General features: G+C 53.0%; 5 protein-coding genes and 2 pseudogenes across 9 annotated transcripts; 3 read left to right on the top strand and 4 right to left on the bottom strand.

Moving 5' to 3' along the window:
• Positions 1-6,410: 6,410 nt before the first annotated feature.
• Positions 6,411-11,571, bottom strand: Lsm7 (LSM7 homolog, U6 small nuclear RNA and mRNA degradation associated). Of its 2 annotated transcripts, none has more exons than XM_048341991.1 (4): positions 11,260-11,571; positions 10,059-10,149; positions 7,364-7,435; positions 6,411-6,626 (listed from the first exon to the last, which is right to left on the bottom strand). In XM_048341991.1, the coding sequence occupies exons 1-4, from the start codon at positions 11,362-11,364 to the stop codon at positions 6,484-6,486; spliced, it is 411 nt and encodes a 136-aa protein (XP_048197948.1). In that variant the 5' UTR covers positions 11,365-11,571; the 3' UTR covers positions 6,411-6,483. The 2 variants fall into 2 exon arrangements, with proteins under 2 accessions (XP_048197948.1, XP_048197949.1); XM_048341992.1 differs by lacking the exon at positions 11,260-11,571 and adding an exon at positions 10,745-10,778 and having other exon boundaries at positions 6,414-6,626.
• Sppl2b (signal peptide peptidase like 2B) lies at positions 10,821-22,530 on the top strand. Of its 4 annotated transcripts, none has more exons than XM_048341949.1 (15): positions 10,821-10,948; positions 15,163-15,282; positions 15,573-15,755; positions 15,910-15,999; positions 16,112-16,251; positions 16,739-16,881; positions 16,955-17,051; positions 17,702-17,818; positions 18,728-18,809; positions 19,043-19,117; positions 19,194-19,256; positions 19,373-19,472; positions 19,693-19,770; positions 20,475-20,635; positions 21,240-22,530. In XM_048341949.1, exons 1-15 carry the CDS (start codon positions 10,892-10,894, stop codon positions 21,498-21,500), a joined length of 1,767 nt encoding a protein of 588 aa, XP_048197906.1. In that variant the 5' UTR covers positions 10,821-10,891; the 3' UTR covers positions 21,501-22,530. The 4 variants fall into 4 exon arrangements, with proteins under 4 accessions (XP_048197906.1, XP_048197907.1, XP_048197908.1 ...); XM_048341950.1 differs by having other exon boundaries at positions 16,742-16,881; XM_048341951.1 differs by having other exon boundaries at positions 20,475-20,701; positions 21,240-21,376.
• Positions 22,531-33,612: 11,082 nt separating this feature from the next.
• Positions 33,613-57,341, top strand: Tmprss9 (transmembrane serine protease 9). Its single transcript, XM_048341997.1, has 18 exons — positions 33,613-33,909; positions 37,155-37,282; positions 38,046-38,113; positions 38,282-38,457; positions 39,295-39,336; positions 40,738-40,851; positions 41,882-42,053; positions 42,626-42,900; positions 47,760-47,896; positions 48,266-48,584; positions 49,565-49,736; positions 49,981-50,252; positions 50,808-50,944; positions 52,405-52,780; positions 54,935-55,106; positions 55,383-55,648; positions 55,952-56,088; positions 56,222-57,341. The coding sequence occupies exons 1-18, from the start codon at positions 33,660-33,662 to the stop codon at positions 56,381-56,383; spliced, it is 3,375 nt and encodes a 1,124-aa protein (XP_048197954.1). The 5' UTR covers positions 33,613-33,659; the 3' UTR covers positions 56,384-57,341.
• A 1,899-nt stretch (positions 57,342-59,240) lies between these two features.
• Timm13 (translocase of inner mitochondrial membrane 13) lies at positions 59,241-60,178 on the bottom strand. Its single transcript, XM_048341996.1, has 3 exons — positions 59,997-60,178; positions 59,855-59,923; positions 59,241-59,680 (listed from the first exon to the last, which is right to left on the bottom strand). The coding sequence occupies exons 1-3, from the start codon at positions 60,114-60,116 to the stop codon at positions 59,582-59,584; spliced, it is 288 nt and encodes a 95-aa protein (XP_048197953.1). The 5' UTR covers positions 60,117-60,178; the 3' UTR covers positions 59,241-59,581.
• A 307-nt stretch (positions 60,179-60,485) lies between these two features.
• Lmnb2 (lamin B2) lies at positions 60,486-73,735 on the bottom strand. The gene is made up of 12 exons (XM_048341995.1): positions 73,078-73,735; positions 69,589-69,725; positions 67,027-67,183; positions 66,813-66,938; positions 64,962-65,132; positions 64,683-64,808; positions 64,384-64,604; positions 63,950-64,238; positions 63,767-63,874; positions 63,335-63,454; positions 63,097-63,210; positions 60,486-62,697 (listed from the first exon to the last, which is right to left on the bottom strand). The coding sequence occupies exons 1-12, from the start codon at positions 73,354-73,356 to the stop codon at positions 62,656-62,658; spliced, it is 1,890 nt and encodes a 629-aa protein (XP_048197952.1). The 5' UTR covers positions 73,357-73,735; the 3' UTR covers positions 60,486-62,655.
• A 4,113-nt stretch (positions 73,736-77,848) lies between these two features.
• LOC125347932 lies at positions 77,849-78,938 on the top strand (annotated as a pseudogene).
• Positions 78,939-84,603: 5,665 nt separating this feature from the next.
• LOC125347645 lies at positions 84,604-84,885 on the bottom strand (annotated as a pseudogene).
• Between the last annotated feature and the right edge of the window lie 18,339 nt (positions 84,886-103,224).

The following is a 103,224-nucleotide window of genomic DNA, read 5'->3' on the forward strand; positions in this document are numbered from 1 at the left end:
CCAGCCAGCCAAACACATCAAATACAGACAATTCCACTGAGACTGACTCAAGATTCCTGGCTCTCTCTGCTCCTGCCCCACACTCCTGCCCACCCCCACAGTGGGAGTGGGACCTACCTTCCTTCTGACTCTCTGACTGCCAAATGCCCCCCTCCCCACACCCAGGGCATCTGATTCAGACTCCAGGTTCCCATTCTACTCTTCTTTGTCCTTGAAGATGGCTGGGGGTGGGGGTGGGGGCTCCCCTACCTCAAAACCAGTGTCCTCAGAATGTCCAAGGTAAGTGCAGAGGAGGACCTTCCAGAACGCAGGCTCCTGGCCTACCTGGACGACAGCTTCTCTCTCCTGCCCCACTTCCCCAGCCACCCTAGACCACTGCTCAGCAACCTGTGTTGAGCAGTCCCAAGCCATCTATAAAGTTCCAGATGGTGTGGCCCATAGCACCTAAAACGCTTGCCCAGGAAGACGGCTGCCTCCACCCTCTGCCACCCCCTTCCCCTCTCCCCCCACCAGCCCTTGTGCTCCCCTCAGGGTGCGTCTCCAGCGGTGGCTGAGATGACTGATCACAGCTGCCCTTCATGGTGAGAAGCCAGGCCTGCTCAGCACCTCTCAGCCGGCAGAGGTCAGAGGTCCAAAACAGACGTTCCTTCCCGCACAGGGCACTGCTCGGTGGTGACCCCCCATCATCACTCCGGAGTTTCTCCATCAGCATCCCAAACACTCAACATACCCCCAAAGCCCCTGCAGCCACAGTGGGTGACATTTCCCTGGCTTAGGGAATTAGGCAGTAATTTTGTGCCAGCCAACTTGTCATATCTGGCTGTGTCATCACTCCTGCCACTCTCTGGGTCTCACTGGGAATCAGATTCTCATAGTAACATCAGGGGCCCCGGCGCCACCTGGTGGCCACAAGCCATAGCCTCCTGCCTGAACCAAGCCAGCCAGGGCTCCAGCACTGGTGCAGGCCACTGCTCTCCCATGATTTGCATATCCCCTCCCACCTTCCCACCCTCCCGCCTTCCCTGCTTCCCATCCCTCCCTTCTTTAGCTTTTGCAGTACAGGAGATTCAATCCAGTACCTGGCAGGCACTCTCCCACTTGTGTCATGCTCCTTGTTCTGTTTGCATTGTGTGTGTGTGTGTGTGTGTGTGTATACATGTGCATGCACGTGCAAGTCTGTACTGGGGCTTGAACTCAGGGCCTGGGTGCTGTCCCTTAGCTCTACCACTTGAGCCACAGCTTCACTTCTGGCTTCTTGCTGGCTAATTTGGAGATGAGTCTCATGGTCTTGCCTGCCTGGGCTGGCTTTGAACCTCGATCTGCAGATCTCAGTCTCCTGAGGAGCTGGGATTCTAAGTATGAGCGCCAGGCACCTAGCTGTTAAGTCCACCCCTGGAGGGCTCCACACAGATGCCCCCCCCAACCTGGTTAAGTCTCCACCCAGTTACCTGGGTAACCGGCACACCTGGAGGCAGTTACCTCCCCCTTCCCTGAGGTCACATTCTAATCCACCTGGCCACAGCCCCCTGTCCCTGCCCTAGGTAAGGCCCTGCGGTATTCAGGCAGGAGAGAAAGTGTATTACTGAACAGCTGGCCTGTATTTTGTTTTGAGGGAAAAAGAAAAAAGTCATGCTAACTTTGCCTGAGCTAGCCTCAAACTTGGACCTTCTTTCCCTCCTCCATAGAAGAGCCCAGGACAAAGCTGGGGAGAAGCCCAATGGGGAAAGCAGGGACAGTAGGGGGCACAAGGGTGCAGGTGGGGTGCGTGGGGGTACAGGGCTTGCGAGGGCGTGGACCCAGGGCCTGAAGGCAGGTGGAGAACGTGAAGACACAGGTGGAAGGGCCTGGGATCGCTCATTCACCAGCAAATGTTTATTGATAGGCAGGGCTCCTATTCTGTGGTGGGGAAGCTTCTAGATCCACAGACACGGAGGACTAGGGCTCAGCTGTGCAGATAATGGGGCCCAGGCTACTCGACTCCGTCTTGGTCCTTCCCAGGGTGCCCCTGTGGCTGCCGAAAGCAGGAAGGAACCTGCAGGTCGAGAGTGACAAGGACTTGTCCTCTGTTCCCAGAACCACCCAGGGCTTCTCTCCCCCTCCAGTCTCTTCTCTCCCAAGCACCTCCCCCGCCCATTTTGGGCCTCACTTTTTGTACCCGCAAGTTCTAGGAGTGTATGTGTGTAAGATCGTTCAGTTGGTTCTGGAGCAAAGGGAAAGCATAATGGGGATACGGTGACCAGGCACCCCACCTGGTTAGTAACAATCCCGAATGTGTGACCTTGTGTGTTAGTTAACCTCTCTGGGTCTCAGCTGTCTCATCTGTGATAGGGAGAATAAGAGCCAGGAAGGTACTGTAGTACACACTTAAAATCCCAGCACTTGGGAGGACTTGAGTTCCAAAGCAGTCTGGGCTACATAGTGAGACAAAAACAAATCAAGGGGCTGGGGATATGGCCTAGTGGCAAGAGTGCCTGCCTCATATACATGAGGCCCTGGGTTCGATTCCCCAGCACCACATATACAGAAAATGGCCAGAAGCGGCGCTGTGGCTCAAGTGGCAGAGTGCTAGCCTTGAGCAAAAAGAAGCCAGGGACAGTGCTCAGGCCCAGAGTCCAAGCCCCAGGACTGGCCAAAAAAAAAAAAAATCAAGTGTTGGTGGCCCACACCTATAATCCTAGCTACTCAGGAGGCTGAGATCTGAGAAATGCAGTTCAAAGCTAGACTGGGCAGGAAAGTTCATGAGACACTTAAATCTCCAGTTAACTACCAAAAGCCCTAAATGGTGCTATGGCTCAGGTGGTAGCGCACCAGCCTTGAGTGAAAAAGCTAAGGGACAGTGCCCAGGCCCTGAGTTCAAGCATATACACATATACACACAAATCCAAGCAGAATGGCTCATGCCTATAATACCAGCTATTCAGAAGGTAGAGATGGGAGGATCTCAGTTCAAGGCCAGCCTGGGCAAAAGTTCTTGAGAACCATCTCCATCAACTCAACAAGGCTGGGGGTGATGGTGCACCCTGATCATTCCAATTACAAGGGGACCACCATGAACAGGACAGTCAAGGTCCAGATCATCTTGGGCATAAATGCAAGGCCCTACTCAAAAAATAACTACAGCAAAAAAGTGCTGGGGGTGTGGCATGTTCTACCCCTTGGGGTAGAACATCTGCTCAACAAAGCCCTAAGTTCAAATACCAGTACTCCTTCTCCCACCAAAAGACCAGAGCAGCTGGGCACTGGTGGTTCACACTTGTCATCCTAGCGCCTCAGGAAGCTGAGATCTGAGGGTTGTGGTTCAAAAGCCAGTACCAGCAAGAAACTTTGTGAGGCTTTATCTCCAATTAAGTACCAAAAAAGCAGGAAGTAGGGCTGTGGCTCAAGTGGTGGTCGAACACCAACCTTGAGCAAAGAAAGCTTAGGAATCATGACTGACCACCTGAGAGAGAGAGAGAGAGAGAGAGAGAGAGAGAGAGAGAGAGAGAGAGAGAGAGAGAGAGGCTCTTGATTGGGGTGTGCAAGGGGTGTGGGGAAAGCACAGGAAGGCTGGCTGACCGTTAGCATTGTGAAGATCTTGCCCACTTTCGGAAGCTTCTGGAACCTGCGGTGTGGTGGGGTGTCCAGCCGGTCTGAGGCCAAGCTGAGGCCAGTCTGTCTTTCCCTGTCCTCAGGGTCCCCTGGCAATGTCTCCCAAAATGGGGCCTCCTCTGACAGGACCCGAGGCATCGCTGCCAGTACCTGGAAGCCATGGGCCGTGGTCACGCAGGGCACGTGCACCAGGCCCAGGTCTGGGTGGGTGGGCCACAGCCCCTGCCCCAGGCCCTGGGGCCTGAGCCGAGCGCGGGGGGTGGGGAGCTGGAAGGGGGGGATCTGGGCAGGGGTCAGCCCATGGCCTCTGGTGGGCATGGCGGCTGCAGGTGAGGACAGCAGGGCGCAGGCGGGAGGCCTGGGAGATCCAGTGTCACGGCCAGGCCAGCCCATGTCCTCATTTCTGTCCCTGTCCCTGATCTTTGTCTCCGGTTTCTGCTGCTCATCTTTCTTTAGCTCTTTCTGCAGCTCCCTTTCTATTTTTCTCCTCTTCAATCCTTTGTAAACATACTCCACTTTCTATGCACTATGAACAAAACATCACCATCTTGGTCATAGCAGGCACAGATGCTTCGAGATCTTTCCATTTCAAGACATAAAAGTATAGAATCTTTTTTGTGTATGTTTGCGCCAGTCCCGGGGCTTGAACTCAGGGTTTAGGCACTGTCTCTAAGATATTTTGCTCAAGGCTGGCGCTCTACCACTTGAGTCACAGCACCACTTCCAGCTTTTTTGGTGCTTACTTGGAGATAAGATTCTCCAAGGACTTTCCTGCCCTGGCTGACTTTGAACCTGGATTCTTAGATCTGAGCCTCCTGAGTTGCTAGGATTAGAGGTAAGCCACCAGTGCCCATGCAGCAAAGGATGTATGACTATGTTTCATCCCGGGAGAGGCACAAGGCCTACCTACAATGTAGAAAGGCAGCAGCTTTGCAGTTGGCTGGAGGGAGCACCTTTGTGTAAAAAGCAGATCCTTTGATGGGGGTAGGGTGGGTGGGTATTTCTATCTTTAACAAGTTAGGTCAGAGTTGAGTCTTGAGGGTGTGTGGCTGAATGGCACCTGCTCGGTTCAGGCCCTTTTCTGGGCAGCTCTGCCTGAGACCTTAGCAAGTCTCTCCTGGACCTCATGTCAGTCCTTCTGTTCTGTTTGTTGTTGTTTGTAGGGCTTAAACTCAGGGCCTGGACACTGTCCCTGAGCTCCTCAGCTCTAGTAGTGCTTTACCACTTGAGCCACTGCACCACTTCTGGTTTGAGCTCTTCAGCTCAAGGCTAGTGCTTTACCACTTGAGCCATAGCTCCACTTTTGGTTTTCTGGCGGTTAATTGGAAATAAGTATCTCACACTTTCCTGCCTGGGCTGGCTTTGAACTGCGATCCTTCAGATCTCAGCCTCCTGAGTAGCTAGGATGACAGACAGGTGTGACCAGCATTGGGCTTCCTTCTGTTCATCTTTGGCCTTGGAATGCAAAGCTCTGACTGTGTGTGCTCCTGCCACCTGGTCACCAAGGACCCTCAGTGTCCTTCAACCTGAGCAGCAGCTAGAGCTCAGAGAGGGCAGGACACATCCCCTAAGGTGCACAGCCAGTGTGGGAAGAGATCTGAGGCCAGGAGCCAATGCAGGGGCTCAGAGGGGAAGGATGGGTGCTAAATGGGGGGGGGGGGGGCATGCTGAGTGCTGTCCAGGATAGCTTGATTTGCACAGGGGAGCCAGGACTCAGTAGCCAGGTCTCCGTCTGTCTTGGCCTCCAGGCTCCCTCTGGGGGCGTGGGATAGATTCAGACAATTTCTCAGACTCCTGGGGGACTCCACTCAGACCCTGCATTTGGCTAAGACAAAGGGTCCTCTCTGTTCTTCATGGCCTCCCACTCCAGGACCCTGACTAGCACATGGTATGGGGGAACATGGGGTGAGCAGGGACTGTGGCCTAGCTGAGCCAGCAGACACCACACCAGCCAGCTTCTGGGGCTAGGCCTCACACGAGGCGGGTGGTGGCAGTGCCAAACCAGATGGCTGGGAGGGGTGGGGAGCAGGCAGGGCCCATCCCCCCAGGTCAGCTGATCAGCCTCAGGGGAAGCTTCCTTCTGGCCTTCAGCTTTGGGGTAGGATCAGATCAAGACCTACATATGGCTGTCCCCCTGTGCCCAAGCTGCTGGGCTCAAGGAGTGTCACCTGCTTAGGTACCTATGTTACCTGGCCTGGGCTGTGTCCTTCCTAGGTTGGCTTGGAACCTGCCTTGCTCCCAGCAAAGACCAGGGACTAAGCCATGTATGTCCCCAGGCAGGACTCAGGTGTCTCAAGGCAAAAAAAGGGGCAAGATTTGGGGGGCTCTGAAGCCTGAGGTTTGCAATTTTATTTATTTTATTTATTTATTTATTTATTTTGGCCAGTCCTGGGCCTTGGACTCCGGGCCTGAGCACTGCCCCTGGCTTCTTCCTGCTCAAGGCTAGCACTCTGCCACTTGAGCCACAGCGCCGCTTCTGGCCGTTCGTTTTCTGTATATGTGGTGCTGGGGAATCGAACCTAGGGCCTCGTGTATCCGAGGCAGGCACTCTTGCCACTAGGCTATATCCCCAGCCCGCAATTTTATTTTTATTTGTTTTGTTTTTGTTGCCAGTCCTGGGGCGTGGACTCAGGGCCTGAGCATTGTCCCTGGCTTCTTTTTGCTTAAGGCTAGCACTCTTGAGCCACAGTGCCACTTCTGGCTGTTTTTTATATATGTGGTGCTGAGGAATCGAACCCAGGGCTTCATGTATACGAGGCGAGAACTTTACCAATAGACCATATTCCCAGCCCCTGCAACTTTATTAAAAAAAAAAGACAAACAATGAAAAAAAATCAACTGTACAAAAAGGATTGTGGTGGCTGGGTGTGGGCCTGTGGCAGGCCGGGTGGGAAACTAGGCCTCCTGCTGCTGGATGAAGGGGTTGGGGATGGCCTCCATGCCATCCTGTGGGCAGATGAGCACCACCGAAGTGCCCCGGCACACCACCAGGCCCAGCTGCCGCGTGTCCTCTGTGAGCTTGTACTGGTCGTCGGGATCTGGGGGACAGGAGGAGGGGCTGGTTGGTGTCTGCTGAAGGCAGAGGCCGGAGGGCCAAGTGCCATGCCCATGGTGGGCAATACCCGCCCCCCCCACTCAATGGCCAACGGGTGCTGCAAACCAGGTCCTCAGCCTTCTCCAGGGACATTTCCAGATGCACTGGAAACATCTGCACAGCAGATCAGGGAGGCCCAGGGCACTTGGACACCTGAGCTGGAAGGGCCCTGTCACCAGGCAGGTGGTGGTAAGGCCCTGGGAGGGGGGGTGGCAGGGGAGGAAGACGCTCAGGAGCCGGCAAGCCACACTGGGGTGCTGGGCAGAGTTTGTAGTGGGACACTCACATTAGGATGCAGCTTTGCCACAGTCAGGTCTCTGGGGAGCAGGACCCCTGCTGGGCCTAGTACGCTGTGCCTCCTGCATGGCACGAAGGATGGGAGCCTGGGTGCAGGTGGTGCTGGGAGGGGTGGTAGCTACCACTCCTGAGGGCTCCCTGCATTGTCCTGACAGCCCCTCCAACAGGAAGGGCAGTAGTCTGGGGTACCCAGGCCTGGACTCTACTGTGAGGCCTGGACAACCCTTGTGTGTTCTCATGGCTGGCTGCCCTCAATGTGAATGCGGCCACATTACTTCTCCTATGTGCCCACCTGCCCAGGCCCTGCCACCACGCGTCCCCTGTGGGCCAGGGATGGGCAATCAGGCATGGCCCACTGCCACCCCACACTAGCCGTGTCCTCACCTCGCATGTACTCCACGGTGCCGTCCAGCACGAGGTTGAGCAGCGGGTCAAAGCCCTTCAGGATTCCACTGGCTTGGAGAAGCCACCGGCAAGACAAGAGAGGGAGGGACGTGAGGTCAGTAGTGAAACCAGGACAGGGGAGCCCAGGGCCAAGGCCTCCCCGGCACACGGGGGACACCGACCACTTGCCAGCCGCCTTCCCGCCGGCAGCTGCTGTGTGCAGAGGCCAGGGGCGAGGGTTCCCTGCCATGGGGCCTCGTGGAGTCTGCTGCTCCAGAGTAGCCTACAGGGCTCACCAGTGCAGGTTGGACTTGGGACAACAAAACTTGTATTTCTGGCTGGGGATATAGCCTAGTGGCAAGAGTGCCTGCCTCGGATACACGAGGCCCTAGGTTCGATTCCCCAGCACCACATATACAGAAAACGGCCAGAAGCGGCGCTGTGGCTCAAGTGGCAGAGTGCTGGCCTTGAGCGGGAAGAAGCCAGGGACAGTGCTCAGGCCCTGAGTCCAAGGCCCAGGACTGGCCAAAAAACAAAACAAAACAAAACAAAAAAAACTTGTATTTCTGGATGCTCAAATGAGTTTCCTGTCGTCTCTACATCACCAAGTACCTTTTGGTTCTTTTCCAATGTTTAAAAACTTGTGGGGCTGGGAATGTGGCTTAGTGGTAAAGTGCTTGCCCTGCAAGCATGAAGCCCTGGGTTCGATTCCTCAGCACCACATAAACAAAAAAAGCCGGAAGTGGCACTGTGGCTCAAGTGGTAGAGTGCTAGCCTTGAGAAAAAAGAAGTCAAGGACAGTGCTCAGGCCCTGAGTCCAAACCCCAGGACTGGCAAAAAAAACACACCTCAAAACTTGTGTGAAAACACCTCTTGGCTCAAGAACAGTCCTGATATAGTCAGTGGCATTACCGTGTGGGAAGGGTATAGGGGGAAGAAGCCAATGGGCAGAGCTCTGCTGTCCTAACCCAATGTGGTGGCCCATGCCTATGGTCCCAATTACTCAGGAGGTGGGGGGTAGGAGGATGAAAGTTCAAGGCTGGCCTGCACAAAAGTTTGAGACCCTATCTAAAAAACAAAAGACATGGCTCAAGTGGTAGAACACTGGGAGGGGGGTTCATGGAGAAAGGAGCAGAGCTCCATAGGAAGATGATGAAGTTCTGCAAATGGATGGTGGTACAACGTAAAGATGGTGTTACATTACTGAGTGTCACTGAATGGTACAGTTAAAAACTGTTCATTTTAGGCCAAGTGTAGTAGCTCATACTTATAATCCCAGTTACACAAGAGGTTGAGGGCAGGAAGACTGTGGTTCCAGGCTAGCCCAGGCAAAAAAAAGTTCACAAGCTCTCATCTCAACAGGGTGATGCGCACACCACCCTGCCAGCTCTGCCAGTTACGGCTGCCTGGCCTGGGGGGCATTTCTGTACTTTGCTCCTGCATGAAGTCTGCTGACAGTTTGAGAGGGGATGAGCTGTGCCTGCCAGGAACCCCTCTTACCACCTGGGGCATGGCTCAGCCACTGCCATGGCTCCATGTGTGGGTTCCTCCTCTGGCAGCCACACCCACTCCTTCCTGCCAGTCTGCCTCCGCCTTCTAACTCCTTCCTCTGGAATCTCCATGTCCTTTGGGGGAGCCACCCCTTGTTCGCCCATGGCATACACATCCCCCCTTTCCTGTGTCCCTTGCTTGCAAATGGGGATGGGTGCTGCTGGGAGATTGTGACAAAAGGATCTGAGCTGGGTGCCGGTGGCTCATGCCTGTCATCCTAGCTACTCAGGAAGCTGAGACCTATTGATCCTGGTTCAAAGCTAGCTCGGGGACAGGAAAGCCAATGAAACTGTTATCTCCTATTAAGTATCAGAAAATGAGAAGTGGAGCTGTGTCTCAAAGAGGTGGAGTGCTAGCCTTGATCAAAAAAGCTCAGGGACAGTGCCTAGGCCCTGAGTTCAAGCCCTACAACCAACAAAACAAAAAAAACGGACCTGCTTGGGGCGGGGTGGGGGAGGAAGGGGTCATAAAGCAGCCTAAAGGCTTAACTTAGAGGCACAGCAGAGTCTTATGCTTGTTCAGCTGGTGTTCTACCACTTGAGCCACACCTCCAGTCTGGCATTTTGCTGGACTGGAGATGGGAGTTTTATGGACTTTTTGCCTGGGCTGGCTTTGAACTTCAATCCTCTGGATCTCAGCTTCCTGAGAAGCTAGTTTTATAGGTATATAATATAGCCACCAGCACCTGTTGCGTCCTGTTCTTAACATGTATCCTATGTTTAAGAAACAAGTAGAGACTAGAATTTGGGGGCGGCGGTTGTGGTCCCAGGCGACACTGGCCATATCTGGGGATGCTTTGCTTCTCATGACTGGGAGAGCCACTGGTATGGAGGGGGGAGGCCAGGGATGCTGTTCCACATGCCCAACCTCAGGATGGATCTGGTCCACAGGAGGAGTGGGTGGGCTCCTGATGGGAGCTGCAGAGGTGGAACCACACAGGAGGCAAAGTTGTGACTCCCCATTGGGCGCATCACTTTGGGTTCCCTTTCCTGTCTCCTGTGCCTCTGTTTCCCCACCTGCCACAGGGGCACATCAGTTCTTACATTGGACTGATTAGAATTTCAAAGGCTTAAAACAGCTGCTGCCCTTGAACTCTGCCATTTCTCTGATGTGTGTGTGGAAGGGTGGAGGTGGGGGGGCTCACCTTCTCGGCCTCCCTGGAACTTCACCCTGATGGTCTTGTCAATGTACTTGGACAAGTCCAGGATACTCTCCTTCTTCTTTTTCTCCTTGTCCTGGAGAAGCAGCATGGGTGGGTTTTACAATTCTAGAGCACTGCACCCCTCTGGGCCCAGTTGCTGCTATCCAGAGTTCAATGTCTGCAGGTCTCCCCCACCCGATTCTCAGCTCATGTTCCCACCCATGTTCCCAATCCACCTACATTCCCCATCCCATGTCCCCCATCTCAGCTCTCCATCTCCCCATGCCCCTTATCTCAGCTCCCACATCCCCCATCCTCAGCCCCATCACCCCATTTTCCGTCTCAGCCTCCTGTCTCCTATCTCAGCTCCCTGTGTCCCCCCATGCCCCCTGTCTCAGCCCCGTCCCCCATCTCAGCACCCCATCCCTCCATGTCCCTCATCTCAGCCCTCCGTCCTTTCATGTCGCCCATCCTCAATCCCCTGTCCCCATTTCCATGTCCCTCATGTTCGCGGGTTCTGGTCACGGCGTGCCTCTGGGCCCGCAGCTTACTGTGCTGACTCCCCTGGCCTGCACGCCCCGGTCTCCGTGTCACCCTCCGCTTCTTAGCCCCAGCTTCCTCGAGCCCCGGTCCTCCCAGGGCCCCCCGGGCCCGCAACTCCCGTTCCCTCTCAAACCCGGCACGCTCACCGCCATTTTGCCGCTGCGCGCCGCTAGGCGCAGGCCCCGCCCCTGGGCTTTGACGTCAACCCCGCGCCCAGGCGTGGCGCATGCGCGGTGGTGTCGCCGCGGGTGTTGCTTGGAAACTGGCCCCCCGCTGCGGAGGGACCCGCGGACATGGCGGCGGTGATGCTGGCGCGGCTCGGAACAGTCTTTCTGCTCCTGGCGGCCCAGGTGAGGCCCGCGCCGCTGCAGCTGTCTGGTGTCGGCTCCAGGCTCGTGCGGGACCCCACTCAGCGCGCGGTCGGGGAGGGGAAGGGGGAGGCGGCGCCGTCTCAGGCTCGTCTCGGCCTGGCCCCAGGGCTCCACGCCCGGCCCGCCAGGCCTGAGTTCACCCCTCGCCGCGCCCTCAATCTGCTGCCGCTGCCCGAGGGGCCCCATGCCCCTCCCTTCCTGTGGCAATGGGCAGGTAGCTCAGATCCCCCTCCTCGGCCTCAGTTTCCCGGTGGAGTGTAGCACGCTGCTAGGTAGGCCCCCCACCTCACCCCAGGGGTGCAGGAAGCGCTTCCCGGGGGCGGCCAGCTGGATCCTCCGCCAAAGCCCAATGGCCACGGAGCCGGCCATGCACCAGAAAGGAGCGCTCCGTGCATCCGCGTCTTCCGCGGTGACCTTGAGCAGGGGACGTCCCTGCCGGTCCGCAAGAGGGGAACGCGGGTCCGGCGTGTGGGTTCAGGTCAGGATGAGCAGGTGACAGCACTCACTGAACAAGAGGCTACCGGGGGGGCGGGGGTCGCAGCTGGGTCACACTGTCATCCCCTACCCCTGTTCTGCAGTTCTGGGAATAGGGATCCCAGTGGGCCCCACAAACACTACCGGTAAGCTGGACCAGTTCTAGGATGTCCCTCATCCTTCCCACACCACTGCGCTCCTCCTTCTTGGTCTCCACCGTGCCTGGTGGCCACTTTTGTTCCTCATCTGTCACCAGCCTACTTCCAGGTAGGACTGACCCCCCCAAAAAAGAAAATGCCTGTTAGGGCTTGTTGCATCTTGCAGGCTGTCCAGTGGCTTCCAGGCATGTTTGTGACACCTCTGTGACCCTCCCCTGCCCCCCCCCTCGCCTTCCTGGACCCATGAGGTTTCACAAAAGGCCCTTTGCTCTTTTTTTTTTTTTTTTTTTTCTGTTGCCTCAGAATGTCTCTGGTCTTCCATCCAATTTTGGCTGCCTTGTTGTGTCTCTCCCCTCCACCCCACCCCCCGACCCAGAAGTTCTTTGGATCTCGTCCCCATCTTTCTGGCTGCTACTCTATCCAATCCTCTGGGTTTTGTGGGCCCTGTGCCTGGTTCACTTTACTTGGGGGAAAAGACTTCATGTTATCTAGATATTTTGAACAAAGAGAAAGCAAGAGGTGGCCGGGGGTTGTGGGTATATTGTAGGATGTTCTGAAGGATGCTGGGTGGGGATGGGAGAGGTGGTTATCATAGAAGCCCAGAGTAGCAGGAGTGTTACCAACTGTTGATTTACTTGGGGACAATGAGGAATTGGCCAGGGCTGGTATATAGTGGTGTTTAATTGTTGCAGGGAGACTTCAGCCCTTGTGAGAGAGGTCCCCACAAAGGAACCACTCCAGGTATGCCTTGAGGAAGCCAGCTCTTTGGCTCAGGTTTAGAGGGCTAGACAGGGAGCCCAGGGGAGGGGCAGCCTGGGAGTGGGGCATAGGCCACATGGTCCCCAGGCTGGACAGGTCAAGCTAGGCAGTAGATGGCTCAGGTGCCAGAGCCTTTGGACTTTATCCCAGGCAGGCCAGGGTGTGAACTTTGTCCTGGGAATAGGAGGCATGGAAAACAGCCAAGGCCTCAGAAGCAAGCAAGTCCTCTTGCTGTTCCCATAGGCTGGTTGTAGACATAGGGCTAAGGTTGGGAAGAGTCCAGGCACCCCAGAGCCAGATCGGCACTCCTCTGGATGAGAGGCTTTGTGTGACACCACACAAACTCAGTGATCTTTGTGGCCCAGTATGGGAGCTCTGAGGTCTAGACTGAGGTAGGGAGAGTTGATGTGTGACCCCTGTGAGTGGCAGCTCAGGACTTGTATAGGTGCCCTAGTCCCCCCTTACCCCCTACCTTCTTCCCAGGTGACTGGGCCACTGCTGGGATCCGGGCCTGGCCTAGGGAGCAGTCTGCTCCCCACCGCCACCCTGTTCCAAGACCCTGCACCTGGCTGACCCCCCCCCATACACAAGTTTCAAGCAGACCAGTCCTGGGGTGTGGGGGGGTTCTACTTCAGCCAGCCTCCTGTTCCCTTGCCCACCGAGGAGGTGTGAGCTGGGTCCTGTGACCCAGTGGGCAGGGACCCATCCAGAGCCAGTGACTGGGTGAGACCCCTGGTGGCTCCCGGTACAGGTTACAGGCTTGTTTTTAGCGGAAAAGCAGCTTTTCAGATCATAGGGAGGGAAATCCATGAATGCGCTTTTGTGCTCTTAAATGACCGTTTTCAAGAGAAAGTTCTATCGACTTCTGTTTCACACAAAAGGCACTTTTCAGTGAGAACCCTGGTCCCAGAGGACAGGAGTTGGCAGTGTGTCCTGGGGAGAGCTGCGGTCCCGGGTCTCTCCTGCAGCCACTCTCCTCTGCATGGTGGATGGTGATGGTCACTCCCCACAGCAAGGGACTTGGCTCTGTCCCAATAAAGCTTTATTTACAAACAGTGGGTGGATGGCTTCCGGCCTTTCTGCACATAAACTCCTTCATGGGGCAGTGGACGGCTCATTCATGTCCAGCAATGGCTATGGACATAGGTGCTTGCTTGTTAGGGTGGGGGGGTGACTGAGGGGCTGGAGCCCCCTGGGGAGGACCCAAGGAAGGAGCTTGGAATTCTTCTCTAGGTGGAGGGAGGTGAGGTGTATGGGGGGAACCAGCCAAGCTGATGAAGAAAACACCTTTAGCCACAGGACCTCACCATGGCCTCCACTGCCCTCCTGCCCCTCCCTGTGGGCCCGTCCACCCAGCAGCCCTTCCTGGAGGCAAACCTAAAAAGCAGCACCACACCCTCCCCCCCCCCCCCCCAGTCTGTGTTGCCCTGTTGGGACTGCATGGTTCAGGCCTCCTGCGTGGCTCTGGTCTGCGGCGGGGGGCTGTGGGTATTTCCACACTGCCACCTCCAGATGGCCAGGCCCTAAGCACTAAAGGAAGCTCTCAGGCTTCTGGGGGCTCCAGGCCAGGTCAGAGCCCCCATTGCCAGCCCTGACCTGGCAGGCATCTGGGTCTGGGCCCTGCTGGGCTGTCCTGCCAGTGAGCTGCAGGACATGGGGACCGCCCATGTGTCATCAGGCTGCCTCCTGCTCATCTCCATGGCAGGGTCTTGGGAGACATGAGTGTCTCTACCGAGTCGTTTTCAACCCCACAGGAGGAGGGGGCTGCAGAAGGGTTCTTAGGAGCCGGGTGTGCTCATGCGCTGGAGCGGGTCTCCTGGCACCTGTTTCTCCCCAGGATCTCCGTCCTGGCTCCTCCCTGTGCTGTGGCCTTGACCTCCCAGCATGCTGCCCCAGGCCCATGCCACCTTCTGGAGAGCCTATCTCCATCTGAACACAGCCACAGGCCCTAGCAGAACCCAGACAGAGCTCTCCTCAGAGATGGACAGTGCTCTGTTCCTAGCTCTGTTTCCAGCAGTCCCCTTGGGCTTTATTCATTCATAATGAGACTGAAGTCTTTAGCTCTGAGTATTCTGGAACTCCAGATCCACTTCCCAGGTTCCTGAGTGCTGGGGTCGCGAGCAGCCCCTGCAAATCTGGCTCCTCCAGGCCCCAGGCAGCTTCTCCCTGTCCCTAATGGGAGGCGGGCCAGTGTTGGCTTTCCTGGGGCCTGGAGCTCCTTGGCATGGTCTGGACTGGAGCAGAACGAGTTTAGTCCTCTGTGTCCCGCTGGTCACCACTGCTCACTCACCTTGGCTGCTGGGAGACCTCAGTCTGCCAGGCAGGGCTCAGCCCTGGGCCCCACTGAGGGGTCACTTCACAGAGGTCCTGCCTTCCTGGGCATGTGTGTGGTAAGGGGCTGCCCCCAAACCTGCTAGGGGGCTGGAAGTTGTCTCAGACTTCCTGCCTTGCCCCCAGGTCCTGCCCATGCTCCCTAGCTGCAAGTGACCACAAGTGCCCAGGGACAACATGTGACCCCTCACCCCCCACCCCTGCAGGGGCTCCTCCTGGGCTTTCAGTCCCATGAGATGCTAGGACTGAAACCCAGGTGATGAGATAGCTGTTTGTGCAGCCGGGGTCTGTGGGATGCTCAGCCGTCCTTGTCCTTGTTGCCCTCTTCCTGGTGTCCTCTGTGGTGAGTGGAATGGGGTGCAGGACTCCACCCCCCACCCCCCGAGTGCAAGTACCTCTCCCTGAGTTGTCCCGGTTGCTCTGAACCTTGTGTCCTGTGTGGCCTGTGACTGCCGTCTCATCCTTCCTCAGGTAGCCTGTGAGTATGGCATGGTCCACGTGGTCTCAGAGGGCAGGGGCCCCAAAGGCAAAGACTACTGCATCCTGTACAACCCGCAGTGGGCCCACCTGCCACAGGACCTGGGCAAAGCTGTGAGTACCACGCCCAGCTGCAGGCTCCACGCACGCCCAGCTCAGTACCTCACTCTGCTGGTCTAGGGGTTCCAGTAGGAGCTGCCCACGGGCCACGCTTTGGTGGGTGGGATGGGGCAGAGGCGGTACGTGGGGCTTCCCCACTTCTGTGGCTGTCAGCCACAACTGTGAGTGGTATTGGACATGGCCCTTCTGGGCATGTGGCTCTAGCTCTGGGGTATGAGGCCTTGTGAGGTGGTCCGTGTCATCCCCCTTTGCCCCTGGGCTGCCCTCACCCCACCCTCCCTCAGTCTCTCCTGCAGCTGCGTGACTGGACATCGTCTCTGCTCTGCTCCCCGGGTGACCTCCCAGCCAGTGGCTTCAGCAACCAGATCCCGCTGGTGACCCGCGGGAACTGCACCTTCTATGAGAAAGTGCGGCTGGCGCAGGGCAGCGGGGCCCGGGGGCTGCTGGTCGTCAGCAAGGAGAAGCTGGTACGCCCCGGCCTGCTGCAGGCTAGGCAGCCTTGGCCTCATTTCTGCAAGTGGAGGCAGGATTGGGGGTGCTCCGTGATCCTGGGGGTCCTTTGTGCCAAAGCTTGATTGGCTGAGGTGCAGTGACTCCCTGGCCTTTGCCCTCTCGGCCCAGGTCCCCCCTGGAGGGAATAAGACACAGTACGAGGAGATCGGCATCCCCGTGGGCCTGCTCAGCTACAAGGACATGCTGGCCATCTTCAGGGTAGGTCCTACCCCGGGCTGCCCAGTAGGGCTAGAGGGACTGGGGGGTGCAGGCACAGGGCAGAGGGCAGGGGCAGTGGCCCCACTTACTTCTGGTGTGTTCTCTGTGGCAGCGCTTTGGCCATGCCGTGCGGGTGGCGCTGTACGCACCCAGCGAGCCGGTGCTGGACTACAACATGGTCATCATCTTCATCATGGCCGTGGGCACTGTCGCTGTTGGGGGCTACTGGGCCGGGAGTGGGGACGTAAAGAAGTGAGTGTCATGGCGTGGGAAGGGCAGGTGGTGAGTGGAAGCTCTGGAGAGGGCCTGCTGCTCTCTCTCTCCTCTGGAGAGAAGCCCTGCTGATGGTGGGCACTGCTCAGAGCACCTTCTGGAACATGACCTGTGTCCCCTGGAGGAGCTGTCTGCTGAGAACTTGGGTGGAAGCCTGAGGCCAGCCCACGGGAAGGGATGGGACCCGGACCTGCCATTCTGAGGCCTCCACTCCCCAGCCGGCCTGGCCTGAGTCCTGGGGTGGTGTGGCTTCCCTGGGGACATGGGCTCCCAAGGCAGGCGTGGGACCAGTGCTGTCACAGGCCTGGTGGCCTGTGTGGTCCCAGAGCCACTCTGGTCCACAGTGGTGTTGGTCCCTGGTGACCTGGGACACAGGCCAGCCCTGTACGGGCCCACGCCCTGGGGTGCTGCTAGGGGTCTGCCAGCGAGGGTGTGGGCATGGCATGACCCCGAGGTGTCTCCCAAGAAGGTACATGAAGCACAAGCGTGACGACGGGCCTGAGAAGCAGGAGGACGAGGCGGTGGATGTGACGCCCGTCATGATCTGCGTGTTCGTGGTCATGTGCTGCCTCATGCTCGTGCTGCTCTACTACTTCTACGACCACTTGGGTGCGGCCCACTCCCGGGTGGGGGAGGTCACGCCCCACCCTCCTCCCCTCACCTCCCGCTCTGTCCCCCACAGTCTACGTGATCATCGCCATCTTCTGCCTCGCCTCCTCCACTGGCCTCTACAGCTGCCTGGCGCCCTGCGTGAGCAGGCTGCCCTTCGGCAAGTGCAGGTGAGGGCCCACCAGGCTGGGCCAGGCCCAGAGGGGCACTGCTCACCCTGCCGCCGCCTCTGGCCCCTGTGTCTCCTGCTCCCCAGCCTTGGAGCTCCTCGCTCAGCCTGACTGTCCCTAGCACCCAGCACTGCCCGCCGCCTCTCCCAGGCCGGGAAGCAGGGCAGGGTTAGAAGGTTCTAAATCTTCAGCCTTGTCCCCTCCTACATGCCCAGCTGCTCTCTTTCCCCATGCATTGTCTAATAAAGCGTTTTTATAGCACCCTGCCAGGGCTGGGCATGGGGAGTACAGGGGCCCCAGCAGGCACCTGGCCTCAGGTGTCCCCGGCTGCCAGGGCTCAGGGCATCACTGGTGCAGCCAGCCCTGCCCCGGCGGCCAGTGGAGCAGCCAGGTGCCCTGGAAGGGTCCTCAGATCAAAGCCAGGCTGGCACTGGGGTGTGTGGAGCTGGCCAAGGCTCCCGGCCATGCTCACCGTGCTCACCCCAGCACAGGAGATGCAGGCCCTCCGAGGGAGGGAGGGGGCTCCTGCAGGTTCCCACATGGCAGGAGCCCCGAAGTGGAGTGGGGCCCACTGGTCTGGCAGGTTGGCCAGGTGGGGTGTGGGTCAGTGGGGTGCTTGGTGCTCATGGTTCTTCCCCTCCCCACCTCAGGGTCCCGGACAACAGCCTACCCTACTTCCACAAGCGCCCCCAGGTCCGCATGCTGCTCCTGGCGCTGCTCTGTGTGGCTGTGAGCATGGTGTGGGGCGTCTTCCGCAATGAGGACCAGTGAGTCCCCCGTCCTCCTCCCACCCCTGTCCTCAGGTGCCCCCACCCCGACGGCTCCTCTTACCAAATGCCCAGGCTGCAGGCCACCCCTTGCCACCCGTGTACAGTTTCACCTGGGCCTGGCTGGGGGCCCAGGAGCCCCGATTGGAATCTGGATGGGGATGGTGGGGACATGCCGGCCTTGGGTACCCTGCCCTCCCGCCTGGCCTCCATGGAACTCGTGGGCAGGCAGAGCCAGCCATCCCTTCTTCTGCCTCCCACATGGCCCTGCAGCCTGGAGCGCACCCTCCATGGAAGCTCGGGCTCTACATAGCCAGCCTGCAAAGGCAGGCCGGGGCTGCTTCCCGCAGGTGCCCTTCCCACAGGAGCTGTGCGAGGTGTGGGCCGGGGGGAGGGGGTCTTGTACAGCCCAGCCCCCTCTCTGGGCAGGGCACCCAGCACATGGCCACGGGGGCAGCCAGCCTGTCCCCACGCAACCCGGTGCAGCCCCAGCCCAACAGGCTCTCCTGACTTAGGCATTGCTTGGAGCCACCAGACATTCCTGGCAGAAGGAAACCTGGAAATCTTTTGTCCTTTGTACACAAGGAGACTGCTCTGTGAGCAGAGCCGGGCACCGCTCAGTCACACACCACATGTGCTCCTCATCTCCGCTAAAGAGAGATGTCTCTGTCCCAGACATGGGCAGGAAGTGTCCAGTATTGCCTGTGACACGGGCCAGAGCGAGGCCTGGGGACAGATGTGAGGGCTGGAGACAGGCCCATCCTTGGCTTCTGGCAGCATGGCCTGCTCCCAGGCCCGTCCTAGTCTCCTGGGACCCCGGGCGTGTCCAGCCTCTGCAGCCTGTGGCCGATGAGAGCACAGGCTGGGCAGGGCGGGGCAGCCTCGGGTCACCGGGCCCTTGCCTTCCAGGTGGGCCTGGGTCCTGCAGGACGCGCTGGGCATCGCCTTCTGCCTCTACATGCTGAAGACCATCCGCCTCCCCACGTTCAAGGTGAGCAGCTGGGGGCCCTCCGGTGGCTGCAAGGGTTGCTGGGCAGGTGTGTCCAGGCCGTGGCTCACAAGGTCTTGGTTCTCCCTCGCTTCCCATGGGGCAGCCAAACTTTGCCGGAAGGAGCTAAGTAGAAATGGGAGATGGTGACTTGGACTTGAAGTAGGGCCATGTGCAGGGCCTGGGCTTCTGTGTTGGGGTTCTGTATCACCCCTGCCAGTACCGTCCCCTTGCAGGCCTGCACGCTCCTGCTACTGGTGCTCTTCATCTACGATGTCTTCTTCGTTTTCATCACGCCCTTCCTTACCAAGGTAGTGCCCATCATCCCCCCACACATACACCCTCTCACCCCCACACCCCACTCTCACATGGCCCTGTTTTATGCAGAGTGGAAATAGCATCATGGTGGAGGTGGCCACCGGGCCTTCGGACTCGGCCACCCACGAGAAGGTATGTCACCTGACCATGTGGGCCTCGGTGCCATAGGCCTAAGTGCTGACCTGGAGCCCTGGATGTGGGACTTACAGGTGGGCCTGGAACGTGGCCTGATGTGACCTTCTCCATAGTTGCCCATGGTGCTGAAAGTGCCCCGGCTGAACGCCTCACCCCTGGCCCTGTGTGACCGGCCCTTCTCCCTCCTGGGCTTCGGAGACATCTTGGTGCCAGGTAGCTGGTGGCAGGGCTGCGGCAGCTGCCAAGCCTGTGCCAGGGAGCAGCCCAGCTTCCACAGTTGGGGATTAGAATGGTCCTGGTGGCCAGGCGGCCTGATGGGAGCCATCCTTGCCCTGTCTCATGGCCATGCTGTGTGGGCAGGCTGCCCGGCAGGGCAAGGCGCTGACTGAAGAAGACAGCCAGCCAGGGTGAGTGTGACCCGTCCTCTCCCCAGGGCTGCTGGTGGCCTACTGCCACAGGTTCGACATCCAGGTGCAGTCCTCCAGGGTCTACTTCGTGGCCTGCACCATCGGTAGGTACCACACCCATGTCCTAAGCTGGTGGGTGCCCTCGCCACCCCAGAACTGAGCACTGGCTGCAGAGCTGGGCTTGAGGTGTCGCGGCCCTTGCATCCACCTGGTTCCCCCTGTTGATGTTTCCTTTTGCCTGACTGCCTGCCTGGCTTCCTTATTCACTTTTTTGCTGGTCCTGGGGCTTGAACTCAGTCTGGATGCTGTCTCTGAGCCTCTTTGTGTGCAAGGCTAGTGCTCTACCAAGCCACACGCCACTTCTGGCTTTTTTTGAGTAGTTTATTGGAGTCTCACCAACTTGGCCGCCAAGCTGGCTTCAAACTAAGCTCCTCAGTTCTCAGCCTCCCAAGTAGCTAGGATGATGGGCGTGAGCCCCTGATGCTGGTGATATTTTCTTTATTAGCTACATTTGCTGTACCAGGCAATTCCATTTGCACATTCACAAACACATATGTGTGTTTCTGCACATGTGCAATGGCTGTTGGTTTCCCGTTTGTGTCTCTCCTTCTCCTGGCCTTGCCCTTGGCACCAGAGCCATCCCCACCTTGAACTCCTAAGGCATTGTGTGTTTTTAAGGCAGACTGAGTTGAAACACTTGGGAGCCAGGGCTGGGGCAGAACCCCCCAAGCTGACTGCCCCCCCCCAGCTGGCTCCCTCCCCACAGTGCTCACCCCGGTGGGCAGGCTGACCTTCCTTCTGCCTGCAGCTTACGGCATCGGCCTCCTGGTGACGTTCCTGGCGCTGGTGCTCATGCAGCGCGGCCAGCCCGCCCTCCTCTACCTGGTTCCCTGCACGCTGCTCACCAGCGGTGCTGTGGCGCTGTGGCGCCGGGAGCTGGCCATGTTCTGGACCGGCAGCGGCTTTGCGGTGAATACCAGTTTGCTCTGACTGCCTGCGATAGAGGCCCGTGCGGCCTGACTGGGCGCAAGTTGAGTAAGCCCCTCGCGCCCTGCTGCCACAGGGCCATTCTGTGGGTGTCGTGTGGTTCTGCGTGGTGGCTGCAGGGGGACAGTTAAAGGGGCCCCCTCCACAGGCTGTGCATACCTTGCTTGGGGTACAGGTTTTGCTAAAGTCACTCCCTCCCCCAGAGCACAGGGATCCTTCATTACTGGGGACCTCAGGGTACAGGGCTGGCTAGCCAGCTGCTTGGGGGTGCCAAGGTGGAGCAGGGCTGGGGACCCCGTGCTGGCCCTTGGCAGCGGCTGTTGCCCTCTGCCTTCTGTTCCCCGGGGCACAAACTTGGACAGTTGAGGGTTTTTCTGGGGTTCAGGAGAGACAGGCAATGGGGAGCAATGTCCAGGGGACCCTTGCTGCTGACCCACAAGGCCACAGTTTCTCTCCTTGGGGCCTGGTGCTTCTCTGGGACCTAGATCCTGACCCTCAGGACTGGCCTCCCCATCCCAACCCGTGGGGTCAGAGGCCAGGGCCGCCCATTTGTGTCCCATCCCACTGAGGGCCGCTCTTCCTGCAGAAGGACCTACCTCAACCCTCGTGGGCGCCAGCCACCACGCTGCAGCCTCCAAAGGACTCGGAGCCTCTCCCCACACAGTCTCCAGGCCCAGAGCTGCCCAAGGCCCCCCTGCCTGCCACGCAGCCCCCCAACCCGGCCAGCACCGAGCCCACACCCGAGGAGGCGGGGGCTGAAGCTCCCGCCACGGACCCATCCAGCCCAGCCAGCAGTGGCCCCACGCCTGCAGGCCAGGACCAGGTGCTGCCAGGGACCTCGGCCTAGAGGGGCGCGCGGGCCCAGGCCCTGCAGCCATCCGTGCCAGACCGGCACGACGTGGGATGCATTCCCGACTTGGTGCTCTGTCCTGGGGGCCTGCCACAGCTGCGCCTTGGCCCCAGCCTGCTCTGTGCTTGGCCACACAGCCCCCTGCTACGCCGTCTTCCTGGCCCCATGGGGCCCCCCCGCCCACTCCACTCAGGGCCTTTGCAGTGAGGCCCCCACATTTGGTGCTGCACCCCAACGCTTCCTAGGGGTTTCCCTCCAAGGGCCTGCGCTTGGCCACAAGGAAATGCAGAAGCCGCTGGCTGTGCAGTGCCCAACGAGACACGGCTCATGACAGCCAGCAGGGGCCGGCAGGGGTGGGGACTCCTGCCCACCCGCCTGCCCACACCATGCTGCCTGTGGCCTGGGAGCCCCAGCGACCCCGCAGGGCCCCAGGGCGAGACTTAAGGATGGCCTTTGCCCTGTGGCATGGGCCGAGGGCACGTGTCTTCCAGCCACAGCAGGCAGCTTCTGGAGTGAGGGGGAATGTTCCAGAGCTGACCATCCATCCGCCCTCTACCTCACGGATGGGATTCTTGGTCCTGTGACAGGTGCCCATGGCTAGCCAGCCCAGGGGCACAGCTGCCCCCCAAGCGGCGGGGCCTGGCACCCCCCCACGGGCACAGGGCCCTCACTGACACTCCCCCCCCCCCGCCCTCTTTCGTCTCACTGCCTCCACCTGGGGGAAAGCGGAGGCCGAGCACAGGAGCCACCCCACGGGCACGAGGCCCACCAGGCAGTGGGCTCTGCCCCCACGGGGGACATGGGGTGAGCTGTGCCCCCTCTAGAAGCTAGTAGCCCTGAAACTGCCCTGCCTGGACCTTCCTGCCCAGGTCCCTGGGTGAGTGCCGCAGGCCTCCCCCACTGGACTCGCCTTAACTCATTTGACCCGAGAGTGGGGGACCAGCACAGTCCAGGGGGCCCTGGCAGCAGCTGCAACTTTGTCACCTTGCTCCCTTCACATCTATGATTAAACAGCTTTTGATACCTAGAGCCGTGTCACCCTTGGGGGGCACAGGAGTTCAGCCTCTGCTTCCCGCCTGCTTTCTCCAAACACTGCCCCCCCACCAGACCAGGACTGGAACTCCATGCCTAGCACTCCCGGGCAGGGGCTCAGCTGGCCCCAACCCCTACAAGTCTACTTTCTGTTGAAGGATGGGATATGTGGGTTCCTCCCTCCCCCCATGGCTGTCCCTCTACAAGCCGGGGGCTGAGGCTTTGGGGCCCATGTTGCTGCAGAGCCAGGGGGAGAAGCTACACAGTTGACACAGGGAAAGCAGCCCCTCCTCAGGTGGCCTTGCCTTGAGTTTGAGGCTTGGCCTTAATTTGGGGAATGGCTGCCCGGAAGCCAGCTGCCTGCCCGGTGTGCTGCCACTAGCTGGAGGCCTCTGTCCTGTGGTGGACTGAAAACCACAGAGTCATAGCCCAGATGGAGCCCGGGCTCCCACCCACCTGCCGGTGCCGTGGGGGCATTGGGTGTGTTCCCCGGGAGGTGGCGTCTACCAGAACACAGTGCTGAGGCTCTGCAGGAGCCGCACTTGGTGCGCTGAGGCCGCTCCGGGCTTGGCGACACTCAGAAAATATCAGCGTTCAACAAAGCCCACCTGGTGAGCCTGCACCCCAGCCAGGGTGGCCCCAACCCTTGCTGAGTGTGGCAGGGCCAGAGGGGGAAGGGAGAGCAGCAGAAATGCAGGCCCATTGCATGTCTCCGTCTTGTGGTTTAAGGTCCAAAGTGAATGATAGGGTAATTGTGGGTTTGTTTTCTTCAGTAAACCAACCAGAGCTTACGGCCATCTATCAACCTCCATCTTCCAGTCACCAGCCAGCCACCCACCTACTCATCTACCCATTCACACATCCATCCACCTATCCACCTACCCCTCATCTACCCATTCACCCAGACCCACCCACCCACTCATCTACCCATTCACACATCCATCCACCTACCCCTCATCCACCCATTCACACATCCAGACCCACCCACCCACTCATCTACCCATCCACCCATCTATCCCCTATCCGTTCACCCATCCACCCACCCTTCTTTCCACTCATCCACTCATCCACTCATCTTCCCACCCAATCATCCAACCACTCATCCAGCCACCCATTCATCCATCCATTCATTCACTCACCCACTCATCCAACCATCCATTCATCTATTCACCTCTTCATTCACCCACCCACTCATCCATCCATCCATTCATCCATGTACCCATCATCTATCCATCCACCCACCCACCCCACTCATCCATCCACCATTCATCCATCCATTCATCTATCCACCCATTCATCCATCCACCTGCCTGTCCTTCCATACACATCCATTTATCCACCCACAGGCTTCACAGAGAGCCTGCTTTGTCCTAGGCCCTCCCCTAGGGGCAAGGCTGTCCCAGAGCAGACGGTGCTGCAGGCAGCTATGCCTGGTGAGGACGGAGAGGCTGCAGCTCTGTTCTGGGAAGGCAGGTGTAGGGAAAGCTCCCTGGAGGAGGTGCTGCCAGCTGAGCCTCTGGAACCCAGGCAGAGATCTGGGATGTGGGAGCATCGGATGCAGTGTCTGGGGTGGAGGGGGCGTCGTCAAAAGGTAAGGGGGTGCTGTGGAAGGAGGGTGGCAGCCTCCCACCACACTGATCCATACTCAGCAGGCTGAAGCACCTCCTGGGACCCCCCCCCCCCCCACAGCCCAGAAGGGTGGATGGGCGGCTGCGCTGGGGAAGCCGTGATCTTCAGATCTCATTCTCCTGAGTGGCTGCCTTGACAGGCTTGAGCCAGCAGCTACATGAGTTATTCCTACACAAGCCTCAAGCCTCACTGGGCTCTGCCCCCTGCTTAGAGAACTCGGGAGTGCCTCTAGCCAGGTAGACTCTGCCTGCGGCACCACCCTCAAAGCTCCACAGATCAGGGAACAACACCCCTCCCCCATGGCCACAGTGGTCCTGTGCCCCCCTGCCCTGTGGGGGCCCCAGCCCTTCAGCAGAGGCGGGAGGGCGGGTCCCAATGCCTGGGAAGGGGCCGGGGTACAGGAGGGAGGTGCCGCCCGCCCAGGGCCAGCCCTGCCCCTCCATCAGCCCCTCCCCTCCGGGCATTGGCCGGCTCAGGCTCCCACTCTGGTTCTAGAAGGTGACGACCTGCCCAGGGCTTGGGGGCTGGAGGTGGTGCAGCCAGGTGAGTCGGGCTCCCTCCAGGACACGGGGCTGTATGGACTAAGGCAGGTGGGCAGTGTCCAGGTGTGCGCATGGGGGCCTGCTGGACGCTGCTGGGGTTGTGAAGCTCTGGGGTGTAGATGCTGAGGGTGGGAGGGTGATCTAGTCAAGGTGGTGTAGATCTTGCTAACAAGGGGGCAGGGACCCCCAGCCAGACACCACACTGGGACCGAGATCCGAGGGCTCCCTTGATTCCCTGTCCTTGTCCCTAGCACCAGTAACCCCCATGGCCAGTGCCTAGCAGAGGACGGAGGTCAGCATGGAGACATGGGAGCTGGGCATGAAGGGCGTGCCTGTGATCTCAGCCCTGGGAAGGTGGAGGCCAGGGGACCCCAACTTCCAGGCCAGCCTGGCCCATTCAGCAAGAGCCTGTCATAAAACAGCCACAAAATCTAAAATGAAATGAGATGGAGGAGGCTGTGGTCAGAGAGCCTGGAACTGGAGGGAGGTGGTGTGTGTTGGGGCTGTGGCGCCTTTCACCTGGGAAGGGTCCCAGGGACTCAATTAATGTTGGGTGACGGGTGAGGTCAGGGTGCTGGTCCGGGGACAGGCTGGGAGTTATCTACACTGCCTCACCCTTGTTCCAGGGTGTGTGGGTGTGTACGTGTGTGCACGCGCACCTGTGCACAGATTCCCACGCTTACACACATCGGTCCTGGAGCTTGAACTCAGGGCCTGGGTGCTGTCTCTGAGCTGTTTTGTTCAAAGCTGGTATTCTACCACTTGAGCCATAGCTCCACTTCTGGATTTTTACTGGTTCTTTGGAGATAAGAGTCTCATGGACTTTCCTGCTCAGGCTGGCTTTGAACTGTAATCCTCTGATCACAGCCTCCTGAGTAGCTGGGATGACAAGCATGAGCCACTGGTATCCAGCTTTCATCCCCCCCCCCCACTTTACAGGGGACAGTGGACCCCAGAAAGGACAGTGTGGGTTGCAGAGGCTCCCTCCCCAACTGTCCTTTGTGAGACCTCGAGGACAGAAGGAGACTCGAGCAGGGATGCCACCTGAGACAGTGACAGACAGCTGTCACATCAGGTGGGGGCCGGGCAGGGCTCTGGGGCTGCAGACCCCCCAACCCTCATCATGCCAGCAGCCTCGGAGGTGCTGTGTGACATCTTATGTGTGCTTGTGTGTAGGTGTGGGCGTACTTGTGTGTGGTCACCTGTGGTGGAGTGTAGCAGTGTGCATGGCTGTGCATGACTGCACTGCTGATGGCAGGTGACTGAATGTGGTGGTGTCCTGGTTGTGCGGTGAGCGTGTGACCTTGTGTCACTGTGTGCAGGACCAACAAACAAACACACACACACACACACACAGAGAGACACACGGCTCAAGCCTGTGGTCCTAGCTACTTGAGAGGCAGAGATCTGGAGGATCATAGTTTGAGGCCAGTCTTGACAAAAATATTGCAAGACCCCCCCCTCCCCTACAATCCCACCACTTGTGCATGGTCACCCTATGTTCAAAATCCAGACTCCACCCCACAAGTTGCTATGAGGATCTATAGAAGTTGTAGTTGACGAGTCGTGAATAACTGGAAATGAGGGCTTTCTGGTTTTAATTTCTGAGTGTTTACTGTTTCCTTCATTATGGCCCCAATCACCAGTTCCTCCCCCCCTGGTGCTCCCCCCTTCCCACACGGCCTCTGATTTTTTCCTCCTAGCAGTTTCTAAGCCTGGGAAAATAAGATAAAACAAGACAGTGTTGCCATAAGTAATTTCTCCACAAACATCTTCCCATGCAAACCTAACAAAAAGTCTACAGACAAAAGCAAAGGGGTGGGGGGGCGGGAGGGAGAAAGCGCACGCTTATTAAATTTCCTTTAGGCTTGCTGAGTGATTTATCTCATGATGTTGAGGGGGGGAGATGGGAGGGGGGGACAGAGAGACACAAAAACAGTCCCCCTGTGTGCTGGAGGCGCGGTGCCTGCCCCAGGGACAAGCTTCCACGGGTGTGGGACCCAAGGAAGGGAGAATGAGCAGGATGGAAGTTTCTTTACAAAACCAAACCAAAACTCGGCATGGTGGTGAAGCTAGACGTGAAGTACAAATAAGAGATAGACCAGGAACTTGCCATTCTAGGATTACAGGCATGCACCACAGTGCCCGGCCGGCAGTATGGTATATCTTAGTGACTGAGATACTCCCTTTGAATCTGTCTCCCAGCTGGCATTTCCTCTGTCTCTTCCTCATCCTTGGCTCCATTGCCCTCTCTGGAACCCTGGGCCTGAGGCTCACCCTTGAGAGCTGACACTGCCAATTGTTAAGGTTGCATTAAGGACATGTTGGCGGGACACTGAGACTCCCCTGGCCAGACCAGGAGGGCTGGAAGTGGGCCTTGTCCCTCTCTGGCTCACCTTCTTGGCTCTGTATGCAAATCCTCTAGTTGAGCATTGCTAGGCAACTCCTAAGGCCTGCCTACACTTCATGATGGACAGATGAAGCAGAGGTGGACCAGAAGGCCTGGTTTTCAGATTAAAACTGGGGCGGCTCTGGGTGGATTGGGGCAGTGACTGGCCACCTTAAGAAAGAATGAACTGTTCAGCATCACCTCTCCCCTTACTGCTGTCTGGAAGGACACCCCAGATTTCCAGCTTGCCCCTCTCTCTAGGGGGGACGCTGTGACACTAGAACATATGAGTCACAGGCTTCGGGACATCTGTCCTGAGCCTTTGAGATTAAGCTCTGACGTTGGGTTCTTTCTTTCTTCCCTGTGCCTTTCTGTACACAGTTCAGATTTTTCTTAGACTCTTCTAGAAGCTTTTTTTTTTTTAATGGTGCTACTACTAGAGCTTGAACACAAAGCCTGGGCACTGTTCCTAGCCTTTCCACTCAAGGCGCTAGTGCTTGAGCCACAGCTCCACTTCTGGTTTCCGGGTGGTTCATTAGAGATAAGAGTCTCTTGGACTTTCCTGCCTGGGCTGGCTTTGAACTATGATCCTCAGAACTCAGCCTCCTGAGTAGCTAGGATGACAGGCAAGCATGCGCCTCTAGCCTTCTGGAAATTTTAACATGGCCGGCAAGTCTCCTCCTGCTCACCTCTTCCCTGTCCACCCTTCTTTCCATGGGAACGATCACATAGGTGCTAGTGATCCACCTTCACTCCCTGGTCAAGGACTTTCTCCCAGTTCAAGGTCATCCTGTGACTCTTGTTTTCTTGTCTTCTCCTTGTTCTTAATTTTCTACCTCTCTCCACCTATGCAACTCCTGATTTCATTCCCTCCCATCCCCGGAACTTGGCAAGACAATAAGAATTAAAAAAAAATCCTAGAAGATACTTTGTAGTCAGAGATTATCAACAAGAAGGATCTTCCAGAGCCTTCTCTCTTGAGGGCCTTTCTTTTTAAGCAAAACACCAGCTTATCCAAGATGGGGCTGTGTCCATCCAATCGGACAAACAAAGAGATCCATCTCCAGGCCGGGCTGGGACTTTGATCTTCTCATTACTAAGTAATTGGCTTTGACTATTTTTTTTCTCTCTCTCTTTTAAATCCTAAATGGACTTCACATTTTAGTCAGGATTTGATTTCATTTTATAAATATGGCTATTCTGTGAACATGTACTGTAACTGGAAATCAACCCACAATTCATTCAATTTTCAGCTTTTATTTTTCTGTCCCCCAACATCACTCAGGCAAGCTGCTACTTGGGGGAAGGGGAGGGGTGTTCATTAACTTTTTGTCCAGCTGATAAGCATACTATCCATTTATTCTTTGGAAAAATTGTCAGGCTTTCACTTAACCAATGAATACTGTGTGTGTATTTATTTATTTATTTATTTGCCAGTCCTGGGCTTGAACTCAGGGCCTGAAGCACTGTCCCTGGCTTCTTTTTGCTCAAGGCTAGCACTTTGCCACTTGAGCCACAGCGCCACTTCTGGCCATTTTCTCTATATGTGGTGCTGGGGAATCGAACCCAGGGCTTCATATAGACAAGGTAAGCACTCTTGCCACTAGGCCATATTCCCAGCCCCCGTGTGTGTATTGTGTGTGTGTGTGTGTGTGTGTGTGTGTGTGTGTGTGCCAGTCCTTGAAATTGTGGGGCTTGAACTCTGGGCCTGGGTGCTGTCCCTGAGCTCTTCAGCTCAAGGCTAGTGCTCTACCACTTGAGCCACAGTGACACTTCCAGTTTTCTGGTGATTCATTGGGGATGAGAGTTTCACAGACTTTCTGACCCAGGCTGACTTTTGAACCACAATCCTCAAGTCTCAGCCTACCTGAGTAACTAGGATGAGCTAGGTAGCTCACAGGTGTGAGCCACCAGTGCCCAGCGAGTCATTTTTAAATATACCTAAAACTCATCACATGGAGCACACTGACACTGTCATCTGGCTGCCCCCATCATCCCTTTCCTAAATTTCTCATCCAGTTACCCCATCCCCTCCTCAGCCTCCTGAACCCACAGCTCAACTTCCTACCTGTGCACATTTGCCTGTTGTGACCATTTCCTATCAATAGAATCACACAGTGTTTGTCCTTAGGTGGTTGTGATTGGCAGGCCTGTATCTAGTGTGGACTAATCACTGACAAGGAGGGTGGTGTGGGTACTGTGATTGGCAGGCCTTTATTTAGAGTGGTCCAATCCCTACTGAAGAAGGAAGAGTGGGTACTGTGATTGGCAGATAGATCGTTGCCCAGTGTGGACAAATCACTGAAGGTGAGGGAGGAATGGGTACTTTAACTGGCAGGCCCATGTCCAGTGTGGACCAATCCCTGATGGGGAGCAGGAGTATGTACTGTGATTGGCAGGCCTATGTCTAGAGTGGGCCAATCCCTAATGGGGAGCCTGTACTGTGACTGGTAGGCTTGAGTTCAGTGCAGACCAATCACTGATGAGGACGGAAGGGACATCTTGTATTTGGCACTTGTCAACTAAATGAGTGTGGCTCTGTGATTGGCCATTTCACTGCAATAGGAGTGATTGGCATAGTCCTTTTTCAAAGAACAGGATGCCAGGCACAGGAAAATGATTTTATCAGCTTGCATCCCATAAAAAATTAGAACTAATGGGATCAAGCTGTTCATGTCTTTGGGAGAAATTGAGGCCTGCAGAGTTAGTTTTGTTTCTTTCTGGGCATGGTGCATGAGGACAGCCCATGGGCATTCCTTCCACTTGACCAACGAGGCAGCTAGAAAGATGCAGACTATCTCAGCTCCCTGTTGCTGCTGTGACAAGATGGCTCACCACAGGATAAAACCCAGCTGGGGCCTGGCTGCTCCCTCCCAAGCTCTGGGAGGTGCCAGGTCCCCCCTGTCCCCATTGTGTGGGGGGTGGCATTCCTTGGCTTGCAGCCCCTTCCTCCAGGTTCTGCATACTTCAACATGGATATCCTTGGGGGCTGACATCCAGCCTGCCCAGGTCCCCAGCAAAACAAAAAACCATGCCATCTCCAGGTAAGCACCCAGAAAGAGACCCAGGCCGGTGGTTTTGCTCCTCTCTGAGTTTTGCTTGGTTTAAAGGAAGATATCACAGCCGATTGCTGCCTGCCCTCCACCAGTCCTGCCAGCTGCTGGCATGCGATTTCCCTGTCCATAGGGCCAGGCCAGGCCAAGCCTGGGCAGAGGTGTGTGTCTGGTCTGGCAGGAGCTGGCTGAGAACCTGGGAGCAGGGTTGCCTCAGGTGGATGGCAGGCACCTCTGCTGTCTTCTCCCCACCTTCCCTGCTTGGTCACAGATACCCACACCTGGCACCCCATGTTCTGGATTTTTCTGGATGGAAGTGGTCCAGAAGTATCCCACAGAAGAGGACCAAGGTGGGTGGCTGTTGGCTTCATGGCTTTTAGCTTCACAGTGACCTCTAGCCGGATCTCTCCTCTCCTCTCCTCTCCTCTTCTCTTTTCTTCTGTTCTCCTCTTCTTCTTCCTCTCTCTCTCTCTCTCTCTCTCTCTCTCTCTCTCTCTCTCTCTCTCCCCGCCCCCTCTTCCCTTCCTCCCAGTCTGCCAAAGCTTTTTCTTTGTTTTTATTATGTGCCAGCCCTGGGGCTTAAACTACTCCTTGAGCCATCCCTCCACTTCTGGCTTTTTGGTGGTTAATGGATTTAACAGTTTTATGGACTTTCCTGCCTCGGTTGGCTTGGAACTGTGATCCTCAGATCTCAGCCTCCTGAGAGGTTAAGATTTTACAGGCTTGAGTCACCGATGCCTGGCATTTTGTTGTTGTTGCTTTACTCAACACAAAGTAGGTAAAGGGAATAAATAATTTCAATTTCTGTGACTTCTGCTATGACCCGCCTCAGTCACTGAGTCACAAAACTCTCATAGGCAATACAGAAAAGTTAGCATGATTGTACATCCCAAAACACTTTACAAAAGAAGTATCAGGCCAGGTGCCAGTGGCTCACACCTGTCATCCTAGCTACTCAGGAGGCTGAGATCTGAGGATCGTGGTTCAAAGCCAGCCCAGGCAGGAAAGTCCGTGAGACTTTTTTTTTCCCTCAAGGCTAGCACTACCACTTGAGCCACAGCAACACTTCTGGTTCTTTCTATATATGTGGTACTGAAGAATTGAACCCAGTGCTTCATGTATTCAAGGCAAGCAATGTACCACGAGGCCATATTCTCAGCCCCCCATGAGACTCTTATCTCCAATGAACCACAAGAAAACCAGAAGTGGCGCTGTGGCTCAAGTGGTGGAGTGCTAGCCTTGAGCTGAAGAGCTCAGCGATAGCGCCCAGGACCTGAGTTCAAGCCCCATGGCTGACTGCCCAAAAAAGGAGGAGATGGAGGAGGGGGAGGAGGAGGAAGAAGAAGGAGAAGAAGAAGAGGAGGAGGAGGAGGAAGAAGAGGAGGAAGAGGAAGAAGAAGAGGAGGAGGAGGAGGAAGAAGAGGAGGAAGAGGAAGAGGAGGAGGAAGAGGAAGAGGAAGAAGAGGAGGAGGAGGAGGAAGAAGAGAAAGAAGAGGAAGAGGAGGAGGAGGAGGAGGAAGACGACGATGACGACGACGACCATGATGACTGAGCCAGGTGGCAGGGCCAGAGGCTCACGCCTGTCATCCTAGCTACTCAGGAGGCTGAGATCTAAGGATCAGGGTTCCAAGTCAGCCTGGGCAGGAAAGTCTGTGAGACTTTCTTCTCCAATTATCAAAAAAGCTGGAAGTGGAGCTGTGGCCCAAGTGCCAGCCTTGTACAAGAAACAAAAACGTTAAAAAATAGAGTCCAGGCACTGAGTTCAAACCCCAGGACCGGGATATAACAAAGACCTCACTGGGTTTGGCCTGAGATCCATTTTTTTTTTTTTTTTTGGCCAGTCCTGGGCCTTGGACTCAGGGCCTGAGCACTGTCCCTGGCTTCTTCCCGCTCAAGGCTAGCACTCTGCCACTTGAGCCACAGCGCCGCTTCTGGCCGTTTTCTGTATATGTGGTGCTGGGGAATCGAACCTAGGGCCTCGTGTATCCGAGGCAGGCACTCTTGCCACTAGGCTATATCCCCAGCCCCGTGAGATCCATTTTTTGCTGGCCAAGAGAAAAGGGTGTGAGAGGAGCCATTACAGTGGATATTCATAGCTCAGCAAATCCATGAGCCCAAATCTTTTATTCTTGTTAAGTTCCACCTGTCTAGTCTTTGTTATCGTATCATAAAGCTGACTGGCTCATATGGACACAATCAGGCAACCAAGGTGTGTTGTTTTCAGCTGCTGAACTGTGGTCTTGACCTACCTAGAGAATGGTATGACCCCATCTCAACAGAAAAAAAGCTGGAGGTGGGCACACATGGCTCACACCTGTCATCCTAGCTACTCAGGAGGCTGAGATCTGAGGATCGTGGTTTGCAACCAGCTAGGGGAAGAAAAGTCCATGGAACTCTTATCTCCAGTGAACTACCAGGAAACTGGAAGTGGAGCTGGGGCTTAAGTGGTAGAGCACTAGCCTTGAGCAGAAAAGCTCAGGGACAGCGCCCAGGCCCGGAGTTCAAATCCCATGACCGACAGAAAAAAAAAAAAAAAAAGCCTGTCACGGTGGTACACAATGGGATGCCTGGGAGAGTTGGGGGAAAAAAGGTGAGACTGTATTTCAAGCATAAAACTAAAAAGGGCGAGAGGTCCGAGAGTTGTTACTTGTCACCCTTTGGTCTGGGGCCCCTGCACAACCAGCCAGGCCCCACCCAGGGCGACTATCAGCTGATGAGAAACGGGAGGAATAATGCTTCTCTATTTTCTGCTCCGTGGCCGCCGCGGTCTCTCTGTGGGCTCAGGCGGCGGTGATGACAGGACCATTTGGAGAACACAGGGCTCCTTACAAGCCGGGCAGGAGGGGAGGGCGGGCCCAGGCGGCCGGGGCTGAATGCCCCAGTGTGTGCGTCCTGCGCGTTGCGTCGTCGGGGTTCCCAGTCTCCGGGACAGTACAATCTCCCAGGGTTATTGTCATGAAGACATTTCATCAGTGATTCTCAGAGATTGGACCTGGCTCCTGGGAAGGGGAGCCAGCGCTAGTGTGAGAATAAAGGGGTCAGTGTTGGGACCGCCCAGCTCCCCACCCCACACCTCCCTTTTCCCCTCAGCCCTGGCTTGCCGGTAGGGATGTGGTCCCTGTGGATTGTGGACACTTGGGCTCAGCCTCTGGAAAACATTTGGTATGGGGAATGTGTGTGTGTGTGTGTGTGTGTGTGTGTGTGTGTGTGTGTGTGCCAGCCAGTATGGGGCTTGAATTCAGGGCCTGGACGCTGTCCTTAAGCTTTTTCATTCCAGGCTGGCCCTCTACCACTTGAGCCACAGCTCCACATCTGGCTTTTTGGTACTTACTTGGAAATAAGAGTCTTACAGACTTCCCTGCCCAGGTTGGCTTTGAACCACAATCCTCAGCTCTCAGATTCCTGAGTGGCTAGGATGACAGGCGTGAGCACCAGTGTTCAGCAAATACTCTTTCTCTCTGTGACAGGTAGAGGGCCTGGAGACACCAGCCCTTGTAGAGGAGCCCTGAGGATGGAGTCCAAGCCTTGCTCTGGAGAAGAGAGACATTCGTGGACTCTGAGCTCATCTTTTGTCTCTTTGTCTCTGGCTTCTAGGTCACTGTCCCCGTGTCCCTGGGCCATGGAGTCCACCACAGCGGACTTGCAGCTGGTGCCCTCGAGGACGAAGGCTGTCCCAGCCCCTGACTCTGCATGCTGCCGAGTGGCGGTGGTCACACTGGTGGCCACCAGTATGGCCGTCCTCTCCCTGGGACTCCTGCTGGGTAAGTGTTGGGGTTCAGCTTTGGCCTTGAGGGGGAAGGGCAATGGAGAGCCCTCCTGAGACTCCACCCTTCCCCTAGCCCTGGGGGAATGCGGAAGCAGGCCACAATTCTCTAGGTCCGGAACCAGAAGAACTGGCTTTGCAACCAGCCCCCCAACTTTCTCACCAGTCCATGTGCCCCCCATTCTCTCTGGCTTTCCCCCTGAGGTGGTGCTAAGCAAGTGACGTTAGCTCATGAGGGGGTCCTATGACAAGCTCGCCAGCCTATCGTCAGCTATCGGTTGATCACCCCTTTTCTCATCACCCCTACTATATCAACTGCTAGCCACTCCCTTATTAAATCAGATTTGCTCTTGAAGTGTCTCCGAGATCCGCGTATGCCTGGCTTTCTTCACCAGTAAGGAGGGAGGTAAAGCGATCTTGTACGGCCGCGTGCACCTGAGGTCTTTCCTGAGCCCCCCACTCCACTCTGGCCTTACCTGAGGGTCGGGTGACCAGGGGAGAGGGTGAGAAAGGGAGCGATTAGAGTAGAGTAGAGCCTGACCCCCTGTGCCAGGGGAGGTGACCCGAGCCCGGCAGCTAAGTAGCCAGGAACTAGCTGTGTCCACCACACTTCAGTGACAGGCCGGTCACATGGCTGGGAGGCTGCCTGTCACTCCTGGCTACTGTCTTTGGACAGCACAGGTCTAGAACAGTCTGTCACTGCCAGAGGCTCTGCTGGACGCGGAGGCATCTCAGTTCTGAGATGGCAGTCTCCCACAGCTTCTACCTGCGGATGTTAAAATCAGTTCATTTGGGAACCAGGCCCGTGGCTCATGTCTATAATCCCTGCTCCTCCCGTAGTTGTGATCAGAGGATCCTAGTTAGAAGCCAGCAGGGACAGAAAAGTTCATGAGACCCTTATCTCCAATTTGAATCAGGAAGTGGATCTGTGGCTCAAGTGGTAGAAACACTAGCCTTGAGCACAAAAGCTCAGGGACTGGACCCAGGCCCTGAGTTCAAGCCCCAGGACCAACACACACACACACACACACACACACACGTTTAATTGGGTTGGGTGTGGCTCAGGGGTGAGCCCTGGCCTAGCTTGAGTGAGACCCTAGGTTCCATCCCAGGCAACGTAAATAATTAAACCACCTTTCTCCCATGAGAGGAGGAAAGCTTAGAACTTTGAAGAAATCATCTTTCATGAATAAATTAATTGGCCTGCAGAGCCTCTGGGGATCTGACGCGGCTGTCCGTCGCCCCCTGGTGGCGGGGCTGTGAAGCGCAGGAAAGTTTGTATTAGGGCATAGGCATGCGCATTCTTACGCTAGGAAAGACGGGAGGACGAGCGGGCAGTCTTTTGTGCGAATTCGAGAAACTCAGAATTTCCCACACCCGGTGAGGACACAGAAAAGCTACAGAAATACTGAACATTGAAAAAAATAATGTGTTGGGTTTTTTTTTGTTTTTTTTTTTTTTTGCCAGTCCCGGGGTTTGAACTCAGGGCCTGAGCACTGTCCTGGCTTCTTTTTGCTCAAGGCTAGCACTCTGCCACTTGAGCCACAGCGCCACTTCCGGCTTTTTCTGTGTATGTGGTGCTGAGGAATCGAACCCAGGGCTTCATCGAGGCAAGCACTCTACCGCTAAGCCACGTTCGCAGCCCTCTCTTGAATATTTCTGCAGCTTCTGGCTAGGCTGCAATTATGTCAGTGTGACACCTGGAAGGACATGCTAGAGCCCAGGGCACCCAGGGTACCAGCACTGTGGTGCTCACTACCAGGGCTTCTCATCTTTACCTCGCTGAACAGGAAAAGACACCAAGTGTAGAACTGGCAGATTCTCTGCCACTTAAGCCACGCCCCTGCCGCGCTAACCACGCCCACCTACCCAAAACTACGCCTGTGACGCACCCCCCCCACCAAGCCCCTCTGCTTCAGTTGAACCACACCCCATCGCTGGACCCCGCTCCCTCCCCCCACTCCCGCGAAGCCACGCCCCCACCACTGGAGCTGTGCTTCCGTCAGGCCACAACCCTCGATCTGAGCCCCGCCCCCACATCTGTCCCTGCCCTGACGTCTGAGCCCCGCCCCTTCCTGTTTGGTCACGCCCCACACCTTGTCACGCCCCCACACCTTGTCACACTCCCACGGTGGGACTCAAGGCCCCTACAGTTTAAGCCCCATCCAACTTTTTCATTGTTTTAATTTTGCAAGAATAGTCTTATTTCTACTCCCACAAATTACACATTTTCCCCACCCAAACTCAACTTTCCTGGATTAAGTGGTTGCTACTGTTTTTATTTTTTAAATTATATACATATTTTTGTCTTTGTTTTTGGATACCGTGTTGCCTAGGCCAGCCTCAAACTCCTGAGCTCAACAAGGCGCCTCTATCACACAGCATTAAACGGTTTTTGTTTGATTTTGTTTTGATTTTTTTTGTTTTGTTTTTTTGCCAGTCCTGGGGCTTTGAACTCAAGGCCTGGGCTCTGTCCATGGCTTCTTTTTGCTCAAGGCTAGCACTCTGCCACTTGAGCCACAGCGCCACTTCTTGTTTTGATTTTTTTTTTTTTTGTCGGTCCTGAGGCTTGACTCTGGGCCTGGACGGTGTCCCTGAGCTCTTCAGCTCAAGGCTATAGTGCTCTACCACTTGAGCCACATAGCCATTTCCGGTTTTCTGGTGGCTCCTTGGAGATAAGAGTCCCATGGACTTTGCTGCCCAAGCTGGCTTTGAACCATGATCCTCAGATTTCAGCCTCTTGAGTAGGGAGGATTACAGGCATGAGCCACTAGCACCTGGCAATTAAATGCTTTAGAATTGTTATTTCCGGTATGTGCACTTTGGCAATGATCCCCACTGTGGGAGGTGCATGTGTTGGCAGGTGTGGTAGCAAACCCCTGTAATTCCAGCACTCAGGAGGCTGAAGCAGAAGGATCTCAGTTTGAGGCCAGGCTGTGCTGCAAAGTGAAACACTTAAGGTCTCCTGACACCTTTCAGCCACAGTGTCACTGGCCAGGCCCATGGGGACATCTGGGGGTCACTCAACCTTTACCAGCCTTGTGCTACACCTAGGGGTCTTCTGAGGGTGACCCTAGAAAGGGCGCTCTGAGGAGTTGACAGACCCTCTGGGAACATCTATTTAGGACAGTCCGGGGGAAGTTGGGCCACCCTGCTTGTGTTGGGGAGGTGAGAGGGTGCTGGGGGCTCTGGTGACAGAGTGGCCTGCTGTGGGCATCTCACAGAGCTGTGGTGTCGCCCCAGCCTTCCTCTCCACGCAGGGCATCCATGTGGAGCACAGCGCCGAGCTGCGTGGGATCCGCTATGCCAGTGCCCTGCAGCGGGAGAGCTCCGACTACCACCGGGCACTGACCGGTGCGCTGCAGACCCTGGTGAGGAGGAGGCCGGGAGGTCGGGGTGGAGGCCGGGGCCCAGCAGGGCAGAGGGAAGAGAGAGGGAGGCAGGGAGGGAGGGAGGGAGGCTGTCGTCTTAACAGGACAGATGAGACCAGGAGGCTTGAAGAGCAGAGGGTTTGTAGGTCATGTCTAAAAGTCTGGAGTCTGGAAGTAGCGCTGTGGCTCAAGTGGTAGAGCACTATAGCCTTGAGCTGAAGAGCTCAGGACAGTGCCCAGGCCCTGAGTTCAAGCCCCAGAACCCATCAACCAACCAACAAAAAAAACAGTACTAGCACAAAAGTTTGGAATTTCACTCTGGTGAGAAAATCAGAGCCATCCTGCAAAGCAGCTCCTGCAGGAAGAACACCCGCCTTGCTCTACACTCGCTCTACGCCCAGGGGAAATGAATGCATCCACCTGCACACACGCTTGTGCAAGGACACAGAATGCTTAGTGTGTAAAAGGCCCTGGGTTCCATCCCCAGCACCACAAAAACAAAAAAAGTACAGAAAATGTGTACAGAAATATTCATCGTAGCCTGGTTCATCATATGCAAAAAGTGCAAGGAACGATTGATAAATGCAGCGATGTTTTTATAGCTTCAGAATGCTCTTTTCCTGCCCTGTTTCTGGCTGCATGAAGTGGGTAGAACCTTTCTTGAGCTTTAGGGGGTGCTGTTTTTCCATGGACCCTGCTCCCCTATTTGGCTCCCCTGCTCATGCCTGAGCCTTAGCATTTGCTGTTGTTGTTACTGTTGCAGTTTGTAAGTAGCTTCCAGAAGACTGAATTAGAAGCAAGCTGTGTGGGCTGCACAGTTCTCGGTTACAGGTAAGCTAGGAGGCCTCTGTGTGGGATAGATGAGCTTTGGTAGTTATCTGGAATGGCTGGAAGATTCCAGAAGAGTCTGGAAAATTCCAGTAGATTCCAGAAGATTCTAGTGGATGACAACCTAGAGGAGCTCCTCCTTCTCCAAGGTCCCCTTGTCTTCTCCCACAGGGATGGGAACTCCAGTGTCCTGGTGAGGTTCCGGCTGTACTTCCTGCTGCGGGTCCTGCGGCCCCTGAGCCTGGACTTGGAGGGGGAGCTGTTGCAGCGGGGCATCTGGGCAAGACTTCAGGAGCATGGCATCCCCTTGGCTGCCTATGGCACCATCGTGTCTGCTGAGCTCACAGGTGAGGGGGAAGAGCTTCCTGGAAGATTGGAGGGGGAGGGTTGAAGGATGCCCTGGGAGGGAAGCCGCTGAAATCTGGATAAATACCAGATGTTCAAGAACCACCTTTCTCCTCAAAAGAAAATACAGCCAACAGCTATGTCTTCAACTTCTATTTTTCCCCCCAATACCAGGACTTGAACTCAGGGCCTATCACTCTCAGTTGGCCTTTTCATTCAAAGCTGGTGCTCTACCATATGACCCACACCTCTAGTCTGGCTTGTTTTTGCCAGTCCTAGGGCTTGAACTCAGGGCCTGGGCACTGTCCCTGAGCCTCTTTGTGCTCAATTCTAGAGCTCTACCACTTGAGCCGTAGCGCCACTTCCAGCTCTTTGAGTAGTTTATTGGAGATAAGAGCCTCATGGACTTTTCTGCCGGGGCTGGCTTTGAACTGTGATCTTCAGATCTCAGCCTCCTGAGTAGCTAAGATTATGGGTATGAGTCACTAATGCCCAGCTCAGTCTGGCTTTTTTTTTTTTTTTTTTTTTGCCAACTGTGGGGCCTAAACTTGGGGCCTAGGCCCTGTCCCTGAGCTCTTTTGGTTAAGGATGGAGTGGTTCATTCAAGATAAGAGTCTCATAGACTTTCCTGCCTGTGCTGGCTGTGAACGGTGATCTCAGATCTCAGTCTCTGAATATCTGTCTACTAGAATGTTCCTTATCTCACTGCCCATGTGGCTAAGGGTCAGAGCATTTCCTGGGCTCCAGCTGAGGTGACCTGAGCGAGGCCACTGGTGGCCATGTCCTGGGTGTGTACGCTGCCTGCAGGAGGACCTGAGCCCCGTTCTTTTTCCTTGCAGGCAGCCACAGGGGGCCCATGACCGGAAGAGACTTCAAATCAGGTGGGTGTTTCACTCTGTCCTAAGCTGGCCTTGCCCACTGCCTGCTAACCCCAGGCCGCTGGGAGGAAGTCCTGGAGCTCTGGAGGGACTGAGAGGCCCACAGCTGAGTTCCCACAAAGAATGTTTCTGCTCTGCAGCTTTTTCTTCTTTCTTTTTTTTTTTTTTTTTTTTTTTTGGCCAGTCCTGGGCCTTGGACTCAGGGCCTGAGCACTGTCCCTGGCTTCTTCCCGCTCAAGGCTAGCACTCTGCCACTTGAGCCACAGCACCGCTTCTGGCCATTTTCTGTATATGTGGTGCTGGGGAATCGAACCTAGGGCCTCGTGTATCCGAGGCAGGCACTCTTGCCACTAGGCCATATCCCCAGCCCATTCTTCTTTCTTCCTTTCTTTTTTCTCCTCTCTCTCTCTCTTTGTCTGTCTTTTTGTTGGCAGTCCCCTGGCTGGAACTCAGGGCCTGGGCGCTGTCCCTGAGTATTTTTTCACTCAAGGCTAGGGCTCCACCACTTGAGCCACAGCTGTACTTCTGGCTTTTTGGTGGTTCAATGGCAATTAAGAATCTTACACCTTTTCCTGCCTGGGCTGGCTTTGAATTGTGATCCTTGGCTCTTAGTCTCTTGAGCTAGGGTTACAGTCATGAGATAAAGTGGCCAGCTAAAGTGTTTTTGGGTTTGTTTGTTGTTGTTGTTTGCCAGTCCTGGGGCTTGAACTCAGGGCTGAGCACTGTCCCTGGCTTCTTTTTGCTCAAGGCTAGCACTCTGCCACTTGAGCCACAGCGTCACTTCTTGCCTTTTCTATATATGTGGTGCTGGGGAATCGAACCCAGAGCTTCATGTATATGAGGCAAACACTCTTGCCTCTAGGTCATATTCCCAGCCCTAAAGTGTTTTTGTTTTTTAAACAAAAACCTAGGAAGTTGGCATGGTGCCACACGCCTGTCATGTAACCCCAGGGAAGATTGTGAGTTCCTAGACAACCTGGGCCACACAGTGAGACTCTGTCTCCAACCAGTAAACAAAATGGTAGTTTAAGAAAGAGAGGAAAAAATAAATGTCACACCGGGTGCCAGTGGCTCACACCTGTCATCCTAGCTACTCAAGAGACTGAGATCTGAGGATCAAGGTTCCAGCCTAGGCAAGAAAGTCCTTGTGACTCATCTCCAATTAACCACCCAAAAGCTGAAGGTAGAAGTATAGCTCAAGTGGTAGAGTGCCAACCTGGAATGAAAAGAAAAAGCAAAGAAGAACTTGAAACCCTGAGTTCAAGCCCCAGGAGTAGCACAAGAAAAACAAAACAAAACACTGCTTGTTGTTTGGATATTCAAGTTCCCGAGCTGGGGCACTGGTGGACGCAGGGCTGGAGGGAGTGGAGTGAACTCAGGACCTCGCCTCTTCTCCCCCATCAGGCCACTGCCCCGGGAATTCTTATTCCTGCCAGAACAGCCAGTGTGTGACCAAGGTGAACCCGGAGTGTGATGACAAGAGGGACTGCTTGGATGGGTCCGACGAAGCGCACTGCGGTCAGTCTTGCCTGGGCTTGAGTCTGTGTCCTCTCCAGGGTCAGCTGGCTTGGCTCTGCTCTGCTACGTAGGCTGTGTGGCCTGGCATTGCCCGGAGCTGGGTGAAGGAGGGAAGCCTTAGCAGGGGCAGCTGCAGGGACAGCGACAGCTCAGGTGTATGGAGTGGTCAGCCCCCCGGTGGGTTGAGAGAGATCAGGCTGCAAAGATTGTGGGTTTCTGACCAAGCCCTAGGAAACCTGGAATTCTTCCCTCCAAGTAGAGTGTGAGCTGCCAAGGAGATCTGGGCAAGAGTAGACAAAAGGCTGTACACATAGTTATCAGGGCCAAGCACGGTGGTGCATGCCTGCAATCCCGGCTTCTGGGGAGGATGGAAGGGCAAGGTCAGTCCAAGCAAAAAGTTAGCAAGACCCAATAATGTCAAAAGCAAGCCAAGGCTAGATGACTTGTGGCTCATGCCTTTTATCCTAGCTACTCAAGAGGCTGAGACCTGAGGGTGGTGGTCCAAAGCCAGCCCAGGCAGGAAAGTCTGTGAGACTCTTAGGTCCAGTGAACTACCAAAATGCTGGAATTGGAGCTGTGGCTCAAGTGGTGGAGCGCCAACCTTGAGTGAAAACGGAGGGTTAGCACCCAGCACTGGAGTTCAAGCCCCAGTAACTGAAACAGTAAACGAAACAAAACGAAACAGAAACACAAAGCAACAACTTGGAAGAACAATGTTGCCTGTAATCTCAGGCACTTGGGAGGTGGAGGTGCCAGCTTTGGCAGAATCACACACACAAAACCTCTACTTGAGAAACAATCAAGACCACCACCTCCCCCCCCCCCCCGGACGTGTGTGTCTTCAATTCCAGAGCCCTCAAGCTTGAGGGCCCTGAGTTAAATCCCTAATACGTGCAAAAAAAAAAAAAAAAGAAAGAAAGAAAGAAAGAAAAAGAGAAAGGAGCCATCTGCGGGGCAGTGTTTAGAAGGACGTTTTCCTTGCGGAGCAGGGGTCCTGCGACCTCTAGGCTTCCCCGTGTCTTTCCTGCAGACTGCGGCCTGCAGCCGGCCTGGAGGACGGCGGGCCGGATCGTGGGCGGCGTGGAGGCGGCGCCGGGCGAGTTCCCTTGGCAGGTCAGCCTGCGGGAGAACAATGAGCACTTCTGCGGGGCCACCATCATCGGGCCGATCTGGCTGCTGTCCGCCGCCCACTGCTTCAACGAGTGAGTGGGGGCGTGGCCAAGGGGCGTGGGGGCGTGACCCGGGCGGACCCATCGCTTCCCCGATGGAGGGGCGTGGCCACTCGAGGGGCGTGGCCAGCGGCGGACGGGGCGGGGCCACACCGGCTACTCGGCCACACCCACCTCCCTTCTTTCCCCCCCCCCCCCCCCCGGTCCTGGGTGGGTGGACCTGATTTCCTCGCTTTCCCCGGGAGCCAGTTTCTCCCCTCGCGCCCTCCTCTCCGCCCCTTTTCCCTTCTCCTCCCTCCCTCCTGGCCTTCCTTCCTTCTTTTCTTTCTTAGTTTCTTTTCAATCTGAACATACTTCGTCTTAAATTTATTGTCTAAAGTTATGGTATGGTGCACGTAGCAGCCGGGCGCCGGTGGCTCACGCCTGTAATCCCGGCTACTCCGGAGGCTGCGGTCCGCGGGGCGCGGCTTCAAGGCAGCCCGGCAGTTAAGTCCGTAGGACCCCTTGATCCCCAGTTAACCACGCCAACACACGCAGTGCCCAGCCCCCGCCCCGCCCCGCCCCGGCCCGCACTCGGCGCCCCTGAGCGCCGCTCGCGCCCGCAGGTTCCAGGACCCCGCGGAGTGGGTGGCGTCCGCGGGCACCACGCACCTGAGCGGGGCGGCGCCGGGCGCCGTGCGGGTCCGCGTGGCCCAGATCACCCCGCACCCGCTGTACGACGCGGACACGGCCGACTTCGACGTGGCGGTGCTGCGGCTGGCGCGGCCCCTGCGCTTCGGCCGCTACGTGCAGCCCGCCTGCCTGCCCGCCGCCGCGCACGTCTTCCCGCCGGGCCGCAAGTGCCTCATCTCGGGCTGGGGCTACCTCAAGGAGCACTTCCGTAAGCGCTTCCGGGGCGCGCGGGGGAACGGGGGGCGTGGGGAAGCGGGGAAGGGGGCGTGGGGATCCGGTCGCGGGGACGCGGGGCGCCCGCAGCCTCCCGCCCCGGGCCCCCCACCCCCGCCCGCCGGTGTTCTCCGAGTCTTTAGGAATTTGCAGACCTGCAATTGTTTTCCCTGTGACCTCAGAATCCATCCTGCAGCGCTTTGGGGTTTATCCGCTGGCGGGTGTTTATTTCTGACCCCTAAACTAGTATTTGAATACTTCGAGGCTTACGTGTTCGTTTTGTTAATTGAGCTTTTCTTCTTTATTTTATTTTATTTATTTTTTTTTTTTGCCGGTCCTGGGGCTTGAACTCTGGACCTGCTCGCTGTCCCTGAGCTTCTTTTTGCTCAAGGCTAGCACTCTACCACTTGAGTCACAGCGCCACTTCGGGCTTTTTCTGTGATTAATTGAAGATAAGAGTCTCACAGACTTTCCCGCCCAGGCTGGCTTTGAACCCTGATCCTCAGGTCTCAGCCTCCTGAGTAGCTAGGATGACAGGCGTCAGCCACGGCGCCCAGCATAAGAGGGTTTTTTTTGTTTGTTTGTTTTACCGGTTTTTAATTTTGTCAACACTGAATTTTGTCAGAACTTGGCGCAGGCTACACTGGCCAACACAGCCCCAAGCCGGGCCGTAACCACGCCCTGCCGCTTGAATCACGCCCCCACCACTGGGGCTGCGCTCCCTCGTCTTAAACTGTGCTCCTGTGAACGTGGACCACGCCCCGGCCACGCCCCTATCCATTGGCCACGCCCCCAGTTCTTGAGCCTCGCCCCTGGCCCTTTTTTTTTTTTAATGTAGCTACTGCTTTTTTATTTTTTTTAAATTTAATTTATTTATTAATTGAACACAAATTTTTTGGCAAGGTGTTGTGCAAAAAGGGTACAGTTACATAGTAGGGCAGTGTGTACATTTCTTGTGATATCTTACGCCCTGTTTTTCTATCCCTTCTCTAGGTCAGGTAGACATATATACAATATACAATGTATCAAGAACATATACAGTAGCCACGTGGCCAAGCCCAAGAAAGTTCACCTAGGGCTTTAAATGTAATGTCGATATTAGACCATATGTCGACAGTAGTCTTATATGAACGTACAAACATAGCTTTTGAGCTGTTGTATTCCCCTGACCTTTATTATGTTGAGTAATTGTTTGGTTTTAGTTACATACTGTTGGGTCACTGCCCCAATCCTGTGGGGAATACTATTTGACAAGCAGTTTTTGGTTTCACAGACTTGGTCTCTACTGTCTCTCCATCTCCCTTTGTTAACAGTCATATATCAGGGAGATCATGCCCCTTTGTTTTCTGTGTTCTAGGCTTGTCTCGCTCAACATTATTTGTTCGAGTTCTGACCATTTCCCTGCGAATAACAATATTTCACCATTCCTAATCGCTATGTAGTATTCCATTGTGTATAGGTACCATATTTTTTGGATCCATTCGTCTGTGGAGGGGCATCTGGGTTGTTTCCATATTTTGGCTATTGTGAATTGTGCAGTGATAAACATGGAAGTACAAATGTCTTTTTGATATCTTGGGGTTTGCTGTTCAGGATAGATGTGTAGGAGTGGTATGGCTGGGTCATAGGGTAGGTCTATATTGAGCTTTTTGAGAAACCTCCATACTGTTCTCCAAAGTGGTTGTACTAATTTGCACTCCCACCAACAATGGAGAAGGGTTCCTCTCCCCGCACCCCCTCCAGCATTTGTTGTTGCCTGAGTTCAGGGTATAGGCCATTCTAACTGGGGTAAGGTGGTATCTCAGGGTTGTTTTTATTTGCATTTACTTTACTACCAGGGATGTTGAGCATTTCCTCATGTGTTTCTTTGCCATTTTTATATCTTCTCTTGTGAAGTCTCTCTTTAGCTCCTTTGCCCATTTCCTAATAGGTTTATTGGGCTTGGAGGGGCTTAGTTTTTTGAGTTCTCTGTAGTTGACAGATATCAGGCCTTTGTCTGTTGCTATGCTGGTAAATATCCTTTCCCATATGGTTGGCTGTCTTTCTATTTTGGTGGCTATGTCCTTAGCTGTGCAGAAACTTTTTAATTTGTAGTAGTCCCATTTGTCGAGTCTTTCCCCTATTTGTTGACGGCCCTTTTTTTTTTAACCTTGGCTACTTTTCAGATGGGTGCCCAGCTTCGACTGAGATCTTCCTACCGGTGTAGCTAGGATTACAGGTGTGACCCATTACCCTGCCTGGATTATTTTTTGACACAGGATTTTGCTAGTTTTTTGCCCAAGCTAACCTTGAACCATAATCCTCCTGATTTGTACTTCTTGATCACCAGTTCCCTCCAGTAACTGGGATTACAGGCATGGGCCATTATACCTGGCTGCTGGTGGGATTCTTAGGCATTTGCTGTTGGCAGCCACTTGTGGACCAAGATGTAGTTTGGCTGACGCCTGTATTCCCATCTGAGATTAAGTGAGGCTGGGCATTGCTCCAGCTTGCTCTGGAGCACCCATCCTGTTATTATAAAGGCCACGTACAGAGCAGTTGCAGTTACGTAAGTCAGGTAATGACCACAAATTCCCCTCTGCCCTCACTGTTACCAGGTTGTGTTTTTTTTTTTTTTTTGCCAGTCCTGGGGCTTGGACTCAGGGCCTGAGCACTGTCCCTGGCTTCTTTTTGCTCAAGGCTAGCACTCTGCCACTTGAGCCACAGCGCCACTTCTGGCCATTTTCTATATATGTGGTGCTGGGGAATCGAACCCAGGGCTTCATGTATACGAGGCAAGCACCCTTGCCACTAGGCCATATTCCCAGCCCCACTGTCACCAGTTTTGCCCTCTCATTTCTTCCTACAAGTTGGCTCAGGGTTTTGGAAGCTTCAGTTGCTTTGGGCCTGAGGTGGGGCAGCAGATAATGGTGGGTGAAGCCCCTTCCCTAGCCAGAGCTCAGGAGGGAAAGAATAGGAGGGCTAAAGTCTCACAGTACCCTTTGAGGACACGCCCCCAATGACCTAAGACCCTGAGGACATGCCCCCAATGACCTAAGACCTCCCACTAGGCTCTGCCTTTTAAAGGCTCCACTTCCTTCCAATGGGGCCAGGCTGGGGACCAGGGCTTTTAACACTGGGAACTTGGCAGACATTCAACATCTAAGTTATGCAGCCAACCCTGGAATGGATGTACACCTGTTACCCAGTACTCAGGAGGCTGAAGCAGGACGATCATTAGTTCAAAGTCTGCCAGGGCTAAGACTGCCTCAAAATAAGGGTGAGCAATAAACACAGGAAGGAAAGAAAGAGCAAGGAAGGAAAGGGTGGTAGTGGAAAGGAGGACAGGAGCTAGGGAGGGAGGGAGAGAATGGAAGATGGAAGAAAACACATTGAATACACCTGACTTGCAAGCCCACAGGCTCAGCCTGGCTGCTTGAACCATACTGAGCCCACTCTTAGGCAAAATCATCTCACACAAAGCCATTTCATTTGTTGTTGTTGTTTTTGTTTTTTGGCCAGTCCTGGGCCTTGAACTCAGGGCCTGAGCACTGTCCCTGGCTTCTTTTTGCTCAAGGCTAGCACTCTGCCACTTAAGCCCCAGCGCCACTTCTGGCCATTTTCTGTATATGTGGTGCTGGGGAATTGAACCCAGGGCCTCATGTATACGAGGCAAGCTCTCTTGCCACTAGGCCATATCCCCAGCCCAAGCCATTTCATTTGTTTAGAGACCAGGTCTTATTGTTCAGCTCAGGCTGGCCTGGAACTCTACATTCTCCTGCTTCACCCTCCTGATGCTACATTAGTCATGAGCGGGGTGCCAGTGACTCATGCTTATCATCCTAGCTGCTCAGGAGGCTGAGATCTGAGGATGGCCATTTGTAGCCAGTTTGGGGTGGGAAAATCTGTGAGACTCTTATCTCCAGTTAGCCACCAAAAAGCCAGAAGGTGGAGCTGTGGCCCAAGCTGTAGAGTGCTAGCCTTAAGCACAAAAGCTCAGGGATAGTGCCCAGGCCCTGAGTTCAAGCCCCAGTACCATCACAAACAAACAATCCCCAGACCAAACATAAGTCAGAACCTGGTGTGTGCAGCTGTGGTCTTACCTACTTCTGGAGGTAAAGTTAGGAGAATCTCAGCCGCTGGGCAAAAATTGGAGACCCTCGGCAAAAGTACTTCAGGGTAAAAGGCCTGGGGGCGTGGCCCAAGTAGTGGCAGGGGCGGGGCTCAAGCGGTGGGGGTGTGGCTAAATGGGCTTGGCTCAAGCCTTGAAGTGGCAACCCGTGGAGCAAGCAGGTGCGAAGGTCCAAAGTAGGGAAGAGCGAAGAGGCCCCGTTGCCCAAGTTGACCTCATTTGGTTGAACATTCGGTGATGATGGCAGTAGCTGTTGGGCTGGGGGAAAAATGTCAGTAGCTGATGGTAGGAGCAGGGAAGAAATATGTGTAATGAATGGTCCAGGCCAGGAACAATGGCATTAGGTGGACGGATTCTGGGTATATTTGGTAGTTGAGTGTCAAGGAATGACCTAGAGAGAGAGCTGAACACCTCAATGTGTGCATGGAGCGTGGGGTCTGGGCACCCAGAAGGAAGGAGCAGCTATCCTCAGGTGTGTGAAGCTGGAGGCAGAGCAGGTGTGTGCAAAGTGGGGGGAAGATAAAAAGCTAAGTCTCAGAGTGCTAAACTTCATTCCTCTCAGCATATTGGGGAGTCTAGTGTGTTCCCCTTTTGCCAGTTCCTGAGCCAGGTGCTGTCAGCAGCCATACCTGAAGCTGGGGAAATTGAGGCTTGGAGGGAAGATGTTCTTCAGCCTCCTGACGCAGAGTAGCTGCCAAGGCACCAGCACTCTCATCATGCTGTCTTCTCCCCATTTGGAACAGTGGTCAAGCCCGAGGTGCTGCAAAAAGCCACAGTAGAGCTGCTTGACCAGGCCTTGTGTACCAGCCTGTATGGCCACTCGCTCACGGATAGGATGCTGTGTGCTGGTTACCTGGATGGGAAGGTGGACTCCTGCCAGGTGAGCCCCGCTCCACCACGCCCCAGGTGAGGCCCCCCCCTGCTCCGCCACGCCCCAGGTTTGTGCCCCATTACCCCATCCAAGTTCCCTTATCCCAGAAAAGAAAAAAAACAGTTCAAATGAGCTTGTCCAGATGTCAGGCAACTTAGAGCTGGACAGACCTTTTTTTTTTTTTTTTTTTTGAGTTCCTTTAAAGAAAAGGCTGGGTGCCACTGACTCACCCCTGTAATCTTAGCTGCTAGGGAGGCTGAGAAAGGGAGGCTTGAAGTTTGAGGTCCTGGGCTCCATCTTGGACCTTCCAAATCTGGCTGTTGGACTGGCTGCCAATGGAGAGCCTTGGCCATTCTGAAGGTGTCCTGTGTTTCTTAGGGTGACTCTGGAGGCCCCCTGGTCTGCGAGGAGCCTTCTGGAAGGTTCTTTCTAGCCGGCATTGTGAGCTGGGGCATCGGCTGTGCAGAAGCCCGGCGTCCAGGGGTCTATGCCCGGGTCACCAGGCTGCGGGACTGGATCCTGGAGATGACCAGTGTGGGCAGCCTCCCCCCGGCCCCCACTGTGGCTCCCGTCCCCACCACTGCCAGCACCGCCTGGCTCACCAGTCCCGTGAGCCCCACAGCAGACACCCCCACCAAGCCCGCCCTGGACCCCAGCACTGCGCCCCTGGCCTCTGTCACTGCGGCTAAGCCACAAGGTAATTTTTGTTTATTTGTTTTGTTTCTGTTGCCAGTCCTGGGCTTGGACTCAGGGCCTGAGCACTGTCCCTGGCTTCTTTTTTGCTCAAGGCTACCACTCTACCACTTGAGCCACAGCGCCACTTCCGGCTTTTTCCATATATGTGGTGCTGAGGAATTGAGGGCTTCATGTATACAAGACGAGCACTCTACCACTAGGCCATATTACCAGCCCCTACAAGTTATTTTTTTGGCTGGCCCTGGGACTTGAACTCAGAGCCTGGGTGCTGTCTCTAAGCCTCTTTGTGCTCAAGGCTAGCACTCTACTACCTGATCCACAGAGCCACTTCTGGCTTTTTCTGAGTAGTTTACTGGAAATAAGAGTCTCACGGTCTTTCTTGCCTGGGCTGGCTTCAAACCCTGATCCTCAGACCTCAGCTGCCTGAGTACGATTATTGATGGGAGGCGCTGGCACCCAGCTGGAAGTGAGATTGGTGATTGATTACCAATGTCATGAAGCATTCAGTGGGAGCAGATTGGCAATTGATTACTAATGTCTGTCTCTGAGTGCCCAGTGGGAGAGGTATCGGTGGTCAACTGCTAACATCTGTCACTAGGTGGGAGAGGTCAGCAATCGATTGATGATGTCTGCCACGTGTGCAGGCACAGCAGTCTATGGTGGGTTGGCTATTCTAAAACCTAAATAGGTTTAGGTTATTCCCTAACCCCACCCTCCCCCCGAACCTGACTGTCTTATTGGTATGGGGACCCTTGGTGAGTTCATGAACGTGACTGGGACAGACAATGTCACCTCACCTGCCCAGTGATGGCCGGCCCTGCTGCCAGACCTTGAGCATCTCGGCCTCCCTTGCTCCCGCTGGATCGGAGGCACCGGGCATCAGTCAGGAGGCTGTGCTGCATTGTCCCAAAGCCATGAGTTCCAGAGGCTCCTGTCCCCCTGCAGGCCAAGACCCCCCCAGGCCTCCCTTGTCCCTTGCAGAGTGTGGGGCCAGACCAGCGATGGAGAAGCCCATCCGGATCGTGGGCGGGTTTGGGGCTGTGCCTGGGGAGGTGCCCTGGCAGGCCAGCCTGAAGGAAGGTTCCAGACATTTCTGTGGAGCCACCGTGGTAGCCGACCGCTGGCTGCTATCTGCTGCCCACTGCTTCAACCAGTAAGCCCCCCACAGGAGGACGCCCAGACCCCCACCATGGAGGGGGTCTGTGCCCATGGGCTCCTGACCCCGTTAGTGGCAGGGCAGGAGGATTGTCCCCAGCTAAGGAAGCAGGAGGAGCTCCTTCGTGACACCCTCAAAGTCTCAAGGGACTTTATTACCCCGAGGCATGCACAGCCCCCAAGTTCCTCTCCCGGGGACCCTGTCAGGGCTTCCCCCGAAGGCAGTGGCCTTGTCCCCACAGCACAAAAGCCGAGCAGGTGCAGGTGCACCTGGGCAGCGCCTCCCTCCTGGGCAGCGGCGGGAGCCCCGTGAAGCTGGGGCTGCACAGGGTGGTCCTGCACCCCCGCTACAACCCCAGCATCCTGGACTTCGACGTGGCCCTGCTGGAGCTGGCCAGGCCGCTGGTCTTCAACAAGTACATCCAGCCCGTCTGCCTCCCCCTGGCCATCCAGAAGTTCCCTGTGGGCCGGAAGTGCATGATCTCAGGCTGGGGTAACCTGCAGGAAGGGAATGGTGAGTCGGGGTGACTTGGCAGGCCTCCAGGCCCTGGCCAGGCCACTCAGGGACCTCTGTGCTGGCTCGTTCACTTTGATCCTACAGTCTGTGAGCCACTCACCTCTCCTTATACCAGGGGACCTCATATGGCCTCTCTCCTGTTTGTATAAATATAGTTTTATTGGCACACGGCCCCTGCACATTCATTAACAGATGTCCTAATGTGGGTTTCCTACTATGCTGGCCAAGTTGACGATTGTTGGCAGCGACTATCTGGCCTGGAAAGCTAAAAGTAGTTATTCTTTGGTCCTTTATAGAAAAGAGTGCTGAGCTGGGTGTGGTTGTGCAGGCCTATGATCCTGGCGCAGCTGAGGCAGGAGCATCACAAGTTTGAGAGCCGCCTGGGCTATGTAGTGGAAATCCTTCTCTGTGTCTCGAGGCTGGGGGAGCTGCCTGCCTCTCACTCCCTGGGGCTCAGGGGCTCTGTCGGTTCCTCTGCAGGACGGAGGCAGTGGCTGAGCTGACTCGGGGTTGGGAGAGTGGCATTGGGGTCCCTCTGTCCTTTCCCCACAGCCACCAAGCCCGAGGTCCTGCAGAAGGCATCCGTGGGCGTCATTGAGCAGAAGGTCTGCAGCTCCCTCTACAACTTCTCCCTCACCGACCGCATGCTCTGCGCCGGCTTCCTGGAGGGCAGAGTGGACTCCTGCCAGGTGAGCCCCCCACCCCGGCCCTCCCCTCCGCCCCAGGCAGCTGTGGGGCTATGGCAACCTGTGGGAGCCCCCCCCCCCGACTCCACCTCAGCATCAGGGGAAAACAAGGTTCAGCCAGGCACCTGTGGCTCACAGCTGTCATCCTAGCTACTCAGGAGGCTGAGCTCTGAGGATCTCAGTGCAAAGCTGGCATAGGAAGGAAAGCCCATGAGACAAATGACTCGGATAAACTGCCAGAAAACTGAAAGTGGTGCTGGTAGAGCGCTAGCCTTGAGCTGAAGAGCTCAGGGACAGCGCCCAGGCCCTGAGTTCAAGCCCCATGACTGACAAAAAATTAAAAAAGTTAAAGGAAGGGCTGGGGATATAGCCTAGTGGCAAGAGTGCCTGCCTCGGATACATGAGGCCCTAGGTTCGGTTCCCCAGCACCACATATACAGAAAACGGCCAGAAGCGGCGCTGTGGCTCAAGTGGCAGAGTGCTAGCCTTGAGCGGGAAGAAGCCAGGGACAGTGCTCAGGCCCTGAGTCCAAGCCCCAGGACTGGCCAAAAAAAAAAAAAAAAAAAAAAAAGTTAAAGGAAACACCTGAAATGAGAACATAAGCAGCCCTGTTTTTTTTGTTTTTGTTTTTGTTTTTGCCAGTCCTGGGCCTTGGACTCAGGGCCTGAGCACTGTCCCTGGCTTCTTCCCGCTCAAGGCTAGCACTCTGCCACTTGAGCCACAGCACCACTTCTGGCCATTTTCTGTATATGTGGTGCTGGACTTCATGCATATGAGGCAAGCACTCTTGCCACTAGGCCATATTCCCAGCCCCAGCCTTGTTTTTGAAACCAGCTTCCTAGGTTCAAATCCTTGTTGAACAGCTGTGTTATCCCCTAAGCAAATTACTCAACCTCTCTGAGCTTTAGATCTTCAGGCCATCAAAGCAACTCTGAGCTCTGAGGATTGCTGAGAGAACAGGGCTTTGCACAGCACCTTTCTGTTTATTTTTCCTGAATATTCATTGTTTATCTTTTTTTTTTGGTCAGTCGTGGGGCTTGAATTCTGGGCCTGGATGCTGTCCCTGAGCTCTTCAGCTCAAGGCTGGCACTCTACCACTTGGGTCACAGTACCACTTCCGGTTTTCTGCTGGTTCACTGGAAATAAGAGTTTCACGAACTTTCCTGCCAAGGCTGGCTTTGAACTGCGATGCTCAGATCTCAGCCTCCTGAGTAGCTGGGTGGCAGGCGTGAGCCACCAGCACCTGGCTGCATTTTTTTTTTAACTTCTCCCCAATAAAAGCAAGGAAGGTGGAGGTTCAGAGAGAAGTGATCTGGGTAACATCACCTGGTCTGGTCTGGGGGGGGAAGTTGAGTCTCCCTCTCCCCCCACCCTTGCCTTTCCCCCTCTGGTTTCTCTGGGGATTGTCCCAGCAGGGCTGGCAGTGCCTTGCAGAGAGTACCCTCACGGTTCTTGTGTTTTAGGGTGACTCTGGGGGCCCCCTAGCCTGTGAGGAGACCCCCGGCGTCTTTTACTTGGCGGGCATCGTGAGCTGGGGCATCGGTTGTGCCCAGGCCAACAAACCAGGCGTGTATGCACGGGTCACCAGGCTGAAGGGCTGGATCCTGCACACCATGTCCGCGGCTCCCCTCCCCACGCCTCACCCCTCCAGCACCAGGACACCAGCCCCCACCAGCCCCCCCCACAGGATGACCACCCCAGAGGTCACCCCCAGCAGAGCCACCAGCCCCAAGGCCACCCGCCCTGCTGACACGACGGCCGCCTCCAGAGGCACCCCCACCCAGGAACAGACACTGCCCAATGCCCTCCCAGAGACCACCACCCGCTCCCAGCTGCCAGGTACCGTGGGCCACCGGGTCACTGTCACACCACTGCTGTGACTGCAGGTTCCAGTGCTGGGGCTGGCCCCTCCTAGCTCTGTGTGTTTGTGTGTGTGTGTGTGTGTGTGTGTGTGTGTGTCTCACATGTCCCCTGATTCTTCTTATGAGGCCACTAATCAGGTTGAACTGAAGTCCACCCCAGTGGCCTCGATTCACCTGCAGCCCGTTTCAAGAGCTTGTCTCCATGCTGGTGCCTGTGGGCTCACGCCTCTCATCCCAGCTACTCAGGAGGCTGAGGATCAAGGTTCAAAGCCAGCCTGGGCAGGAGAGTTTGTAAGACCCTGATCTCCAGTGAACCACCAAAAAGCCAGAAGTGGAGCTGTGGCTCAAGTGGTAGAGGACCAGCCTTAGGGGAAACAGCTGAGGAACAGCCACAGTCAAGGGGCTTCACCATAGGAATTTGGGGGTCATGGTTCAGCCCACCACAGATCCTGAGGGCCATGGATACAGGCATTTCTCCTGGAGAAAATGGATCTTGCCTGGTGGCAAAGAAATGCCTTATTCTGCACCCCCATCTTCTCTGGGGGCCTGGGGTGCAGGGGAGGGCTCTGGTGGGGAGCAGCGTCTCCACCCTGGCTTACTCTGTGCAGAAACTGAGGCACTCAGGAAGAAGGGGGGGTGCAGAGAAATGCTGGACTGTGGGCTATCCATTCCTGGGCCTTTCCCTAGGGGTACACCAAAGTTGGGGGAAAGCTGCTTAAAGTTGGGGGAAGTTGGGACCCCAACTGTCCTGTTTACAGGAGCTGGGGAATGTGTAATGTGTAACATGGTGGCAGGAGGGGGCGCTGCAGGGCATCCACAGAAAGTTTGCTGGTGCTGGGACCGGGCTAGGTCATTGCACCCACTTGTTTTTCCTCCTTCCCCGATAGCCCTGGGGTTTGAATTCAGGACCTGTGTGGGCCACACCTCCAGCCCATTTCCCTTTGGTTTTCAAATAGGATTGCACACTTTTTGCCTGACAAGCCTTGGACTTCAATCCTACTTATGCCTGCCTAGCTCAGATGACAGGAGTACGCCTCCGTGCTTGGCTTTTTTTTTCCCCTTTAAAGCAAGGCCTTATTTTTAGTGTAACAGGATATATGTAGGGAGAAGTGTGAGGTAGGGAGAGAAACGAGGGGAAACATTTTCTGCTCCCCATTGAGGAAATGTAAGTGTTGTTTCTGCCTGGCTTGTTCTTTGAGAAGGGACCTCCTGGCCTCCCACAGAGCCAGAACCACAGACATGGGAAGTCTTTATCACCTGGAATAGGAGCCCAGACCCCTCTGTGTAAGGCCTCCCAAGGGGGCCTCTTGTTTCCACAGCTGTGACTCGGACAGCATGGGGTCCCCACAAGATAAAAAGCACTGTGGCTCAAAGAAGGGGTCCTAGGATGTTTCCTGCATCCCAAGGCAGAGAAGCAATGCTTGTGAACTTTACCCAGCTCCCTTGAATAGGGTCCTTCGGCTGAGCTCACTTTGAGCTGGACAATAGCTACAGCTTGCTTTTTTTTTTTTTTTGCTTGTTTGTCAGATGTGGAGCATGAACTCCGGGCCTGGCACTGTCCCTGAGCTATTTTGCTCAAGGCACTCTAGCCACAGCTCCACTTCTTCTGGCTTTCTGGTGGTTCATTGGAGATAAGAGTCTCAGGGACTTTCCTGCCCACGTTGGCTTTGAACCACGATCCTCAGATCTCAGCCTCCTGAGTAGTTAGGGTTGCAGGTGTGAGCCACTGGCTCCCAGCTCAGCCTTAAGTTCTTAACCAGGGGCCTGGTGTGGAGTCCAGGCAAAATGCCTGGGGCCCCAGTGTGTGCAAAGGCCCTGCAGGAGCAGGGGTGGGCGTAGGTTCCCTAAGGCCAAGCCCGCCAGGACTCCTGGCAGGTCAAAAGGTTCAGGCTAGCGCTGAGATCAGATGCTACTAGGAAAATCCAGGGCCAAGAGGCATGCCTGGCGTGCAGAGGTCGGTTCAAATCCCAGGACTGCCCAGACCTGGAAACAAAATGCACAATTGTAAGAATCGTCCGGGCGTGGTGGCGGGAGCCGAAGATGCCAGCGCGGGGAAGGCGGGCAGAACCCCGCGGCCGGCCGGGTGTGGGCTCCGCGAGACCCCGGCCCACCGGCGCCCTGCTCCCCGCAGACTGTGGCCTGGCCCCGGCCTCGGCGCTGACGCGGATCGTGGGCGGCAGCGCGGCGGGGCGCGGCGAGTGGCCGTGGCAGGTGAGCCTGTGGCTGCGGCGCCGCGAGCACCGGTGCGGGGCCGTGCTGGTGGCCGAGAGGTGGCTGCTGTCCGCCGCGCACTGCTTCGACGTGTGAGTCCCGCCCGCGACCCCGCCCATTAGCCCTAGCCACGCCCACTCCCAGCCCCTCGCCAAACAGGCCACACCCACTCCCAGCCCCCTCGCCAAGCAGACCACGCCCATTTTAGGCCTCGCCTCTCGGTCCCGGCGATGGCCACGCCCCCTCCCCTGCCCACTAGAGAGTCCCACCCCCGGGGTGCGGACGGCGCACTTGCGCGACGGGTGCTGGGGTCCTCCGGGTGGCTGGGCGCGTGCCGGGGGCCGACGCGGTGCCCGCGCGACCCGCAGCTACGGGGACCCCAAGCAGTGGGCGGCTTTCCTGGGCACGCCGTTCCTGAGCGGCGCCGAGGGCCAGCTGGAGCGCGTGGAGCGCATCTACAAGCACCCGTTCTACAACCTCTACACGCTCGACTACGACGTGGCGCTGCTGCAGTTGGCCGGCCCGGTGCGCCGCAGCCGCCTGGTGCGCCCCATCTGCCTGCCAGGCCCCGCGCCGAGGCCTCCCGACGGCGCACGCTGCGTCATCACCGGCTGGGGTTCCGTGCGCGAGGGAGGTGGGTAGGTGCCGGGCCGGGCGACTGGGGCCAGGCCGTGGCACAGGGCGGGACTTGGAGTAACGGGCGGGGCTCATACATATGGGCGTGACCCTGGTGGGCGTGGCCTCGCGGACTCGGGAGCTTCGGCCCCGCGGAGGGGCGAGGAGCGTCGAGTGGCATGGGTGGGCGTGGCCTCGCGGACGGTTTGGGTGCTCCGGCCCCGCAGTGGTGGCCGGGCTCCGGGGCGTCCATGTCTGGGGTGGGCGGGGCTCTGACCGGCGCAGCCCCGCAGTCCCCCAGCCTCCCGCCGCCCTCCCGCAGGCTCCATGGCGCGGCAGCTGCAGAAGGCGGCCGTCCGCCTCCTCAGCGAGCAGACGTGTCGCCGCTTCTACCCGGTGCAGATCAGCAGCCGCATGCTGTGCGCCGGCTTCCCGCAGGGCGGCGTGGACAGCTGCTCGGTGAGCGGGCCCGGGAACAGCGGGAGGCAGAATCCACTTCTCCACGGGAGGCTTCAAGGGGTCACTCACTCTGGGGTCTCTTCCATTGGCCAAGGTTGAGGCGGCCCCCGAGCGCCCTCTCCTCTCCCCTCAGGGTGATGCCGGGGGACCCCTGGCCTGCAGGGAGCCCTCGGGCCGGTGGGTGCTCACTGGGGTCACCAGCTGGGGCTACGGTTGCGGGCGGCCCCACTTCCCGGGGGTGTACACCCGCGTGGCCGCCGTGAGAGGCTGGATAGCGCAGAACATCCAGGAGTGAGCGCCCACGCGGACCCGCGGGTGCTCGGGACACACCTCCCCTCGCTTGCCCGCCCAGCACCGGCCTGCCACCAGAGGGCCCCTCTTCAGAAGCGGAGACTCCGGTTCTCCCATCTTGAGACCCCTGACCAACATTGTTTTGCCCCAGCTGCCAGCATAAGGACATCCCCCCCCAGCTGGGGTTAGCGCCGCCTCTGCCTCCACTAGCAGAGCCCCCCAAACCATCCACACCCCACATCCCCCAAATGTCCAGGAGCTCACCACAAACACCCCAGCCTGGAGGCGGCAGGGGCTCTAGGCTTCGGAATAAAACCTGTGCTGACAACTTTGAGCCCCTCTCTTCCTTCTGGGCCTTTGCAAATTAACACCCGGGGCCTCGGCTGACTCCCTGGCTCTAGCCCTCCCAGGAGCAATGGCTGAGTTCCTGGAGGACTGCCAGACCCCGAGCTGGGGGGCTGCTGTTGTCCTGCCCTCCCCTCCAGCACTCAGTCCGCTGTCAGAGACCCCCAACCTCATCACTGGAAGTCTGGCCTCCAGTTCTGGTGAGTGCTCCATTCTGTAGGTCTCTCCCTGGAGTCCAGGCATTCTGAAACCATCCCCAATGCCAGGTGAGGCTCCACCAGGGTGGAGTGACCTGCCCTGCCCATCAGAAACACTTGCAGGGCCTGGCTCACTTGGGCTGCAGGACAGTTGCAGACTCGACATCTTCCCACACACAGCTGCCCCTCACCTCCCAAAATGCGCTGATGACCTAAACCTTCCAGAGGCAGCCCCATGCCTCCTTCCAAAACTTACACAAGTTGGGACTCACACTACCAAGCCTCAGTGGCTGGGCTTCTTGTGCCACAATATGAGCTGGACGGTGGTTCTAAATGGCCAGAACAGGACACTTAACATTACCAAGTTCCATGTGACCTTGCGAACTTCATGGTCCAAGATCCCCTGCCTTCAGCTCCAAGCACTCATCAATCTGGCAGTTCACCAAAAAGCCCCCCCCCCCCATAAATCCTTCTCAGTCCGGAAGAAACTGGGCCTCCTTGCCCTCAGGCTCCTCTGCCAGCCCTCCCCCTCACGGGACCCAACACCAGCCTTGGGCAAGCCTCCCCAGCCCCCACTACCCCCACAGGGCTGTTATTACCCTTCCTCAACTCTGCTTCTACAATCTCCCTCCGGGAGGCTGAGGCACTGAGGGTCTCCAAGGCCCTGGCCCAAATCCAAGATCAGAGCCCGCTCTCTACTGTGAAATTCTTTACCTTAGCCAGTCCTACTGTCTTCCCTGGCCAGAGGCCTGTTTTCCTGGCCTTAACCCACTCTCTGGAGGGTGAGGACTACATAGAGCCAGCTCTTCAAGCCCTTGGGGCACCCTATGTCCTACCAGCCTTCAAACCGAAGCTTGTACCCATCTCAAGAGGCCACCACCATGGCCCTGCCCTACCTGTGGGAAAGGACACTAAAAACAGAACTGTCCCAAGTGAGACCCTTCCACCCCCCAAAAGGACAACTCTTATTTCAACAGTCCCATAATCCCCCCGATGGCACTTGCCATTGCACCCCAGGGCACAGGTCTGGCACCACCAGGGCTAGCCACCCAACCACACCTTCCACCAGACACCTCAATTTCTCCAGTCCCCACAGAACCAAACAGCCACTTCCTCACCTTGCCCTCAGGCCAAACACCAGGACTTGAAGGAGGCACATTCTCAGGAAAACAACTGATCTGGGATTAGGACTCAATCAGACGCTACTTCAACTGGTGAAGACCTTCATCCCTTGGGCCTATGCTTACATGTAGATGCTTGCTTGCTCACTCTGGGCACCAGTGTCGTCTGCACCCTGGCTTATTCTTCCCACAGCTCAGCTTTCCAGACAACCAGGCCCTTGACTAACAGCCCCAACCTCTTCCTCCATGGTTGTTAGAAGCCAGCTCAGCTTCTCCCTCCAACTAAATTGGAACTTTCAGCTGCCTTCACAACACATTTACCTTGGTAACCTCCAAAGACAAATTAATTCCAGGGCAGCTGAGGTGCTTCAAACTCAGAGGCCAAGGCCTACCCACAGCAAGAGGAAGGAGTTTGTGTTCCAGCAGGAGAATGCTGCTGCTTTTAGAACATACAGCCCCAGACACAGCAAGACGACTCAGAACAGAGCCTCTCATTCAGGGAGGACGTGACTATAATTTCTGGGCTCCCTTGTTAGTCTTGAGGGCTCTCCATTTTGCTGCTCCTAATGTTTGTCCCCTGACACAATTCTTTCTGCCCAAAGTTCCGAGTCCTTTTTCCTGGTGGCCACCCGAAAGCATGCAGACAGTACTCTAAGACCTTACTATCTGCCAAGCTAGCTTAAGTGATCCTACAGCCCCCAGCCCCACCCAGGACCACAACCCTCTTCTAGCAGCCACTACTTCTTCTGATCTGCCCTCCTCTCAGCAAGAAAAAGCAAAAGAAAGTTCCTTGCTCTACCATGGCTGACATTTTGCTTTGCCCCAGCTGACAACATGTGGACTTTCCCCTCCCCAGCTCTACCTCCTACCTTTAGTGCCCACCCAAGCTACTTCCCCAGTAACTCCCAAAACAGTCAACAGCTCAACAACCCTTCCATTACTCCCACCAACCCAAAGTAAATACCCCCAGAAAGTGGGGGCTTTCCCGGGCCTTTTCTTTATTCCGGCTTTTTCAGTCTAATAAGTAGCGGCTTCAACGAGAAGGGCGGGGGGGGGGGGGGTCGTGCTGGACGTATCTCCAAGGCCTTCTTTTGAGCCAAAGACCCCAGAGACGCCTGGGACCTACTCCAGGCCAGGGACTCGCGGGACACGGAGTAATCTCTTCCCACCGTCACACAGGAGGAAAAATGCACAGGCATCTCTCGACCGCTCCTCAGTAATTTATTGGTCCACTCTCAGGTGGTCACCTCCAAAAGTCCAAGCCAGGGCTCTCTTCTGGGCGCAGACCGTAAGGCTGAATGAACCGGGCACATCAGGGTACAATGCTGCCGACTCCCAGGCTAGCAGGAGGTGTCGCTGGGTTCCCAGGCCTCGGGGAGACACAGGAGTGGCCAGACTCAAGTCGCACTCGCCGGTGGGGGCCACGGTGCCGGCTCTCACGCATGCATCTCCCCACCCCCCACGACAGACCACCGGCGCGGAATTTGCGCGAGCTGACCCCCGCCTCCTGAGGCCGGTGGCCGGGCTCCGGCCTTCTGGTCACATGTTGGCTCGTTCCCGCTGCAGCCTCGAGTTGTAGGCACGGGACACGGTGTTCCAGGCGTCCATGTAGCGGTCCATACACATGGCGATGCACTTCTGAGGGCGGGAGGAGACACGCAGCGGTCGGCGACTTGGCGGCCCCGATCACGCTCCACCGCCTGGGCTGCGAGTGCGCACGCGCATGGCCTTCTGGCCCGAAGTCGGCGCACGCGCAAACCTGCCCGCAGGGGTCCCGACCCCACAGGCCAGCGCCCCACACCCGGGTCCTACCTGTTCCGAGTTGTCTAAGGAGCCCCCCGGCTTCCCGATGCACTTCCGGAAGCACTTGTCGGTCATCCTCTGTAGGCACGAGTGAGGCTCAGCCCGGACGCCCGCCCCCGGAGGGTACCCCCGTCCCCGGCGTGCCCCGCACCTGCAGCAGCTCCTGCGCGTTGGCCACGGCGATCTGCACCTTCACCTGCTCCATGATGAGCCCCGGGTCCAGCTTACCACTGCCGGAGCCCCCGAAGTCCGAGCCGAAGCCACCCTCCATGGCTCCACAGTCAACTGGGCCGCTGCCGCACGCGCTGACTTGCAGCCGCCGGAAGCCAAGCCGCCCGGGGCACCACGGGAAGCCATGCTGGAACTACAACTCCCATAAGCCCTTTGCGCAGCCTCGCCGAAGTCCCAGGAGCAAGGACTCCCGGGGCCGACCGGAAATAAGAACCTAGACTACAACTCCCAGAAGAATGTATGGCAGGAATTCCGTCCCATTAAGCTTGCTGCGCATGCCCAGGCACGCCACGAGGCCTCAGCGCCCGATCACGTGACTCGCGCACAACGCCGGGGCCCAGCTCCGGCCTAGCGCCTTAGCACTCTGTGTTGGCTCCCCAGGGCGTCGCGATCCATTCGGAGACAGCAGTCAAAATCAAGTGTTTATTGGTGTTGTACAAAAGTTTCCAGTCATAAAACGTATATTACAAGTCATTGGAGGAAAGGAAAAACACACGTTTGGCATGCATGTCGAAAATAAAACCTCCGAAACCTAAGGGGCCCCTTCCCCAGGCCTGCTCCCGGGGAGGGCCCGGAGTAAAGCTAAGCGTACAGGAGGACAAGCGCAACTCCCCAGGCGCGTGGCCTACTTGCAAATCTGCGGCACCGCCTGGTCAATCCCTCCACCACTGCCGGCAGCCACCAAAGACCCACATACACCACCAAGGGCACCGGCACAGCAGCCCGCCCCCCCCCCCCCCAACCTTACAAAACAGGACTTGGGAAAGGAGTTCCCACTGCAAGCCAAGGCAGACCTTTAACAAGGGGGCAGGGAAAAAGGGGTGCCAAGTTGGATAGCGGGAGTGTCAGCACACCCAAACCGAGTAAAACCCCGATTCCCCAAGTCCACGGTAGATGTGATGTCTTCACCGCGCAGGGCCGGGTGCTGAGTATCCCTAAGGCATGAGGGCCCGGCCAGATCCACGTGTCCATGAGGCCCGGCTAGGGGGGGGGAGGGCGGGGGCACAGAAGGGCCGCGATGGCGCATCTGAAGCTAATGTGAGCTGGCAGCTTCACCTGCCCAGGCCTCCACCAGGAATTAACTGGGAAAGATACACACATGGTCCTCTCGTGAAAAAGGTAATTAACAGCCCAGAGAAATGTGGCCAGGGAAAAAAATCCAGGCCTTGTGGAAGGGGGGGGGGGGGGCCAGGTGGACTCTGGGGCTAGCGATTGGTGGAAGTAGCTGGTGCTTTCCCTACTCAGGCCTGGCAGATTGGGTCTGGCCACAGCAGCTCCTAGGGACGGCCACAGCGGGCAGGGAGGTCCCATTGGCTGTGGTGACAGCTGGTTTGTAAACAGCAGTGTTTACAGACTCTGGGGACAGCATAACTTCTGGCTCAGTAAGACTAGCTGCACTTTCTGAAGGAAATATGTCATTTGGAGGGGCTCAGAGCCGATCAACACAGGATCCCCACTTCCTTGTGCCACCCATTGAAGGATGGTTGACTTCTTGTGGCCTGAAGCCACTGGGACAGGGGTCTTGGCAACCTGTGTACTGACCAATGTAAAAAAATAAATATCCATTAAAAAAATAACTTCTGTGTGTCTGTGTGGAGGGGAAACGCTATTGGAAAGGGTTGCCAGGTGCAAGAACCATTTGAAGGAATGGCTGGCATCGGCACGTGTGACTGAGAAGGGTGTCACTGCAGTGCAAATCACAGATAAAGCCACAAGCAGACAGATTCAGTATACGTGAGACCCCCTCTAGCACCAGCTCCACAGGTCAGGATCCACCCAGCACGTGCTCAGCTGCCATCAACTCCTCTGGCCTTGGCTCCTGAGCTCAGCAAACTACTTGGACCTTTTCCCTCCCATGTGTACTGGTGATGGCTTAGAAGGGGGGCGTCTCAGTTTCCCAGGCTTCCTCTTCTCCCCCTCTTCTTCCTCAGGGTTAGGAAGGGCAGTGGACAGGCCCCAGAGAAGTCGCCCTCCTGTCTCTTGCCCATGCCACCACCAGCAGGAACGTCTCAACTTCCAGGCCCAGGGCAATCAGAATCCAGGGCTGGCCACTCCTACCCTCCACCCAACTCTGGGTGTATGGATGGTATCCCAGTGTCATATGTAGAGCCACCAAATGGTGACAAGCTGGTACCCCACCCCACCCCCACCTCCGCCTGGCTACAACCTGGATTCTGAGTTTGGTTTTTAAGAAGGTTTGAACAAATAACACTCACGTCTGTCAAATCCCAACTAGTTTCCCACTATCCACTGCAAGACTCAAGGAACCCCACCCATTCCTCCCAGGCTGACACTGCCCTCCAAGCACAGGCAGTGACACCTGGGAGGTGGGCTCTGCAGCACAGCACTGGCCTGGCCTTGGTGAAGGGGGGGAGTGGGGGTGGGAAACGACGACAAGTCTCCTGGATAGTGGGAAGTGGGCGTAGGGATCTGAAAACACAGGAAGCACAGCAGAGCCACCGCTGCCTTCTGGCAGTTTGCTTAAAAATCGTCTAGAAATGTACCAAGGACTAAGGGAAGCCAACGATAGAAAAATACTCTTCAGTGACTCTGGGAAGGCTGAGGGCTGCCGAGTCAGCTCACATGAGGTAGCAGCCCCTGGACGTGGTCCTTGGATCCCCCTGTAAGGAATGGAGGATGCCTGTCATCAGGGGCAGGGGGGTACCCACGGGAGCTAGGTGACAGAGTCATTACACACCATTTTCTAAGGCTTTCCATATTCCATTAACCTGTCTGTGGGCTGGACTATCTCTGTCTCCAAAGCCATCTGATTGGCCAGGAAGCATGGTGAATGTTTGGGGAACTGCATGGGTGTGGCATTAGGGTGCAATCTGCTCTGCCAAGCCTCATTTCTAGGGAACCCCCAGGCCAGACCTTCTGTCCCAAAACCCACCCAAGGGGCAACAGCAACAAGAGCTCCCCACTGAGAGCCAGGAGCTCCTCAGAGGTATCCCGCTGGGGCCCCATGAGCAAAGTGTGTGAAGTCTACATGGTGTGCGCACATAAAGTGCCTCCCCTACCTGCTGGTGGAACAGGTCCTCCTCTCCAAAGTCCGCCTCCACCTCCTCCTCCTCCTGGCCATTCTCATTCTCCCTCGCCAGGGAGGACTGCTTCACAGCTCGCACGGCCACCTCCTGCCAACACCAGCCCACCCAGGCCAGGAGCTCCATCAGGGCTTGGCCCCGCCACAGCCTCCCCGCCGCACACTGGCCCCTAGCAGCCCCAAGATGCTCGTGGGGGCTCCCAGCCCACACCCACCTCTCCGTCAGAGTTGACCAGGATGGTTCGGAAGCTCTCGCCCGAGCCCCAGCTGTTCTGGCTCTTCCACACCAGTGTCGATGGGGGGCTATGGGCCACACCGGCACCAGCTGCCCAAACCTAGAAGCCCCGGAACAGCCCTGTTACGTCTGAGAAGGCAGCCCTTCCACAGATGAAGGGACCGAAAGACCACGCAGGGTCTGAGGTGCAGTGGCCACGGGCTGTCAGGGGCTGCCTTGGAAGTCCCTTGGGTTCCAGGCCCCTCGCTGGGACACTCCTTGCACCCCAATGGTCAGGACATGGGGAACTGGCACTTTTGCCATGCTCCTGGGAGGCTTGTGCACAGCCATACACAGCCACCGTGTTGACCTCGGGGTGGGCACCCAGCCACCCCAGTCCCAGCCCCCCAGCCCCTCCCCAGCTGTCACCTACCGTGACTGTCTGGCCAGCCCGCAGGACGTACTTGGGTGTGAACTTGTAGGCAATCTCATCACCCTCAAGGATCTGCCTCTTAATCCTCCAGTTCCCCAGGGACTGGTCCTGGGGACACAGACATGTCAGACCCCTAGCCACCAAGACAGGGACACGGAGTACCAAATGGGCCAGCCCACTCACCTTGTCCGAGTTGTTCTTGAGCTGCACGAACCTGCCCTCCAGGTCCACCTCCTCAATGCTCACACTGCCCATGGCCGAGGCCTGCTGGGCCAGGCGGAAGCTGCCGATGCTGCTGCTGCTGCTGCCTGAGCCAATGCCGCTGGAGGCGCTGCCCGGGGACTCCTCCACCTCCAGCCGCCGGCGCTTGCTGCGGCCCGGCCGCCCGGCCGTGGACACGCTGCTGCCACTGCTGCTTGATGTGGCCCGCGAGATGGTGACCCGGGAGGATGGGCTGGGGGACAGCTTCAGCCTGGGTTCAGTGGGGGGAGGGCGGGGGGCAGCTGTGACCACAGCCAACCCTGCTCCTCCTGCTCCCCTTTCCACCCACTCTCCCCCTCCACTACCTGTCTTCCCCCTGCCCCATCTACCCTCCCCGCCCTCCTCCCTGCCCCCACCTCTCCTCCTCGCCCTCTAGCAGCTTGCGATAGGCATTGATCTCCATGTCCAGTGCCAGCTTCACATCCAGCAGCTCCTGGTACTCGGCTAGCTGCTGCTGCATCACGTCCCGCATCTCTGTCATCTCCTGCTCCTTGGCATCCAGCATCTTGCGGAACTTATCACGCTCGCTGGCCAGGGAGTTCTCCAGCTCCCGGATTCGTTCCTCAGCCGCACTGGCCTGCAGAAAACAGCCTGGTTAGTGGTGGAGACCCTGACCCCAGAGCATGCTCAGGGGCACACATGCGTGGGGCCTCACCTGCTTCTGCAAGCTGGAGAGCTGGTAGCTGAGGGACTCCACGCGCATGCGGGCCTCCTGGAGCTCCTCCCGCGCGGCACTGGCTGCCTTGTCATTCTGGTCGGAGCTCAGCTTGGCGTTGTCCAGCTGGGGGCGGGGGTAGGGGCAGTTAAGTGGAAGGTGAGGGACAGGGGGATGAGGAGGAGGAGAGAGATGGGGGTGTAAGTAATGAAGGGGTATTTGGGGTAAAGGAGAGGAGAGGGATGGGGCGCGGGGAGGCTGGGGTCCCCATGGCTGCACCTTGGCCTGGTAGGTCTGCTCCAGCTCCTGGCGGTAGAGCCGCACTTGCTGGTCGTGCTGCCCGCGCAGCTCCTCAAGCGCCCGTGCCAGCTTGGAGTCGAACTCCTGCTGCCGCCCGCTGTCCACCTCCACCAGGCGCCGCTCGTGCCGCCGCCGCGTCTCCCGCACCTCCTGCCAGGGCAGGGCCGCCGCACACCATGAGCCCCAGTCACAATCTTCCTGGGGCCCCGCCTCACGGCCGTCCTCACCCAGAGTACCACAGGACAGGACGAGGCTGTGCCACCCCGCACCACGCAGCGCACATGGGGCTGAGCCCCCAAATCAATGAGGCGGCACACGCCAGGCCCGGGGGCTTGGAGCAGACAGAAGGTTCAGGTACAAACAGAAATGGTGCACACCTGTGCAGACCTTACAACACGCTGTTCACTCTTAGGTGCTAGGCTGGCACCTATAATCCTGGTTACTCAGGAGGCTGAGATCTGAGGATTGAAGTTTGAAACCAGCCTAGGCAGGGAAGTCTGTGAGACTGCTATCTCCAATTAACCAGCAAAAAAACCCCGAAGGAGAGCTGTGGCTCAAGTGGCAGAGCATCAGCCTTGAGTGAAAAAGCCAAGCCACAACATAAAGCCAGGAGTTCAAGCCCAACACTGGCAGAAAAAGAAAAGCAAAACAAAAAGGTGTTACTGGGCTGGATGGGAGCTCATATGTAGTGAGCCTCTGGTTCCACCCCAGTAGCCCCACACACACAGGGTCCATCCTGGGTGCCCAGGGCAGTGTTGGGGCAGCTGTGGGCAGGAGGTATGGTACAGTGTGAGAGGACAACACAGCTCCACTCTCAGGAAGGAGATGTGTTCCTCACTACCCAATCCATCTAGCACAGAAGGTTGGCTACTAACTCCTTCTATTCACCATCTATCTTCTACCTGTCCATCCATCCATCCATCCATCCATCCACCCATCTCTCCCTCCCTTCCTTGTCTTCAGGTGCTGGCAGGCACCTGCAGCACCGGTGCAGCCTGTGGCTTGCTAGGCTGAGCCCTGTACCTTCTAGGAGCGGCGCTGGGCAGCTCTGTGCAGCACAGCCTGCACTAGCTTCCTCTGAGGGCTCCTTGTGGGGCCCCTCAAAGCTCCCCGCAGGACTCTCCTCACAGAAACCCACAGGGACTTTACCATGTGTCCCTTCCTAGGCTTGGGCCCCCTCGGGGCTCCCTTCCTGGGCTTGTTCTGGGGCCTGGGCCCCCTCACTGTGGCTGGCACTGAGGCAGGGCCTGGCGAGCCCTGGACACAGCTCCTTAGCCGCGCAGGCATCCTTCCCCGCAGCATGTGCTGGGCAGGGCTGTCGCCTCCAGGGTTCCGTCCTGGCCTCTGACAGCACAGAGGGCTCTGTGACACGTGTGGCCGACCTGTCACAGCCACATGAGGGGCTGTGCAAATGTCTACCAGGGATACCTGGCAGGCTGATAGCTGGCCCCAAAAAAGGCCCTGACCCCAAACCTGGCTGGCTGTATACAAGCAGATCTCCACAGGTTTGTTTTGTTTTGTTTTGCCAGTCCTGGGGCTTGGACTCAGCACTGTCCCTGGCTTCTTTTTGCTCAAGGCTAGCACTCTGTCACTTGAGCTACAGCGCCACTTCCGACCTTTTCTATATATATGGTGCTGAAGAATTGAACCCAGGGCTTCATGTATACAAGGCAAGCACTCTACTATCAGGCTATATTCCCAGCCCATCTCCACAGGTTTTGGGAGAGGGCCTGGGCCAGTCAGGTGGCTGGCCTATGACAAGGCTCTCCACCTGGACACTCAGAAGTGGCAGGAGAGGGGAGGCCACAGGAAGTGCAGAGCACCCCTCACCTCCTCGAACACGCTCTTGCGGAAGTCCAGCTCCTCCTGCAGGCTCTGGCAGCGGTTCTCCAAGTCCACGCGCATCAGCGTCTCCTTCTCAAGCTGCTTTTTGGCCACTGCATGGCCGTCCTCTGCCTGAAAGACATGCAGAGCTGAGGGGGCAATCTGTGGGCACAAGCCCCTGTGTCCTTCCCCTGGAGGCGCCATGATCTGCCAGGCCTACCTTAGCCAGCTGGGCCCGGAGTTCGGCCACGTCACTCTCCAGGATGCGCTTGTCACTGAGAGCAGCGGCCAGCTCCGCCTCACTGCGGTGGAACTGGGACTCCAGGTCCTTCATGCGGCCCTGGGCCACCGTGAGCTCTCCCTCCCTCTTCTTGGCGCTAGAAGTCAAGCAGTAGAGTTGGATAGGAGGCTGTGCCATTACCTGCTCAGTGGGAGGTGTTCGGGTGGTGTCTGGAAGGTCCCTCGGGGCTCATCAGATCCCCAGGGCTTGGCCTGTGGTGTACCCCAGGACAACACAGCTGCACTGTCAGGGAAACAGAACCCCTCGCTGCTCCTCCCCCATGAAGCTGGGACGTGGAACTGCACATCACTTATTAAAGTTACAGAAAAAAAACCCGTCTTTGAAAAGAGGGCCTTGTTTGGAACTGAGCAGACTCACCTGATATTTCTTTTTTGCCAATCCTGAGGCTTGGACTCAGGGCCTGGGCACTATCTCTGAGCTTCTTTTTCTCAGGCTAGCACTCTACCACTTGAGCCACAGCGCCGCTCCTACCTTTTTCTGTGTATGTGGTGCTGAGGAATTGAATCCAGGGCTTTGTGCATGCTAGGCAAGCACTCTACCACTAAGCCACACTCCCAACCCAGGTGTCCCTCTCTGTTGCATAACATCCTCCAGGGCTGTTTTCCAGCAAGTGATTCCAAGCACTCTACCACCAAGCCACATTCCACATTCCCAGCCCTCACACCTGGTATTTCTACCACAGCCAGACAAGCCAAGCACAGTCCTAAACACAAACATTGAGAGCCTAGTCTCACTTCCTTATCTGCCCAGTGTGGGGACACCAAGATCCCCGGGGCTATGCACATGGGGTGCTCCTCCACACTCCACACTGGGAGCGCCCCAGTCCTGACAACCTCAGCCTCCATGGTGCAGGCTCCATGCCCAGAGCCGACTGTACAGAGCAAACAGGACCGCGTACCTCAAGTCCCTGGGGTGGGCTTTTGGGAGACCCTGGAGCCATCCAACCACATGGGCAAGGCACCTGGGACATGACCTGTGCCCTCATGACAGCTCCTGAGTGCACGTGAACAGACCAGGGCCTTGGGTAACAGGAGAGGAAGGTGGGCTGGGGTTGCCAGCTGGGAAGACACCACAGCCCTGCAGGCGGGCCTGAGCTGAGTGCATGGAGAGTGCACAGGTCCTAGGGTAAGGCACGGCCAACACTGAGGAGACCTCAGGGGCCAAAGTAGGCATGGCTGATAAAAGGGAGGCCTAGATCCTAACTTTAAATGGCAGCTCACCATGTGGCAAACATGACAAAGGCTCAAGTGCCCATCTTGGAGCAGCCACTCTAAATCAGACCTTCCACGGAGTGCCAGCAAAGATTTCCTGGAATCACTTGCTGGAAGACAGCCCTGGAGGATGTTACGCTATAGAGAGGGACACCTGGACTGGGAATGTGGCTTAGTGGTAGAGTGTATGCCTAGCATGCACGAAGCCCTGGATTCAATTCCTCAGCACCACATACACAGAAAAATCCAGAAGTAGTGTTGTGGCTCAAATGGTAGAGTGCTAGCCTTGAGCAAAAGAAGCCAGGGACAGCGCTCAGGCCCTGAGTTCAAGCCCCAGGACTGGCCAAAAAAAAGGGACACCTAATGAGGATTGGTGCTCTTACTGTTCAAGGCAAGAACTGGGGCTGGGGGCAACTTGGTGAGTGCTGATTGTCCTGTGTCAGACCCAGGTTCTATCCCCAGCACCTCCAAAGTACAAACAGCTGCAGGAAATCAGCAGAGTGGACACTCTGGTTCCTTGCCTCCCGTCCCCACATTCTCCTTCACTAGTCCCGTAAATCCTCTGGGGCCAAGGCCACACGCTTAGGGAGCGTGAGGAGGGTGCCCGGGAGGCGACAGCCTGGTCTGGGCTGGCCAGTGAGAGCTGCATGGGACATGCAGAGACTGGGGGCTGACTTCCTGATTCCTGGTATCTGGAACCCCCAATATGGATGCTCAAATGGTCCCTGAGAAGCCAGGACTCTGGGTGAGTGGCACAGGGGTCTGAGCAGCCTGGAGGGTGATGTCTGCTGGCACACGGAAGGCCTGTAAACTAGGCCTTCCCTCGAGCTTACGCAGGGCTCTAGACACTGCTGGAAATGAGGACCTGGTGCCACGCTGAATTCCAATATGGGAAGGATTAGCTACCTGTCCAATACCAAGTGGCCAGGGAGGCTTGTTTGGGAAGGCCTAACAGGCCCACCTGAAAGGGGCATCTCCCTGTGAGGCAGCCCACTCCAAGGGGCCATCACAGAGAGCAGTGGGAACAGACTAACAGGTCCAATCCAATGCAGAGCTTGATCCTGTCACAGGACACCTGAGTGCAAGGCCTGTGCAGGGCCTCACCACCTGAGGGTTCCACTGCTAGCCCAGAGAGTGTGAACATACCCCGCCACTCCCAGGGCGCCCCACAGGCACCTGTGGCCTTTGAGGACCTCCAGCCTGTCCCACTGAAGGCTGCCTATACTAGGCCTGAGCCCAGGTACCACAGGGGCTCCCCACAGCCACCCACCTCTTGTCAGCCTCGTCCAGCTCGGCTCGTGCTTTGCCAATCTCAATCTGCAGGCGGGCACGCTCGCGGGCTGTCTCGTCCAGCACCCGCCGGGCATCGGCCAGCTCCGACTCGTACAGCGCCTTGATGCCGCTCACCTGGGGAGACAGTCCCGCGTGAAGGCCCCAGGAGACCCCAGGCTGCGCTGGCAGGGAGTTCCCCAGTGGTGACAGGCACCCCTCCCCCCAGACAGGGTTTGGGGTCCCACTGCTCAGTCCCAGTTCATGACCACTTTCTTTCTCCAAAAGTGGAGGTCCTTATAGTGATGACTCTGTGTGTACAGGAAAGCATGCTGCCATCCTGAGACCAATGCCCTCACCTCAACAGTCTTGGCTTTCCTCTCCCAGGCAGCTGGGGAGGCCACACCTCCACACGCACACTAAGCTCTCAGGTCTCCAGCACCCCCCCCCAGCTCCGCCCAGTGGCAGCCCAACAGGATGGCAACAGCAAGGCTGGGAGGGATAGGAGACAGGCTGGGGGGGAGGGGAGAGCCTGGGAAGGAGAGGGAGACGGGCTGGGGGAGGGGACGAACAGGACCAGGATGCTCTGGGGCCTCCTGGATGGGGAAAGCCTCTTCCTGAGCCAAGTTCACAGCCCAGCTGGCACTAGAGCCAGGCTTCCACTCCCTGTGGCCCACAGCTGCCACCTGCCTGGCCTGGTGTGCCACTTGTCCCTGCCCTGGCCACACACAGCAGCTGGGAAGACTCAGATTTCCCACTGGCCTTGGCATGCCTCCCTCATCTCCTCATGCCCAGGACTACGTGCTAATGCGTTTACACACAAGTGCAGCAAACCCCAGCGGATGCACCCACACCCTCAGCCACAAGTGTGGGTAAGCGGGCAGAGGACTGGGCCCCACGTGGCAGAGATGCCACCGGATTACAGCCAGGACACCTCTAAAGGGCACCAAGAGGCCCACCTGCCCAGCACACACACTCCTGACAACCATCTCACAACCTAAAAAGCATCCACAGAAGTGGGGTCACTCTGTGTGCTCCACCCACACTGCAATGCCACTGGCCAGGGACAGGACAAGGCAGACACCACACAACATGGGGGGCCCTCCATTGACAGGGGATCGAGACAGGGGAATGGACTGTCCCCCTGGGGCTAGGAGGAAATGGGTGATGGAATGTTCCAGAATTGGCCAGGCTGGCCCACACTACAAGACTGAACTGCAGGTCCACTGGGTGGAAGCACAAGGCCCAGTATGTCCACAAGCTGTCACTACCCATGTCAACAGGTCAGAGCAGAGGCTGCCAAGGACATGGCACTTAGGGCAACACCATGGAGGTTTGCTGGGACTCAGGGGTGTGTCCTGAATGTGGGATATGGGGTTTAAGCTAGAATATTGGGGCTCACCTGGAGCAGCAGGGCCCTAAAATCCAGCCAAGTCTCCCTGATGCCTAAGTTCAGGAGCTGAGGCCATCCCCCCTGAGGGCAGGGTGAGGTCAGGCCCCTTACCTCTTGTCACCCCACCTCACATGGGGAAGAGGTTGAGACTTCCTACTGACCACGGGGGGGGGGGGGGGGGGGGGAGGGGCGGGCACACCAACAGGAGTTCAGGGCGGGGTGACAAAACTGGCCCTTCCCTCTGGTTTTGGATGCTCTTCCCTTGTGACTAGTGGACAGGGCTGAAGGACAGGGAAGACACTGGGGGAAATGGAAGGTCTGAATAAACCAAACCACCTGAGACATACAAAGCCACTGCACAGACAGGTAGGTGGCCAGGCCAAGAGCAGGGCTTCCTGCACACGAAACCCAAAAGCACTCCAAGCCCAAAAGCACCCCCATGGGACAAAAGGCCAGTTAAGACTCCAATCTGAAGCCACTCAGTCTGCTGGACAGACAGCAACCAGCATGGTGACTTGAGGTGCCTGGTGCGGCCCCAGACAGGCAGCCATGGGGACAGAGAACAAAAGAGACTCAAAAACCAGGAGGCCAACCAGGCACCCATAGCTCACGCCTGAAACCCTAGCTACTCAGGAGGCTTGGATCTGAGGATCTCAGTTCAGAAGCAGCCCTGGCAGGAATGTCTGTGAGACTTTTACTTCCAGTTAATTATAGTGCTGTGGACAAGTAGTAGAGCATTGCCTTGAGCAATAAAGCTCAGGGACAAGACTAGCACAAAAAGGGGGGAGGGAGCAAAGTAGTGCCATGAAGATGCACTGGCAGTGACTTTGCCCCTGTCCCATAGGGCCTGGCCGTGTGGTAGCAGCAGGTACTCAGTCCCCTGCAGGCTACTCACTCACTCCAGCTCTGGGTTCCTTCAAACATTGCCAAAAACCCCACAGTGACACCCTGGGCTTACCAGTAAGGGAATTCCTTACTCTGGAGACCTGCCCTTAGACTGGAAGGGGTTCTGGTGAGAAAGTAAAAGAGTCCAATCCTGGATCAGATCCACAGCCATGGGTCTCCCTGAAGGACCCTTGAGCAACACACACACACACACACACACACACACACACGCACACACGCACCCTCCTCCACACGCCTCTACACCTATGTTGGGGCACAGAGCTTACTTATACCTGTTCAACATTTCCAGTATCCCTGGACCCATCCTGAACCCCAAAGGCCCCACTGGACCCAAGACCCACAGCCTCCTTCATATTTTCTTGGGGTGGAGCCCAACAGATCAACAACTTGAGGCCCCCAAATTTCCCAGGAGGCCCCCCCAAGGCATCAAAACACCTCCTCAAACCCCCCATCCTAAGCAGAAGGTATGAGAGTCAAAGCCAGCTGCCCACCCCTTTCTCAGATGCCCTCAAATTCCTTGAGAATGAAGGTCACACGACACCCCAGAACCCCTCCTAAAAGACTTTGCACTTCTCAAACTGCCAGTCACATGCGTGACCCCCTTGCTGTCTGTTAGGGATAGATTGGTCCACTCAGACTCACACCCCCTTAATTAGGGGGTTCACAAACCTCCTAACAGGGATAGAGTACAAAATCCCACATTGTAGTTCCTTAGGTAGGGTGAACCCAAATTCCCTGCACCTTTTCCTAGGATTATCCTGAATGTCCGTGGGGAACCTCCCACAGGAGGCCCCCTCCTCCTTTGTCATCCATACTCAGGGTCCCTACCCTCCACGGCATCATAGGACCTCCCGCGCTGGGTTGGTGAGGGGTACCGGGCTGGCACCAGTCCCTCGAGACCCCTGGAGAAGCGTCACTCTGAGGTCCCCTGGAATCTCCCAGGACACTCCTCTTCCAGGGACCCCCTCCAAGAAACTCACCCTTCGGCCCATTCCCCGTACCCCGTTACGGGCCAGGACTATTCTGAACCCTCTGCCCAGGGGTTTCCGCGGTATCCGGGAACCTGCAGCCTAAGCTCGGGGTCTCCGGAAGTCGGGGGCCGCCGTGGGCGGGACTTTGGCCGTGGTTTCCGCCCTCGGGGGTCCCGGGCGGCCCCGGGGCGCCCCGTCCTCCCCCCCGCCCACCGCGTACCTCGCGAGTGGTCACCTCCTCCTTCTCGGAGATCTTGAGCAGCAGCCGGTCGTTCTCCAGCTCGAGGGCGCGGACGCGATCGATGTAGACGGCCAGACGGTCGTTGAGCTCCCGCAGCTCCTCCTTCTCCTGCAGCCGCGACAGGCGCGTGGGCGACAGCGGCGTGGCAGCCCCGCCCGTGCGGCCCGGCAGCGGGGAGGCCATGGCAGCGGCGGCGGCGGCGGCGGCTGCTCGCGATCTGCGCGGCTCCCGACGGCAACCCGGGTTCGGCGCGCTCATTCAATCCGCGCCGCGAAAGATGGCGCCGCCGTCACTCGCCGCCGCCGTCACTCGCCGCCGCTGCTGCTGCGGTCGCCGCCTCTTCTCTCGCGCGCGCGCCCACGCGAGGCACGCCGGGAGTTGTAGTTTCTTCGCCGCGAGGCACGCCGGGACTTGTAGTCTCCAGCTCCTTCTGGTTGTTGGAAGAGGGAGGGTTCCCGCTGGGGCTTGTTCGCAGCGATTCCTTGAATCTCAAGAGTCCCCCCCCCCCCCAAAATGAGCGGAACTGGTGCACCCATGCCATGAAATGTGAAAAACACAGAAAAATAAAATAGTGGGCAGGGAGCCGGCAACTCCCGCCGGTCATCCTGGCTACTCTGGAGGCTGAGATCTGAAGATCAAGGTTCGAAGCCAGCTAGGGCAGAAAAACTCCGTTAGAATTATCTCTTTCCAATTACACACACACACACACACACACACACAGGCGCGCGCGCGCCGGAAAAGCTCAGGGTCAGTGCCAAGGCCCTGAGTTCAAGATCAAGTACCGGAGAGGGAGAGAGAGGAGGGAGAGGGAGAGAGAGAGAGGTGAAGGGAAGAAGGGGGAGGGGAGGGAGCGGGCCCATCGCCTCCACTCATTCCCCTCAGGGCGGCCCCTCTCTCCAGCGCCCGGCGGGCGGGGGCTTTTGCCCGTGCTGTTCCCACCTCCCGGCCCGCAGTTCCCTTCGCACCGCTCGGGTCCCGCATCTGTCAATCAACCTCCCGCCGCAGATCCCGGGCGCCGGCTCCCCGCCTTCTTTTTCCTGGGCACCGGGCGGGGCTCGGATGTGGGGGAGCCCCACCCCACCCCACCCTCTGGACTGGACTCCAAGTCCCAGGAGCCCCCGCGCCGCGCCGGCCGGGGCCCGGCCCTCCCCACGCACGTGGGGATGGGGGGTGTCCGGCGACTTTCAAAATTTTGGCGCTGACAGCTGGTGACCCCGGGGTGTCCGGTCTCGGGGTTCTGGGGACCCCTCCCCGGTCGCCCCCTGGCTTCGACGCGCATGGACGGGGAAAACTGAGGCACGGGCCCTCCCCCCCCCTCGTCTGGGGACGTGGTGGAGGCGGGGTGCGAGCGCGGGAAGAGCCGGACACTGCTTCTGGGGCGCGGGGTGCGGACACCTCTGGCCCGGGACCGCCCCCTCCACGCCCCCGGCGCCGCTGTCCCGCCCGGGCGGGATTTGGGCGCCAGATTTTCAAACAATAATAGAATAAAAATCTGCGCCCAACGTCCGCCCGGGCGCGGGGTGCGGGGAGGAGCCGGGGCCGCGGGGGAGGAACTGGAGGCCGGGCTTGGGGAGGAACCGGAGCCGGGGCCGCGGGGAGGAACTGGGCGCGGGGGTGGGGGTGGGGGGGAACCAGAGGCCGGGGCGCGGGGAGGAACCGGAGGCCGGGGCGCGGGGAGGAACCGGAGGCCGGGGCGCGGGGAGGAACCGGAGCCGGGGCGCGCGGCTCGTGGACGGCTTGGGCGGGTGTCCCGAGGGCCGTCGTCCCGCGTCCTCACCCACACTTGGCGACGAGTGCCGGCCCGAGAGAAGCGGGTCGGGAATTGAGATCCACGGCGTGGAGCCTGAGACGCTGCTTCGGATCCGCGGGGACTCGGAGCCACGGGCGGGTAGGGCTCGAGGGGGACACTGAGGCCCCGCGGGGCCACACCTCCCCAGACACGGACTCGGGCCCGCGGACTTCTCCGAGGAGAACCGGGGACGTGCGGGACGCCGGGGGGACCGGAGTGGACCGGGGTCCCGGGAGGCGGGCCAGGGTGCGGCGGGTGGGCGACTCCGTCACCCCCACCTCCCGGGAGCTAGGACGGGACCAGCGCGGGCTTCCACACCACAGCCGAGGCTCCTCCTCCTCCCAGTCGGACCGAGGGTGGTGGCGGTGCCTGCCCCCCACGTTTGCAGCGAGGACCGGGCCCGGCTGCGGGGGCCTGCAGCCCGGTGTGAGGACCGGGGACGGGGCCCGGCTGCGCGGCCTGCAGCCCGGTGCTCCGGCGCAGTGACCTCCGCCTCGGCTCCCGCGCGCGGGCCGTGTGCCCGGCTCCCACCGGGGAAGATCTTGGGGGGCCACCGAGGCGGAGCCGCCCCAGGAGCGTTCCCGACGGCTCACTCCGGAGCGGCGTGACGGAGCCGGGAAATCCAAGCCACAGGAGCGGTCCCTGCGGTGGGCGACGCCCAGGTTTCTGTCGGGCCCGTGCCCGCTGGAGAGGCCGCTGCCGACCCAGCTGGGGCCACGGACGCGGGGTGAGGCCGCCGCCTCGGGCCGGGAACGCGGGGTGAGGCCGCAGCCCCGCAGAAGTCCCGGAGCCGGTCCGGTCGGTAACTCCGTCCACCAGCCCGGCTGAAGGAGCCCCCCACTGTACCGAGAGATGGGAACCCCCAAACCGCATCTGACCCCGCCGAGGTCCGCATCCTGAATGAAGATACTCACTTGGCATAGACCATCTTCAAGGGGCTGCGTGGTTTTCTGGTTTGGGGGAAATCTGTTTAGCCGGATTGATGGAGAGTGAACGGCCACCAATGCACACATGTGCTTCTTGCACTAGCAAGTTCGAGTCAGCTGTAAAAAAATTTCCTGAATGTACCAGAAACAAACCCCGGAGGGTTCCACTCTCCCGGGGATCTCATTGCCTGCCAATAAAAAGATTCTTCTCTGCTGTATTTAACTCTACATTCATTCAGTTGATTTAATTGATTGTGTAAATTCTATTCTCTGGACATGTGTGAACTTTAGTCGTCACAGAAAATTAACACACCCAGTGAAAGGAGAGCATTAAATGAAGCCCAGTAACATGTTGTTAATTAAAAACATGCCCACTTGATTATTGAGGACTAGAGCAATAGATCCCCCCTTCTTTCTAAACACTGATTGACACAAATGCAGTCTCTCTCTCTTTGTCCTTTTCTCCCCCTCCCTCTCTTCTGACCATAAAAAAAAGTTAATTTAGGCTGTCATGACTAACAGACTCAGTTTGATATCTTTTCTAGGGAAAGCAAAACCCCACTTCATGTTTCTTCTCATCAAGCAAGCAACCCTCTGCAAGTTAATATGCAAATCAAATGCAGTATAACATCTGATAGTACAGTGAATATAAATGGACAATAACAAAACTGGGAGCAGATAAGCTAAATGAATTGGTGAAGTGTAAAAACAACATTTCTCTTGTAGCAGACTGGCAGAAATTCACTTCAAATGTGTTTATATTCTTGTACAATGTGCATGTGAATTATCAAGGCAGTATGTAAAGTGCTATGTTCATAAGAGAGTGCACAAGCCTGTGAATCCTTTCAGCTCTTCCAGTGCATTTCAGATGATAAACATAGGGTACAAGCTATGCATCTGTGGCTCAAACCTTTGATACTAGCTAGCTATTCAGGAGGCTAAGATCTGAGGAGCAAGGTTTGAACTCAGCCCAAGCAGGCAAATCCAACTCTTTATTTCCAATTAACCAGCAAAAAGCTGACAGTGGAGATGTGGGCCAAGTCATAGAGTTCTGGTGGTGAATGAACAAAGCCAAGAGAGGATGAGAGGCCCACAATTCAAGCCCAGTGCTGGTACAAAAACAAACCAAAACAATACCACCCTTCAGTGTGTGGGAATCTAGGAAACAAGGTAGTTAGTGGTACATTTGCTTGACAGTTTGAAGTCCTGTGGTGAATGGAAGCTTGCTGTAGAAAGCAAAATCTTCATAAAATATAACAAATAGCAAGGAACATTTTATATGAAGCCCTGAAACACATTGCATAATTTAAATCTTCTGATATTTTAGAGTCATCTTTGTTTTAACCACATAATCATGAAAATATAATTCTAATAACCTCATTGAATTGTCATGTACAAAAAAGTGTGTATAAGAATTTCATGTGGGGCTGGGGATAGCCTAGTGGCAAGAGTGCTTGCCTTGTATACATGAAGCCTTGGGTTCGATTCCTCAGCACCACATATACAGAAAACGGCCAGAAGTGGTACTGTGGCTCAAGTAGCAGAGTGCTAGCCTTGAGTAAAAAGAAGCCAGGGACAGTGCTCAGGCCCTGAGTCCAAGCCCCAGGACTGGCACAAAAAAAAAAAAAAAAGAATTTCATGTGCTCAGGCTGGGAATATGGCCTAGTGGCAAGAATGCTTGCCTCATATACATGAAGCCCTGGGTTCAATCCCCCAGCCACCACGTACACAGAAAACAGCCAGAAGTGGCACTGTGGCTCAAGTGGCAGAGTGCTAGCCTTGAGCAAAAGAAGAAGAAGAAGCCAGGGACAGTGCTCGGGCCCTGAGTCCAAGCCCCAGGACTGGCAAAAAAAAAAAGAATTTTATGTGCTCTCTATATTGTCTGTCAATACAGACGACTTATGGTTGCTGGGCTTGCTTGTTTGCTCAGAACTGATGCTCTAACACTTAAGCCACACTTCCAGCCCAGTTTTGTGCTGATTAGTTTGGAAATAGTCTCAAAGACATTTCTGCATAAGATATCAGCAATAGAGAACTGCTGAGGGGCTCAGATATCTTAAAACTATAGATCATCTACATTTGCTCTGAGATATGCTTTAGATTTCTGGAAACTCTGTGACTACTCTAAAAGTTGAATGTATTTTAGAACATACCTATGGCCAATGGTAGCAGAGTCAACATAGAACTATGCTTTGTGGTTGGTGTTCTGGGAAAAACCTTTCGACTTGTTGGCTATACTATTCAGTATGGCTGTATAGCCCATTGTGCTTTTGAATACGTTGGTGGTGTTGTAATGTGTTCTGGACTGTCAATGGAGCCTACAATTCATAATTCAGATATCTTTGCAGAAAATCTTAGTCTACGTTTTTGTTTTGTTTTGTTTTTGTTGCCAGTCCTGGGGCATGGACTCAGGGCCCGAGCACTGTCCCTGGCTTCTTTTTGCTCAAGGCTAGCACTCTACCTCTTGAGCCACAGCGCCACTTCCGGCTTTTTTCTTTTTTTTTGGCCAGTCCTGGGCCTTGGACTCAGGGCCCGAGCACCGTCCCTGGCTTCTTCCCGCTCAAGGCTAGCACTCTGCCACTTGAGCCACAGCGCCGCTTCTGGCCGTTTTCTGTATATGTGGTGCTGGGGAATCGAACCTAGGGCCTCGTGTATCCAAGGCAGGCATCCTTGCCACTAGGCTATATCCCCAGCCCCGGCTTTTTTCTATATATGTGGTGCTGAGGAATCGAACCCAGGGCTTCATGTATACAAGGCGAGCACTTTACCACTAGGCCATATTCCCAGCCCTTAGTCGACATTTTTATGGTATCCAAAGAGGTGACATTGTAATTGCAAAAAGTCTGAGTGATCCAAAGTCCAACATTTGTAAGCGAGTAATTGGTCTGGAAGGAGACAAAATCCTCACCACTAGTCCATCAGATTTCTTTAAAAAACATAGTATGTTCCAACAGGTCATGTTTGGCTAGAAGGGGATTATCTACAGAATTCTACAGACTCCAGGTACTATGGACCCATCCCACATGGACTAATAAGAGGACAAATTTTCTTTAAGATCTGGCCCCTAAGTGATTTTTGGATTTCTATATGACAGCCCAAATAGTGATAGATTGTCTGATGATTAGCAAACATTTATTCTTTTGATTTGATTAATTGTCTCCTGTTCAAGTGAGTTTAGGCTACAGCTGAAACCATGTACTTGCCAATAAACTATCTGCAATTCAGTTTTTTTTTTAAAAGATATCAGCAATATTGTTATCCGTGAACTATCCTTTGTTCACTATTTTTATACCTGTAGTACAAGGCTGGACTGTAATTTGGCATTTTCATTTTGATTAACCTGTCTCCTAATCATTTCTGTGTTTCATTTTCTATTACAGGACTTTCAGAAAACAGTATCTACATCCAAGTCCCATTCAATTTATGTAGTGTCTTCAGTGTATGTCTAGGCTGAGATTTTTGTCTTGTGATCAAGTACAAGTATCATTTAACCTATTACTATTTCTGAAATGAAACTGATTTCATTTTAAAATATTCTGTGAGTTTTCTTGTGAAATACTACTGCTTCTGCTGTGAGAACCCTTGACTACCCCCCTTCAGTTTGCGTATGAGAAGGCTTGATCACACACCTGCACTAGGCTCCCTACTCTTCATTGGCTAATGTGTGCTTGTGTCAATGGAGCACAAGTGACCTCAGTTACAGGCAAAGATGGATGGGTATTTGGAAGTTTATGGGCCAAAAGGTTAAAAAAAAAATCTGTGAGGAGCTGGGGATATAGCCTAGTGGCAAGAGTGCCTGCCTCGGATACACGAGGCCCTAGGTTCGATTCCTCAGCACCACATATATAGAAAAAAGCCGGAAGTGGCGCTTTGGCTCAAGTGGCAGAGTGCTAGCCTTGAGCGGGAAGAAGCCAGGGACAGTGCTCAGGCCCTGAGTCCAAGGCCCAGGACTGGCCAAAAAAAAATCTGTGAGATTCCTTTGATTTCTTTCCTGGCCTTCCTTCCATTTTCCCTTTCCCTTCTTATTTTCTTTCTTTTTCCTTCCTTCTTTCTCTCCACCTCTTTTTTCCTTCCTCCTTCCCACCCCCCCTCTCTCCTTCCCTCATTTTCTCTTTCTTATATGTGGGGGGGGAGGTCAGAAGTGTCGAAACAGCAAGAAATTTGGTACTTAGAATGAAATTTTATTTCAGTGCCTTCTGTAGTTCCCCCCCCCCCTTTTTCCTATTAAGCACTGAAATTAAGTACCAACTCACTTAGCGAGGAGGGCTATTTTCTGTCAGTTGGATAAATTACTTAATTTTTCTGAGTCTAGTTCCTCATTTTAAGTGCTATCTCATTAGTAATGTTAGAATAGAGCACAAGGATCTAGTCCTTGTTGATAGACTATCCCAAATGAACCTTCTAGCATCTCTTTGGCAGAAAGTACCACTTTACTCAAAGTATATTCATGGGAAGAGTATGTACACAACACAAAATTTTAACACTATGGAAATGTCCTTGAAGGTCCTTGAATCTTCTATTTATAGTGAGTTGCCAAACACTGACAGAAAATAAAAGTAGCCTTAAAGACTATACTGCCCATTTACCTAGGTACCCAAAATACATTTGATAAATCAGTTCATAAGATTCATAAGATTTATATCCCTTTCTAATAAGCAATCATATGCACTTCAGTATCTTCCTTCTCTCATATATCTTTGTCAATGTGCATGGATGTGCACATTGTGTGTATAATACATGTACATATGTATTAAGTATAAACAAAATAAATATTACATGGACACATCCAGCTGGTACCTAATCCTTTGTAGGAAATAAAGTAACTGAATTTTTTTCTGAAACTGTCTCAGATGTTATTTTATTTCTCTAACCTTTTATGCAGTTTTCTTTCTAGACCATTTAATGAAACTTCTCTGTCAATGACAAAGAGACCATTTCAAAGCCATTAGTAGTTATTCTCTCTTTATTACAGTCTACATCTTACCTGACATTTTAGCCATTTGCCTATCTTAAAACTCTCTCCTTTGACAAGTGCTTCCTTGGCTGTTTTGCCACCATTTCCCTCACTGAGACCGTATCTGCGCCAACCTCTTTTTTTTTTTTTTTTTGCCAGTCCTGAGGCTTGGACTCAGGGCCTGAGCACTGTCCCTGGCTTCTTTTTGCTCAAGGCTAGCACTCTACCACTTGAGCCACAGCGCCACTTCTGGCCATTTTCTGTATATGTGGTGCTGGGGAATTGAGCCCAGGGCTTCATGTATACAAGGCAAGCACTCTTGCCACTAGGCCATATCCCCAGCCCCATGCTCCAACCTCTTAACACTGGTTTTCCACAGAATTGTTTCCAGACCCTCTCAACTTCTTTAATTATATTATCTCCTAAAGTGATCTCATCTGCTCTTATTTCTTTGATGTGCCACTTATATTTGATATTAACAATGAAGGGCTGGGAATATGGCAAGTGTTTGCCTCGTATACATGAAGCCCTGGGTGTGATTCCTCAGCACCATATATATAGAAAATGGCCAGAAGTGGCGCTGTGGCTCAAGTGGCAGAGTGCTAGCCTTGAGCAAAAAGAAGCCAGGGACAGTGCTCAGGCCCTGAGTTCAAGCCCCAGGACTGGCAAAACAAAAACAAAAAAAAAATACCTTGACAGTGAAATCTGTAAAGAAGCTTCAATGTATCTATTTAACTGTAAATATATAGAAACACAAGCTACATATTTGACTACATTCGTTTGAATGCTTAACCTGACATATCTAACATATCTGAAACATTCTAGATCCTTACTCAAAGAAATAGTTCTTCTGATCATTGTCTCCAGGACATTAATACAGAATTATGCATCTGGTGTAAGCTCACAACCAATGTCATCCCAGTGTTTATCTTTCTTCACCCAACATCTCCACAGGTGCAACGAAGACTGCTCTATTATTCAACAAAGAAAACTCAGATCCATCTACAATCTACAGTATGTATTTTTCACTCAAGTTTAGAGTGCTGAAGTTTCTTATCTATACTATTGTAGTAATTGACTAGTTCAATTTATTATGGTCCATTTCTCAGGGCACTACAGAGACATATTTTATATGAACAACCCTGAACAAGGGCATTTCACACATGACTGAATCATTCCTTAGTTTCCCAATTCCAACGGGAAAACATCTGTTTTTGACTGATTTTCTCACTCTCCTTGATTGTGCAGATTCCAGATTCACACACTAGATTTGTCAGTGCCATTTTCTCCAACCTAAATTATCACACACACATATCTATACATCTATGTCTATACACAACTCTTGTGATCTTTGCTCAAATGTCAAATGTCCAAAGAGACTTTCTCTGATTGGCCATCATTGTCTCTTTGTCCACCAATTTGTTCTTTTTTTGCCAGTCCTGGGCCTTGGACTCAGGGTTTGAGCACTGTCCCTGGCTTCTTTTTGCTCAAGGCTAGCACTCTGCCACTTGAGCCACAGTGCCACTTCTGGCCATTTTCTATATATGTGGTGCTGGGGTATCAAACCCAGGGCTTCATGTATATGAGGCAAACTCTCTTGCCACTAGGCCATATTCCCAGCCACCAATTTGTTCTTTAAATTCTTTATCCGAAGCATTGGGATGTGTTTCCTTATCATTTATTTTTTGTGGATTATATTTATTGTTTTTCTTACTCTTTAATGACAGGCTTCATGAAAGCATCAACCATTGTGTTTTATTTGTATCTGTCTCTACATCAAGGCCCAAGCATATGCTTGGAAAGAGGTTGGTATGTGAGCAGTGAAGATGTATACTCTTGCTCAAAGTATAGAACTGAAAAAAAAACACACCAAATAATGACATTGTCTTCAACTATGGAAAATATTGGTAATATAAAGCATAAGACCCTTAATACTGTGGTTGCATCCTATAATCATGATTTTAAAATAAAGCTATTCACCATTTTACATAGATCAAAAGTATATTTTTAATATTGCAATAAAGAGTCCATCCTTAAACAGACTCATTTGACCTGCTTCCAAAATTAGCCCTCAATATAAATAGCTAGACAGGTATTCATGTATTATTAAAATAATCCAGTCTGGAACAATCAAAACAAAAAATATACACATAGAATTGTGCATGATTTCTGGTCTATAATTTTTATACTTTTATTCAATCTATATTCATACTCTTCTGTAGACTAGTGCATGACAATATTTATCTATAAGTGTATTTTTATTATAAGAATATTTATGATAAATATTGACAAATGAAAAGAAAAAGAAATATGTTTTTTTTTTTTGTTAGTCATGGGGCCTGAACTCCAGGCCTGAGCACTGTCCCTGAGCTCTTCAGTTCAAGGCTCAGGCTCTACCACTTTGAGCAACTTCCCATTTTCTGGTGGTTAATTGGAGATAAGAGTCTCACGGACTCTCTTACCTGGGCTGGCTTTGAACCATGATCCTTAGATTTCAGCCTCCTGAGTAGCTAGGACTACAGGCGTGAGCGACTGGCACCTGGTGAAAAGACATAATTTGACTTATGGAATTATAATCATTTTGTACAAATAGTGAATACAATTTAATATAAAATGAAAGGAAGTTGCAATAAAAAAGTACTCCACAGTTATACATAATCAGCAAAGTGGATATGCCTAGCCCAAGTACTGCCTGGATGAACAAATTTGAGTATTGACATGCAGATGGAAGAAAGGGAAGTGAAGAACTTATAGACTGTGAGAAAATCCTCTGGAGTTTTGTGACTTACCAGCCTCTACATGTATGTCCAAGTCAGTGCTGTACCCTACATGCTATCCCTTGTGCATCAGGTTATATCGTAATGTAGCCAATCCCAACAGCTATTAATGCCACCTACAGTTGGATGTTATTGTAAAAAACAAAAAAGGAGGGGCTGGGGATATGGCCTAGTGGCAAGAGTGCCTGCCTCGGATACACGAGGCCCTAGGTTCGATTCCCCAGCACCACATATATAGAAAACGGCCAGAAGCGGCGCTGTGGCTCAAGTGGCAGAGTGCTAGCCTTGAGCGGGAAGAAGCCAGGGAAGAAGACAGTGCTCAGGCCCTGAGTCCAAGGCCCAGGACTGGCAAAAAAAAAAAAAAAAAAAAAAGGAAAAGAAAGCAATCTGATATTTCCTTACCAGTGAAATTATGCTTTATTTGCATATTCCTCTGAACCATATTTAATGTGTCACAGTCTTCAATTAACAATTACACTATGCTTACAACTTTTATTAAGCCTTTTAATTAAGAAGTAATTCTGAGTTTTTTTGTTTTTATATAATTTTCACAATCATTTTTATTATTTCACAATGTTATTGTTTTTATTTTCTTAGTAGTACAAGGTGGATTTCAATCACACTTATTTTTTATTATTTTAAGCAATTGTACAAAGGAGTTGCCATTTAACAAAGCAGTTTATGAATATGATGTATGTAATGTCATTATGTGAAATTAGCATATATTGTCACATTTTTTTTCATGGGCAAAAACAATCAACATTTTGTTAGTAAGTACTTGATACCAAAGAAACACAAGTAATATTATGGACTCAGATTCTATGTGAACTTTACAGTTCTTACAGTTTTTTGTTTTTTTTGGCCAGTCCTAGGCCATGAACTCAGGGCCTGAGCACTGTCCCTGGCTTCTTTTTTGCTCAAGGCTAGCACTCTGCCACTTGAGCCACAGCGCCACTTCTGGCCATTTTCTGTATATGTGGTGCTGAGGAATCGAACCCAGCGCCTCATGTATACGAGGCAAGCACTCTCGCCACTAGGCCATATCCCCAGCCCCAGTTCTTACAGTTTTATGTCACACAGTTTAATGCCCATGCAGGTCCAAAGGTGAAAGAACACATACACTGGTCTGGTGATGGGCAAGAGCAGACGCTAAAAGCAAAGGCTGGCGGTGCTGGTGCAGCCCTGAGGGAAGTCGTCTTCCACAGATGCAGAGTAGAACAGTCCTGCTAAAGAGATTAGTGGATAAGAACAGTAAAGGTGGGCAGAGACACAAACATTCTCCCCACCAAGCCTGACACCCTGTTTTAAAAGACATGTTTATAACACTTAGGGGAGTAGTGTGTGTGTGTGTGTGTGTGTGTGTGTGTGTGTTTAAATTATCATCTTAGTGTTTGTTACATATATTTTATGCTATTTAATGTATTTTAAATTTCTGACATTGTGTAACTAGTTTCATGGGCAATACCTTTTTCCTCGTTTGCATTATTTTTCTGGGAAAATAATCTAAGAAATAAAATGTTGGGCTGGGAACATGGCCTAGTGGCAAGAGTGCTTGCCTCCTATACATGTAGCCCTCAGCACCACATATATAGAAAAGGCCAGAAGTGACGCTGTGGCTCAAATGGTAGAGTGCTAGTCTTAAGCAAAAAGAAGCCAGGGACAGCGCTCAGGCCCTGAGTCCAAGCCCCAGGACTGGCAAAAAAGAAAAGAAAAGAAAAGAAAGAAAGAAAATGTAAAAGTCCTTACTTCTTATAACTTTTAATATATGGTGTGTGTGTGTGTGAGAGAGAGAGAGAGAGAGAAAGAGAGAGAGAGAGAAGATACAGAACATAGAAAAAGGAAGGGAAAGAAGGAAAACAAGAAGACTGAGAGAAAGGAGGAAGCCAATTGGCCTAATCTTGCTAGGGAGAATCATGGAGCACTAAGCATCTCTCCATGATAAGATGCACTTCTTGTTCTTCTGTAGTCCGTCGAGAGTCCATTTGGTAGAGTTCCTATGTAAAAGGAAGCCTGGTTCCAAGTTAATATGTGCAGTTTGCCTTTATATCTCTTCAGTGTCAGCTTTTATTTATACCCTCATGCACTTTGTCCTACTACATCTTAACCTGAGTATGACATATTGCATGCCTCTTGTAGTGATAAACGTTCAACTTGTTAATAAAAGGCTAGATGCCAGCCTTTCAGCAACGTTATCGCCTAGCTTACCAAGAGTGACTTGTATAAATTCCACAAAAGATACATTTTAATCAAAACATATAATTCAAGTGTAATAAAAAGCCTTGCTTGTGGGAATGATGACCACTTAATATCTTTGATCTTCTCTCCAGGTTCCCAGAATGTAAATTTCATAGAGCATTACTATTTTAATTAAGATCATCTCAAGCAACTTTATTCAGATTTTCATGTGCTAGAGATGATTAACCAAAAAGTTAGTTAAGTAAGCAGAATTTATTCATTTTCCTTTGTTTTTAAATATTTACATGTATTTACTCTTCTAAAAATATTGAAAAATACATTGATAACTTTAATAAGCTTCGGGAACCATTTTTATGTGTTTGTTTGTTTAGGTGCTGGTCCTGTGGCTTTAACTCAGGGCCTGAGCACTGTCTCTGAGCTTTTTTGCTCAATGCTAGGATGCTACTGCTTGAGCCACAGTTCTACTTCGAGCTTTTGGTAATTAATTGGAGATTTAAAAAAACTCAGGTTTTTCCTGCCCAGGCTTTTTTTTTAACCACAATCCTCAGATCTCAACTTCCTGAATAGCTGAAGTAACAGACATGAGCCACCATCACCCAGAAATGTGTTTTTTTCCCATACAATTTATAGCCTTGACCAACTTCAAAGATGAAAAAAGTGAATTATCTACCTGCACAGTACTAGCTAGCCTAATGAGAAAAGTGTTTAGCATTCCTATATCTAGCTAAGAAATGAAGGAAGAAAAAGGAGAGTGAGAATCTTTTTTTTTTTTTTTTTTTGGCCAGTCCTGGGCCTTGGACTCAGGGCCTGAGCACTGTCCCTGGCTTCCTTTTGCTCAAGGCTAGCACTCTGCCACTTGAGCCACAGCGCCACTTCTGGCCATTTTCTATATATGTGGTGCTGGGGAATCGAACCCAGGGCTTCAGGTATACGAGGCAAGCGCTCTTGCCACTAGGCCATATTCCCAGCCCCAGTTAGAATAATTCTTGAAACAATTCTTTCCCAAATTCCATGTCAATCACTCCTTATAGATTGGCCTTGAGTCCGAACTCTGTGCTTCAAGCCCCTTAAACTTCAATAAAACCCTGGGGGAGGGGAAGTGCAATGTGATTGTCAATCTCCTCTCTTTCTGAGATGACCCACTTTCACCTCTAAATGTGTCTTTTCTATTCTAAAAAAAACCCAAAACTGTCCTTGCATAACATTTAGGATTTTGCTTGAATTCTCTAACCAGATGCAAGAGTCAAATGTGAAGGTAGCTGTTCTGACCTCTGTGAGCATTCTGCTTCTCCTCTCCTTCCCACTGTTTTGCTAATACTTTTCCCATCTCTGCTTTCCTTCCCTTCTTTCTCCTCTTTGTCCCTCTTTACTTTCTTTTTAGTTCATCTTCTATAGGAAAAATGTAGAACTCTGTTGATAAAACTCAAATATTTCTTCCTAATATAAACAATTAGTATTAGTCCTAATATTAAGAACTGCAACTATAGGTTAGTAGTGGAGATAATCTACTTGACTAGCATTCACTTGGCCTCAGAATCCATTCTCAGCATGTGTGCCCAAGTGCATGCATGCACATATGCACACGCAGACACACACACACACACACACAGAATCAAGGGTTTGAACTCAAGGCCTTATTTTTTCTATGTAACTACTCTATCACTTGAGACGTAACCCTTGTCATATAGGTTTATCTCTCTCTATCTATAGATATACAGATATCAATATGGAAAAATATATTCATCTATATATACTATAGATAGCTTTATATATGCTACATATACTATATACATATACAATATATATGATGTAGTATGTGTAGTATATATAGAGAATTCTATGCTATTTATACTTATATATAGTATATGTAGTATATATACATATATGTAGCATATCTATGTATCTGTATATAGTATATGTATAGATATAGAGATAGATATAGTTATGGATATACAGATAGAGAAAAACCTCAAAACATACTGCCAAGACTATTTGGATTGTCATTGTTCCAGACTACAATCTTAATCAATTCCCAATATTTGTAATTTTCTTTGCTCTGAAATATGTTGATTTCACTCTTGGTTAACATATTATTTATAGATAATGATAGGTATTTGGAGAAGGATCCCCTAATAGGTGCTTTGAGAGACAGTGAAGGGAAACCTATCCTATACCCTAAGGACTGACCCTGTTTAGTGGCAAGATGAATAGGCACTCCTAATAGAGGCAGCCACATAGCTTAACTGGTAAAATGTATCTCAGTGAGTCCAAGTTGACTCCATCTGTAAAACACATACAGATGGAGGAACAGGGAATAGGAATGAATTTGAGCATCAACAGTAGACAAATCAATAAGATGACAAACAACACCATCTAAAAGTTAACAAATGCATTTTATACACTTGCACACCACCCAACATATTTACTTAGAATTTTATGAGCTAAATGTAGTTTCCACATGTAAGGGAAAACATGTGTCCTTTGTTTCTCTGTTCCTGCCTTACTAAACATAATTTTTCCAGGTCAGTATCATGCTTTCTCGTGGATGAATGGAATTCCAGGAAAATGTACTACCACATGTTCTTGATCAAAGAAAGGCTGAATAAGGGAGATTGCATTAAACTGCAGAGATTCTGCATAGTAGATGACATCATTAGCAAGATAAATAGGAGTTGCACAGATAGGGAGAAGATCTTCACTAGCCAAACAACAGACAAGGGCCTCACTCATATCAAAAATCTACCTAGAGCTGAAAAAATTAAACCCCCCAATAACAACTCCTCAAAAAGCAACAACGTCATTCATAAGCAGGCTAAAGAATTAAGAAGAGATTTCTCTGGAGAGAAAATAAGAGTGAGCAGTAGGCACATGAAGAAATGTTTGAGGGCCTAGTGGCAAGAGTGCTTGCCTCACATACATGAAGCCCTGGGTTTGATTCCTCAGCACCACATATACAGAAAACGGCCAGAAGTGGCGCTGTGGCTCAAGTGGTAGAGTGCTAGCCTTGAGCAAAAAGAAGCCATGGACAGTGCTCAGGCCCTGAGTCCAAGCTCCAGGACTGGCAAAAAAAAAAAAAAAAAAAGAAAAGAAATGTTTGACATTGCTGGCTGGCTATAAAGCAAATGCAAATCAAAAGTACATTGAGATCCCACCTTACACCAGTTAGAAGGGCCATTATAAATAATACAAATAATAACAGATGCTGGCAGGGGTGTGGCCAAAAGGGAACCCTCCTACACTGTTGGTGGAAGTGTAAACTTGTTCAACCACTCTGGAAAGCACTATGGAGGTTCCTCAAAAGACTAAACATAGAGCTCCCCTACAACCCAGCAACCCCACTCTGGGCATTTACCCACATGATCACAAACAGCTATGTTCACTGCAGCATTATTTACCATAGTATTACCAAGATATGGAACCAACCTAGATTCTCCTCAGTGGATGATGAATCGACCAAGCAATTGTGGCATGTATACACAATGGAATTCTATGCCTCTATCAGAAAGAATGATATTGCCCCATTTGTAAGGAAATGGAAGGACTTGGAAAAAATTATACTAAGTAAAGTGAGCCAGAACCAAAGAAACACAGTCTCCATGGTTTCCTTCATTTGTAATAATTAGTATATGCTTAGGATAGTACTAGCAGAGGATCACAATAGCTCAATAGCTATGCAACTATGACCATATAAAATGATGCTAATTGAAATGAACTCCAAGATTAGAAACAAGGGGCCTTTTTTTTTGTATTGTGTGAAGTTATTTCTAGTTTTTTTCATTTTTTCCCATTTGGTTTATCACCAGTTGTCATGATTTATTTATTTAGGTGCCCTGTGTGTTGTATATACTTTTATTTAATTTGAGGAAATAAAGCATGCTGAGACATAGGACAAAGGGTGAACCAATGCAACAATGCTACTCACAAGACATTTTGTTGGAAATGATCTTTACAACTTGTGGGGAAGGTACTCAGGGGCAAGGGAAAGTGGGAGTAAATGAGGGGTAACAGTATTTGACAAGAAATATACTCATTACCTTATTTATGTAACTGTTATCCCTCTGCACATCATCTTTTCAATAAAATAAAATTAACTTTAAGGGCTGGGGATATGGCCGAGTGGCAAGAGTGCCTGCCTCAAATACATGAGGCCCTGGGTTCGATTCCCCAGCACCACATATACAGAAAATGGCCAGAAGTGGCGCTGTGGCTCAAGTGGCAGAGTGCTAGCCTTGAGCAAAAAGAAGCCAGGGACAGTGGTCAGGCCCTGAGTCCAACCCCCAGGACTGGCCAAAAAAAAATAAATAAATAACTTTAAAAAAGAGAAGACCATGGAGTGACTTTCAATGTATGAGAAGAAAAATCTTAAGCCATCAAGAATAATCACCTAGGGCTGGGGATATGGCCTAGTGGCAAGCGTGCCTGCCTCGGATACACGAGGCCCTGGGTTCGATTCCCCAGCACCACATATACAGAAAACGGCCAGAAGCGGCGCTGTGGCTCAAGTGGCAGAGTGCTAGCCTTGAGCGGGAAGAAGCCAGGGACAGTGCTCAGGCCCTGAGTCCAAGGCCCAGGACTGGCAAAAAAAAAAAAAAAAAAAAAAGAATAATCACCTAGTGGAAGTACTTTAAAATTAAAGCCAAAATATAATTGCATTTCAAATGAGCAAGTAATGTGTTATAATCATATTTCACTTCTAAGAATCCTTATCAAGGAAATAGTCCTAGACAGTGACTCAAATTTGCAGAAGAAATAAGGAGCAGTAGAAAGGGTAAGAATATAACCAAATACAAAACTCTGACCACATAATTTTTTCTTATTTAATATTTTAGTGCAAAAGTTAGATAATACTGACCAAACTATCATGAAATTTATAATTTCTATGAGTCTACTACAACAGAATAGAGGTTTTTAAATTAAAATTTCTTTTTTTTTTTGCCAGTCCTGGGGCTTAAACTCAGGGCCTGAGCACTGTCCCTGGCTTCTTTTTGGTCAAGGCCACAGTGCTTCTTCTGGCCTTTCCTATGTATGTGGTGCTGAGGAATCGAACCCAGGGCTTCATGTATGCGAGGCAAGTACTCTTGCCACTAGGCCATATTCCCAGCTCCTAAATTTAAATTTCTATACCAAAATGACTTCATTCTTTGCCAGAAATATTCATATAAACAAAATGGCCCATGGTAATTCTTAAACTAACAAATAGAAACCAATATAAATTATATGGAAAAGGCACTACTGGCTCATACTAGCTGCTCAGAAGACTGATATCTGAAGGATTATGGTTCAACTCCAACCCAGGCAGAATAGTCTTTTATACTCCATCTTCAAAATTACCAGCAAAAAGCTAGACTGGAGGTCTAGATTAAATGGTATAAATATCACTTGCATGCTAAATACTATATAGATATCTAAAAATCAGCAGTGTAATTTAACTTATCCACCAAAACTAATATTTGTTAAACACAAAGAGCTAATAAAGGGGAAACAAAAACAAACACTGACAAATAGAAAACTATTAAAATGTTTAAAAAATTAAACCTTAGAACAACTGTAACAATGAACATGAACTAGAATTTCAATGAGTTGTTAGAATTAATTAACAGTGAAAATGAAAATAAACGTAAACTTAGATTTCACCTTATATTATCTACAAATTGAGAAACACCAATAAATTAAAGATAATAATATTGCAAAATATCTGACACAAACATTATGTGACAAGGGACACTGAATGGCTTATTATCAGATCAAATAGATGCTAAGCCAAGAAATATTACTGAAACAAAGAATATTTGATGATGACAATGATGGTGGTAGAATAACTCATTTGGAAGAATACAGGAAACTATAATAATTACAAAGATATAATGGCCTAATAACATACTTTCACTATGTATGTGAGATATTAATACATAAAGACATAATTAAAAGTAAAAATAAACAATATATAGTTTTTCAGTACTGTACTTCCAATAACTTTTGAACAGCTAGTAAGAAACTCATCAGGTCTATGGAAGGCTTGAACATTATTAGACAACTTAACTGACATTTATGGAGCCTCTATCCTATAACATTAAAGTACATATAAATTCACTTTAAGCTCTTGTCAGCATTTCTTAGGAAAGGGCATGCTATATCACAAACAAATATCACAAATGTAAGTGATTAAAAACCACCATTCTGGGACCAGGAAAATGTGGTACACATACACAATGGAATTCTTTGCCTCTATCAGAAAGAATGACATTGCCCTATTCATAAGGAAATGGAAGGACTTGGAAAAAATTATGCTAAATGAAGTGAGCCAGACCCAAAGAAACATGGACTCTATAGTTCCCCTCATTGGTAATAATCAGTACATATCTAGGATAATCCCAGCAGAAGATCACAAGAGGTCAATATAATCATAAGATGATACTAAGCGAAATGAACTCCAAGTTATGGAAATAAGTGTTTTATCATTGTTGTTCTTATTTTCAATGTGCCATGTGAAATTATGCCATTTTCTTTCTTCCCCACGGTTTTACCCCGATGTCACTGTAACTGACTTTGTTACCCTGGGTATTGTATGTATGCTTATCAGAACTAGGGAAGGGAAGGGGAACATCAAAATGGAGAGACAAAGGGTAAAAGGCAAACTAGTGCATCAGCAAAACTTATAAAACTATATGCTGTGAACAAACTGTAAAACTCACGGGGGGGATGGGGAGGAGGGACATGGAGGGAGGAAATGAGGGAGGAGGGTAACGAGTTTGATAAGAAATCAGATATTTCAGGGCTGGGAATATGGCCTAGTGGGGAGAGCTTGCCTCCTATACATGAAGCCCTAGGTTCGATTCCCAAGCACCACATAGATAGAAAATGGCCAGAGTGGTGCTGTGGCTCAAGTGGTAGAGTGCTAGCCTTGAGCAAAAAAAAGCCAGGGACAGTGCTCAGGCCCTGAGTTCAAGGCCCAGGACTGGCCAAAAAAAAAAAAAAAATATATATATATATATATATATATATATATATATATATATATATCAGATAGTTCCAATAAGGCTAGGATTTTCCAGGCCGACATAGAAGACTTGGCCTGTAGCCATCCCTCACAAGCACAGTCTCCACTTTGTGCACTTGTTACCATGGTTTTCCATGCCTCTAATTTGTCCTGCCTCTTCTTCCAAAAATTACTCTGGTCCCTTGATCTTAAAGAGGAGCTAATGGGTGAAGATCATCCATCTTCTGTACCTTCTTCAGGCTGACTTAGGGGTGCCGACCCTACCTAGCCAGAAACCTATAACCTTAACCTGCTTTCCCAAGGGGCTGCCAGGATCAGATGTCCATTAGGAGATTTACTCCAGACCAGAAATTACATACAACAGTTAACTTTTAACAACTTCACAAACCTTTTCTTGGGCTACAGCATTGTAGTCTTTTAGCACTCTGGTTTGCAAAAGCATTTTCCTGACTGGCTGGAGAAACTGATCTCTGATGGCCTAACAATTACCTTTGCAGGCCTCAGACCAATCTTAATGAAGACATGATCTCAGGTCCACGAGCTTCCTTTCCTGAACAGATATGCCAGCTCAAAATTCACTGCCATTTAGGGCTTTGAGCAGATGTAGGGGGGTTGGGATTTTAAACTATCCCCCCATTTGACAACCTTAGCTTTATTTTATTTATTTATTTTAACTTTATTTATTTATTTGCCAGTCCTGGGGCTTGGACTCAGGGCCTGAGCACTGTCCCTGGCTTCTTTTTTTTTGCTCAAGGCTAGCACTCTGCCACTTGAGCCACAGCGCCACCTCTGGCCTTTTCTATATATGTGGTGCCGAGGAATTGAACCCAGGACCTCATGTATACTAGGCAAGCACTCTTGCCACTAGGCCATTTTCCCAGCCCCAACCTTAGCTTTTGACCACCCACTATCACAGATGACTGGCAAGTTCCTGCCCAGTTACTTAGTAGACAGACATGGCCATTGGAAAGGCATGCTTACAAACTATTCTCCTATGACCTCCGGCTCTGATTAACTTTTGAAGGGCCAAACGCACATGACTCTAGATTCTGACACCATCTCTGCCATCCAAGCAGTGGCTTGCTGCCTCTGGATGCTCCATCCCTTTTGTCCCAGGAGTGACTTTTCCATTCTGAGGTAAATGCACCTTTGCCATTTCCTTTGGTTGGTCGCTGGACTTGAACTCAAGGTCTGAGTGCTGTCCTTCAGATCTCCAGCTCAAGGCTAGCACTCTGCCACTTTGAGCCTCAAAGCAACACTGCTTCCCAACACTCTGCTGGCTGATTAGAGATGAGAGTCTCACGGGGACCTTTCTCTGCCTGGGCTGGCTTTGAACCAAAGACTTCAGATCATGAGTCTGCTCATGAGACCACATTACTCCAATTAAAACACATAATTCAACACAGAAGTTGTTTTTAAGCATGATCTTACCTGGAACTTATTAAGGGCCAGTTGCATCTGACAAACTTGTAAGTATCATCTGTCCTCCGTGGGCTTGCTGGAAAGTGTTACAAAAACCTATAGGAAAACTGGAAGAGCAATGATTGTTTACAATCATTTTGGCAGCCCTAATTTTTCCTTTTTCCAATTTGAACAACTTTACCTCCAAATCCATTCTTGATTTTTAAAGCCTTCTTTCACTGACTTCTGCTTTAACCTTACACTTTAGTTTTCAATTACATTTGAAGAACTCTGAAACTTACAGGCACAGCCTCTTGCCTCAGCTCGTTTGAAAAGGGCCATTTTGTTTTATTTATTTATTTATTTATTTATTTGCAGTCTGAGTTATTGCCTAGAACACCACTGAGCTCAAACAACAGTTTTTCCTTAACACAAGAATTACAAGCACCAGAATTATAAACACAAGGATCCAGACTTAGCATCTTTGCTTTAAAAAAAAATCCAAATTGCAAAGTGGCATAGAAATCAAGTTACATCACATAGATAAACTTTTTAACCCTCTTTTTATGACTTTTCCATTTTTTAATATATCCTGAGGAGCAGTTTGAGAAATACCAAACAAATCATCACCTTGCCCATTTTACCCTCAGGTTTCCAATGTCCATCAGCAAGGAACAGACAAAGATAGGCCTCCATTGGCCCGTCCTACAGATTGGGCATATACCTATCTGCCTCCTGAGGGCTGGATGAACTGCCTTTGTGCCAGCTTACTCTTTTTCCACCATGTGTGGACTCGCCCCTGGGGCCTGCCTCACCATGCATGGACCAGCTAAGCTGCACCTTTGCCAATTCACCCCTCCACCCCGAAGATAGGAACACAGGGCCATCCTAAGTTCTCCTGTCCTTTCCTCTTGATCTCTGACTGAGAAATCCAAAGCAGTTCTTTAACAGTAATAAATATTAATACCCAAATTTCTGACATTTAGTCCCAAATTTTTAAACAGTGGAGGGAAATATATTTCAAATTCCCAATGCCTTTTGCTAAGCCAGATAACTGGATTACAGTGCAAACAGCCTAACACATTAAGATACCAATATTTTGCAACTGCAAATTAAAGAAATCTTTTCTTAAACTATAATTCCTCTTTAAAACAATGCAAAATCCTCTAAAACATTTGGCAATGCCCAAACTTGATGACCTTTTTGGAGTTCAAACTTAAAACTCACCCATTTTTACATCATACTGACGGTTTTAATCTTGAACATGTTCACACACACACACACACACACTCACATACATATGTTATGAGGTCTGGAAACCAACTATCAATGACACCACTCAGAAGACAATCGGGGATGGAAAGAATTTTATTTTATTTTATTTTATTTTTTTCAGACTATACACTGACTTTTATTATTTTTATTTTTTATTTTTTATTTTTTATTTATTTATTTTTTTTGGCCAGTCCTGGGCCTTGGACTCAGGGCCTGAGCACTGTCCCTGGCTTCTTCCCGCTCAAGGCTAGCACTCTGCCACTTGAGCCACAGCGCCGCTTCTGGCCGTTTTCTGTATATGTGGTGCTGGGGAATCGAACCTAGGGCCTCGTGTATCCGAGGCAGGCACTCTTGCCACTAGGCTATATCCCCAGCTATTTTTTTTATTTTTTAAAATTTGTTAATTGAACACAAATTTTTTGACAAGGTGTTGTGCAAAAAGGGTACAGTTACATAGTAGGGCAGTGTGTACATTTCTTGTGATATCTTACGCCCTGTTTTTCTATCCCTTCTCTAGGTCAGGTAGACATATATACAATATACAATGTATCAAGAACATATACAGTAGCCACGTGGCCAAGCCCAAGAAAGTTCACCTAGGGCTTTAAATGTAATGACGATATTAGACCATATGTCAACAGTAGTCTTATATGAACGTACATACATAGATTTTGAGCTATTGTATTCCCCTGAGAGGTCAATTTTTGACCTTTATATGTTGAGTAATTGTTTGGTTTTAGTTACATACTGTTGGGTCGCTGCCCCAATCCTGTGGGGAATACTATTTGACAGGCAGTTTTTGGTTTCACAGACTTGGTCTCTACTGTCTCTCCGTCTCCCTTTGTTAACAGTCATATATCAGGGAGATCATGCCCCTTTGTTTTCTGTGTTCTAGGCTTGTCTCGCTCAACATTATTTGTTTGAGTTCTGACCATTTCCCTGCGAATAACAATATTTCACCATTCCTAATCGCTATGTAGTATTCCATTGTGTATAAGTACCATATTTTTTGGATCCATTCATCTGTGGAGGGGCATCTGAGTTGTTTCCATATTTTGGCTATTGTGAATTGTGCCGCGATAAACATGGAAGTACAAATGTCTTTTTGATATCTTGGGGTTTGCTGTTTAGTATAGATGCCTAGGAGTGGTATGGCTGGGTCATAGGGTAGGTCTATATTGAGCTTTTTTTTTTGGCCAGTCCTGGGCCTTGGGCTCAGGGCCTGAGCACTGTCCCTGGTTTCCTTTTGCTCAAGGCTAGCACTCTGCCATTTGAGCCACAGCGCCACTTCTGGCCATTTTCTGTATATGTGGTGCTGGGGAATCGAACCCAGGGCCTCATGTATACAAGGCAAGCTCTCTTGCCACTAGGCCATATCCCCAGCCCCTATATTGAGCTTTTTGAGAAACCTCCATACTGTTCTCCAAAGTGGTTGTACTAATTTGCACTCCCACCAACAATGGAGAAGGGTTCCTCTTTCCCCGCACCCCCTCCAGCATTTGTTGTTGCCTGAGTTCAGGGTATAGGCCATTCTAACTGGGGTGAGGTGGTATCTCAGGGTTGTTTTTATTTGCATTTACTTTACTACCAGGGATGTTGAGCATTTCCTCATGTGTTTCTTTGCCATTTTTATGTCTTCTCTTGTGAAGTCTCTCTTTAGCTCCATTGCCCATTTCCTAATAGGTTTATTGGGCTTGGAGGGGCTTAGTTTTTTGAGTTCTCTGTAGATGACAGATATTAGGCCTTTGTCTGTTGTTGTGCTGGTAAATATCCTTTCCCATATGGTTGGCTGTCTTTCTATTTTGGTGGCTATGTCCTTAGCTGTGCAGAAACTTTTTAATTTGTAATAGTCCCATTTGTCAAGTCTTTCCCCTATTTGTTGTGCCCCTGGGACTCTATTCAGGAAGTTCCTTCCTGTGCCTATAAGTTCTAGCGTCTTTCCTACTCTGTCCTTCAGTAGTTTCAAGGATTCAGGTCTGATATTGAGGTCCTTGATCCATTTTGAGTTGATCTTGGTGCATGGTGATAGGCTTGGGTCTATTTTCTGCATATGGCTGCCCAGTTCTCCCAGCACCAGTAGTTGAAGAGGCTGTGTTTATTCCATTGTATGTCTTTAGCTCCTTTGTCGAACGAATATCAGCTGGCTGTAAGAGTGCGGTTTTATTTCTGGATCTTCAATTCTAATCCATTGGTCTTCCGATCTGTTTTTATACCAATACCAGGCTGTTTTTGTTATGATGGCCCTGTAGTAGAGCTTGAAGTCTGGTATTGTGATACCTCCTGCGCTGCTTTTTTTTTTGCCTAGAATTGCTTTGGCTATTCTAGGTCTTTTTTTTTTGCTGTTCCATATGAAATTATGGATTGCTTTCTCTATTTCAGTGAAGAATGTGGCTGGGATTTTGATAGGGATTGCATTGAATTTGTATAACAATTTGGTCAATATGGCCATTTTCACTATATTGATTCTGCCTACCCATGAGCATGGGAGGTGGAAAGAATTTTATTGAGTGAGAAAGTACTGACTGCCAGGACTGCACTCGAGGTGGGGATGTCAAGATGCAGCCCCGAGCTGTCTTAGCAGGCTGCTTATAAACCCCAAACCACAGGAGTTTTCCCTTTAGCTTAATTATAGTGGCTTGTTACATTCAACCATCCAGAAACCAGTCATAAACAGGTTAGGGCCTCTTGACCTTCACTGGAAATCATCTAACCCTCAGTTGACAAAATGGGATGAAGATGAAACTCTCCTGGGTGGGGTTGGGTTACAGATGGGGTCCGTACAGAGCAAAACAAGTCCAAAAGAAGTTGGGTAAATACAAGTATATATCTTCACAGCAGGGGCCAGCTTCAGAAAAGTTTGACATGAACAATGACATTAATACTGAACAATATTACTATTATGTGAAGTTAGTATAGTAACAGATTAACTATTTACATCACTTTACATTCACGAAAAAGATCTTAAGTTGTGCAAAATAAATATGGGCTGTACGTTTTCCAGTGGCAAGAGGTATTTTTGCCAATCTTACTCTTGCAGACAAAACTTTTAACAAATGACTTTGTGGGGGAGGAGGAGGGAGGAAAAGGAGGGGAGGAGAAGGGGAGGAGAAGGGGAGGAGGAGGGGAGGAGGAAGGAGGGAAAGAGGGAGGAGGAGGGGGAGGAGAAGGGAGGAGGAGGGGGGAGAAGGGAGAAGGAGGGAGGAGGAGGAGGGGGGAAGGAAGGGGGGGAGGGGGGAGGAGAACTCAAGGACTGCAAAAAAAGGTTGGGGTGTGGCTCAGGTAACACCCACACCTGCCTAGAAAGCAGAGACCCCAAAAAGCTGTGCATCCTTCAGTCGGTGCCTTCAGCTTCCTGAAAGTCCCTCTTCTGATGGGAAAATCAAGTTGTGGAAAGCTTGCAAAGTGAAAACATCAACTGGGTTTAAAGTGGGTTTGGCTGCTGAAAAAAACGGTTCTGCCCACCGTGGTTACCATGACAACCCCTCCCTGCCTTTCCACCCACCACTCAGTCACTTTCTATCCCCAATCACCCCACATCCCCATGTTCCTCCTCTGCCCCCCACAAAAATAAGGCCAGCTGGGCACTGATGTCTCATGCAGTAATCCTAGCTACTCAGGAGGCTGAGATCTGAGACTCGCAGTTCAAAGCCAGCCAGGGCAGGAAAGTCCAGGACACTTTTATCTTCAATGAACCAGCCAAAAAACTGGCAGTGGCGCGGTGGCTCAAGTGGTAGAGCAAGACAGCACCCAGGCGCTGAGTTCAAGCCCCACTATTGGCGTATGCACACACACACACACACACACACACACACACACAGAGAAATTAAAGGAAAATGCAGAACATGGTAGTTCACACCTATAATCCCAGCAGGAGTTAGGAAAATCCAGATTCCAGGCCTGTTGGAGCTGTCTCATGAGACGGTTTAAGAACAATGAGCTGTGGTTTAATGGTAAGTGTTTATCTAGTATGTGCAAGGCCCCGTGTTCCATTCCCAGCACTGAAAAGAAGGAAAAAGGGAGAGAATTGTTTACCTCCCTAAGGTACAGTTGCTCCTCCTTTTTTTGTGTGTGTGCCAGTCCTGGGGCTTGAAATCAGGGCCTGGGCACTGGCCCTGAATTTCTTTTTGATCAAGGCTAGCACTCTACCACTTGACGCCACAGCGCCACTTCTGGCCTTTTCTGTGTATGTGGTGCTGAGGAATCGAACCCAGGGCACCATGCATGCGAGGCAAGCGCTCTACCGCTAAGTCATGTTCCCAGCAGGACTTCCAATTTTTCTGAGTAATTTACTGGAGATAAGAGTCCTACGCACTTTCCTGCGCAGGCTGGCTTCGAGCCTCAATACTCAGATCTCAGCTTCCTGATAGCTAGGGTGACAGGCATGTACTGCAACACATTTATATGAATTTGGTTCCATTCTTAGTCACTGCAGGCAAAGCAGGTGAGGGCCAGGGTCTATATTACTATTCATTATGGGGCAATGGCTGATAAATACACTCATGTTTAATGTTCCTTTCTCTAGTTTGTCCTCTGGGAGATGTGCACTGTCCCTAGGCACAAACTGTGTCCTGGGTTCCCCTCTGTAAATGCTTTTCCCTCTTGCACCCCAAGCTTCACACATTCCCCCAAGCCCCTTAATATGGCTCTTGTCTCCCTTGATCCTTAGCATCTTTAAGTGTGTGAGTGTGTTGTGTGTGCCTGTGTGTGTGTGTGTGTGTGTGTGTGTGTGTGTGTCCATCCTGGGGCTTGGACTCAGGGCTTGGGTGCTGTCCCTTGCCTTTATCCACTCAAGGCTAGAGCTCTATCACTTGAGCCACAGCTCCACTGCCACCTTTTTGCTGTTTTATTGGAGATGAGAGTCTCACAGACTTTTCTGCCCAGGTTGGCCTCAAACTGTGATCCTCAGATCCCAGCTTCCTCAGTAGCTAGGATTACAAGTGTGAGCCACCAGCACCTACCTGCCTTTGCTTAGCATCTTCTAACAACCATGTGCTCCTTTCTTTTTTCCTCTTTTGTTGTTAGTTGTGGGGCTAGAACTCAGGGCCTGGGCACTGTTCCTGAGCTCCTGAGCTCTTCACTCAACTACTTTGAGCTCTCCTCTGTTCCCCTCCCCTCCCTTCCCCTCCCCTCTTCTGTTTTCTGAGTAGGGTATCAAGTTTGTCTATGGAACCCAACAGATGGTGGGCTCAGATGGTGATCCTCCGACCTCAGCCTCCTGCATAAACTGGGATTACAGGCACAGGCCAGCGCATGGGCTGTTTGATGGGGTGGGGTCTTACTAACTTTTATCCCCTTATCTCCCCATACCTGGCTGGCTTCAAATTAGTGATTTTCCCCGCTCTGCTTTCAGAGTAGCTGGGATTACAGACGTGAGTCACCTGACCTGGCTAAACAGATAGCTTGAACCAGGAGAGCTTGGCTTGGAGCTGATGCGCCCCCCCCCCCCGCCCCCCGCAGCCCCCATGGTAACCAGACACAGCTCCCATCCCCCAGCTCCATCCTCCTGGCCCTTTCTCTGGTCCCAGCACCTGGCCTGGGGTGTCCTCCCTCCCCGCCCCCCCTTCCTGTCTTACAAACCTCTGCAGGCTCGGAGGCTGACTCACCCCCACCAGGAAGCCTCTCCTTGGGGACAGGAACCAGAGTCTTGTTCATCTGCACAAAGAAAACAGTGAAGTCACAGCCCAGCCCTTCCCGAGTTTCAGACTTGCTAGCTGCTTCCGGGCCACTCCCAGGGATGCTTCCAGACCCTTCTGTGCAGCCAGCACCATGCCCCCCTCCCCCTCCCCCTCCCCCTCCCCCTCCCCTCCCCCGCCAGCCTGGCTCCTCCAACGGGCCCCCCACCCCTCTCCCCTGCCCCGGGCCCTTTGCACCAGTAATTCCTTCTGTCTGGAACACCTTTCTCTCAGAGTTTGTCAAGCTTGGCTTTTTTTTTTCCAGTCCTGTGGCCTGAGCACTGTCCCTGGCTTCTTTTTGTGCAAGGCTAGCACTCTACTACTTGAGCCACAGCGCCACTTCTGGCCATTTTCTATATATGTGGTGCTGGGGAATTGAACTCAGGGCCTCATGTATATGAGACGAGCATTCTTGCCACTAGGCCCTGAGGCAGGGTCTCTTAACCAGCAAAAAGCTGAGGGTGGAGCTGTATGGCCTAGAGAAGAAGGCCCTGAGCTCAAGCCCAGAACTAGAAAAAAAAGAAGAAGAAAGCAAAAAAGGATATTGAGAGCTTTTTGCCTGCATGGATCTTGAATTGTGATCCTCTCCATCTCAGCTTCAGCAATAACTGGGGTGACAGGCATGAGCCACCACGTCTGGCTTCTATCCTGGCTGGACTGAATGCTTCACTATCTAGCACTATCTAGCTCATTGTGGATAACTTGGACATTGTTTTAATCCAAATGGTTGTGTTCCAATGGTATTTATTTTCTTCTGGGTTAGGAGTGCTTGGTTGTGCAAACTTGTGACCTTTTTTTGTGTCTGTGCATGTGTGTGTATATGTGTGCCAGTACCAAGATTTGAACTCAGGGTTGCCTCCTCACCTTGCTTGTTTGATCAAAGGCAGCGCTTTACCACTTGAGCCACGCCTCTAGTCTCATGGCAAGTTCTTGACTCAAAAAAAGCAGCAGTGGGGCTGGGGATATAGCCTAGTGGCAAGAGTGCCTGCCTCGGATACACGAGGCCCTAGGTTCGATTCCCCAGCACCACATATACAGAAAACGGCCAGAAGCGGCGCTGTGGCTCAAGTGGCAGAGTGCTAGCCTTGAGCGGGAAGAAGCCAGGGACAGTGCTCAGGCCCTGAGTCCAAGGCCCAGGACTGGCCAAAAAAAAAAAAAAAAAAAAAAAAGCAGCAGTGGGCTGGGGATATGGCCTAGTGGCAAGAGTGCTTGCCTTGTATACATGAGGCCCTGGGTTCAATTCCCCAGCACCACATATACAGAAAATGGCCAGAAGTGGTGCTGTGGCTCAAGTGGCAGAGTGCTAGCCTTGAGCAAAAAGAAGCCAGGGACAGTGCTCAGGCCCTGAGTTCAAGCCCAGGACTGGCAAAAAAAAAAAAAGCAGCAGTTCATTGTTTAGGAAAGCTGGCCTCCAAAACAAGCCAACGTGCCCTGGGTAGGGCAAAGCAGCCACACACAGCATAGTCCATCCGCATAATGGATGAAAATGGAGGAAGTTCTCACACAGGCTATAAGGTAGATGGAAACTTACAGACATTATGTGAGTGAAATAAACCAGGGTCTTGGAACCTGGGCAACTTTTGAGACCCAGAAAGGAGATTAGCAGTGAGCAGGGCCTGCACGTGAGGGGAATGACTTATTTTTAGACATGATGGTGAATTGTGGATTTGGTAATGGTGATGCTTTAACATGATGTTGGAAATATATTTATTGCAACCAGAATAACAAGTAACCCCCCCCCAAAGAATATGTTGATTTGAATTTGTAACCATTACAACTATAAAATGGAATGCATCATATATGTGGAAAACACTGCATTTAAAGCAGTGGCTCACACCTGTCATCCCAGCTACTCAGGAGGCTGAGATATGAGGATCACAGTTTGAATCCAGCCCAGGCAGGAAAGTCTGTGAGACTCTTACTTCTAATAAACTACTCAGAAAATAACGGCCAAAAGAAGCTCAGGGACAGGACTGACAAAAAGAAAAAAAAAATCCCTGCCTTTATTTTTATATTATTTTGTGTGCCAATTCTGGGGCTTGAACTCAGGGTCCGGGCGCTGTCCCTGAGCATTTTCTTTTGGCCCAAGGCCACAGGTGTCCGGTAAAACCCTGCATTTCTCTCGCGTGCAGACCTGAG

Source organism: Perognathus longimembris, chromosome 3 (genome assembly GCF_023159225.1).
Source record: "Perognathus longimembris pacificus isolate PPM17 chromosome 3, ASM2315922v1, whole genome shotgun sequence".
Classification (NCBI taxonomy): Eukaryota; Metazoa; Chordata; class Mammalia; order Rodentia; family Heteromyidae; genus Perognathus; species Perognathus longimembris.

Excerpts from the sequence above, each read along its gene's own strand:
- Tmprss9 (XM_048341997.1), top strand. The coding sequence starts at position 33,660 with ATGGAGTCCAAGCCTTGCTCTGGAGAAGAGAGACATTCGTGGACTCTG. Across the intron at positions 42,901-47,759 it reads CTACCTCAAGGAGCACTTCC|TGGTCAAGCCCGAGGTGCTG; the intron begins GTAAGCGCTTCC and ends CATTTGGAACAG. Across the intron at positions 50,253-50,807 it reads TAACCTGCAGGAAGGGAATG|CCACCAAGCCCGAGGTCCTG; the intron begins GTGAGTCGGGGT and ends CTTTCCCCACAG.
- Lsm7 (XM_048341991.1), bottom strand. The coding sequence starts at position 11,364 with ATGCACGGAGCGCTCCTTTCTGGTGCATGGCCGGCTCCGTGGCCATTG. Across the intron at positions 10,150-11,259 it reads GCGCTTCCTGCACCCCTGGG|GACAAGGAGAAAAAGAAGAA; the intron begins GTGAGGTGGGGG and ends CTGCTTCTCCAG. Across the intron at positions 6,627-7,363 it reads CACCGTGGAGTACATGCGAG|ATCCCGACGACCAGTACAAG; the intron begins GTGAGGACACGG and ends CCTGTCCCCCAG.
- Timm13 (XM_048341996.1), bottom strand. The coding sequence starts at position 60,116 with ATGGAGGGTGGCTTCGGCTCGGACTTCGGGGGCTCCGGCAGTGGTAAG. Across the intron at positions 59,924-59,996 it reads ACGCGCAGGAGCTGCTGCAG|AGGATGACCGACAAGTGCTT; the intron begins GTGCGGGGCACG and ends TCGTGCCTACAG. Across the intron at positions 59,681-59,854 it reads CCTTAGACAACTCGGAACAG|AAGTGCATCGCCATGTGTAT; the intron begins GTAGGACCCGGG and ends TCCCGCCCTCAG.
- Lmnb2 (XM_048341995.1), bottom strand. The coding sequence starts at position 73,356 with ATGAGCGCGCCGAACCCGGGTTGCCGTCGGGAGCCGCGCAGATCGCGA. Across the intron at positions 67,184-69,588 it reads CTGGACGAGGCTGACAAGAG|CGCCAAGAAGAGGGAGGGAG; the intron begins GTGGGTGGCTGT and ends CTTGACTTCTAG. Across the intron at positions 63,875-63,949 it reads TCAAGAACAACTCGGACAAG|GACCAGTCCCTGGGGAACTG; the intron begins GTGAGTGGGCTG and ends CTGTGTCCCCAG.
- Sppl2b (XM_048341949.1), top strand. The coding sequence starts at position 10,892 with ATGGCGGCGGTGATGCTGGCGCGGCTCGGAACAGTCTTTCTGCTCCTG. Across the intron at positions 16,252-16,738 it reads GGGAGTGGGGACGTAAAGAA|AAGGTACATGAAGCACAAGC; the intron begins GTGAGTGTCATG and ends GTGTCTCCCAAG. Across the intron at positions 16,882-16,954 it reads CTACTTCTACGACCACTTGG|TCTACGTGATCATCGCCATC; the intron begins GTGCGGCCCACT and ends TGTCCCCCACAG.